This window comes from Pseudorca crassidens, chromosome 2 (genome assembly GCF_039906515.1).
Source record: "Pseudorca crassidens isolate mPseCra1 chromosome 2, mPseCra1.hap1, whole genome shotgun sequence".
In the NCBI taxonomy this organism is placed as follows: Eukaryota; Metazoa; Chordata; class Mammalia; order Artiodactyla; family Delphinidae; genus Pseudorca; species Pseudorca crassidens.
The window spans coordinates 23,569,595-23,713,773 of record NC_090297.1 but is presented as its reverse complement, the minus strand read 5'-3'; the positions used below and the strand labels follow the sequence as shown (position 1 = coordinate 23,713,773).

Here is a 144,179-nt window from a genome sequence, read left to right as displayed (position 1 = left end):
AAATCTCAATAGATTTTAAAAAGACAGATATCATAGAAAGTATCTTCACTGACCATAACTGGATGAATTTAGAAAACAATAATAAAAGTAAAACTGGAACACTCACAAATTTGTGGAAATTAAACACTACACTCTTAAACAGACCATGGATCAAAGACGAAATGACAGGGGGAATTAGAAAATACTTCAAGATGAAAGAAAATGAAAATACAAGGTACCAAAGTTTATGAGGTGCAGTGAAAGTATTGCTAAGGAAGAAATTTATAACTATAAATACTTGAATTAAAAAATAAGAAAGATCTCAGATCAAAAAACCTAACTTTACAACTTGAGAAACTAGAAAAAGAAGAACAAACTAAACCCAAGCTAGCAGAATGAGGAAAACACTAAAGATTAGAGCAGAGATCAATGAAATAGAGAATAGAAAAACAATAGAGAACATCAATAAGAACAAAACTTTGTTCTCTGAAAAGATCAACTGACAAACTTTTAGCTAGATAGACTATGAAAAGAAGAGAGAGTACTCAAATTACTAGAATCAAAAAATGAAAACGGTGACATTACTACTGATTCTTCAGAAATAAAAAGGATTGTAAGAGAGTACTATGAACCATGGTATGCCAACCAATTGGATAATCTATATGAAATGAACAGATATCTAGAAGCACAAAACCTACAAAGGCTAAATCACGATGAAATAGAAGATGTGAAGAGACCTATAACTAGTAAACTATTTAATATTTTACTATTAAAACAGTAATAAAAAATCTCCTGTAAAATAAGTGGCCTGGACCTTATGGCTTCACTGATTTCTACCAAACACTGAAAGAAAAACTAATACCAATCTATTTAAACTTTTCAAAAAAATTGAAGAGGATGGAGCACTTCCTAAATCATTCTGTGAGGCCAGCATCACTTTAATACCAAAACAAGACAGACACTGCAAGAAAAGAAAACTACAGACCAACATCCTTAATGAACATTGATGCAGAAGTCCTCATCAAAGTACTAGCAAACCAAATTCAGGAGCATACTAAAAGGATTATACACCATGACCAAGTGGGATTTATTCCTGGAATGCAAGAATAGTTCAGTATATGAAAATTGATCAATGTAACACACCACATTAAAAGAATGAAGGAAAAAATGATTATCTGAATTGATGTAGAAAAAACATTTGACAACATTTAACACCCTCTCATGATAAAAAAATTCCAATAAACTAGGAACCCAAGGAAACTACCTCCGCATAATAAAAACCACTTATGAAAACTCCACAGCAAACAACACTCAGTAGTGAAAGACTGAAAGCTTTTACTCTAAGATCAGGAAGAAGACAAGCATGCCCACTTCTGCCACTTCTATTAAACATGGTACTGGAAGTTCTAGCCAGAGCAATTAGTCAGGAAAAAGAAATAAAAAGTGCCTAAATTGGAAAGGAGAAAGTAAAATAATCTCTGTAGATGACACGATCTTATATGTAGAAAACCCTAAAGATTCCACACACAAAAAATGTTAGAGCTAATAAATATAGCAAAGTAGCAGGATACAAAGTAAACACATAAAAATCAGTTGCATTTCTTTACATAACGATGAACAATCTGAAAAGGAAATTACAAAAACAATTCCATTTACAATAGCATCAAAAAGAATAAAATACTTAGGATAAATTAACCAGGGAGGTTAAAAACTTGTATAATGAAAACCATAAAACATTACTGCTGATAGAGATTAAAGAAAACAAAAGTGGAACCACATCCCTTTTTCACGGAATGGAAGACTTTAATGTTGTTAAGATGTCAGTGATCACTACCCAAAGTGATCCACAGATTCAATGCAATCCCCATCAAAATCCCAATGACTTTTTTGCAGAAATAGAAAAACCCATTCTAAAATTCATATGGAATTTCAAGGAACCCCAAATAGGCACAACAATCTTGAAAAGGAAGAACAAAACTGGAGGAATCACACTTCTTTATTTCAAAACTTACTACAAACTTACAGTAATTAAAAATAGTTTGGTACTGGAATAAAGACAGATATAGATCAAAAGAATAGAACAGACAGCCCAGAAATAATCCCTTGCATATATAGTCAAATGATTTTTGACAAGGGTACCAAGACCATTCAATGGGGAAGGAGAGTTTTTTTCAACAAATATTGCAGGGAAAACTAGATATCTATCAATGCATGCTCAAGAATGAAGCTGGACCCTTACCTCACATCATATACAGAAATTAACTCAAAATGGATCAAAGACCAAAGTGTAAGACCTAAAACTATAAGACTCTTAGAAGAACACATGGGGCAAAAGCTTCATGACACTGGATTTGGCAATAATTTATTGGATATGACACCAAAGGCACAGGCAACAAAAGGAAAGGTAGACAAATTGGGCTTCATAAAAATTAAGAGAATGTGTTTATCAAATGATAATATCAACAGAATAAAAAGACAATCTACAAAATGGGAAAATATTTGCAAATTATATATCTGATAAGGAATTAATATCCAGGATATACAGAGAACTCCTAAAACTCATAAACAACAACAAAAAAGAAACCACCCAATTCAAAAATGAGCAAAGGGCTTGAATAGATATTTCTCCTAGGTATATATACAAATGGCTAATAAACACATGAAAAGATGCTCAAAATCACTGATCAATAGGAAAATGCAAATCAAAACTACAATGAGATACCACCTCACACCCATTTGGATGGCTATTATTTTTTTTAAAAAGAGAAAATAACAAGTGTTGGTGAGGATGTGGAAAAATTGGAACCCTTGTGCACTTCTTATGAGGATGTAAAATGGTGCAGCTGCTACAGCAAACAATGTGATGATTCTTCAGAAAATTAAAAATAGAATTACCATATGATCCAGCAATTGCAGGATCAAATGGTATCTACTTCTATGGGTATATACTTCTTTGTATATACCCAGCAGAATTTGAAAGCAGGGCCTCAAAGAGATATTTATGCACTCATGTTCAGAGCAGCATTATTCACAATAGCCGAAAGGTGAAAGCAACCCAAGTGTCCATCAACGGATGAAAAGATAAGCAAAATGTGGTGTATACATACAATGGAATATACCTTAAAGAGGAAGCAAATTATGACATATGCTCCAACAGGGCTGAACCTTAAGGACATTATGCTAAGTGCAGTAAATCAGCCATGAAAATACAAATATGATTATACTTATATGAGATACTTATATTAGTCAAAATCATAGAGCCAGAAAGTAGAATGGTGGTTGCCTGGGTTGGGAAGAAGGGGGTAAAGGGGAGTTAATGTTTAATGGGTATCCATTTTACGAGATGAAAAGAGTTATGGAGATGCATGGTGGTAATGGTTGCACAACATTATGAATGTATTTAATGCCACTGAACTGTACACTTAAAATGGTTAAGATGCTAAATTTTATGTGTATTTTAGTATAATACAAAAAAGGATGGGGAAAAAAAAGGATGAGATTTCTCCTGCAATTTCTGGTTTTCTTTTATCCTTGCTCCTATGGCATGACTGCCAGCGATGTGAGAATGACCCCAGACTCTTACCTTCTTGTGGGTAGCTTCCTATTTAGTAGTTTTGGCCCACTGGCTGCGGGCCATTTCTAGCCCATGGTACCCCAGTGAACTTCTCCTTCACCAGCTGGGCCACAGTTAGACCATTTCCCACAATGTCTGAATCCAGGCCTGGCAGTCCACAGGCTCCGATCCCACACTCAATTATTCAACACAAACAAGAGCTGAATTAACATTTCATGACCACATTGCTTTTTACCCGAATAGCTATATGATTGTGAACATATTTACCTGAGTCCAGTAGTCCCACTGCTGAGATCTTCATCAGAAGTCTTGCAACCTCCATAAATCAGTTTTGATAACAAGCCCTCTTGTGATTGTTGCAAAGTCCAAAGTGTGGCAGGCCTCCTGCAGATGCAGTGCCCCAGTGACTGTGGTTAAACAAGGCCCTTTAGGGAGCATGGCTGGGCGTCTGCTGGCCACATGGTCCTGGCCTCTCGTTCCAGGAAACAATCTCTGAGCTCTGACATTTACTCAGCAGGATCCATGGGAGGATTCTTGGTAAACAGTGGCCAAAAAGGATTTAGGAAGGGGGGCTGCAGTGTGAATTGTAGCTGGAAGTTACTGAAAACCACATCTCTGCAGACTGGGAGGGAAGGGATGTATGTGTAACCTCTTCAGGGTGTCGTGAGGGCAGGCAGGTGCCTAGATGGCTTATTGAGTCCGGTGGGGGTGGTGAAGGGGAGCCCTGGCTTCCAGACCTCACCTGTCCCATCACTGATTGTCTGAGGAGGCTCTGGGCAGCAGGAGGGTGTGTCCACATAGAGGTGGACTGGATATGGAGCAGTGAGGATCTGAACAAGGTTCTCCAACCAAGGCCAACAGGAAGGTCCAGCCAGAGGGGATGGTGGGAAACAAGGTTCAGAATTTAGAGACTAGGGGCAGGTGAGAGATGGCCAGAAAGGTCAGTCCAGGCATTTCAGCAACAAAACAGACATACAGAGCTCCACCCACCATGGCAGCCGGGACCTGGTGGTGAGGGGAGATCCTGACTCAGGGTGAAGAGGGCATCTATAAGATCTGAGAAAAGGGGCAATGCCTGAGCTCAGAGCTCAGCTCAGAAGACACGCCAGACCCTGGGCTGTTCTCAGTGACCTGTCAGACCCCTGGGGCGTTCACTGTTGCAGGAGCTGTTGTGAAGAAAGAGTGCAGAGGGCTCGGGAGTAACTGGAAGTGCTCAGTGAGGTCACGTCTCAGAGACAGTTCAAGAGGTGCTGTGAGGGTGCTGCCTAGGACCGACTCTACAGGGAATCACAGGGGAGAGAAAGAGAAAGGGATGGTGGAGTCTGGGCAGGACAGAGCTGACCTTTGGGGAGCATAATGGTATAGGTGAAGTCAGGATATTGGATTCTGGGCCTGACTCTGCTCTGAATCACTGTGTGAACCAGAACAAGTCACTTGCCTTCTCTGGGCTTGTGTATGCAAATCTGTAGAATGAGAGGCATTAGCTGGGGGATTTCTAAGACTTCTCTCAGCTCAGAGGGTCAAACCTTGACTATTTTTCATTCTATATGATACCCTCTTCCTACACTCACATCCCAATCCTCTGCCTCAAGTCTGACCAATGGCTCCGCAGATCAATTCTGCCTTCTGCCAGAGGAAGGCAAGTCAGTACCATCAAAGAACCTTAAATGAATTACACTGAGTCAGCAGCCCTCACCATCATGGCGTGAAGTGGGTCTGGCAGTGACGGGGCTGCTCGGTTCATTAGAGTCTGGGGGTAGTGTGCCCTCACCCTTGGAGATGCCATTACAGGGTGGTTTCTGCAGCTTCCTCCTTAGGAGGGAAGAAAACGGGGAAAAGGGGCAGCGGGAGATGAACCTGACTCACACCCCTGGGGGAGAGGCTGACACAGCAAAGTTTTGTGCTGGTCTCAGCTTGGAGACTTAGATGCTGGAGAGGAGGCAGCCATTAGTCTCTTTCATTTCCTGTGACAGGAACCTCAGTGCTTAAACCTGGCTTGAGCTCAGCAGGGTTTTATCAGGTTATACAAACACAGAACTCAGAGACAGAGTATCTTTCAGGAGCACCTTGACTCAGGGGCTCAAATGATACCCCCAGGACCTGTTTCTTCCTTTTTCATCTTTTAGAGTCTCTGTCCCACGCAAGACAATCGTCAGGCTCCTCTTCATGGTAGCAGGATGTTTTCCATCCTGACTGAAGTCCAGTAGAGAGAAATTGTCTTCCTCACAGCTGATTCAAAGTCTTGGATCCTTGGCTCTAAGAGACACAGCTCAACCTCTGTACCATCAGAAAGCACAGAAGGTTAGAATGTGCTGACTGGCTTAGGCCAATCAAGGTTGTCCATCCCATGAGTGAGATTAACCTCACCCAAGCCACAGGGGCTGAAAGTGAGGAGGGATACAGCTTTGTCATTAAAAGAACTAGGTCATAAAACCCCACATATTTCCTCCGATGAGTTTGGGGTCGAGGGAAATAAAAGAAAACATAAACAGAAACAAAATAAAGAGGGAAAAAACCAAATAGTTATGCATTATGGCTGATCTTATCTCATTTTCCCAGTGGCCCAATGATACTGGAGCTACTATCATCCAAGGTATAGAATCCTAGGCTTTTAGAGTTGGAAGAATCTTTGAAATCCTTGATCCAAACCCCTTACTTTCACAGGCAATGCAACAGAGATCCAGAGGGCTTAAGTGACTGTCTCAAGGTCACACAACCCAGGGGAAGATGTCAGAGTAGGAAGAAGCAGGGACCCATCTCCCCACCTGGACAAAAATTGTACTGGAAGAATCTGCCTAATCTAACCATTTTGGAAGTTTGGAGACTTTTAGAAGGCTTGCAAATTCTCCCAGGAGAAGTCTTGGCAGATAAGTTGTTGTTAATTATGGTTAATTTTAGCTCTTAGCTTGGTAGCATCTACCCTTCCCCCACTCCCTGGCTCAACATCAGGCAGCAGTGCAAGTGTTCTTGAAGTAGCTTGGACACAGCTTTAGGGAGCCAGTATGGGTAATAGGACCCTGTCCTCCAAATATCGGGGTCTGTGCCCTGAGCACTAATTGCTGCTTCTGACTGTGGAGGTGCAGACATGGAGATGAGCAGCCATTGTTGCAAGCCCTTCCTCTTCAGCTATAGTGACTTCCAGGGGACTTAAAGGGCTGGTGCATTTTCCTCCTTAATTTTTCTCTTTTCCCCTTTAAAGAGCCAGACAGTTAAGGATGAGGACACTCAAAAGCAATGCATAAACAGAGGAATTTAGAAAGCCACTGCACATATGCAGGGGAAGGCTCAGACAAAGCCTGAAAAGACCTTAAGTTTATACCTCAGGCTGACCCCTGACACAGAGACAGCCTAAAAAAATCAACCAACCAACCACCAAACAAACACATCAGTAAATGATGGAAAAGGAGGGGGGGAAGAATCTGATTTTTAGAGTTACCATACTATAAGATCCAAATGTCTGGTTTTCAACACCAACAAAAATCACAAAGCATTCTAAAAAACAGAAAAATATGGCCCATTCAAAGGAAAAAAAAAATAGAAACTGTTCTTGAGAAAGACCAGATGGCAGATTTACTAGACAAAGACCTTTAAACAACTGTCTTAAAGATGGTCAAAGAACTAAAGGCAGTTGTGGAGAATGTCAAGAAAACAATGTATGAAAAATGGAAATATCAATAAAGAAGTAGGAAACATAAAAGGAAATTCTGAAGCTGAAAAATATAGTTGAAATGAAAAATTCACTGGAGGTATTTGAAAGCAAATTTGAGCAGGTATAAGAAAGAATCAGTGAATCTGAAAATAGGACAATGGGAATTATGGAGTCTAAGAAACAGAAGGAGAAAAGATTTTTTAAAAAGTGAATAGAGCCTAAGGGATCCATGAGACACCATCAAGTGAACGAACACACACACTATGGGAGTATGATTGTAACTTTGGTTTGTAACTCTGCTTTTTTGCACAATTCAGGAGACTAATGTATTAAAAATTATTAGTTTATGTTTTTGGACACAATATATAAAGATATAATTTTGTGACATCAGTAACTGAAAGGTGGTGGGTATAGTGCTGTAAAGAGCAGGGTTTTGTATGTTATTGAAGTTAAGCTGGTATAAATTCAAATTAGAGTATTATAACCTTAGGATGTCAACTGTAGTCCCCATGGTAACCACAAAAATATAGCTATAGAATATACACAAAAGGAAATGAGAAGAATTAAAATGTTCTGCTACAAACAAGAATCAACTCTACATAAAAGAATATATCATGAGATATATATGAGAGACAATAAGGGTAAGGCATACAGAATAGAAACAGCAAATGATAGAATTAAGTCCCTTCTTATCAGTTATTACTTTAAATGTAAATGGATTAAACATCCCACTCAAAAGACAGAGGCTGGCAGAATGGATAAAAACACATGAGCCAGGGGGTGCCTTCAAGATGGCAGAGGAGTAAGACGTGGAGATTACCTTCCTCCCCACAAATACATCAAAACTACATCTACATGTGGAACAACTCCTACAGAACACCTACTGAATGCTGGCAGAAGACCTCAGACTTCCCCAAAAGCAAGAAACTCCCCACATACCTGGGTAGGGAAAAAGAAAAAAGGGAAAACAGAGACAAAAGAATAGGGACAGGACCTGCACCTCTGGGAGGGAGCTGTGAAGGAGGAAAAGTTTCCACACACTAGGAAACCCTTTCACTGGTGGAGACAGGGGGTGGGTGGGAGGGAAGCTTCGGAGCCACAGAGGAGAGCACAGCAACAGTGGTGCAGAGAGCGAAGCAGAGAGATTACCGCACAGACGATCAGTGCTGACCAGCACTCACCACCCTGAGAGGTTTGTCTGCCGGGGGCTGGGAGCTGAGGCTCAGGCTTCGGAGTTCAGATCCCAGGGAGAGGACTGGGGTTGGCTGAGTGAACACAGCCTGAAGGGGGCTAGTGCACCACAGCTAGCTGGGAGGGAGTCCAGGAAAATGTCTGGAACTGCCTAAGAGGCAAGAGACCATTGTTTCAGGGTGCACAAGGAAAGGGGATTCAGAGCACTGCCTAAATGAGCTCCAGAGACCGGCGTGAGTCGTGGCTATCAGTGCAGATGCCAGAGACGGGTATGAAATACTAAGGCTGCTGCTATAGACACCAAGAAGCCTGTGTGCAAGCACAGGTCACTATCCACACCACCACTCCAGGGAGCCTGTGCAGCCTGCCACTGCCAGGGTCCCGTGATCCAGGGACAACTTCCCCGGGAGAACACACAGTGCACCTCAGGCTGGTGCAATGTCACACTGGTCTCTGCTGCCGCAGGCTCATCCCACATTCTGTACCCCTCCCTCCCCCGCCTGAGTGAGCCAGAGCCCCCTAATCAGCCGCTCCTTTAGCCCTGTCCTGTCTGGGTAGGGAACAGACTCCCTCAGGCAGCCTACATGCACAGGTGGGGCCAAATCCAAAGCTGAACCCCAGGAGCTGTGTGAACAAAGAAGAAAAAGGGAAATTTCTTCCAGCAGCCTCAGGAGCAGTGGATTAAATCTCTACACTCAAGTTGATGTATGCTGCATCAGTGGAATACCTGAATAGACAACAAATCATCCCCAAGTTGAGGTAGTGGACGGTGGCAGCAACTGTAGACTTGGGGTTTGCTTCCTGCATGTAATTTGTTTCTGGTTTTATGTTTATCTTAGTTTAGTATTTAGAGCTTATTATCATTGGTAGATTTGTTTATTGATTTGGTTGCTCTCTTCCTTTTTAAATTTTTTTTAATATATATATAATTTTTTTCCTTTTCCTCTTTTTCTGAGTATGCATGTGTATGCTTTTTTGTGTGATTTTGTCTATATAACTTTGCTTTAGCCATTTGTCTTAGGGTTCTGACTGTCCTTTTTGCTTCTTTTTTTTTTTTTTGGATAGTTTATAGTGCTTGTGGATTGGTAGATTTTTTTTTTTTTTTTTGGTTTGGTTGCCCTCTTCTTTCTTTCTCTCTTTCTTTTTAAATTTTTTTATTTTTAATATTTTTTTATATTTTAATATCTTTATTTTATTTTATTTATTTATTTTTCTTTCTTTCTTTCTTTCTTTTTTTTCCTCCTTTTCTTCTGAGCCATGTGGCTGACAGGGTCTTGGTTCTCTGGCCAGGTGTCAGGCCTGAGCCTCTGAGGTGGGAGAGCCAAGTTCAGGACACTGGTCCACCAGAGACCTCCCAGCTTCACATAATATCAAACAGCGAAAGCTCTCCCAGAGATCTCTATCTCAACGCTAAGACCCAGTTCTGCTCAACGACTAGCAAGCCTCAGTGCTGGACGCCCTATGCCAAACAACTAGCAAGACAGGAACACAAACCCACCCATTAGCAGAGAGGCTGCCTAAAATCATAATAAGTTCACAGACACCCAAAAACACACCACCGGACATGGTCTTGTGTGCCAGAAAGACAAGATCCAGCCTCATCCACCAGAGCACATGCACCAATCCCCTCCACCAGGAAGCCTACACAACCCACTGAACCAACCTTACCCAATGGGAACAGACACCAAAAACAATGGGAACTACAAACCTGCAGCCTGTGAAACAGAGACCCCAAACACAGTAAGATAAGAAAAATTAGAAGACAGAAAAATACACAGCAGATGAAGGAGCAAGGTAAAACCCCACCAGACCAAACAAATGAAGAGGAAATAGGCAGTCTATCTGAAAAAGAATTCAGAGTAATGATAGTAAAGATGATCCAAAATTTTGGAAATAGAATGGAGAAAATACAAGAAATATTTAACAAGGACCTAGAAAAACTAAAGAGCAAACAAACAGTGATGAACAACAGAATAAATGAAATTAAAAATTCTCTAGAATCAATAGGACAACATTAAACACACCAACATTCAAATTATAGGGGTCTCAGAAGAAGAAGAGAAAAAGAAAGGGAACGAGAAAAGATTTGAAGAGATTATAGTTGAAAACTTCCTTAATATGGGTAAGGAAATAGTCAATCAAGTCCAGGAAGCACAGAGAGTTCCGTACAGGATAAATCCAAGGAGAAACACACCAAGACATATATTAATCAAACTATCAAAAATTAAATACAAAGAAAAAATATTAAAAGCAACAAGGGAAAAGCAACAAATAAAATACAAGGGAATCGCCATAAGGTTAACAGCTGATCATCCAGCAGAAACTCTGCAAGCCAGAAGGAGCTGGCAGGACATATTTAAAGTGATGAAAGGGAAAACCTACAACCAAGATTACTCTATCCACCAAGGATCTCATTCAGATTTGATGGAGAAATGAAAACCTTTACAGAATAGCAAAATCTAAGAGAATTCAGCACCACCAAACTAGCTCTACAACAAATGCTAAAGGAACTTCTCTAGGCAGGAAACACAAGAGAAGAAAAAGACTTACAATAACAAACCCAAAACAATTAAGAAAATGGTAATAGGAACATACATATTGATAACTACCTTAAATGTAAATGGATTAAATGCTCCCACTAAAAGACATAGACTGGCTGAATGGATACAGAAACAAGACCCATATATATGTTGCCTACAAGAGACCCACTTCAGACCTAGAGACACATACAGACTGAAAGTGAGGGGATGGAAAAAGATATTCCATGCAAATAGAAATCAAAAGAAAGCTGGAGTAGCATTCTCATATCAGACAAAATAGACTTTAAGATAAAGACTATTACAAGAGACAAAGAAGGACACTACATAATGATCAAGGGATCAATCCAAGAAGATATAACAATTGTAAATATTTATGCAGCCAACATAGGAGCACCACAATACATAAGGCAAATGCTAACAGCCATAAAACGGAAAATTGACAGTAACACAATAATACTAGGGGACTTTAACACCTCACTTTCACCAATGGACAGACCATCCAAAATGATAATAAATAAGGAAACACAAGCTTTAAATGATACATTAAACAGGATAAACTTAATTGATATTTATAGGACATTCCATCCAAAAACAACAGATTACACTTTCTTCTCAAGTGCTCATGGATCATTCTCCAGGATAGACCATATCTTGGGTCACAAATCAAGCCTTGGTAAATTTAAGAAAATTGAAATCATATCAAGAATATTTTCCGACCACAACGCTATGAGACTAGATATCAATTACAGGAAAAAATCTTTAAAAAATACAAACACATGGAGGCTAAACAATACACTACTAAATAGCCAAGAGATCACTGAAGAAATCAAAGAGGAAATCGAAAAATACCCAGAAACAAATGATAATGAAAACATGACAACCCAAAACCTATGGGATGCAGCAAAAGCAGTTCTAAGAGGGAAGTTTATAGCAGGACAATCCTACCTCAAGAAACAAGAAACATCTCAAATAAACAACCTAATCTTACACCTAAAGCAATTAGAGAGGAACAAAAAACCCCCAAATTTAGCAGAAGGAAAGAAATCATAAAGATCAGATCAGAAATAAATGAAAAAGAAATAAAGGAAACAATAGCAAAGATCAATAAAACCAAAAGTTGGTTCTTTGAGAAGGTAAAAAAATTGATAAACCATTAGCCAGACTCATCAAGAAAAAAAGGGAGAAAACTCAAATTAATAGAATTAGAAATAAAAAAGGAGAAGTACCAACTGACACTGCAGAAATACAAAGGATCATGAGAGATTACTACAAGCAACTATATGCCAATAAAATGGACAACCTGGAAGAAATGGACAAATTCTTAGAAAAGCACAACCTTCTGAGACTGAACCAGGAAGAAATAGAAAATATAAACAGGCCAATCACAAGCACTGAAATTGAGACTGTGATTAAAATTTTTCCAACAAACAAAAGCCTAGGACCAGATGGCTTCACAGGTGAATTCTATCAAACATTTAGAGAAGAGATAACACCTATCCTTCTCAAACTCTTCCAAAATATAGCAGAGGGAGGAATACTCCCAAACTCATTCTATGAGGCCACCATCACCCTGATACCAAAATCAGACAAAGATGTCACAAAGAAAGAAAATTACGGGCCAGTATCACTGATGAACATAGATGGAAAAATCCTCAACAAAATACTAGCAAACAGAATCCAACACCACATTCAAAGGGTCATACACCGTGATCAAGTGGGGTTTATCCCAGGAATGCAAGGATTCCTCAACATACGCAAATCAATGAATGTGATAAACCATATTAACAAATTGAAGGTGAAAAACCATATGATCATCTCAATAGATGCAGAAAAAGCTTTAGACAAAGTTCAACACCCATTTATGATAAAAACCCTCCAGAAAGTAGGCATAGAGGGAACTTACCTCAACATAATAAAGCGCTATATGACAAACCCACAGCCAACATCGTTCTCAATGGTGAAAAACTGAAACCATTTCCGCTAAGATCAAGAACAAGACAAGGTTGCCCACGCTCAAAATTATTATTCAACATAGTTGTGAAAGTTTTAGTCACAGCAATCAGAGAAGAAAAAGAAATAAAAGGAATCCAAAGTGGAAAAGAAGTAGTAAAGCTGTCACTGTTTGCAGATGATATGATACTATACAAAGAGAATCCTAAAGATGCTACCAGAAAACTACTAGAGCTAATCAATGAATTTGGTAAAGTAGCAGGATACAAAATTAATGCATAGAAATCTCTTGCTTTCCTATACACTAATGATGAAAAACCAGAAAGAGAAATTAAGGAAACACTCCCATGTACCATTGCAACAAAATGAATAAAACACCTAGGAGTAAACCTACTTAAGGAGACAAAAGACCTGTATACAGAAAACTATAAGGCACTGATGAAAGAAATTAAAGATGATACAAACAGATGGAGAGATGTACCATGTTCTTGGATTGGAAGAATCAACATTGTGAAAATGACTATACTATCCAAAGCAATCTGCAGATTCAGTGCAATATTTATTAAACTACCAACAGCATTTTTCACAGAACTAGAACAAAAAATTTCACAATGTGTGTGAAAACACAAAAGACCCTGAATAGCCAAAGCAATCTTGAGAAAGAAAAACAGAGCTGGAGAATCAGGCTCCCTGACTTCAGACTATATTACAAAGCTACCATAATCAAGACAGTATGGTACTGGCACAAAAACAGAAATATAGATCAATGGAACAGGATAGAAAGCCCAGAGATAAACCCACTCACATATGGTCACATTATCTTTGATGAAGGAGGCAAGAATGTACAATGGAGAACAGACAGCCTCTTCAATAAGTGGTCCTGGGAAAACTGGACAGCTACATGTAAAAGAATGAAATTAGAACACTCCCTAACACCACACACAAAAATAAGCTTAAAATGGATTAAAGACCTAAATGTAAGGCCAGACATTATAGAACTCTTAGAGGAAAACATAGGGAGAACACTCCATGATATAAACCAGAGCAAATCCTTTTTGACCCACCTCCTAGAGAAATGGAAATAAAAACAAAAATAAACAAATGGGACCTAATGAAACTTCAAAGCTTTTGCACAGCAAAGTAAACCATAAACAAGATGAAAAGACAACCCTCAGAATGGGAGAAAATATTTGCAAATGAAGCAACCGACAAAGGACTAATCTCCAAAATATACAAGCAGCTCATGCAGCTCAATATAAAAAAAACCCCAAACAATCCAATCCAAAAATGGGCAGAAGACCTAAATAGACATTTCTCCAAAGAAGATAGACAGACTGTCAACAAACACATGAAAGGATGCTCAGCACCACTAATCATTCGAGAAATGCAAATCAAAACTACAATGAGGGGCTTCCCTGGTGGCGCAGTGGTCGCGAGTCTGCCTGCCAATGCAGGGGACGCGGGTTCGTGCCCCGATCCGGGAGGATCCCACATGCCACAGAGCGGCTGGGCCTGTGAGCCATGGCTGCTGAGCCTGCGCATCTGGAGCCTGTGCTCCGCAACGGGAGAGGCCACAACAGTGAGAGGCCCGCGTACCGCAAAAACAACAACAACAACAACAAACAAAAACTACAATGAGGTATCACCTCACACCAGTCAGAATGGCCATCATCAAAAAATCTACAAACAATAAATGCTGGAGAGGATGTGGAGAAAATGGACTTGCACTGGTGGTGGGAATGTAAACTGATACAGCCACTATGGAGAATAGTATGGAGGTTCCTCAAAAAACTAAAAATAGATCTACCATATGACCCAGCAATCCCACTACTGGTTATATACCTTGAGAAAACCATAATTCAAAAAAGTCATGTACCACAATGTTCATTGCAGCTCTATTTACAATAGCCAGGACATGGAAGCAACCTAAGTGTCCATGAAATGGATACTTCAGGTGAATGGATCCAGGTGAATGGATAAAGAAGATGTAGCACATATATACAATAGAATATTACTCAGCCATAAAAGGAAACGAAATTGAGTTATTTGTAACAAGGTGGATAGACCTAAGACTGTCATACAGAGTGAAGTAAGTCAGAAAGAGAAAAAAAAAATTTACCATATGGTAACACATATATATGGAATCTAAAAAAAAAAAAAGGTTCTAAAGAACCTAGGGGCAGGACAGGAATAAAGACGCAGACGTAGAGAATAGACTTGAGGACACAGGGAGGGGGAAGGGTAAGCTGGGACGAAGTGAGAGAGTGGCATGGACATAGATACACTACCAAGTGTAAAATAGGTAGCTAGTGGGAAGCAACCACATGGCACAGGGAGATCAGCTCAGTACTTTGTGTCCACCTAGAGGGATGGGATAAGGAGGGTGGGAGGGAGACCCAAGAGGGAGGAGATATGGGGATTTATGTATATGTATAGCTGATTCACTTTGTTATACAGCAGAAACTAACACACCATTGTAAAGTAATTATCCTCCAATAAAGATGTTAAAAAAATAAAAAAACAATAAAAACACATGAGTCAATATATGTTGTCTACAAGAGACTCACCTCAGATTCAAAGACACAAATAGGTTGAAAGTGAAAAGATGGAAAAAGATTGGGTTGGCCAGAAAATTCTTTTGAGGTCTTCTGTAACATCTTATGGAAAAGCCCGAATGAACTTTTTGGCCAGCCCAATGTATTCCATACAAATAGTAAACCAAAAGACAGCAGAGTGGCAATACTAATATCAGACTTTAAGTCAAAATAGACTTTAAATCAAAGTTACAAGTCACATTAGTGGAAGACCCAGGTCTTCCTAGAGAGAATTTGTCCCAGCAGGCGTCCGTTTGCTCAGAGCTGCTTCTGCATTACAGTGAACTCTCTGCAAGTTGAAGCTCACTCTCGCTCAAACCAGGCAGAGCAACCTGTGCGCTCCAGCACCTGGGCCAATCCTTCCCTGAGCAAGTTGAAAAGGGGGTCCCTTCTCACCTCCCTGTCCCCTTCCACACTTTCCCCTGAGTGGGCAGATGCTGTTTCAGTAAATGTACCCAACTAAGCTTGGCTGGAGACTTCTCTCTGGGATCCCACGGCTCTTTACGCTTCACATTCCTGATTGCAGAGCTGACCTCAATCTCTGCCACCCAACCCCACCTGCTTGTTTGTCTCTAAAAGCGTAAAATTAACGCCAAGAGTATGAGAGACAACGAGGCCATTTGTGGTCATCTAGCCAAAACCCTGCATTTTATAGGGGACAAACTAGGGCCTAGGAGAGGAGGGGCATCCCAAGGCAGGCAGAGCGATCTGGGTAGAAGGGCTCCTGGCTCCCAGTCTGATGCTTTCCTACCACCCCACTGGCCTTGCTGGTTGCATGAGCCCTGAGCTGCCATCCTCAGGGCCCCTGGCTGGGACAATCAACCGCCCTGAAGTCAATACTTACACACTGACAACCTCTCCCTCTTGAACAGTGTCACCTTTGCAATCTGTAACCACTCTTTTATTTAAACATGGAACTGAAGGCCAGAGAGTAGTTGGGGATTGTCCAAGGTTAGTTGATCACCAGTCAGAGATTAGGAGCAGATCCTAGGCTCCCTGTGTCTCAGGACAGAAGCCTTCAAAGAATTTGAGTAATGTTACCCTCCTTTGATCCCTGCAAGGCTGGCGTCCCCAGGACTCTTGCCCTCGTTATAGATGAGGGAACGAGGTTTGGAGAGGTCCAGCCCTCTGGGCTCCCTCATCCTGCTGGTCAGTAGTTAAGAGGAGGTGGACCAGGTCACGTGGAGCCCAGTCTGGTATCTTGTCACCCCACATGCTGCCACTCCTACAGTTGGGAATGAACTTCCTGAGAGTAATGGGAACCTGGCCAATGGGGTTATTTTTCTCACCCAACAAGGCATCTGGGGGGATAGTGAGGTGAAGGCCCATTAGCTCCAAGATGCCATCGGCCCAGCCTCCTCCTCTATCTCCCCTCGGGGTCCTTGGCCCATGCCATCTGCCCACCCAGGCCTCAGTGGGAGGGGGTGGGAGCTCCTGCCCTTCCCAGATTTCTAAGGGTGCCCCAAGCAATCTCTGTTCCTGTCTGGTGGGAACTCTGTCACATGACTGCCTGCAGGGGGCGGGGACTGGATGTTTTCCCATCTCATTTGTGGGAAGTGTGTCACACGGCAACCTGCACAAGGGCTGAAAATATAAAGCTTTGAAGTAGGGGAATTTATTGTCCCCGACCAAACAGGGGTTGTGTTAGTAAGAAGGAAGACAAAGGTGACTATCAGTGGGCAGCCTTCAGTCTCCGCCCCAGTGTTTACAATCTCATTTTCATACTTGTTACCTGTTTGGATCCGCATACGCACGTTTGTTGTAAGAGAGACTGAGCCACTTCCCCGGGACCCCACTCCCGGGGTTGGAGTGGTTTGCTGACCCCGACTAGAGCCCGGCTCCCTGTCCTGGACACCGCACAGCTCCCCAGGTCTGCACTCCCTCCCCACTTTGCCTGCTTTCTCTCTTGCTGTCCCAATTCTCTTCCTCTCCAGCTCCCCAGACCAGCTGGGGTCAGCACATTTTCTGCAGTATGGAGAGGAGAGGGCAGTGGTTTATCACTTCTGGTTCTGACATGCATATCATATTTTCAGGCTGAATTACTTCAAGCAAGTCTGTTATGGAAAGTCCAAACTCAAACCAAAACCCCTGGTGTTACACTCCCTCTCTCACATCCTGCTGGTGGGATATTCATTGGGGTAACCTTACATGAGTACGTCTGAGCAGCGTCCATCAAAATTCAAATGTGCATTCCCTTTGTCTCAGCAACTTAACTTCTAGAAGTCAATCGTTCTGAAACAGTCAAGACTGTGTATTTGTGTATGCAAGGATGTCCATGTCATTTGTAAAAGCATAATAGCAAAAATTTGAGATAATCGAATATTCATTAATGGATTGGTTACATAAATGATAGCATATTTCCACCATTGAATATTTAGCAGCCATTAAAAAATGAGTGTGGTCCCTATGCACTGGCTCGTGAGGCTATCCATCATATATTTTTGAATTGAAAACACTCTGATGAAAAATATGAACAGCATGTTGCCACTTTGCATAAAAATTTCATGTGCACAAGTAAATATCTTGAAGGATGAATATTTATACTAGGAGACATGTGGAAATCCTTTATGGGTCTGATGACATGAGCTATCTAAGGCCACTGGGCACAAGATTGCTTTCTCTCTTGCCTGTTCAAGGACATCACTCAGCATCCCTCTCCTCTCTCCCCTGCATCATGAATTTTGCTTCTCTGCAGGATCCTTCCCATCAATGTCCAACACTGAGTGATTTCTCCAATCTCAAAACAACATGAAAAGCAAAACTAACCCTCTTCTGCTACCTTTGCTTCCCTTTATAGTGAAACACCTCAAGAGTCACCATACTTGCTATTGTCAATTTCTCTCCTCTTTTTTTTCTCTTTCTACTCATCCCAGATCTCAATCCCTCACCCTCCACCACAACTGCTCTTGTCAAGGTCACCAATGACCTCAGTACTGGGTTAATGGTCAGATTGCAAAGACATGTGATCTAGGGGCATTTAGCAGAGTTACTCACTCCTCTCTGAACCCTCTCCTGGTTCCCACCTACCGCCCTGTCTGTTCCTCCTCAGTCTCCTTTGGTTCCCGCACCCGTAAACCTTGCACCACCCCTGGGCTCTGTTCTTCATTCTCTTTGCTTTATCCTCATTCTTTCCCTTGAGAACCTTCTCAGACTCACCTTACCTTTACATGCAGCTCAGATGCTCACGGCTCATAAATTTACTCTCAGCCTAATTTCTCCCCGAACATCCACCACTATTTAGCATCTCCACCTGGGTGACAAACAGGCATCTCAAAATCCACATGTCCCAAACCAAAATCCCATTCTTCAGTTTGCTCTCACTTTCTAACCTGCTGTTGTTAGAGTCTCCCTCATTTCACTTAAGGCAGCTCCATCCTCCCAGTTTTCAGGCCAGAGACACTGGACCCCTCTTACCTTCTCACGCCCCAAGTCACATCTATCAGCAAACCTGCTGTCTCCCCTTAGAAGCATTTCCGGCCCTTGACCACTTCTCATCGGCTCCACAGCTCCCTCCTTGGTTCCCCACCCCAGCCACTGTCCACGTTCTCCTGGATTGTTGTGGCAGCCTCCTAACCGCTCTCCCTGCTTCCTCCCGTTTCCTCTAAAAGTGTGTTCCATAGAGAGCAGCAGAGTGATCTTATTTGATCCTATTAGATTTATCAGATCATGTTTCTCCTCTGTTCAGAAACATTCAGTGATCTCATTGGTCACAGAAAAACCCAGAGCCTTTACAGTGAACCACGTAGCCCTACATTTACTGAGCCCTCCAGCACAACTACCTCGCTGACCTCACTCCCACTACTCTCCCTCTGCCCCCTCCACACCAGCCACACTGGCCTTGCTTTGCCTTGAACATGCGAGGTCTATTCATGTTCAAGCGTCCCTGTGTTTGCTGCTCTTCTGCCTGGGGTCCTCCTTCTAACATGCTCAGGGCTCGCTCCTCTGTCTGCAATGACCAAGCCACGGACAACACGAATGGTTCTTGTACAAAGTTCTGCAGCTCCTGAGACCCTCCGCAGAGGAAAGTCTACATACCTGCCTAGGGCGAAGAGAAGATGGATGGTGGCCAGGTCCTTTCCAGACTTTACACTTTCTAGAAATAAAGTTTTCCCACTTTTAATGTTTTTATTAAAACATGAAAAGTTTGTAATGGTGTCTTGAATGAAGTGAGAGAGTTGTGACTAAATCACCAAGGGCCACAAGTTCTGCCCTGATGATATCAGGAGAAGGATTAGAACCCAGCACCCTCAGAAGGGTCTTTATCTTGCAGACAGAGCCTCCACTGAAGGGGAGCTCATTCTCCCCACAGGTAACCACAAGATACCTGACTGCCTTCAGTCAATGTGGGGTCCCAAACCAGTCAGACATTGACAGCACCCGCCTTTCTGGATGAAGACAGCAGCAGTGGGGATTTGCATTTCCCACAGAGCAGGGAGACAGAGAAACCCTTCGGGCAGACTCTGTTTCTGTGTGTCCTGAATATCCCACTCATTGTAATTAAAAAAACTGATCAAAGTCATAACTTGAGGCTGAGCAGGGAGGCATCCTCATCTAAGCAGTTCCTAAGATACCTCCACATTTTAGTGAGTGTCTTAGACGAAAGGAAGTGGAGAGATGATCAGGAAAGGCTTAACCTTTTACATTTTCTCTTCTGTGCTGTTTGAGTTGTTTTTTCCTGCAAGGATATATTACCTTCATAACGTGTGTGTGTTATTTATATATGTGTATATGTATTCATGTGTGAGTGTGTGTTTGTCCCAGCTTCAGGAGTGAGGGCTATTTACAAGAGAAAGGGATTCTGTGGCTTACGAAAGGATTTGCTGAAGGCATCTTTGAAGTGCTCTGCTCTCCAGGGACCTACAGAAAAGGATTTTGATTTATAAACACTTTCCTTTCCTGCTTTGATGCAACCCTTAAATACATGTCCAATTTCTGTTTCAAGTTTTCTCCAATTTAACCAGCTATTCTCCAGTTTGCAACTATGTGCTGGGCACTATGCTTGGCACAGTGGGGGAAGAAAGATGAAGAAGACCTTTGTTCAAAGGGAAACTGACACTATCAACTCTCCCAGAGGAGGCTTTGAAAGAACTCAGAAACTATTGGTAGGGGTGATTTAGCAAGACCCTCTGCATTGTCCATGAATCCAGCAAGGAGCTCAGACATGAACAGGTGTCTCTGGTCTCCCAGGGTGATGGGGCAGCCAGAAGACTCTACTGTAGTCAGCGGGGGTGGGGGTTATGATGAAGGAGGAACAGCCACTCTGCTTCCCCATTATCACCATCACTGTGCAGAACCCACAAAAGGAGCCCTGCAATATGATAGGTGATGGTTTTTGAAACTATAATAAAAAGAAGTTAGAGGCAGCTTGTGAAAACACATCCCAGTTAGACCTAGAGTAGGCAGGGAAGGGGCAACTGTGCATTTTTGAGTTCTCCAACCCCCAGCCAGCCCTGTAGTTGACCTCACTTTCAGGTTCCCTTCACAGACCCATGATGTATAACCTACCTGTGCCCCTGAGGCTGAGCAAAAGGCAATCTAAAACCCTTGGGCAGGATTGCAGTTATATTGAATTTTTATTTTATTGTTCCTAGCTGAAATGAGGATCTCTATTGATAAAACCTTTTAAGAGAAGGATATATTTCTTTTGAAATCAGAAACCAAGGCATGACAAACACATAAGAAAAATGAAGGTAACAGCATCCACCTCTTTGGGTTGTTGTGAGGATTAAATGAGACAATACCATGCCCTTGGCACAGTGCTGGCACCTGACAATAGTCAGGCAGTGGAGCTGCTGTGGCCTGATTACTTTTGAGGCTGTGTGGTTGTGGCTGTTACTGTTGGACATTAAGGATCTTGGTAAGATTTTTGTTGTATGACCTCCATACCTTGGCTGAATCATCTGTAAAATCAGAACAACAATCTTTTCCCAGCCTGAAAGCAGGAGGACCTGTTAACGCCATTTCCACTTTCTGTAATCTCTGTTGTTGCAGCTCTGCTGAGCTGGAAAACTTTGATGTTAATGATACAGGAGGGTAGGAAGATGATTTGGAGGTCCCCAACCCTTTTTCCATGATTCGGTACCTCATTCGTTCATGCATTTGGGAGACACTTATGCAGCCTTCTCCTCCTTCCCATTCTACTGATGAGGAGACAGGATTGCAACCCTTGTTAAATTTGCAGCTTTAATCCCTCTCTGTGCAGGCAGTGGGCTCTCTGTTTTCCTTGACTGTGATATCAAGAGCTCAAGGATTTGCCTGGGAAACAAGGATTCTATGGTGTTGGGCAGTTGGAAACAATTGGCTCACTTGAATGGGTCAATTATTTTGCTCGATCATTTCCAAAAAATCAATATTCGATTGTGCCACTCAGTGAGGTGCTCACCTTCCGCTCTCGAGAACTGGAAGAGAAGATCAATAATCTTGACAAAATCTAAATAAAAGTGTCTCAAGCAAACCGGAGGGGAGGGGATGTGCAGGTGGCTCCTGAGGAGGCCATAAATCTGAGGCTGATGAATTGCCTGGGCCGGTGCCTCTGCCACTGGCATCCTGGCTCAGGACAGGAGTGCTGTAATTACTTCTCCAGCGGTGGTTATCTGAAGTGAGCTGCTGTTTTTCTCATTTATTACTGCTGAATTTCAGGAAAGTGTCTGCTAAATCCTCCCTCCACTTCCTTATCTGAATATTAGATTTATTTGGTGAGGGCCAGAGTGTGCCCTGCAGTAGGAAGGACTCAGTCCCTGAGCCTGCCTGCCCAGAGGATTCCCTTGTGAGTGTGATGCATGGGTGGCAGGCGGCCAGGTCTTCCACCACCATCTCCATCGGTGGTACAATGTTTCCCTTCCTTCCCCTTCCCCTGCTCTGTGGACGGATGTGCCCAACTCAAGGCGGTGGGAATAAGGCTAAGAAAGATAGAGGACTTTGGGAAGGATTTTCCTGCCTAGACAGGGGATGGGGAAGGAAAGGGGCAGCTGGCCAGTAGGGCTAGTTTCTTATATCCAGTTTTAACCTCCTCTTCACTGCATGTTCTATTGAAGTCAGAGCCCCAACAGGAACGGACTTCAATCAGCAAAGCCGCAGATCCTAGAGTGTCCACAGGTTCCCTGACACTCTAGGGTCTGAGCTGCATATCAAAATTAGATGGCTTTTCGGGACTTCCCTGGTGGTGCAGTGGTTAAGGCTCCGAGCTCCCAATGCAAGGGGCCTGGGTTCAATCCCTGGTCAGGGAACTAGATCCTACATGTGTGCCATAAGTAAGAGTTCACATGCTGCAACTAAGGAGGCTGCCGGCCACAACTAAGACCCGGCACAACTAAGTAAGTAAATAAATAAATATAATAAACATTAAAAACAATTAGATAGCTTTTCTTCCAGGCATAAGCTTCCCTGAGCCATTTCAGCTTCCCTGAAAAACAGAGAAGTGCCTGATTCTGGGTACTATTGAGAATCACATAAGACCCAACATAACAGTGGCTTATGCAAGACAGAATTATACTACTCCCTTACATAACAGTTCTAGCATTGGCTATTGAGGCCTCATGAGGTGGCTCCACAGTCTTGGGGACCCAGACTGCTTCCATCTTCTGCTCGTCATTCTTAATTTGTTGGCCCTATTAATTTTGTGAAATATAGCACAATTCCATGTCCACATTCCCTCTAGTATGTGGAAGGGAGGACAAGAAGACAGGGAAAGTATGGCCTCTCCCTTTAAGGATGCAATCTGGAGGAAAAGAAATGCCACATTTGGGACAAAGCTGCTCCACTTTAAACATGTTTGGAAGAAACGGATGTGTTGAGTTCTTTATCTGTAATAAGTTTTGATATAAAAGATAATGGTGATTCATGAGAGATATTTACTTCTGGGTAAATGTCCTACAAGGTCATCATGCACATACATTTTCAACTATCAGTGTATATGGGTAAGGTTAATAATCTTGAGTTTAGGTTATAATCTAATTTTTTCCTGAAAAGTAAAAGCAAATTCTGAGGAAACTCTCAACCATATGGTGTAAATGGGAATAAAGTAAGTTTTATAAACAAAAAAAAATTTTTTAAAACAGGATGCAACCTGGAAATTGCACATGTGAGTACTCACATGCCATTGGTAGAAATTAGTCACATGGCTGTACCTTGCTGCAGGGGAAGCTGAGAAATGTATTTTTTAAAATTTTATGTAGCTGAAGTTTGAGGTTCTATAACTAAAGGAAGGAGTAGAGAATATAGGAGGTGGAGTGAGTAGGGAAGGCTGGCTGGCCATGTCAGAGATGTGTGTAAGAGGAATGTTTTTGGAAACTGAGGTGGGGATGGCAGTAGGGAAGAGAAAGAGATGGGTCCATTCTATCTTTTCTAACTTTCCTGCCTTCCTAGAATCTTGTTTTTCCTCTTCTGACCTTTCTCAGCCTTGACTCTGATACATGCTTCTTTTCTTATACTAATTTGGATCTTCTAAAGTATCTGCTAGGTCATGTAATAGCTCCGTGATTCACTAAACTAAGTGAGACCACATAAAAGTGTAGGGAATTAAGTTATTGAAACCCACTCTGTGCGAGACATGATGCCAGGTGTTGGGGATACAGCAGAGAGTAAAAACAGATGAAATTCCTTCCCTCTTGGAATGTAGATTAGAGCAAGAGAAAATCACACAAATATATATCAAATTGCAGCTATGATTTCTACCTGTGGCCAAGATGGAGTAACAGGGCTTGGATTTATCCTTCTGCCTGAAACAATTAAACATCTGGATAAAATATATGAAATAATAATTTTTAAGATATTAGACATCAAGCAAAGAAGACACAATAATCCCTGAAAGATGAGAAATGAACAAGTAACTCCCATAAATATTTCAGCATGAAAAAGTCTTTATTTCTCTTTTGTTTTTGAAAGATATTCTTCAGGGTTTAGAATTTTAGGCCAAGAAGGTTTTTTTTTCTCAACATCTTAAGATGTTTCTCCACTGTTTTCTCACTTGAATTGTTTCTGAGGAGATATCTGCTTTCATCCTTATTTTTATTCTTCTGTACATAAAGTGACTTTATTTTTCCTTTGGCTGCTTTTAAAGTTTTCTCTTTATCACTAGCTTTGAGAACTTGATTATGATGTGACTTGGTGTAGGTATTTTTAAATGTTTTTATGTGCGTGTGTGCTTGGGAGTTGTAGAGCTTCTTAGACTTGTGGGTTTATACTTTTCATCACATTTAGAGAATTTTTGGCCATTGCTTTGTTTTCTGTCCTGAAAAAATAATTATTTTCTGTCCTGAAAAAATTAATCACCAGTGGACTCATACAACAAGAAAGGTTAAATGAAACCTTTAAGTCAGAAGAGAAAGAATACTGGATGGAAATATGGATCTCACAAAGGAATAAAGAACACTGGAAATAGTAATTATGCAGGGTAATGTAAAATAATTTATGTTATTATTTAAATCTCTCAAAAAACCACTGACCATTTGAAGGTTAGTAACAACATTATGGAGTTGAGTTTATAACATATGTAGAGGTAAAATGTATGACCACAATAGCATAAAGGCACACAGGGGAGAGAAGGAAGTATACTAGTACAGAGTTTTATATTATATGTGAAGTGTTACACTATCACTTGAAGGTACATGGTGATAAGTTAAGGATATATAGTATAAATCCCAAAGCAACCACTAAAATACCAATACAAGATATAGATAATAAGCCAACAAAAATGATAAAATGGAATCAGAAAAAATACTCAGTTATTCAAAAGAAGGCAGAAAAAGAAGATAAAAGTGAACAAAGAACAGACATGACAAGTAGAAAACAAAGAGCAAGGTTATGTGTAGTACAACTAACCATATTAATAATGACGTTAAGTGTAAATGGTTTAAACACCCACATTAAATGTGGAGATTGTCCCATTGGATAAAAAGATAAGACTGAACAATATGCTGCTCAAAAAAAGATCCACTTTAAATATTAAGACACAGATAGGTTAAAAGTAAAAGAATGGAAAATGATGTCATGTTAAGAATAATCAATAAAACCTGGAGTGGTTATGTTAATATCAGAGTAAATATCAGAGCAGAAAATACTACCAGGAATAAAAAGAATCATTTCATAATGATAAAGAGGTCAATTCATCAAAAGAAAGTAAGAGTCACGAACATTCATGTGACTGAAAGCAGAGTTTCAAAATAATGAAGCAAAAATGGATAGAACTGCAAAGAGAAATAGATAAATCCATAACTACAGTGGAAGATTTCAATATCACTCTCACAATAATTGATGGAATAAGTAGACAGAAAGTAAATAAGAATATAAAAGATTTTTACAACACTATCAAACAATTTGATTTAATTGACCTTTATAAAACTCTCTACTCAACAATGACAGGATACATATTATTTTCAACTACACATAGAACATTTACCAAGATAGATTACACAAAGTCTCAATAATTTAAAAGGATTCTAATTATACAAAGTATATTTTCTGTTCATAATAAAAAATTAGAACTCAACAACAGAAAGATACCTGGAAAATCTCCCAAATATTTGGAAACTAAGTAATACACCTCCAAACAACTCACATTAAATAATGAACCAAAAGGGAAATAGAAAATATTTTGCATTGAATGAAAATGACATCAAAATTTATGACGTGCCACTAAAGCAGTATTTAGGGAGGAATTTATAGCACTAAACACCTATATTATAAAATGAGAAATGTCCAAAATCAATAACCTTATCTTCCACCTCTAGAAGCTGGAAGAGTAAATTAAGCCCAAAATAAACTGAAGAAGGGAAATGATAGAAATCAGATCAGAAATTAATGAAATAGAAAAAAATAAGACAATAGAGAAATGAAAATAAAATCTGATAATTTGAGAAGATCAATAAGATAATAAGTATATACTTGGAGTCATTCTGAAAAAAGGGGGAAGATATAAATCACCAACATCAGGAATGAAAGAGGGTCATCACTATCAATTTTATAGATATTTAAAGAATAATATATAAGGGAGTAGTATGAGCAACTTTATGTAAGTAAACTTGAAAACTTAAAAAGACAAATTTATTTAAAGGAACAAACTACCAAAGATAACACAAGAAGAAATTGATGGCTAAGATATTTTTATGTCCATTAAAGAAACTGAATGACTGAACTTGAGTTATAAACCTCCCATCAAGAAGATTCAAGACCTGGATGGCTTATCTATAGAATCCCACCAAATATTTAAGGATGAAATAGTACCAACTCTACACAAAGTTTTCCATACACTGAAGAGAAGGTACTATACTTCCTAACTCATTCTATGAGCCTAGGATTACTCTGATATTAAAACTATGCAAAGACATTATTAGAAAACTACAGACCAATATTCCTCATGAACATAGGTGTAAGGATGTTAAACAAAATTTTAGCAAATAGAATCCAAATATATAGAAGATGAAAAATACCATATGGTCAAGTGTAGATTTTTTCTTTTTTTTAAGAATGCAAGGGTGGTTTAACATTCAAAAATCAATCAATGTTATTCATATTGATATTGAAGAACAACATGATCATTGCAATAGATACAGTAAGACATTTCGCAAAATCTAAGAGTCATTTCTGATAAAATGTCTCAGCAAACCTGGAATAGAACTGGACACTCTATTTTGATAAAGAGCATTTAAAAATATCTACCACTAGCACCATACTTAATGGTGAAAGACTAAAGGCTTTTCCCTTTGAGATCAGGGACAAGGTAAGGACCCATTGTCACTACTCCTATTCAACAGTGTAGTGGAGTTTCTAGCCAATGCAACTAAGCAAGAAAAAGAAATTAAAGGCATCCATATTGTAAAGAAAGAAGTAAACCTGTCATTATCCACAGAGGACAAAATCATCTACATAGAACATTCTATGGAATCTACAAAAAATCTAACTGAAAAGTGAATTTAGCCAGGTTACAGGATATAAAATTAATATACAAAAAATTACATTTCTATATATTGGCAATAAAAAATTGTAAATTAAAATAAAAATCAATACCATTTACAACAGTATAAAATATAAAATCATTAGGGATAAATCTGACAAAAATGTACAAGACCTGTACACTGAAATTTATAAAACATTTCTGAGAGAAATTTAATACAACCTAGGTAGATGGAGAGATATACTGTGTTCATGAGTTGGAAGACCTGTTATTATTAAGATGTTGCTTTTCTCAAGCACAGCTCTGACCATGGCATGTCCCTGCTTAGCAACATTCAAGAGCTCCTCATTTCCTACTGAAGGAAACCGTGAAGCCTAGCATGTGATGTTGTCCATGATCCACCTGTGGAAGTTGTGCAGGAGGGTGGGGTGGTGCAGGAACTCTGGAGCCAGGCTGCGGCCATCCCAATCTGGCTCTGCCACCTACTGGGTTAGTTACTTAACCTCTTTGAACCTCAGTTTCCTCTTCTATAAAATGAGAATTTTAATAGTGTCCACCTGGAGATGAATAAGTTTGTGCACGTAAAATACTGAGAACAGTGCCTGGTATGTGATAAGTTCTCAGTAATACGCACATTCTTGTGATTGCTTAGGTTAACTTTTTTGGGAGAGAGAATTTGTCTAAATAGCACATTTTCCTTCTGGGCTTAGGCTCTTCCCCCACCAGTGACTGCCCCACCCTTGACTGACCACTCAGATGTTTTGTTTTTGCTATTGCCTCTCTCTGACTAGATGTCATATCCCCTAAACTCTTGGTTCACCCAAATGCTGCACATCCTTCAGTGCATCAGCACCCATGGGCCTTGGAGACAGAGCACAGAGGATGGAAATGGACGCCGGGGCCACATAGATGTGGTTTCATTGCCACCCCCTCTCACTTGCCGTGTGACCTTAGACTTGTTATTTAACTGCTCTAAGCTTTGGTACATTCATCCTGCAGGTGCATATGGTAACGCCAACCCCACAGGCTTCATAAATGAATTGCGTGTAATAGTTCACGAGAAGGGCTTGGTGCACAGTGGGTGCCTAATAATTGCTGGTTGACACAATCAGTGCTGGGCTGACATAAGCCAGCTCTGCCTCCAGAAGGGCAGGAGAGATTCCTGAGGAAATTTCATCCACCAGCCTCACTCTGGGAAAGAGAAATGGAAACTTTTCTAATTCCAAAGAGTAAATGTTAGAGGCTTGGGAAAGATTCTGATGTTCTGAAAATAAACACCCGGCATGGAAAAAAATATGGGCAGGAAAGGAGGGGGTGGAGGTGGTAGGCCAGGGTGAGGCAGAGATGAGGTGCCAAGACTGGGGGGTAGACAGAGAGAGAGAGCCAGGGGTGGGGGGAGAGAAAGAGAGGGAGACGCAGGCTCCGTGGAGACTGCAGGATCCCTCTTCTTCTTGGGATGAGAGATTCAGACACCCTCTGAGCATTCTCCAGGAGTAGAGGACCTGCCCTACCCGAGGTAATGGGCCTGCTGAGCAGAGCATGGACAGGGAGACGATTTCAAAGTTCCAGAGAATCTTGATGCAGTGATCTACTCTGAGTCCTCCCTGCATCCCAGCAGGTCCCAGGGGCCCACCCGGGGCAGCTCCTAGAAGTCCTTCCTCAGCACCCCTGCTTCCCACAGTTCCTCCAACATGCCCCTCGTGACTGGCTCCTAGGTCCCTCACCACCCTGTTCCCTTCTCCGGATCCCCGGTGACAGTGGGAATGCCCAGTTCCCTGTGCAGACTGGGAGAGGAAGCCCTTCTCGCTCCTGGCCTGACCCTCCTCCCCTGCAGCTGAGGCCAACTCTTGCCCCTCCCTGGGATCTGGGTCCTGGGTGGGGCAGGGTCCCAGCCCCAACTTCTGCCCCCAGAGGCCTCAGGAGACACCTGGGCGTTGGGAGCCAGCGGAGGATCACCCAGCTGTACTTCAGCCAGAGGCTCGGATCACAGCCTGGGCAGACAGTGGGCTCAGAGGGATGGGGCCACACAGAACTGGGACGGCTGACTGCCCGTATCATCCATCCATGTATCAGTGACATCCTGATGGCGCCCACAGGATGCTCACCAGCTGGAACCAGTGACAGTGACCTTGGAGGGGCCAGGGATGCAGAGGGAAAACCCATTTATGGACCCCTGGGTATGTGCCAGGCACCACACCCAGGCTTTGTCTATCCTGTTCCATTTCATTCAGTTTTGTTTAGGGGGATTTTACTCCTTATTTAATAGTTGGGAACGTAAGACTCAGAGAAATAAAGCAACCTGCCCAAGGCCACACAGCAAGTGTGGCTGAGGTAGGACTCCCCACCAAGGGGGGTCTCACTTGGCTGTGCTTGCCTCTGCCCCGTACTGCCAGCGTGTGGCTGCTCGTCGGGCACCAGGACTAGTGTTTAATTAAGGGGTATTTTTTTCCACTCTGCCGGGTGCTGTTCTGCTTCCCCAGGACATAGCACAGGACTGAACAAGCCCTGGCCCCTGCCCTTGAGGGCTGGGGCGATGGTTGGAAGGGAGGAACAGCAAGGAAGGCGAGCAAAGACTTCCCCAGGGATGAAAGAAAGCATTCCCTGTGTGGCTCAGGGCACCTTCTGTGAGAGGTCACCAAAATCCAACTCGAAAGCCACTGAAGAACAGGTGCCCAGGATCAGCTACTGCAGCCCTGTTTATAATTGTGAAAAACAGAAACAACTTAAATACTCACAGACAAGGACTTAACCTGGCGGTTCAGTGGTTAAGACTCCATGCTTCCACTGCAGGGGGCATGGATTCTCGATCCCTGATCAGGGAACTAAGATCCCACATGCTGTGCAGTGTGGCCAAAAAAAAAAAAGCAAAAAAAACCCCCAAAATACTCACAGACAAGAGATGGTAAAGAAATCACAGCACTTTCGTACAGTGCAGGGTGGGCAGCCGCTGAAAAGGATGGGGAAAAGTTTTGTGTGTTGACCTAGAAGAGGACCCTGATGCAGGTCAGGTGGAAAAAGCAAGTTATAAAACAGGGAGAATTGGATAAACCAAGGGCAGCCTCAGCTCTCATCTGGACTGTGGGGACAGCCGCCCGGCCGCTCCCTATTTCCCCGACCCCTGCACTGTTCTCCTCTCAACAACTTAAGAAATCTCCTTAAAACCAAAGTCAGGAAGTGTCCTTCCTTTTCAGAAAGCCCTCCAAGGGCTCCTCATGGCACTCAGAGTAGCAGTCACAGTCCTTACAAGGTCCCCTAGGCTCTACCCACCCACCTCCCCTCACTCATGCCCCACCACCTCCTGCTGCACCAGCCTCGGGGTCCTGGACGGTTCTGAAGTAGCTGGGCACTTTCCTACCTTGGGCCTTTGCACCTGCTGCTTCCTCCACCTGGAATGTTCTCTCACCCGTCCACATGGCTCACTCCTCATGCCGTCCAGGTTTCTGCTCAGACACTGCCTTGCCTGAGGTGGTGATGGGGGGCTTTCCTGAGCACTCTGTGCCCCTTACTCTGCTTAACTGTCCTTCGTGACGCTTTTCACCTGATGTAACTAAGAGTTAATTACCACATTCATTCATCATCTGTCACCCCAACATCCTGCAGCCCAGCAGCAGAGGGACTTGGTTAATTAACCCTGTTGCGTCCCCAGCTATTTTGGGGCAAGACTCAACCTAGGGGCGGATAATTGGGATTTGGGGGAACCAGTGCCCATGTGATTTGTTCGAGGTGCACATCTAACCACATTCGGACCAGTTAGAATTCCCCTTGGCTCCTGGCTACTCCTTAGATAAGGGCCACAGTCCTAGAGAAAGCCCGAAGCTCCTGCCCTGCCTCCTACTCCCAGCCACATCCAGCCTCTCACTTGCTGTCTGTGCTCCAGTTCCTCTGGATGTTTTCCGGCTTTCTGTCCTTGCCCTGCTTTGGCTTCCCCAGGACCTTTGCACATGCTCCCTTGCTGCCTGAGGTGCTCTTAATTTCACATTTATTTATGAAACTTTGTTTAAAGCTGGTATCCCCCACTTAGCTGCAAGCAACATGAGGGCAGGGGCTGTATGCTTCCTCACTGCCTGTCTTCTATCTAGCACGATGCCTGTCACATCGTAGGGGCTCAACCAATGAACAAATGAGAGAGTGAACAAATGAATGAGTGAATGAGTGAATGCCATTGCCTTCAGTGGGGTAGGGAGAAGGCTGAGAGATGTGTCCCTCCAACATCCATGTGGCAAAGCCCAGGACCCAGGGGAAGGAGGGGATAGTGGGGTGGGATTAGGGGGACACAGCAGAGAACGGAGACAAGGACAGCATTTGCTTCCTTCCTGCAGCCCAGTTAGGCAAACCTGACCCTTTCATTCAGGAAAAAGTACCACTGAGTTTATCACGTCCTCCCACCATATCTTTTTAAATAGATGACTGGATTGCATTGCACAGATGCTCCGTAATTTCTTTAACCATCTCCTGTCTGTGGATTTTTAACTTGTTTCTCATTTTCCCAATTATAAACAAGGCTACATGGCCAATCCTGGACCCCTGTGCTCAGGTGACTTTTGAACTGGATTTTGGTAACTTGTCACAGAAAATGTTTTCATACCTGCTCGCCCTGCCATGCTTAAGAAGTGGTTGGAGAGAAGCAGAAAGAGCCCTGGGTGGCAGGAAGGAGATACCACCTCCTTTCTATCACTGCCACCTCCTTCCAGAAGCCTTTCCTGATCACTCCAACCTACACAGAGTTCACTCCTTCCTCCTCTACATTGTGTCTGCACCTTCCACACACTTCCCTTCTTGCTCACTTCATGTAAGTATCAGAATATAATTTATGTTAGAACCCCTCCACCATAACCAGGAGCTTCAGGGCAGGGGCCGTGTCTAATTCATTTCTGTGTCTCTAGCCTCTGAGGGTGGCTTGGATCTCATTAAGTGTAATGGAGAGTTCAACATGGGCAATCCACTGCCTTTCTCCAGACCTCAGTTTTCCCCTCTGTGAAACGGATGTGGGCCTGGAGGATAGTTCCCTAAGGTCCCTCCCATTCTAGGGTTGATTCTCCCCCAAGCCTCAGTCTCTCCTTCTGTGAGATGGGGTGGTAACACTCCCCACCTTGCTGAGGCTGTGAGGACGCAGTGAGGAGGTGTGGATAAGGGACCGGGGACAGCACCTGCACCTGGGAGGGGCTGCTCCCCTGACAGGCAGAGTGTGCAGGGCGTCCGTCCGCCCACCTCCACCCCAGGACATTGGCCGCCATTTCCTGGAATGCTGCTGAAACATCACTGGTCTAAGCTTTTCAGCCATTTTACCATTTTGTCCCCACAACCCACAGGGGGGCTGAGGTAAAGATCCTGGGTGATCCATATGAAATGCAAACCTCCTGTCCCCCAGCTGCTTAAAGCACCGCAGAGTCCCCCCTGTCCCTAAAGCAAAGACTCCAACCTTGAGCTCGGTTTTCAAGGTCCTGCAAAGTTAGCTCCTGTCCTGGCCCCTCCAGCCCCACCCACACCCACCTGGGTGTGGAAACTGAGGCTCAGAGAGACGACAAGGCTCCCTAGGGCCACCCGCCTGGAGATGGCAGAGCCGGATTCAAACCCAGGCCCGTCGGGGTCAGTTCCTGGGCTCCACTGGCCCCCCAGGCTGCCCAGAAATGCTGTCTCCAGATGTATGTGCACACGCCCTCCCCAACCCCCGGTGGGCCTTGTCACAGCTGGCAAAGGCTGTTTCTAGCCGTGTACATGGGTTTGACGATCAGAGGGCAGGTAAAATACTGCTCAGCCTGGGGTGTTTATTGACCAGAAGGGGTGGATGGCCTCATCCATGCAAACGCTCCTGTTGGTTGTGTGCTGGGGCAGCCTCAGCTCACCCTGATTTGTTTTCCTCCCAAAGGATATGAACCCCTTGATTTAGAAAGAATCTGGGAGAGGCTCTGATCTCTTGTGGTGATGTCTGGGAGAGCTCGAGCACCTTTGAAGGGGATCAGTGATTCATAATCACTGTGATTTCGGTCCCAGGCCCACAGTCCACAGGACACTCCCCAGGCTCCTCATTAAAGAGCTAATTGTGATATTTGATGGCACAGCTGATGTGTCAACCGTGCCCTTTGCTGGGTCTTTAGAGGCATTTTGATGCAGGCTTGTGGGTGCCACTGTGCACCGTGTGGGAGAACGGAGACCTCTGAGCAGTCTGGTGGGTATAGTCAGCCGCGCACAGCCCAGCTCACCGGGAGATGGCCTCGGTGAATCCACTAGAGCCGTGGGTGCTGGGCTCATGGGAGCTCTTTGCCTGCCTCAATTTCTCCTACAGCTCTTCTCACAGCAACATCTCTGGGAACTGCTGAAGCAATGGACAAGCATCGATGAGCCAGGTGCTGGAGCCATCCCCCTTCTCCTTTATTCATCGCTAGTCCCTGAGCTGGGGGTACATGGAAACACAAATAGGGAGTCCGCCCTCAGGGGCTCACAGGCTGATGGGGGAGGCAGAGGACAAGCATGATGCAGACAGATCTGTGTCATGTTGGGGGTGAGAGTGGGTCTGTAGTTTAGAAGCACTGAAGTGAGGTGGTTACAGGTCAGAGGCTTGTGGGCTTGAGACTTGACTCTGGCACAACTTGCAATGGGACTCTGGGTTGGCTATGTGCCTCCCTGAGCCTTGGTTTTCTCCTCTCTACTATGGGGATTATGTTGGGAATTTCTGTTGCTGAGTGACTGACCAAGATCAAATATTTATATTTGCATGCATGTATATGTATATGTTTACATGTATGTTTATACCACAGTACATATGTATATATGCGTATGTATATGTATATATGTGTATCTATATGTATCTCTGTGCATGTGTATATATGTATGTATATGTATATATAACTACATGTGTATAGTATCTTTTTGCATGTATGTTTCTGTGTATGCATATGTATATATATGCATATATAGAGCAGTACATATGTATATGTGTGTATATATATGTGTAAGTATACTCATCTGTGTGTATGTATCTGTGTGTATGTATCTGTTTCTGAGTATGTATGTGTATATGTGTACATATACATATTTATATATGCATATATATGGCAATACATATGTATATGTGTGTATATATATGTGTAAGTATATTTATCTGTGTGTATGTATCTGTTTCTGAGTATGTATGTGTATATGTGTACATATTTACATATGCATATATATGGCAGTACATATGTATATGTGTATGTATATGTATAAGTGTTTCTGAGTATGTATGTGTATATGTGTACCTATACATATTTATATATGCATATATATGGCAGTACATATGTATAACACTGGAACTGACATTGGCTCACCCTGTGCTGTTTCCTCTGTGGATTCTGACGTATGGGGTTGAGTGACTATAGCTGAGGATGCTGCCCATGGTGCTGCTAACTGGCATTTTCTGCGCAGTGTCAGGGACAGAGGTGGCAGCCATCGTCCGCCCCACCACCCCCAATCAGGCTGCCTGACACTCTAGGTGCTGGCAGCCTGCGGCTGCTTTCCTGTTCCCCACACAGCTTTCTGAGGTATGAAAATAGATGCCCCTGCCTCCCTATCTCTCCCCAGGTCAAGGGAGAGCAAGGACAGAACAACTGCCTAGAAAATGCCTTTCAGAAAATACCAGTGTGGATGAATCAGCCCGAAGCACCCACATAAAGCTACTTCTGGGGTCTCATAGGACCTAAGCTCCCCACTCATGCCTTCATTTAGCTGGTATTTATTGAGTGCCTATTATGCCCCAGACCCTCAGGATATTCTTGCTTCTCACCTCACCTCATCTCTGCATCTGGTCCTAATATTTGTTACCTGCAAAGGTGTTTCCACAAAACACCTGCAACCACAACCACAAACATAATTGATTTGAGACCCTGCATTGCCATGAAATGCTGTGTGGCTCTGGCTCCCCAGGGGCTCCAGCACAGGGCAGGATGCGATGGGATGAAGAAGAGGCAGCTGTGGTGCTCAGAAGGAGCTTGACAAACTTGCAGTGCCCAGTAGAAGCAGTTATCCCTGCAGATGTGTGTGTGTGTGTGTGTGTGTGTGTGTGTGTGTGTGTGTGTGTGTGTGTGTAGTGATGGGTAAGAAAACTGGAAGTAAATGGTGACTTCTACTGGCTAGATCTGGAAAGCTGACTTGTCCTGTCAGGAAGCATCTGAGATGTTCTCCAGGGAGGCTGCAGATGCCTTGTGGGGGAATTGGATTCTGTTAGGAATAAGCGCACGGGAAATAAAATGGATGGATAGATGAATGGGTGCATAGCTGGTAAGAGGGATGCATAAGAGAAAAATTTTGAATATGGCTGAGATGGACAATAGAAAGGGAATGGATTGGTGATGGGCTGAGTGCACAGAGACCTAGATGAATCCAATCTTAGATGGGAGGAGGGGACAATGAGGTTGCCACCTCTGTCCCTGACACTGTCCAGAGTGACAGTCCTCTCCAAATTATAAGAATAAGGGGCTTGTAGCAAATTCTAATCAAGGGCAGCATCACAACAATAACCTTTGCTTTTTTCCATTGTCTCTGTTCCTGCAGCCATTCCATGGAAATTATTTTGACATCTGCTCTGTCCCAGCTTGTTTTGCAAGCTGGGGCTTTAAAGAGGATCTCACTCTGTGGTGGGAAGGCAGACAAACAAAGAATGCGAGCCTCATGCTACGTGCTGAGGGCTCTGAGAGCAGCATGCTCCGAGTTCCCTGGGAAGTACGGGGGATGCGGCACAGTATGTGCATATGCCACATTTCTGCACACTCTCTGCACTCTTACTTTGCTGAAGGTGTGGCATTGTTTACTGCTTACATGATGGCTCCCCTTTGATCATAACTGACTGGCCCAGGGGTAGACCCCTTGTCATCTTCACAGCTATATTTCATCTTAGTCACACCCAAAGGTCATGTGTAGTTAGGTTGAATTTTCACCTGCATGCAAAATAGAAAGTCATCATAGAAAATCTGTTCGGAGAAGTAGAGAAAGGGCATATATGAATGCTTGGAGAGGAGAAGGAGGGAGATGCTGTCTTGATCCCTTTGGCTTCCCATGCATGGTGCCCATGAGGTCCAATGGTGCAGCAGCAAACATTATTAAATACTCCTTCATTGGAGCAGTCTCTGAACACCAAAGAGTCTTGACGAGGGTGGTAACAGTGGGAAAGGAAAGACTAATTCCACCAGAGAAGGTGGGATGGTTAGAGAAGGCTTCACGGGAGCTCTGACACTTGAGGGTGGGTTTTGAAGGATAACTGAGAGTTCTCCAGGTATAGGAGGAAGAGCACGACATACAATCCAGAAAATGCATGATGGTGAGCACGTTCTGTCAAAAGTTAGGTTTGAATATAGTTTGCATTGAGAGCTTAGGCAATGCGGAAGGGGAGTAAAAAAAGCAACATTTATTGAGCATATGCCAAGTGGCAAGGACTACCCACAGTGATTTTCCTATATCTACTCATTTTGTCCTCACACTGCCCCACAAGTCAGGTAGTATTTTCCCCATTTTACAGACAAGGAAAGTGAGGGTTAGAGAGACTAGTGAAGGATGCACAGCAAATAGGATGGAGGAAGAATTTGAACCTACATCTGCAGACTCACAGCCTGTGTCCTCCCCTTGAACCTCAGCATGATCTCCTATGATGTGGGGAAGAGGGGCTGGGCCAGCAGTGTGAGGCTCAGCGTGCCCTTTCATCAAATACCCTGTGGATCTAGGACACATCTGTCCCCTGCAGGAGAAGCCTTGGTGGGTGTTCCAGTGCCTGGCTCCCTCCTTCTTCAGGATACAGCAGATGCTGGGATGCAGGGCCAAAGATGCACGTATCTGCTGGGACAGACACTGTTTGATTGATGGATGTCATTAGGTAGTGTTGTTCTGCTGAGAAACAAAGTGATTTGCGCAGGCTCAGTCAAAACAGCTGAAGGCAGTAGCTGAATAGAAGGGAGAGAGGGAGTGTTATTTTTACTGGCGGCAAGCCAGTGGTTGTGGATCTTTAGCAGTGAGACTTCAGTGCAATGAAAGAGGCCTGGCAGACTAGAGAGGGGCTCGGCCCTCCCCATGGTGGCCAGAGGGAATCCCTGGGGAGACTAGAAAGGGGAAAGGGAGGATGAAGGGGCAAAAGAAGAAAGGGGGCAGTGAGAAGAGGAGAGTTAACTGAAAAGAAGGAGGTGGCAGAGGAAAAGGAGAAGTGACTGGGAGAGAAGGGGTGAGCAGGAAAGGGAGGAGAAAAGAGGGACAAGAGGAGGTGGAAACAGACGTAAGGGGCTGGAGGAGGGGGGAGGGGAAGATGGAAGAGGGGGAGGGTGTCCTGGATAGAAGGGGAGGAGGGTGGAGGGGATGGGAGGAGAGAGGGCGGAGGAGACAGTAGAGGGGCAAGGGGAGCAGAGAAGATAAAAAAGAGGAAGAGGGAGGAAAAATAACCAAGAATAATAGTGAGAGGAGCAAGAGAAAGCGGGAAGGAGAGGAGGGAAAAGAGAGAAAGACTGTTGGAGTGAGTGGGGAGGAAGGGGCAGCCACTGAAGCCAGTTTCCAAGGGCTCAGCTTGGCTGAACTCTCCAAATACGTGATGCTCTCCAAAGTTCTGAGATGAAGTGCACCCACCCTTCACGCCTGGCTCACCAGCAGGCAGGCAACCAGCAGACAAGTGGGTCCCATGGCCCAGTTTGTGCTTGTTACAAGCTCCTAGTGGCATCTAGAACAACAGGTTCCCCACTCCCAGCTCTGGTCACACTCAGGAAACAGCTCAGTCCAGCTCAAAGCCTGGCAGGGTCAAGTCCATGTCAGCCCCTCCTTCTACCTGAGCCAGGACAGTCTGAGGGGCAGGGCTAGAATCCACACCTAAAGATGCCAGGTGTGGGAAGGGCATCTGAGTTTTAGAATACTTGAATTCTAGGACCAAGATGTTCTCTCTCAACTGGAACCATAACTAAGTCTTCACTAAGCCCTTTGATCTTTCTGTTACAAGCTAGTTGGTTCTCGGTGGTAGGTTATGTGGGAACACCAGTTAATTCCATGGGCACAGGCCCACTGTTGCACTTTCCGACCTGTGGAATGAGTTCCTTGACCAGGAGCAATGTTGTGCAGAACCACCATGGTGGATAAGACATTTTGTGAGTCCAAGGATGGCAGTGCTTGTAGCCGTGTTATGGACAGGAAAGGCAAGTTCATATCTAGAATGTGTGTCTGTTCCAGTGACGGTGAATCCTGCCCCCTCTATTATGAAGTGCTGCAATGTAATTAACATGCCACCAAGCATTTGGCTGTCTCCCCTGGGTAATGGGATCAGATTGGGGGCTCAGTGTTGGTCTCTGCTATTGGCAGACTAGGCCCTTAGTAGTAAAGCTGGCCAGATCACCCTTGGTAAAAGGAAACTATTTGTATTAAACCTATGCATAGCCTTCTTCCCTGCCACTGTGGCCACTCTGTTTATTAGCCCATTGAACAAGTGCTAGGGTGACTGGGGAGAGGGGCTGAGTGACATCCACCAAGCATGTCATTTTGTTCAGATGACTATTTAGAGCCTTCTCTGAAGTGAGTGTCCTTTAAATGACACAGGACATAGTATCTTCATGGTCTGTGATGATTCTGAGAAATTCATGAACCTTGTTCTCAGACTTCCTTGTCACAAATCTTCCATCCTTTTCCTTTTAATTCACTGATCATCTAGCCAAACCCATGAATTAGTGTAGATTCATATTCCAGGCCTGGAAGACAGAGACAACCTCAGAATTCTGACATGTCACCCTCAGAGTTCTACCAAACTGGAAGATTTTTCTTCACTTTCTTTCAAGATCCCTCCTGAGTGGGGCTATAATCCACAGCTATCCACTGTTTGATGGCAACAGGCAGATTCATCCATAAACCAGGCTCGAGTTTGTTCTTCAACAAGATGTTTGCTTTTCTTCAATAAACGGGTCATAAGAAACTCCCCATGAAGCCACAGGCAGGGAGGCAATGTCCAAGGAGTTTGAGCTACCTGCTCATGCAACTTACCTGGACCCGCCCAGTCTATTATATACCATCTCCCCCCCATATTAAATTGCTGCTGCACACACTTGATGTTCTGGCTAGGTGGCCCAGGCAACATCCAGTCCATGATGAGAAGCTCAGGTCACTTGGTCACCTGATGTACCATGTTTAGACATTACAGATCTTCCTTGATTTACAATGCGGTTATGGCCCAAGAAATCCATCATAAGTTGAAAATATTATAAGTTGCAAATGCAGGTAATACACCCAACCTACTGAACATCATAGCTTAGCCTAACCTACCTTAAACATGCTCAGAACACTGACGTTAGCCTGCATTTACATTAACTGGGCAAAATCATCTAACACAAAGTCTATTTTAGAATGAAGTGTTGAATATCTCATGCAATTTATTAAATACTTTACTGAAAGTGAAAACCAGAGTGGTTCTATGGGTACAGAATAGTTGTGTCGACAGTTTACCCTCGTGATTGTGCGGCTGACTGGGAGCTGCGGCTCGCTGCCACTGCCCAGCATCACGAGAGAGTATCTTACAGCATACTGCTAGCCTGGAAAAGATCAAAATTCAAAATTTGATGTATGGTTTCTACTGAATGCATATCACTTTTGCACCATTGTAAAGTCAAAAAATCGGAAGTCAGACCATCATTAAGTCAGGGGCCATTTGTAGTATTTACCAAGGCCCACTAACAAGAAAGAAGCTATTTCTCAACAAAGGAATAGCTATCTTCAGAAGAAGTCAAGGATTTTTGCACCAAAAGACTAGAGAGTCTGTGCTGTGATTCTTCTATTGGTAATTGTCAAAGGCTCCATTCTCTACAGCAGCCTTATTTGCCTCTGACACTTCACCTGGATCTTAAAGCCCAAGTGGAGGAGCTTGGAAATGACTGTAAGGACCCTCCTGGGGCAGGACTGTGTATCAAGGTTGGATACTCAATGTTAAGGCAGGTAGGAAGCAACTGGGGAGAGCAAACCCTCAGGTGCCCGTGACGCAGCCGTGGCTCAAGCATCTGGGGCTGGATGCCTGTGTCTAATTTGTGCTAGAGAGACCCAGCTCGGCCTCAGACAGTCCTGGCCCTAGAGATTGTCACACTGAGTGAAGATAGAGATTGTCATACTGAGTGAAAATTGTCATACTGAGTGAAGTAAGTCAGACAGAGAAAGACAATATCATATGATATCGCTTATATGTGGAATCTAATAAAAGGCTACACATGAACTTATCTATGAAACAGAAAGAGTTACAGATGTAGAAAATAAACTTATGGTTACTGGGGGTTAAGGGGGGGAGGGAGAAATTGGAAGATTGGGATTGACACATACATACTACTATATATAAAATACGTAACTAATAAGGACCTCCTGTATAGCACGGGGAACTCTACTCAATTCCCTATAATGGCCTATATGGGAGAAGAATCTAAAAAAGAGTGGATATATGTATAACTGATTCACTTTGCTGTACACCTGAAACTAATACAACATTGTAAATCAACTGTACCCCAATAAAAATTTTAAAAAGTTATGGCTCTACCTGGAGACTAACAATCTCCCCATCACCCGTGGAGCCCTTCTTTGAGCCAGAACAGTGTTGGAAGTTCAACACATGTCACTGCATTTAACCCTAAAGCAACTCTGCAGGCAGATGTTATTGTCTCTGCATACAGATGGGGAGATGGAGACACAGAACAATATGCTGACTTACCCAGGCCACTCTGCAGTGATGCGCAGAGCCAGGATGAGGCCTTGGCTGTCTGACCTGGGAGTCAGAGGTGCTTTGACAATAGGCCTCCGTTGAGCCACCTAACCACTCGGAACCTCAGTTTCCTCATCTGTGAAATGGGGGTTCATTCTGCAGCAGGTATTTGTAGAGTAGGCACAGAGCTGGGCTTAGGGATAGTAATTCCTGCTCCATATGGTTTGATTAAATAAAATGAATTTATAATTTGCCCATCCCTGCGTCAGACACACAGTAGAATCTCAACAAATTGTATTTCTTTCTCCTTTACAAAATCCATATCATTTTCCCATCATGGGCACATGCAGGATGGGTCAGTCACTGCCTGACAGGCTGAAACCTTCTTCCCCTCTTCACACTTCTGCACTTTATGTGCTGATAACGTGGTTCTAACACATTTATAAACATCAGGGTATCTTCTGCAGTCATTATCTTTTAGAGGAATATAAATTGTCTTCACGATCTGACAAACTTGCAGTTGTTCTAAGGCTCAGATGTGGTGCTGTAGGAAGGAGGTGAGGAGGAGTCTGAAGAGGCTTGGATTCATTTCCCTGAGCTGGGTAAGAAATTATACAAACCACGTGGCTTAAAACAACAGACACTTATTCTGTCACAGTTCCGGAGGCTAAAGTTCTGAAATCAAGGCATTGGCAAGGTTGGTTCCTTCTGGAGGCTCTGAGGGAGAGTCCGTTCCGTGCTTCTCTCCCAGCTTCTGGGGCTGCCGGCCGTCCTGGTCATTCTTTGGCTTGTGGCTGCATCACTCTCATCTCTGCTTCTGTCTTCACATGGACTTCATCTCTGTGTGTTTCCTTTTCTGTCTCTTATAAGGATACTTGTCATTGGATTTCAGGCCCACCTTAATAGAGGCTGATCTCATCTTGAGATCCTTATCTTAATCACATCTACAGAGACTCTTATTCTGAGGTTCCAAGTAGACACGTCTTTTGGGGGCCACTATTCAGTCCACTACCAGGCTACTCGCTGAATGCCAGTTCTGCCTGGCCTTGGGAAAGTCACTTTCCCTCCCTGGGTCTCAATTCCTCTTAGGTCATTTCTAAAGTTGTTTATATTTAGAATGTTCCAATAGGGTGAAAGTCTCAGGAAGTGGTCAGACCAAACTTTCTTCATTCAACTGTGATGTTCCTTCTCTGTGCTGGGCTCAGTGCTATATCCCAAGGAGTCCGATGACCTCCAGCCTCGTACCCCCAGCCGCTAAGAAAAGAGGCTAGAGAGAAAGCGGACTTGACGAGAGGCGATGACAGCAGACTAGAGCAGGTGTTCCATAGGGTCAGGGTCTGCTTCATTCAGACCATCACCAGGCCTGGTCCTGAGCAGTGTCTGGATAATTCTTTACTGATATATTTTGCAGCTGATAAGAGCTATGAGAGGGTGCCCCAGATATTTGTTCCCAGATGTTTGTTTCCAGAGCACAGAGGGGCAATTGGCCATGTCTTGGAGGGTCCAAATGGCTTCCCAGTGGAGGTGGTCTTCAAGCCGAGGCCTGGAGATTGAGTGACAGTGAACGAGGGGGTTGGTGGAGGCTAGGGTGCTGCTCCAGGTACACAGGGCAGAGGTGAGAGATGGCTTCATCCCCTCTAGAACAGACAAGTGGTTCCTAAAGGCAGTGTAGAAGGTGACACAACTTGCCTAGGTCCTGTGTCTCATAAAAGGTAGAGCCCAGATGACTCCTGGAAGTCAGACTCCAGAGCTGTTCTCAGGATAACTCCTCACTCTGCCATTTTGACACCTTTACACACAGTTAGATCACAGTTATTAGAGTATATGTCATAACCCCCATTTTACAGATGAAAATGAAGAGCATTGGTTTCCTATTGCTGCTGTAACAAATTATCACAAATCTGGTGGTTGAAAACAGTACAGATTTTTTCTCTTACACTTCTGGAAGATAGAAGTCCAGACTCAGTGTCTCTGAGCTAAAGTCAAGGTGTCAGCAGGGCTGATTCTTTCTGGAGGCTCTAGGGGAGCATCCATTCCCTTGCCTTTTCTGCTTCTAGAGGCTGCCCACACTCCTTCACTCATTGACCTTTCCTTAATCTTCAAAGCAAGCATCATAGCCTCTTCAAATCACTGACCTTGTCCTCTGCTTATATCATCATAGGTCCTTCTCTACCCCTGCTTACATCGTGTTCCCTTACTCTGACCTTCCTGCTTTCCTCTTACAAGGCCCATCATGCTTACACTGGATCCACTTGGATAATCCAAGATAATCTCTCCATCTCAAGATCCTTAACTTAATTATTCCTGCAAAGTCCCTTTTCCCATGTGAGGTAACATGTTCACAGGTTCTGGAGATTAGGACAGGGACATCTTTGGGGGGCTTTCACTGAGTCTACCACACGAGGCTTAGACATGGTTGAGATGTGAGTTCCAAGATTTAGACTTATGATTAGTATACAGAGCACTCAGTGCTAACCATTGTACCGCAGTTCCTCCTTCCCCTTCTACAGGGAAGTCCCGAGCTGCCCAGTGAACCACAGCCCAATTTCAAGAGGGTAGATCTGTGAATTGAGGTCTCACTGGGCAGTTGCCCTATGGGGCAGGTATGACAGATATTGCAACCACTGCTGTATTTGAAGCAAATGATCCCTGCAGAGCCAGGAGGTTTGTGGCTCAGAGAACTGGATGATGAGGTGATGAGGTAACTCTCTCTGTGACATCCCCCTGTGGGCCACCCCTCCTCCCGTTCCCTGCTCCACAGGGACCAACTAAGCAGCAGAAGCACCAAATAGATTTTCTGTGGATCTGGCCTCCATTGGGAGCAGCTTTAAGAATAGTGAAGGATGAGAAAAAAATTCCAAGACTTTACTCGGCAGGGGCCGGAGGGGTGGATGCCCACGCTGCACAGTTTACAAAGTGCTCACATGGGCTTGTGTCTCCTTAGATTTTCAAAACCTCCCTGGAAAGTGAGTGAGATGGGGATGTTGCTGTCCCCTGGAAGCTGTGGCTGTAGCATGTATGTGCATCGTTCCCCAGGCATACCCCAGCCTCTGCAGGAGTGGTTGAGAGCCTCCCGTGTACATGGCAGTGGGTGTTGTGGAACTGGTGAAGGAGGAAAGATTTGGGAGACAGGGGCATGGGCCCTGGGGAGACCTCTCTGAGTTGCCTCAGGAACATAGACCAAGGGGAGAGAGAGGAGGAGAAACATCCAACAGGTACCACATGGTAAGTGTAGCTCACCTGGCCAGGTGCCATAGACACATGGCAGGGCCTGGGCCTCCTTATTCTCTGTGCACCTGGAGTGACAAGGCCTGGCACCAGGCAGGGGTCTGTAATGGCCAAGGAATGAATAGATGAATGGATAAATGAATGAATGGATGGATGGATGAGTGGATGGGTAGAAGATGAATGAATGGATGAATGGATGGATGAATGGATGGATGGATGAATGAATAAGGAGAGTAAGAAAGGGAGTGCAATATGGTGGTTAGGAGAGCCAGGCCTAGAGAGCCTCTGGAACAAGGTCTGGGTTTAAATCTTGGCTCTGTCAGTTTTTAGCTGTGATCTTGACTTTTAGCTTGATCTTATCCTCTGAGCTGTAGTTTCCTCATCTGTAAAATGGGAATGATAATAAAATCATTTATCTCATAGGGCTATTGCGAGAATCCCAGGAGCCAATGGGTGAAGGTACTTAGATCCAGGCCCGGCCCATCATGAGCTCTCAGTAAATCCTAGTTATTATTAGGACAAGGACAGTTTCTAGATTCCTGGAGTGCTTAAATATAGCAATTGATAAATTGCAGCAGAAAGGATGTCCCTGCTGGTGTCTGGCTTAAAGTCTTCATGCTGCAGCTTGATCCTCACGCCTCTCACTCGCCAGCCACGCTTCTCATCTCAGACCTTCCAGGAGGGCAGATTCAGAACTGATGGCACGTGCAGCCCAGATCACACTGAGAGGCCCAATCAATCAGTGCATCTGCAGCCCTGAAGTGACTCCCGCCTCAAATCAATGATGTTTACAAAGTTGGGAGGGAGGATTGTGATTTCTTTTTCCTTCATCCGTCTCCTTTCTGGAACAAGCAACCATCTCTCTTGCAAGCAAATGCCTGCTTCTCAGGCCCTGGGAGGCTGGTGGGATCTGTCTGGGTGGGTCCTGATGTCTTGTTTCAGTTCCGCACCTGGACTGAGCCCTGGGTGAGGTGCTTCACACATGGGACTTCACCCCTCCCCCAGCAGCCCTGTGAAGTACAGTTTCAGGAGGGTTGAGTTATTTACCCAACAATGCAGAGCCCTGAAGGGACAGAGCCTCAATTTGAGCCTGGGACTCTGACTGCACCCAGCAGCTAACACATGTTGAGTTCTGTTACTGCTCTAAATGCCCGTATATTCACTACGGCGAACGGTCATCTCCATTTACAGATGATGAAACTGAAGCTCAGAGAGGTAAAGTAACTGACCCCCAGTCACCCAGAGGTAAATGGATTGGCTGGCATTCAAAGTCAGGAAGTCTGTTTTCCAAACCCCCCACTCTAAATGCCTAAGCTTCCGCTGCCTGGCAAGTCTGTGCTTCTACACGCCACCCCGTGTTGTCCATCCCACCTATTTCCATCTGATGCTAGAATTGCCTCTCAGGAGCCTGTGCCTGACCCCGTCCCTACCTGGAGTTCACTGCTCTCGGGTACCGCTTTCTTTCCATAGGCTTGTCACTCAGCACAGCTCAGTGACTCACTGAGGTCATCCAGCTTAGAAAATTCCAGGGCAGAACTTGAACCCAGGTCTATCTGGCTCTAAAGCAGATTGATCCTCCTCTTCCTGAGCTACGGTGTTCCTCAAAACTACCAGGAAAGCTGCCAAAAAAGGCAGAGAGGTTAGGTGAGCTGCTGGAGAGGGGGAAGACAAGTGCCACAGGCCACTGTGAGCCTAAGAACTGGGGAGGGTTTGAGAAGGGGCCACATCCTGATGGGTGGATGGGATCCAGGAGGCCAGAGGGAAGGGACGGCCGGCAGGTGCCCAGGCAGAGGTGAGAAGGTGAGATGGAGGAACCATGGACAAACAGCACAGCCAGGTAGTTGAGGGGGAAGAGGAGAGCAGAGAGGAGGGGCTGACCAGAGAAGGATGGACCCAGACGCATGGGGACTTCGGCATCAGGCTGACCTTGGGCTTGAAGCTCAGTTCTACAACTTCTCACGGGTGCTGCATTTGCTTAACCTCTCTGGGCTGCAGTCTCCTGTCTCTGAAGTCATAATCACACTTCCTCAGGCTGTTATAAACCACTATTATGAAATTTTTTATACCATTTTAGACATATTTTTATGCTTTTACCATAAATAACATATAGTGTTATTCAGTGTTTTGATATGACATCATATTGTAAGCATAATTTTACATCTATCTTAACCCCAAATTAATTGTTAAAGGTATATCCATAATAAATGAATGAATGAATGGGATAATTACAGAACAAGCCCTATGGTGGGAAAGCTTTCTCCAAGGATGGTGAGCACCCCAATCACTGGAGAGGGGTTCAAGGGCAGGCCAGGTCATCTTTTCATGGCTTCTCCATCCTCTGGGGCCTTCTCACCTCTGCCTGGGTACCTGTTGGTCCCTCCCTCTCTTTGGCCTCTTGCAGTCCGTCCATCCATCAGATGTGACATTTCTTGAAACCGTCTCCAGTTCTCAGGCTCACAGATGCTGGTTGGGGAAGGGGATACTTCACAAAGGGTAACTAAGAATAATGATAACAATGCAGCCAGGCAATTATGATACAAGTTAAGGATGGACATACAATCACGACACCCTGACTACTCCCCCACACTCTGCCAAAAATTAATCTTGTCTTTAAAGAGCTCCATTTCCCCACAGGATGAGCCACCATATTAGAGAAGGCCCTTCCCCACAAAGATAGAACAAGCAGACCAATAAAACTCCCCTAGTTTTGGCATTGCTTTGGAAATCGATGAGCTATGACTGCAAATCCAGCCTCTGTTGGCAGCTGCCTAATTTTAGCTGGATCTTTGCAGGCTTCTCACTGGGCTCATCCACCCCCGCGACTGGCAGAACAGTTCCCAGAGCATCATTGATCTTTTGACTAAAGTGTCCTAATGAAATACAAATCTGTTTTCACTTAAAAAGCCATCTGTCATGGCAGCACAGAAGAAATGCTACCAGGAGAACAATAACCATAATTTCATTTTAAGACTCAACCTTCCTTCTCCTTTTCCTGCCAGAAAAAAATCAATGTCTTTTGCTGTTTCATTTTGTCGCAGAGCAATAGGGGAAAGCCATCAATAGGGTGTTAAAGATATTTTCAATTATATGCAAACTCCCTGTTTTAAGGGCCCTTGGCCTCTTGGAGTGAGTTAGCACCTATTTGCATGAGGGAGTTAACCAAAACTTATTCTGTGTTTCTGTCCTGTGGCACTGTCTGGGTAAGTGGCTAAGGGGGTGACAGGTGTGCAGGATTCTCAGAGGGCCTCGGGTCCCAGAATATGCAAGCACCAGCCCTACAGAGCATCAGGCATTCCTGGGTGGAATGGGCAGAATAGGCAAAACTGATCATTGTCTTGCAGCCCAGAGCCCAGGTGGTGGGAATTTCCAGGAAAGGGAGGAGGGAAGGTCTGCTGCTTGCAAGGGGAGAGTGGGAAGCACATGTTTTCCTGGCAGGACTGGGTCATCAAGCCTGACCCTCTGAGTGTCCAGTCACCTCATCCTTTTAAGTGGGATCTTTGAGACACAAGGAGGAAAAACTGACTTGTCCCAATGTCAGCCAGCAAGTTGAGAGCAGAAAGAGGAAAGCGGACGTTCCCTCTAGTTAGCTCCTTAGGGAGAGATGGCACTTTAGGCATTGAATATTGGGGATATATATGTCTTTCCAGCCTGCGTTTTACATGCCCCAAAGTCTGGACTTATGTTGGAAGATACTTTAGGTATATTCAAAAAAATCAATTTTATTGAGATGATACAGACGTAATAAAACTCAGCAATTTTAACTCTACGGTTTGATGAATTTTGACATATGTATATAGTTTTTTAACTATCTCCCCAGTCACAGTGTTCACATTTCTATTAACCCCCAAATTCCTTCCTGTCCTTTTGTAGTCAATCCCTTCCAATAACCCATAGCCTTTGTCAACTAATCTGCTCTGTCACTATGGTTTTTTCTTTTCTAAAATTTCATGAGAATGAAATTGTACAGTATTTAGTCTTTTTAAAATTCGGCAGAACGACATTAAGATTCATCTATAACGTTTATCAGTTGTTTATATCTTTTTTTTGGAGTAGTAGTCCATTGTATGGATATTCCACATTTTGTTTATCTATTCATGAACTGATGAACTTTTTTTTCCAGTTTTTGGTTAGTATGAATAAAGGGACTATAAACATTCTCACACAAGTCTTTGTGTAGATGTTTGTATTCTTTTCTCTTGGTAAATTAGTGGAATGAGTCAATCATATAGTAGGTGAATATTTAACTTTTAAAAAATTGTCAAACTAACTTCTAAAGTTATACCATTTTGCATTCCCATCAGCAATGTATGAGAATTTCAGAGGTTCAACATTCTTGTCAACAATTAGTATTGTCAGGCTTCTTAACTTTAACCATTTTATTGGGTGTATGGTGCTACCTCATTGTGGTTTTAAGTTGCATTTCCCTAATAACAATGATGTTGATTATCTCTTTCAAATGCTTATATGCCATTATATATTTTCTTTGCTGAATTATCTATTCAAATCTTCTACCTATTTTATTGTTGACTTGTTAGTGCTCTTTATATATTCTTGTTTTGTTTTGTTTTGTTTTGTTTTTGTGGTACACGGGCCTCTCACTGTTGTGGACTCTCCCATTGCGGAGCACAGGCTCCAGACACGCAGGTTCAGCGGCCATGGCTCACCGGCCCAGCTGCTCTGCGGCATGTGGGATCCTCCCAGACCGGGGCATGAACCCGTGTCCCCTGCACCGGCAGGTGGACCCTCAACCACTGCGCCGCCAGGGAAGCCCTCTTTATATATTCTTCATGCATATGAATTTTACAGTCATATTGTCCATTTCAACAAAATGTCAGTTGAGATTTTTATTGGGATCACATTGTATCTGTATGTCAATTTTGGGATAATTTACATCTTCATAATAGTGTTTTCAGTTCCATGAACATGGGATATTCTTCATTTATTTGGGCTTTCTTTAATTTCTGTCAACAATATGTTTTTTAAAATTTCACGTATTTTGCTAGATTTATCTCTTCATGTTACATTCTATAATGGTATATGTTATATAGTATGTTTTAAATGCATTTATAAATGGTATCTTGACAATCTTAGCCTTTTAATTAGAATTTTTAGATCATTCCATTTAAGGTAATAATAGATATGGTTGGATTTAAATCTACCATATTACTATTTGTTTCTTTTTGTTCCATCTGTCCATTTTACCCTTATTCTACTTATACTGCCTTCTATTGAATTAATTAAATTTTAATAAATTCATTTTAATCTCTATCATTGGTTTATTAGCTATATTACTTACATTTATTTATATTTTTACTGGTTGCTCAAGCATTTATAATGTACAACTTTAATTTATCAGTCTATCTGCAAATAATACTATACTAGTATAAGAACTTTATAACAGTAAACTTACATTTCTCCCCTCATGCCTTGTGCTATTGCTTTCTTACCTTTTACTTCTACATATATTACAAAGCCCACAATACACTGTTATTGTTTGCACTTTAAACAATCATCCTAAAGAGTAAAATATGAGAAAAAATCATGTTTACCATTCTAGCTCTTGTCCTTCAGTTGTGTAGATCCTAATTACTATGTGCTATCATTTTCCTGTACCCCTAGGACTTTCTTCAACATTCTTTGAAGGGCAGGTCTGCAGGTGTTGAATTCTCTCATCTACTCTGAAACAGTCTTCATTGCCTCCATTTTCAAATATTTCCACTGGGTATACAATTCTATGTTCATATTTTAAAATTTAATCTTTTTTCCATTAAAGATTCTGGGAGATTTTTGATTGCTGATTCAAATCTTCTTCCTAGTTTTGGATCTATTCAGATTTTCCATTTTCTCATATTTTTTAAGATGCCAAAGCAATCTATAGATTCAATGAAATCCTTAAAAATCCCAATCCCATTTTTTTTGCAGAAATAGAAAAACCTATCCTAAAATTCATATGGAATCTCAAGGAAACCTGAATAGCCAAAACAATTTTGAAAAAGAAGAACAAAACTGGAGGACTCCCACTTCCTGATTTCAAAACTTACTACAAAAAGTTACAGTAATTAAAACAGATTGGTACTGGCATAAAGACAGACATGTAGATCGAAATAACAGAATAGAGAGCCCAGAAATAAATCTTTGCATATATGGTCAAATACTTTTTGACAAGGGTGCCAAGATCATTCAATGGAGAAAGGAGAGTCTTTTCAAAAAATGATGCTGGAGAAACTGAACATCCACACACAAAAGAATGAAGTTGTATCTAATGTCATATACAAAAATTAACCCCAAATGGATCAAAACCTAAATGTAAACCCTAAAATTATATAACTCTTAGAAGAAAACATGGGGCAAAATTGTCATGACATTGGATTTGGCAGTAATTTCTTGGATATGACATCAAAGGAACAGGTAACAAAAGAAATAAATAGACAAGTAGGACTTCATGAAAATTTTAAAATTTGTGCACCAAAAGAGAATGTCAACAGAGTAAAAAGGCAACCCACAAAATGGAAGAAAATTATTTGCAAATTATATATAAGCTGTATTGAAATTTTAATTAGGGTATAATGTCCTTCTTTGTCTCTTATGACTCTTAAAATTTTAAATCCATTTTTTCTGATGTTAATACAGCCACTCCTACTCTCATAGTTATCATTCCCTCACTTTTAACTTATTTGTGTCTTTTGATCTAAACTGACTCTCTTGTAAATAGTTGGTTTATATATTTTTATCCATTCTGCTGATGTCTGTCTTTTGATTGGAGAGTTTAATTCATTTAAATTACTTCTGTAATTTTGCTATTTGTTTTCTATATGTCTTACAACTTTTTTTGTTCCTCATTTCCTATATTAGTGTTCTCTTTTGTGTTTAGTTTATTTTCTGGTAATGAAATGTTTAAATTCTTTTCCATTTTCTTTGTGTATATTCTATAGCTATTTTTTATGCTTACAATGGGGTTACAGTTAACATCCTAAAATTATAACACTCCAATTTGAATTTTTAAAAATAAATTTATTTATTTATTTTTGGCTGCATTGGGTCTTTGTTGTCATATGTGGGCTTTCTGTAGTTGTGGAGAGTGGGGCTACTCTTTGTTGCAGTGGATGTGCTTCTCATTGTGATGGCTTGTCTTGTTGCTGAGCATAGGCTTTGGCGTGCGGGCTTCAGTAGTTGTGGCACGAGGGCTCAGTTGTTGTGGCTCACAGGCTCTAGAGCACAGGCTCAGTAGTTGTGGCACATGGGCTTAGTTGCTCCGCATCATGTGGGATCCTACAGTCCAGGGATCAAACCCATGTCCCCTGCATTGGCAGGCGGGTTCCTGACCACTGAACCATCAGGGAAGTCCTCTAATTTGAATTTATATCAGTTTAACTTCAATAACTTACAAAACTCTGCTCCTTTATAGCTCTGTCCCCACCTCTTTTGATTCTGAAGTCAAAAATTACTTTTTTATACATTGTGTGCCTCAAAACATAAATTCATAATTCTTTTAAATACATTAGAGGCTTTAATTATGTAGAAAACAGAATGTGGAGTTACAAACCAAAGTTACAATAATACAAACTTTTAGCTTAATAATTTTTAAAATGTGTTATTTCCTTAAATCATGTGGAAAACAAAAGGTGGAGTAACCATTGTTACAACATTATTAACTATTTTTTGTTTCTTTTTTTTTTTTTGTTTGTTTTTTTGCACGGACGGTTTCTGTTTATTTTTTTCCTTTGAATAGAGTATACTTTCCTGTTTCTTTTTATGCCTCATAATTTTTGTTGAAAACTGGACATTTAAATCTAATGGTGTGATAACTCTGAAATTAGATTCTCCCACACCCCCAGGGATTATGTTTTTGTTAGTTTTGTTTTGTTTGGCTGTTTATTGTTTTAGTGATTAATTGCTGTAAGCTGTCTCTGTGCTAAGGATCAGCCTGAGGTATAAACTTAAGGTCTTCTCAGGTCTTTTTTAGATCTCTCCCTGGGCATGCATGGTCACTTTCTAATTTTCCCCATATATGTAATTGTTTTTGAATGTTCTAGTCTTTAATATCTGGCTCCCAAAAGGGGAAAATGAGAATAATGAAAATGGGAGGAAAAAGTGCCCGCCCTTTAGGTCCCCTGGCAATCACTTCAGCTGGAGGAGGAGGGGCCTGCAACAATCAGTGGAGGTTCCACAAGAATGGCGGCCCACCTCTTTGCACCTCTGTGATCAGAAGCATCAATCAGTGATCAGAGCACTGATCCCTGACATTTAGAGCACAGGGTCCTTTTTGCCTACCTTGACTCCTGCAAGTTGTGTTCAAATTGTTTGAAGAACATGTGCATAACTTCCTCCCACCTGGTTGGGAATGGGGGATGGGTGCTGCCACTGTGCTAAGAGCTTAATTCAACCAAAATTTACTATCCAAGACTTCCCCTGGAAATTGAAAACCTTAAACAGACCCCAGAATTCTAAAACAGCTACCAGAGAGATTCTGCCAGTGCATTTTCTGTCTAGGTGGGGAGACAGATTCCTGGTGCTTCTTTCTCTGCCATCTTCCTGTGATTCATTGATTATTGTTTCTCAAAATATTTTTTCCTGTCGCCATCCTTCCCCCATATCCTCTTCTTCTGGAACTTCAGTTATAGGTATGTTGGGCCATTTGATGTTGTTCCATAAGTTACTGATATTTTATTCATTCTTTCATTCTTCAGGGTTTTTTTCTCTTTGACTCATTTTGGATAATTTCCTTTGTTATGTCTTCAGTTTTGCTGATCTTTTCTGTTTCAGGATCTAATATGCTGTTTATCCCATCACTTGTAAAAACATTTTTTTTTCATTTCAGAAATTATTGGTTTTCAGTTATAGATGTTTTATTTAGGTTTTTTAAACAGCCTGATTTTATTATCTTTTGCTTTCTTAAACACAGAGAGTATATTTACAGTAGCTGTTTTAACATCCTTATTTACTATTTCCAATATATCTGTCATTTTAGGATTCCTTTCTACTTTTGTTTGCTTGTTTGTCTGTTTTTGGTGGTTATAAGTCATATTTGCCTGATTCTTTGAATGTCTTGTAACTTTTTGTTAGATGCTGGACATTGTGATTATATATTTTTGGCTACTAGAATTTTTCATATTTCTATCAATAGCACTGAATTTTCTTCAGGGAAACAGTTAAATTATTTTAAATCAGTTGGATACATTTGAGACTTGCTTTTAAGTTTGTTACAGCAGATAGAGAACAGAGTTTATTTTAGGGCTAATTAACAGCACTTCTAATCCAATAGCCTTCTGAGGATTCTACATCATGTTTTATTTGTACTGAGGTCTTTCCACTCTAGCAGACAAGAACAAAAGTGCTCCCCAGCCTGTGGAATCTTCAAGAATTTCTCTGTATTCCCTATGCTGCTGGTTCTTTCCCTGGCTCTGGGCACTTTCCTGTCACACATGCACAGATCATTACTCACACAAATTCTTGAGGGGATCCTTCTGTATGTCTTTGGAGGTCCCTCTCTGTGTAGCTCCCTCTTCCCCAGTGGTCTGTTTACCCAGTTTTGGCCACACTGACCTTCTCAAAACTCTGGTATCTTTCTCCTCAAATCATCAAAACTGCCGGGCTCTGTTGGAATTCTCATTTCATTCTTTGCAGTCTGGAAGCCACCTTCAGGAAGTAAGCCAGGACAGTCATAAGGCTCAATTAACTTGTTTCCCTTCTCCCTGTGATCACACTCCTGTGCAACCAGTTATCTAATGTCTATCGTTTGACATGTTTTGTTCACTTCTTAGTTGCTTAATGTGGGAGGGTAAGTTCCATTCCCGTTAGTTAATCATGGCCAGAAGCAAAAATCTCACATAATTTCCCTGTGGTTTTTATGTATATTTTTATGTCATTATCATTGAGTCAATTTTTTTCAAAATTGAATCCGACATAGAACCCCCAAATCTACAACTGATGTCCATAGAGCTTCTCAGAGTGAGTGAAAAGGGGGTCTGAGGCTGCCTACATCTGCTCTCCCTTCACCCCTACCCTGACCCCCCAAGGTATCTCAAGGGAAGCATGCCAGTGAACACATTTGGCTTACGAGGTAAACTTTATTCCCTTTAGCCTGGTATTCAAGAGCCTTTGCTGCATGTCTGCTGTGACCCCCTCACCTCATCTCCTGGCCCTCTGCTTTACTCTGCTCACCCCTATAAGGTTGCTTCTTACTTGATACTCCAGCTCCATGGAGCTTTTTACCATCCCCTTATGCACCTTTGTGCCTTTGCTTATGCTGTTCCTCCTATTCTAGACTGCCTCCACACACCCTGGCCACACCCTCAGCCTTCCCACCTGGCCAGTAGACAGCATTACATCTCACATGGGACCAGGCAGTGAAGTTAGCACATACCATTGAGATGCAGAGTGCTGGGCAAAACTGCCTTCATTCTTTAAGTCATTTTTTCCTTTTAAAAAATCTTATTGAACACGTATAGCTGAAGTCACAGAAGTGTCCTTTGTCTACACTGATTGCTAAGCTCTTCATCATCTTATTCAATTTTTAAACTATAAAACTATTCGCAGCTTTCACACAAACCTGACACACAGTAGTTTGTCAATAAATATCTGTAGAATAAATGAGGGAAGAGACACAGGAGTTCAGGAGGGAGGAATCATCTGAGCAGAGGAAGCAGGCAAGAATAAGCATGGCTCAATTGGGGAACAGGGAAAAGAACAGAGAAGATTTAAGATGGGAGGAGATATGATAGGCACAGGAGAAAGGGCCTTGATTAATCTCTGCATTCAAATTCTGACTACTATTTTCTGTGTGACTCTGGGTAAATGACTTAGCTTCTTCGGGCCTCTGTTTTCCATAAAATAGGGATCAAAATGTCTACCTCACAGTGTTCTTGTGGAGTTGAAACAAATATGCATTAGGTCCTACAATATGAAATTATTGATATTTGACTACTTTTGACCTATAAATGCTACAGAAGCCTAAGCCCAGGTGACAGAAATCCCAGGAGGCCCTGTCCCGCCCCAGCCCTGACTGCTCCCTCCAGGGATAAGGTCCAAATTTGAATGTGTAAGGGTTGTGGCTCTTTTGCATCAGAAGATATCATGTCTGCTGTCCCTGCTTTAACTGTGCCCTACTGGCCTGTTCATAGCCTGGCGTCCTCTCAGGTGGCACCAAAGAGCCTGCGACCTGGGAAGCACAGAGGATTTCTCAGATGTTGCCACAAGGCAGCTGCAGCTAGCATTGCAGATCAAGGCTTCAGGGCTCTCATTTTCTTTATTTTTCCAGACAATCAAAACCTTTTACCTGACAATCTGCCTGATACTAGATGAATGTGGGAACTGGATTTCTGGAAGGCAGGTCTTGGCAATGTCCCCAGTGGATGTGTAAACCTTCCTCATATCCAGAGCTCCCAGGGCACCTTTGAGGAGGTGGGGATGGGGGCAGGAGGGCAGGAGCCTGAAGGGAGAAGGCAGATGAGGTGTGGATGCCAAGCAGTCTGTTTACTCCCATTTGCTGCAGGTTACTTTTAAATGGGATAAAATCATCCTCTAATCCCCTTTATCTCTGTTCAGCACTTCTAGAAAAGAGCTACTTGACACTTTAGGTGAGTGTAAATATGTAGGAATGAAAGGCACATGATACTCAGTGGAAACTGAAGGATGGAGATATCTGAGAACATGTACATTATGTGCCTCCTTCATGTCTTGAAAATGAAACCACGTGAGGTGAAGGGAGAGCAGATGACTTGATTGTGTGGGAAGTATCTCAGGATACACTCACATGTCCCTATTCTCGGGGTGGGTATGGGGGGGCTTGGCCCTTGTGTCCTCCTCACACATGTCTCCCCAGATAGGCAGAGAGACATGAACCTCCCTCACCTCACCTCACTTCACTCACCTCACCTCCCACACCTCACCTCCCTCCCTCCCTCACATCACCTCCCTCACCTCACCTCCATCACCTCCCTCACCTCTCCTCCCTCACGTCCCACACCTCACCTCACCTCCCTCACCTCCCTCACCTCACCTCCCTCACCTCACCTCCGGCACCTCCCTCACATCACCTCACCTCCCTCACCTCACCTCACCGCCCTCACCTCACCTCCCTCATCTCCCTCACCTCAGGTCCCTCACCTCACCTCAACTCCCTCACGTCACCTCACCTCCCCCACCTCACCTCCATCACCACCCTCACCTCACATCCCTCACCTCACCTCACCTCCCTCCCTCACCTCACCTCTCTCCCTCCCTCACATCCCTCACCTCACCTCCTTCACCTCCCTCTCCTCACAGCCCTCACATCACCTCCCACACCTCACCTCACCTCCCTCACCTCACTTCACCTCCCTCAACTCACCTCCCTCACCTCTGTCACCTCACCACCCTCAACTCGCTCAAAACACCAACCTCACCTCAGCTCCCTCACCTCAATTCACCTCCCTCACCTCACCTTCCTCACCTCCATCACCTCAGCTCCCTCACCTCAGCTCCCTCACCTCCCTCGCCTCATCTGCCTCAAGTCTCTCACCTCACCTAACCACCATCACCTCACCTCCATCACCTCCCTCACCTCACCTCAACTCCCTCACCACATCTGCCTCAACTCATCTCCCTTCCTTCCTCACCTGACCTCCTTCACTTCACCTCCATCACCTCACTTCCCTCACCTCCCTCAGCTAACCTCCCCCCCTCTCACCTCATCTCACTCACCTCAACTCCCTCCCTCCCTCACCTCCTTCACCTCCCTCACCTCCCCTCAACTCACCTCCTCACTTCACCTCCCTCCCTCCCTCCATCACCTCACCTGCCTCACCTCCCTCAAATAACCTCCCCCTCCCTCACCTCAACTCCCTCACCTCAACTCCCTCCCTCCCTCACCTCCTTCACCTCCCTCACCTGCCTCAAATCACCTAACTCACCTCACTTCCCTCACCTCCCTCACCTTCCTCCCCTCACTCACCTCACCTCCCTCACCTCCCTCACCTCCCTCCCCTCCTCTCCCAAACCTACCTCATTTCACTTCACCTCCCTCACCACACCTCCTTCACCTCCCTCACATCACATCCCTCACCTCACCTCACCTCCCTCACCTGAACTAATCTCCATCACCTCACCTCCCTCACATCCCTCACCACACCTCACTCACCTCGCTCACCTCACCTCCCTCACCTCACCACCCTCAACTCCCTCACCCACCTCCTCGTCTCCCTCAACTACCTCACCTCACCTCTCTCACCTCACATCCCTCACCTCCCATACCTCACCTCACCTCACTTCCCTCACCTCACCTCCCTCACACCCCTCACCTCACCTCCCTCCCTCGCCCACCTCCCTCACATCACCTCCCTCACCTCACCTCACTCACCTCATCTCCCCTCCCTCACCTCACCTCCCTCACCTCCCACACCTCACCTACCTCACCTCCCTCACCTCCCTCACCTCCCTCACCTCACCTCACCTCCCTCACATCATCACACCTCCCTCACCTCACCTCACCTCGCTCACCTCCCTCACCTCACCTCCCTCCCTCACCTCCCTCACATCGGTCACCTCACCTCACTTCCCTCACCTCACCTCCCTCCCTCACCACCCTAAACTCCCTCACCTCACCTCCCACCCTCGCCCACCTCCCTCACCTCAACTCCCTCACCTCATCTCCCTCACCTCCCTCACCTCACCTCCCAAACTTCCCTCACTTCACCTCACCTCCCTCAACTCACCTCCCTCACCTCCCCTCCCCTCCCTCACATCCCTCAACTCACCTCCCTCCCTCGCCCACCTCCCTCACCTCACCTCCCTCACCTCCCACGCCTCATCTCCCTCACCTCACCTCACTCACCTCACCACCCTCAGCTCCCACCCTAACCTCTCTCACCTCACTCACTTAACCTCAACCCCATAACCTATCCTCCCTCCCTCACCTCCCTCACCTCACCACCCTCACCTCCCTCACCTCACCTCCCTCCCTCCCTCACGTCACCTCCCTCACCTCCTTCACCTCACCTCACCTAAACTCTCTCACCTCAACTCCCTAGCATCACCTCCCTCACCTCACTTCCCACCCTCCCTCACCTCACCTCCATCACCTCCCTCTCCTCATCTCCCTCATGTCCTTCACCTCACCTCACCTCCCTCACTGCCCTCACATCACATTCCTCACCTCACCTCATCTCCCTCCCTCAACTCACCTCTCTCCCTCCTTCACATCCCTCACCTCACCTCCTTCACCACCCTCTTCTGACATCCCTCACATCACCTCCCACACCTAACCTCACCTCCTTCACCTCACCTCACCTCCCTCACATCACCTCCCTCACCTGCCTCAACTCACCACCCTCACCTCTCTCACCTCACCTTCCTCACCTGACCTCAACTCCCTCACATCACCTCACCTCCCTCACCTCAACTTCCAAATCTCTCCTCACCTCCCTTACCTCAACTAACCTCCCTCACCTTACCTCCCTCACCTACCTCACCTCACCTCCTTCACCTCTCTCACCTCACCTCCCTCACGTCACTTCTCCCTCAACTCACCTCACCTCCCTCACCTTACCTCCATCACTTCGCTCACCTCACCTCCCTCACATCCCTCACCTCACCACCCACACCTTAGCTCCCTCACTTCCCTCACCTCACCTCCCTCACCTCCCTTCACTCACCTCTCTCACCTCCCTCACCTCACTTCCTTCATGTCACCTCCCTCATCTCCCTTACCTCACCTCCCTCACCTCATATCCCTCACCTCATGTCGCTAACCTCCCTCACCTCACCTCCCTCATCTCCCACACCTCAGCTCACCTCCCTCACCTCACCTCCAACACCTCACCTCCCTCACCTCACCTCCCTCACACCATCTCCCTCACCTCCCTCACCTCACCTCCCTCACCTCACCTCCCTCACCTCACATCACCTCCCTCACCTCACCTCACCTCTCTCTTCTCACCTCCCTCACTCTCTCACCTCCCCTGCCTCCCTCCTTCACCTCCCTCACCTCCCCTCCCTCCCTCCCTTACCTAAACTCCCTCCCTCCCTTACCTCACCACCACCCCATCCTCCCTCACCTCCCTCATCTCCCTCACCTCACCTCCCTCACCTCCCTCACCTCACCTCCCTCCCTCCCTCAGCTCACCTCCCTCACCTCCCTAACCTCACCCCCCTCCCACCCTCCTTCACCTCCCTCACCTCCCACATCTCTCCTCACCGCCCTAACCTCACCTCACCTCCCTCACCTTACCTCCCTCACATCACACACCTGACCTCACCTCCCACACCTCACCTCACCTCACCTCCATCACCTCACATCCTTCACCTCCCTCACCTCACCCCCCTCAACCCACCTCCCTCACCTCTCTCACCTCACCACCCTCTTGTCACCTCCTTCACCTCCCTCAACTCACCTCACCACCCTCACCTCACCTCACCTCCCTCACTTCACCTCACCTCCCTCACCTCACCTTCCTCTTCTCACCTCCCTCCCTCCCTCATCTCACTTACCTCTCTCCCTCACCTCCCTCACCTCCCCTCCCTCCCTCCCTCACCTAAACTCCCTCACCTCACCTCCCTCACCTAACCTCACCTCCATCACCTCACCTCAACTCCCTCACCTCACCTCCCTCACCTCACCTCCCTCACCTCCGTCTCATCACCTCCCTCACCTCACCTCCCTCACGTCACCTCTCCCTCATCTCACCTCAACTCCCTCACCTCAACTCCCTCACCTCACCTCCCTCACCTCCCTCATCTCACCCCACCACCTTCACCTCACCTCCCTCCCCTCACCTCCCTCAGCTCCCTCACATCACCTCCCTCACATCCCTCACCTCACCTGACCTGTGTCACCGCACCTCCCTCACCTCCCTCACCTCACCACCCTCACCTAGCTCCCTCATCTCCCAAACCTCACCTCACCTCCCTCACCTCCCTCACCTCACCTCAGGTCCCTAAGCTCCCTAACATCACCTCCCTCACCTAACCTCCCTCATCTCCCTCACCTCACCTCCCTCAGCTCCTTCACCTCACCTCCCTCACCTAATCCCACCTCCTTCACCTCACCTCCCTCACCTCACCTCCCTCAGCTCCCTCACATCACCTCCCTCACCTCCCTCAACTCACCTCCCTTACCTCACCTCTCCTCAATCACCTCACCTCATGTCGCTCACCTCATGGCCCCGACCTCTGTCACCCCACCTCCTTCACCCCACCTCACCTCCCTCACCTCATCTCCGTCACATTCCATACCTCTCCTCACCTCCCTGACCTCACCTCACCTCCCTCAACTTTCCTCCGTCACCACTGTCACCTCACCTCCCTCACCTCACATCCCTCACCTCCCTCACATCTCCTTCCACACCTCACCTCCATTACCTCACCTCCATCACCTCCCACACCTCACCTCACCTCCCTCACCTCACCTCCCTCATCCCCCTCACCTCACTTGCCTCACCTCACCTCACCTCACCTCCCTCTCCTCACCACCCTCACCTCACCTCCCTCAACTCCCTCATATCACCTGCCTCACCTCACCTCACCTCCCTCTCCCTCAGCTCAGCTCCCTCACCTCCCTCACCTCACCTCACCTCCCTCACCTTACCTCCCTCACCTCACCTCCATCATCTCACATCCCTCACCTCCCTGACCGCACCTCACCTCCCTCACCTCACCTCACCTCCGTCTCCACAACTCCGTCACTTCCCTCACCTTACCACCCTCTCCTCACCTCACTCACCTCCCTCACATCACCTCACCTCCCTCACGTCCCACACATTTCCTCACCTCCCTAACATCACCTCACCTCCCTCACCTCACCTTCCTCACCACCCTCACCTCAGCTCCCTCACCTCAATTCACCTCCTTCATCTCATCTCCCTCACCTCACCTCCTTCACCTCACCTCACCTCCCTCACCTCACCTCCAGCACTTCCCTAACTGCAGCTCCCTCACCTCAACTCCCTCACCTTCCACACCTCACCTCACATCCCTCACGTCACCTCCCTGACCTCACATCCCTCACCTCCCTCATCTCACCACCCAAACCTCACCCCACCTCCCTCACCTCACCTAACCTCCGTCACATACCCTCCCTCACATTCCTCACTTCACCATCCTCACCTCCCCTCCCTCACCTCACCTCCCTCACCTCCCTTACCTCACATCCCTCACCTCCCTCACATCCCTCACCTCATCTCCCTCACCTCACCTCCCTCACATCCCTCACCTCACCACCCTCACCTCCCTCACCTCCCACACCTCACCTCACCTCCCTCACCTCACCTAACCTCTGTCCCATCCTGTCCCTCACCTCCCTCACCTCACCATCCGTACCTCACCTCCGTCACCTCACCTCACCTCCCTCACCTCACCTCACCTCACTCACCTCAGCTCACCTCCCTCAGCTCACCTCCCTCACCTCCCTAACCTCACCTCCCTCACCTCCCACACCTCTCCTGATCTCCCTAACCTCACCTCACCTCCCACAAATTACCTCACCTCCCTCACCTCACCTCCTTCACATCATTCACCTCACCTCCAACACCTCAACTCAAATCCCTCACCTCCCTCACCTCACCACCCTCATCTCACTTCCCTCACCTCCCTTACCTCACTTCCCTCATCGCCCTCCGCTCACCTCCATCACCTCCCTCACCTCACCACCCTCACCTCTGTCACCTCACCTCCCACACCTCCTTCAACTCATTTCCCTCACCTCCTTCATCTCACCACCCTCACCTCCCTCACCTCACCTCCCACACCTCACCTCAACTCCCTCACATCACCTCACATCCCTCATCTCACATAACCTCCCTCACCTCAGCTTACCTTCCTCACCTCACTTCCCTCACCTCACCTCCCTCACCTCACCTCCTTCACCTCACTCACCTCACCTACCTCACCTCCCTTACGTCACCTCCCTTACCTCACCTCCCTCACCTCATCTCCCTCACTTCACCTCACTCACATCCCTCACCTCACATTCCTCACCTCCCTCCCTTCACCTCACCCCATCACGTCACCTCCCTCAGCTCTCTCACCTCACCATCCTCACCTCACACCCTCACCTCACCTCCTTGACCTCCCTCACATCATCTCCTTCTCCTCACCTCTGTCACTTCCCTCACCTCACCTCCTTCACCTCCCCTCCCCTCCCTCACCTCACCTCACATACCTCACCTCACTAATTTCACCTCCCTCACCTCACCTCCCTCAACTCTCTCACCTCACATCCTTCACCTCTCTCACATTACCTCCCACACCTCCCTCACCTCACCTAACCTCCCTCACATCACCTCACGTCCCTCACCTCATCTCACCTCCCTCACCTCTCACATCTATCCTCACTGCCGTAACCTCACCTCCTCACCTCCCTCTGCTCCCTCACCTTCCTCACCTCCTCATCTCCCACATATCTTCACCTCCCTCAATTCCTCACACCCCTCACCTCCCTCACCTCCTCACCTCCCTCTGCTCCCTCACCTTCCTCACCACCTCACCTTCCTCATCTCCTCACTTCCCTTACCTCCCTTACCTCCTCACCTCCTTCACCTCCTCACCTCCCTCACCTCCTCACCTCCCTCACGTCCTCACCTCCTTCTCCTCCATCACATCCCTCACCTCCATCCCTACCTCACCTCCCTCACCTCCTCACCACCCTCACCTCCCACAACTCCTCACCTCCTTCACCTCCCTCATTTCCTCACCTCCATCACTTCCCCACCTCCCTCACAACCTCAACACCCTTACCTCATTTACCTCCATCACCTCCTCAACTCCCACACCTCCCTCCCCTCCCATAACTCCACACCTCCCTCACATCCTCACCTCCTCACCACCCTCACCTCCTCACCACTCTCACCTCCTGTCCTCCCTCACCTCCCTCACTTCTTCACCTCCCTCACCTCCCTCACCTCCTCCCCTCCCTCACCTCCTTCACCACCCTCATCCCCTCAGGTCCTCACCTCCTAACCTCCCTCTCCTCCCTCTCCTCCTCACCTACCTCAAATCGCTGACCTCCGCTCCTTCCTCACCTCCTCATTTCCCTCACCTCCCTCTTCTCCCTCTCCTCCACACCACCCTCAACACCATCATCACCGTCACCACCTCTCCTCCCTCACCTCCCACACCTGCCACACTTCCCTCACCTCCTCACCTGCCTCACCTCTGTAAGCTCCCTCACCTGCCTCACATTCCTCACCTCCTCATCTCCAGTTATTCTTCACCTCCTCAACACACTCACATCCCTCACCCTCCTCACCTCCTCACCTCCCTCACCTCAACACCCTCACCTCCATCAACTCCCTCACCTCACTCATGTCCTAAACTCCCTCACCACCACACCACCCTCACCTCACTCATATACTCACCTCCTTATCTCCTCACATCTCTCACCTCCTCACTTCTTCACCTCCTCACTTCCCTCATCTCCTCACCTTCCTCAATTCCTCATCACCCTCTCTTCCTCACCTACTCACCTCCCTCACACCCCTCACCTCCCGAACCTCACTCACCTCCTCACCTCCCTCACCTCTTCACCTCCATCACCTCCCTGAGTCCTCATCTCCTCACTTCCATCACCTCCTCACCTCCCTCACCTCCTCACCTCCTTCTCCTCCATCACATCCTTCACCTCCTCACCTCCTTACCACCCTCACCTCCTCTCCACTCTCAAATCCGCACCTCCCTCAACTCCATCACATCCCTCACCTCCTCACCTCCCACACATCCCTCACCTTCTCACCTCCCTCACCTCCTCATCTCCGTCACTTCTTCACCTCCTCACCTCACTAACCTCCCTCAAATCCCCCACCACCTCACCTCCTACACACCCTTCACCTCCACATCTCCAACACCTCCATCACCTCCCTCACCTCCATCTCCTCACCTCCCTCACCTCTGCACCTCCATCAATCACTCACCTCCTCATCGCCTCACCTCCCTCACCTCCTCACATCCCTCACTTCCCTCACCTCCCTCACTTCCTCACCTCCCTCATTTACTAACCTCCATCACCTCCTTACCTCCCTTATCTCCTCACCTCCCTCACCTCCTCATCTCACTCATCTCCCTCCCCTCCCATAATGCCTCACCTCCCTCACCTCTTCAACTTCACACCACCCGCACCTCCTCACAACTCTCACCTCCTGTCCTCCCTCACCTCCCTCACCTCTTCACCTCTCTCACCTCCCTCACCTCCCACACATCCCTCACCTCCCACACATCCCTTGCCTCCTCACCACCTCACCTCGCTCATGTCCTCACCTCCCTCACCTCCTCCACTCCCTCAACTCCTCCCCTCCCTCGCCTCCTTCACCTCCCTCATCTCACCTCCTCACCTTGTATCCTCCCTCATATCCTGACCTTCCTCACCTGCTCACCTCCCCCACCTCCTCACTTCCCTCAGTTCCTCACCTCCTTACATCCTCACCTACCTCACCTCTTCACCACCGCATCTCCCTCACCGCCCTCCCCTCCCCCCTCCCTCCCCACCTCACCTCCCTCACCTCCCTCACCTTCTCACCGTGTACACCTCCCTAACCTCCCTAACCTCCCTCTCCTCCCTCTCCTCCTCACCTCCCTCATTTCCATCCTCTCCTTCTCCTCAGCTCGCTCACCTCCTCACCTCCTCACCACGCTCACCTCCTCAACACTCACACCACCTAAGCTCCCACACCACCCTCACCTCCTTCACCTACCTCACCTCCGTCACATCCCTCACATCCTCATCTCTGTCACTTCTCTTCCTCACCTCAATCACGTCCCTCACCTCCCTCACCTCCACACCTCCCTCACCTCCCTCAGCTCCTTCACCTCCCTCCCTTCCCTCCCCACCTCACCTCCATCACATCCCTCTACTCCATCACAACCCTCACAACCTCACCAGCTCACCACCTTCACCTCCTCACCACTCTCACATCCACACCTCCCTCAACCCCCTCACGTCCAATATATCCCACATCTCCATCTCCTCCCTCACCTCCCTAAACTCCCTCACCTCTAGACCTCCCTCACCTCTTCACCTCCCTCACATCCCTCACCTCCTCATCTCCGTCACTTTTTCACCTCCTTACCTCACTCATGTCCCTCACCTCCCTCACCTCCTAACCTCCCTCACCTCCTCACCACCCTCACCTCCTCACCTCCTCACCTCTCTCACCTCACTCAACTTCCTCACCTCTCTCACCTCACTCAACTTCCTCACCTCCTCACCTCCCTCTCCTCGTCACCTCACTCACCTCTTCACCTCCCTCAAATCCTTCCCGTCACATAAATCCTCACCTCACTCACCTCCTGACCTCCTCACCACACTCACTTCCGCACCACTCTCACCTCCTGACCTCTCTCACCTCCCTCACCTCCTGACCTACCACACATCCCTCACCTGCTCACCTCTTAAACTCCCTCACCTCCTCCCCTCCCTCACCTCCTCACCACTCTCATATCTGAACCTCCCTCTCCACCCTCACCTCCCTCACCTCCTCACCACCCACACATCCCTCACCTCCTCACCTACCTCACCTCCCTCAGCTCCCACACATCCTCACCTCCTCACATCCCTCACCTCCTCACATCCCACACCTACCTCACCACACTCACCTCACTCACATCCCTCACATTCCTCACCTACTTACCTCCCTCACTTCCCTCACCTCCATCACATCCCTCACATCCTCATCTCCGTCACTTCTTCTCCTCCTCACCTCAATCATGTCCCTCACATCCCTCACCTCCCCACCTCCGTCACCTCCTCACCTCCTTCACCGCCTCCTCTCCCTCACCAACTTCACCTCCATCATCTCTTCACCTCCTCAACTCCTCACCTCATTACATCCCTCATATCCTCACCTCCCTCATCTCTTCACCTCCCTCATCTCCTCACCTCCCTCAGTTCCTCACCTCCTTACCTCCTCACCTACCTCACCTCCTCACCACCTCACCTCCCTCACCTCCCTCTCCACCTCACCTCCTTTACATCCCTCACCTCCCTCCCCACCTCACCTGCTTTACATCCCTCACCTCCTCACATCCCTCTCCTCCGTCACATTTCTCACCTCCTCACCAGCTCACCATGTTCACCTCCACACCACTCTCACATCCACACTTCCCTCAACCCCCTCACCTCCAATACCTCCCGCACCTCCCTCACATCCCTCACCTGCCACACCTCTCTAACGTCACACACCTCCCTCAGTTCCTCACCTCCATTCCTCCTCTCCTACCTTACCTCCTCACCTCCTCACAACACTCACCTCCCTCACCTCCCTCCCCACCTCACCTCCCTCAATTCTGTCTCCTCCCTCTCCTCCTCACTTCCCTCACCTCCCTCAACTCCTTACCTCCCTCACCTCCTCACCTCACTCTCTTCCCTCACCTCCCACACCTCCCACACCTCCCTCAAATCCTCACCTCCCTCACCACCTCATCTCCTCACATCCCTCACCTCTGGACCTCCCACACCTTCCTCACCTCCCTCACCTCCTCACTTCCATCACCTCCTCACCTCCCTCACCTTCTCACCTCCCTCAGTTACTCACCTCCTTACCACCTCACCTACATCACCTCCTCACCACTCTCACCTCCCCCCTCCCTCCCCAACTCACCTCTCTCACCTCCCTCACTTCACCTCACGTCCCTCACATCACCTCACCTCCCTCACCTCACCTCACCTCCCTCAACTCTCACACCTCTCCTGAGCGCCCTAACCTCACCTCACCTACGTCATCTCACCTCCCCCACCTTGTCAACTCCCTTACCTCCATCCGCTACCTCTCCTCACATTGCTCACCTCCTCATCACCTCACCATCCTCACATCCTCAACACTCTGACCTCCTGACCTACCTCACCTCCCTCACCTCCTTCACCTTCCACAATTCCCTAAGGTCACACACCTCCCTCAGTTCCTCACCACCTTACCTCCTCTCTTACCTCACCTACACACCTCCTCACCTCCCTCACATCCCTCCCCTCCATCCCTACCTCACCTCTCTCAACTCCCTCTCCACCCTCTCCTCCTCATCTCCCTCACCACCATCACCTACTTACCTCCCTCACCTCCCTCACCTCCTCACCTACCAACCTCTCTCAACTCCCACACCTCACTCACCTCCTCATCTCCCTCACCACCCTCCACTCCCATAACTCCTCACCTCACTCACATCCTCACCTCCTCACCACACTCACCTCCTCACCACTCTCACCTCCTGTCCTCCATCACCTCCCTCATCACTTCACCTCCCTCACCTCCCTCACCTCCTCACCTCCCACACGTCCCTCACCTCCTCACCTCCTCACATCCCTCACCTCTCCACACCTCCCTCTCCTCACCGCAGCTCCCTCACATACCTCACCTCACCTCCCTTACCTCCTTTACCTCACCTCCCTCAGCTCACTTCCCTCACCTCCCTCACCTCACCTCCCACACCACACCTCAACTCCCTCACCTCTCCTTACCTCCCTCACATCACCTCCCTCACTGCCTCACCTCACCACCCTCACCTCTCTCACCTCACCTCTGCTCCCTCACCTCACACCCTCACATTACCTCCCTGACCTCCCTCACATCACCTCCTTCACCTCACCTCCATCACTTCCCACACCTCACCTCCCTCATCACCTCACCTCCTCACCTTCACACTTCTGTCACCACCTCACCTGCTTCACTTCCCTCACCTCCTCACCTCCCTCACCTCCATCCCCTAAATCTCCTCACCTCACACGCCTTCTCACCTCCTCACCACCCTATCCACATCAACACTCTCACTGCCTGACCACCCTCACCTCCTCACCATCATCACCTGCCTCACCTCCCACACCTCCCTAAGGTCACACACCTCCCTCATTTCATCACCTCCTTACCTCCTCTCCTACCTCACCTCACCTCCCTCACCTCCCTCACATCCCTACCGTCCCTCCCCACCTCACCTCCCTCACCTCCGTCTCCTCCCTCTCCTACACCCCATGCTCACCTAAATCACCACACTCACCTCCTCACCTCCCACACCTCCCGCACCTCCCTCAACACCTTACTTACCTCACCTCACTCATCTCCTCCTCAACTCCTCACATCACTCACCCCCCTCACCTTCTCACCTCTCTCACCTCCTGTCCTCCATCACCTTCCTCATCTGTTCACCTCCCTCACCTCTCCACACCTCCCTCACCTCACCTCACATCCCTCACCTCACCTACCTCACCTCCCTCACCTCATCTCCCTGAACTCTCTCACCTCCTATCCCTCAGCTCTCTCACATAACCTCCCTCACGACCCTCACTTCACCTCAACTCCCTCAACTCTCACACCTCTCCTCAGCGCCCTAACCTCACATCACCTATGTCACTTCACCTCCCTCACCTTCCTCACCTCCCTCATCACCTCACCTCCTCACCTCCCTCACCTCCATCACCTCCCCACCACCTTCACCTCCTCAACACTCTCACCTCCTGACCTCCCTCACCTACCTCACGTCCCTCACCTGCCACACCTCTCTAACGTCACACACCTCCCTCTGTTCCTCACCTCCTTTCCTCCTCTCCTACCTTACCTCCTCACCTCCTCACAACCCTCACCTCCCCCACCTCCCTCCCCACCTCACCTCCCTCAATTCTGTCTCCTTCCTCTCCTCCTCACCTCCCTCACCTCCCTCACCTCCTCACCTCCCTCATCTCCTCACCTCCCTCACCTCCCTCACCTCACTCTCTTCCCTCACCTCCCACCATTCCCACACCTCCCACACCTCCCTCAAATCCTCACCTCCCTCACCACCTCATCTCCTCACATCCCTCACGTCCGGACCTCCCTCACCTTCCTCACCTCCATCACCTCCTCACCTCCCTCAACTGCTCACCTCCCTCAGTTACTCACCTCCTTACCTCCTCACCTACATCACCTCCTCACCAATCTCACCTCCTTCCCTCCCTCCCCAACTCACCTCCCTCACCTCCCTCACTTCACCTCATGTCTCTCACATCACCTCACCTCCCTCACCTCACCTCCCTCACCTCACCTCACCTCCCTCAACTCTCACACCTCTCCTCAGCACCCTAACCTCACCTCACCTATGTCATCTCACCTCGCTCACCTTCCTCACCTCCCTCACCTTGTCAACTCCCTTACCTCCATCCACTACCTCTCCTCACATTGCTCACTTCCTCATCACCTCATCATCCTCACATCCTCAACATTCTGACCACCTGACCTACCTCACCTCCCCCACCTCCTTCACCTCCCACACTTCCCTAAGGTCACACACCTCCCTCACATCCCTCCCCTCCGTCCCCACCTCACCTCTCTCACCTCCCTCTCCTCCCTCTCCTCCTCATCTCCCTCACCACCATCACCTACTTACCTCCCTCACCTCCTCAAATCCCTCACCTCCATCACCTCACCTCCCTCACCTCCTCACCTACCAACCTCCCTCAACTCCCACACCTCACTCACCTCCTCATCTCCCTCACCACCTTCCACTCCCATAACTCCTCACCTCCCTCAAATCCTCACCTCCCTCACCACCTCATCTCCTCACTTCCCTCACCTCCGGACCTCCCTCACCTCCCTCACCACCCTCACCTCCTCACCTCCCTCACTTCCTCACCTGCCTCCCTTCCCATAAGTCCTCACCTTCCTCACCTCCTCACCTCCCTCACCTCCCTCACCTCCGTCACTTCCCTCACTTCCTCACCACCCTCACCTCCATCCCCTCCCTCTCTTCACCTTGCTCACCTCCTCACCACCCTCACCTCCTCAACACTCTCACCTCCTGACCTCCCTCACCTCCCACACATTCCTGACCTCACACACCTCCTTCAGTTGCTCACCTCCTTACCTCCTCTACTACCTCACCTCCTCACCTCCTCACCTCCCTGACCTCCCTCACCTCCTTACCTCCCTCACCTCCTCACCTCCCTCACCTTCCTCTCCTCCCTTTCCTCCACACGCCGCTCACCTCCATAATCACCCTCACCTCCTCACCTCCCTCTCCATCCTCACCTCCCACACATCCCACACCTCCCTCAACTCCTCACCTCCCACACCACCTCATAACCTCACCTCCCTCACCTCTGCAACTCCCTCACCTTACTCATCTCCTCACCTCCTCACATCCACTACTTCCCTCACCTCCTCACCTCCCTCACCTCCCTCACATCCTTACGTCCTCACCTCCTTCATTTCCTCACCTCCATCACCTCTTCACCTCCCTCACTTCCCTCACCTATCTCACCTCCTCATCTCCCTCACATCCCTCCCCTCCCATAACTCCTCTCCTACCTCACCTCCTCACCTCCCTCACCTCCCTACCCTCCCTCCCCACCTCACTTCCCTCACCTCCCTCTCCTCCCTCTCCTACACACCACACTCACCTAAATCACCACACTCACCTCCTCACCTCCCTCTCCTCCCTCACCTCCCACACCTCCCGCACCTTCCTCAACTCCTTACTTACCTCACCTCACTCATCTCCTCCTCACCTCCTCACATCGCTCACCCCCCTCACCTTCTCACCTCTCTCACCTCCTGTCCTCCATCACCTCCCTCATCTCTTCACCTTCCTCACCTCTCCACACCTCCCTCACCTCACCTCACATCCCTTACCTCACCTACCTCACGTTCCTCACTTCAGCTCCCTCACCTCCCTCACCTCACTCACCTCAACTCCCTCAACTGTCTCACCTCCTATCCCTCACCTCTCTCACATAACCTCCCTCACGAGCCTCACTTCACTTCAACTCCCTCACCTCTCACACCTCTCCTCAGCGCCCTAACCTCACCTCACCTACATCACTTCACCGCCCTCACCTCCCTCACCTCCCTCATCACCTCACCTCCTCACCTCCCTCACCACTCTCACCTCTCTCACCTCCTCACCTCCCTCACCTCCATCCGCTACCTCTCTTCACCTCACTCACCTCCACGTCTCCTCACCACCCTCACCTCCTCAACACTCTCACCTCCTGCCCTCCCTCACCTCCGTCACCTCCCACACTTCCCTAACGTCACACACCTCCGTCAGTTCCTCACCTCTTTAACTCCTCTCCTACCTCACTTCCTCACCTCCTCACCTCCTTCACCTCCTTCACCTCCCTCCCCTCCATCCCTGCCTCACCTCCCTCACCTCCCTCTCCTCCCTATCCATCCCTCACCTCACCTCACATCCTTCACCTCACCTCCGTCACCTCCCACACCTATTCTCACCTCCCTAACCTCACCTTATCTCCCTCAACTCACCTCCCAAACCTCCCTCACCTCACCTCCCTCACCTCATGTCCCTCACCACAGGCATCAGTTACCTTACACCAGATGGCCCACATCATAACATGTTAGGTTCTCAGCAGTTGTGACCTTAGACCCTTGGACTCTCATCATCAATGGGATGAGGCTGCCAGCAGGTTAAACCTAACAAAAGAGAGCCCACGTCACAAAAGGGTGAGTAACCCAGCAGAAGCAATCTCTCACCAGAGGGCCCACATCACCAAGGGGATGGGAACCAGGCAGGAGTGAACTCACACTAGAGGGTCCACATCATAAAAATGTGAGGAAATCAGAAGTTGGGAACTTATACAAGAGGGCCCACATCACCAAGCTAATGGAAATGATGCAGGATTGACCTTACACCAGATGGCACACATCACCAAAGGAATGAGGCTCCCAGCAGGATTCACTTCACACCAAAGGTCCCACATCAACAAGGGGATGGGAATCAGGCAGGAGTGACCTTACACACAATGGACCACATCATAATAAGGTGAGGAACCCAGCAGTTGGGACCTCACAACACAGGTCCCACATCACCAAGGGGATGGGAACCTGGCAGGACTGTACTCACAACGTTGGGCCCACATTATAAAAAGTGAGGAACCCAGCAGTTGTAACCCTAAACCAGAGGGCCCTCATCACAAAGGGGATGAGGCTCCCAGCACGTTCCACCTAACACCAGAGGGCCCACAACACAGAAAGATGAGGAACCAAGCAGGATCAATCTCTAACCAGAGGGCCCACTTCACCAAGGGGATGGGAACGAGGCAGGAGTGACCTCACACCAGAGGGCCCACATCATAAAAATGTGAGGAAACCAACAGTTGGGACCTTACACAAGAGGGCCCACATCACCAAGGGGATGAGGCACCCATCAGGATCCACCTCACAGCAGAGGGCCCACATCACCAAGGGGATGGGTACCAGGCAGGAGTGAGGTCACACCAGAGGGCCCACATCATAAAAAGATGAGGAACCCAGCACATGTGACCTCAAACCACAGGGCCCCCATCACCAAGGGGATGAGGCATGCAGAAGGATCCACGCACAGCAGAGCGCCTACATCACCAAGGGAATGAGTACCAGGCAGGAGTGACCTCACACCAGAGGGCCAAAATCACAAAAATGTGAGGAACCCAGTAGGATCAAACTCTCACCAGGGGGCCCACATCACCATGGGGATGGGAACGAGGCAGGAGTAACCTCACAATACAGGGCACATACAATAAAAAGTTGAGGAATCTAGCAGTTGTAACCTCACACCAGAGAGCCCCATCACCAAGGGGTTGAGGCACCAAGCAGGAACCACCTCACACCAGAGGGCCCACATGGCCAAGGTCATCGGAACCCAGCAGGAATGAACTCACACCAGATGGTCCACATCATGAAAAGGTGAGGAACCCAGCAGCTGTGACCTCACAACCGAGGGCCCACATCACAAAGGGGATGCGTCACCCAGCCAGAACCACCTGACACCAGATGGCCCATATCACCAACGGTTATGGACCCTGGCAGGAGTGTTCTCACACCAGTGGGCCCACATCATAAAAAGTGAGGAACCCAGGAGTTGTGATCATACACCAGAGGTCCCTTATCACCAAGGGGATGAGGCTCCCGTGAGGTTCCACCTAACAGCAGAGGGCCCAAATCACAAAAAGTTGAGGAATCCAGCAGGATCACTCTCTCACCAGAGGGCCCACATCACCAAGGGGATGGGTACCAGGCAGGTGTGACCTCACAACAGATGGCCAACATCAAAAAAAGCTGAGGAACACAGCACATGTGACCTCAGACCAGAGGGCCCACATCACCACGGGGATGAGGCACCCTGAAGTTTACACGCAAACCAGAGAGCCCAAATATGCAAGGGGATGGGAAGCAGGTAGGAATGACCTCACACCAGCGGGTGCACATCATAAAGAGCTAAGGAACCCAGCAGTTGTGACCCCAAAATGAGGGCCCACATCACCAAGAGGATGAGGCAGCCAGCAGGAGCCACCTCAAACCAGAGGGTCCACATCAAAAAAAGTTGAGGAAACCAGCATGATCCATGTAAAATCAGAGGGCCCACATCACCAAAGGGATGAGGCACCCATCAGGATCCACCTCACAACAGAGGGCCCACATCACCAAGGGGATGTGAACCAGGCAGGAGTGACCTCAACACCAGAGGGCCCACATCATGTAATATTGAGGAACACAGCAGTTGTGGCATCACACCAGAGGGCCCATAAAACCAAGGGGATGAGGCACCCAGCAGGATACACCTCCCACCAAGGGCCCACACCACCAAACTGATGGGAACCATGCAGGAGTGACCTCACACAAGAGGACACACATCACCAAAGGAAAGAGGCACCCAGCAGGACCCAATTCACACCAGATGGCCCACATCAACAAGGGGATGGGAACCAGGGAGGAGTGACTTCGCACCTGATGGCCCACATCATAATAAGGTGAGGAACACAGGAGTTGGGTCCTCACAACACATGTCCCACATCACCAAGTGGATGGGAACCAGGCAGGAGTAACCTCACAACAGAGGGCCCATATAATAAAAAGGAGAGGAATACAGAAGTTGGGACCTCACAACAGAGAGCCCCATCATCAAGGGGTTGAGGCACCCAGCAGGAACTATGTCACACCAGAGGGCCCACATCACTAAGAGTATGAGAACCAGGCAGGAGTGAACTCACAGCAGAGGGCCCACATCACCAAGGTGATGAGTCACCCAGCAAGTCCCACCTCACACCAGAGGTCCCACATCACCAAGAGGACGGGAACCTGGCAGGAGTGTCCTTACACCAGTAGGCCCGCATCATAAAATGTGAGGAACCCAGAAGTTGTGACTTTACACCAGAGGGCCCGCATCACCAAGGGAATGTGTACCAGGCAGGAGTGACCTCACACCAGAGAGCCCACTTCATAAAACTGTGAGGAACCCAGCAGATGTGACCTCAAACCAGAGTGCCCACATCACCTATGGGATGAGGGCACCAGAAGGATCCACGCACACCAGCGGGCCGAAATCACCAAGGGGTTGGGAAGCAGGCAAGAATGACCTCACACCAGCGGGCTCACATCATAAAAGGTAAGGAACCCAGCAATTGTGACCTCAAGAATGAGGGTCCACATCACCACGAGGATGAGGCAACCAGCAGGATCCATCTCAAACCAGAGGGCCCACATCAAAAAAAGGTGAGGAACCCCGCAGTTGTGCCCTTACACCACAGGTCCCTCATCACCAAGGGGATGGGAACTAGGCATCAGTTACCTCACACCACAGCACCCACATCATAAAATATTGAGGAACACAGCAGTTGTGACATCACACAAGAGGGCCCACATCACCAAGGGGATGAGGCACCCAGCAGGATACACCTCCCAGCAGAGGACTCACACCACCAAACTGATGGGAACCATGCAGGATTCACTTCCCACCAGAGGACGCATGTCACCAAAGGAATGAGGCTCCCAGCAGGATCCACTTCACACCAGAGGGCACACAACACCAAGGGAATGGGAACAAGGCAGGAGTGACCTCACACCGGAGGGCCCACATCATAAAAATGTGAGGAAACCAGCAGTTGGGACCTTACGCAAGAGGGCCCACATCACCAAGTGGATGAGGCACCAAGAAGGATCCCAGCACACCAGCGGGCCCACATCACCAAGTTGTTGGGAAGCAGGCAGGAATGACCTCACACCAGCAGACCCACATCATTAAAAGGTAAGGAACCCATTAGTTTTGACCTAAAAAATGAGGTCCGACATAACCAAGAGGATGAGGCAACCAGCAGGATCCACCTCAAACTAGAGGTCTCACATCAAAAAAATTTGAGGAACCCAGCAGTTGTGACCTCACACCACAGGACCCACATCATAAAATATTGAGGAACACAGCAGTTTTGACATGACACCAGAGGGCCCACATCACCAAGAGGATGAGGCACCCAACAGTATACACCACCTACCAGAGGGCCCACATCAGCAAACTGATGGGAACCGTGCAGGAGTGACCTCAAACCAGATGGCACCCATCACCAAAGGATTGAGGCTCCTAGAAGGATCCACTTCACGCCACCGCACATCCCTCACCTCCCACACAGCACTTCACCTACCTCAACTCACCTCACCTACGTCAACTCACCTCCATCATCTCCCTCACCTCACCTTCCTCACCTCACTCACCTCACCGCCCTCAACTAACCTCCCTACCTCACTTCCCTCACCTCCCTCACTTCACCTCCCTCCCTCCCTCACCTCCCTCACCTCCCTCTCCTCACCTCCCTTATCTCTCTCTCCTCACCTCCCTCACCTCCCTCACCTCACCCCCTCCCTCCCTCACCTCACCTCCCTCCCTCTCTCACGTCACCTCCCTCCCTTACCTCACTTCTCTCCCTCCCTCCCTCACATCCCTCACCTCACCTCGCTCCCTCCCTCACGTCCCTCACCTCACCTCGCTCCCTCCCTCACCTCCCTCTCCTCACCTCCCTCACCTCACCTCCTTGGCTCCCTCACCTCACCTCCCTCACCTCATCTCATCTCATCTCCTCACCTCACCTCCCACACTCACATTACTTATCCTAACCTCACCTCAATTCACTTCATCTCATCTCGCCTTACCAGGCAGCCTTGACTGCCTTTTAAGCCTTTGCTGCCTTCTGGTTCCCATGTCATCCTAGGCCTGCCTGCAAAACAGCTACCTTCAGCCTAAATAATGCACTATTCTCCTTCCCCTGTACTCCCTGTGGGGTCTCAATCTTCAATAAGCAGGAAGAGGCAGTTACAGGCCATGATGCTGAGCCATGGCTGCAGGAGCTGAGCAAGGTGCTTGGTACCTGCCATGGGCTGCTCAGCCAGAGCAGGGCTGAGGCTGCCTGATCAGCTTCCTGTCTGATGCGGTGTCCCCATCACCCTGAGGCACAGAGCTATGGATCTTGTGACTGGGGTCCTGGAGCAGTGTCTTCATCCCTACCCAGAGAGTGGGGGAATGATGGGGGCTTTGAGCCCGCTGATTCAGCAAGCTGTGCCTACGATCTCATTGTCATGTTTGAGGACTGTCCTCAGGACACATGCCATTCATTTTATTTTTAATTGTTTTTATATTTTTTAATTTATTTTATTTTTAGCTGTGTTGGGTTTTCGTGCTGCATGCCGGCTCCCTCTAGTTGTGGTGAGTGGGGGCACTCTTCGTTTCGGTGCATGAGCTTCTCACTCAGTGGGCCCTCCCGTTGCAGAGCATGGGCATCAGGCATGTGGACTTCAGCAGTTGTGGCATGCAGGCTCAGTAGTTGTGGCTTGTGGGCTCCAGAGCACAGGCTCAACAGTTGCAGTGCATGGGCTTAGTTGCTCCGCAGCATCCTCCCAGACTAGGGCTCAAACCCATGTCCCCTGCATTGGCAGACAGATTTCTAACCACTGTGCCACCAGGGAAGCCCCTCCATTCAGTTTAAACACATGGTATCCTGAGGCCCATGATCATTCCTGCAGGAGCATTTCCTGAAAGTGAACTTATGAAACCAACATTCTAGATGCACATGCCGTACTGTTCACCATGAATCTGAGTGACCGTAGACCAACGATTCCATCTCTCTGATCATAGGAATAAATACCAAGCATAATGGGAGCCAGAGTTTCAACATCTGAGAAAAGATTGACCAACATGAAGAAGGGGCAAACTAGAATCCGCCCTGTTTACAAAACCCAGTTTTCTTTTTTTTTTCACACTTAGCATATGCAACTTTAATCAACCAAAAGAAAAAGTTCCAGATGTACAAGGGCAAAAAAGAAATCCAAACTGTTGACATAGGCTTAACTAATATCAGCTACTTTTACATACAGCTGTATAAGTTCAAAAAAGCTATCCTATATGTATGTACAAAAGTTGTTTATACACAGGTCTGTACATAAGGGTCTATACATTTATTTCCTCAGAATTCTTAAGGTGCCACCTCTTGGTGAAGACATCAACACTTCATTCACATATCTTACAAAAAAAAAAAAAAAAGACTGTTTCCGGGACTGACAACACTGCATCCTGTATTCAGACCATGTAGGCTCCACTGGATTGGTTAAGTTCCTTCCATCATAATGTAGACCACACCTGGTGCCTGGGTGCCATTAAACAGCTTCGCACAGAGTGCTACAAAGTAAAAGCCCATAAACCAACATGAGATGAGGAAACAGAGTCCTAACCAGGGTGCCATGAGAAGCTGCTTAGGCAAGCCTGCTGCCCTGTTCACTGTCAGTACTCCAATTCATCTACATTGTTGACTTTGGCGGGCATGGAGGGCAGGGGCTGCTCTTGCACATCTGAGCCACACCATTTGGCAAGGCCCATGGGGGGAGCTGCTCCTATGGCTGGGGCAGCGCTCTAGCTGGGAGTGCACATGGGGCACGCCTAACCATCTGGGCACATTCTGAGGAGTCGTCCGAATGCTGACAGCAGCTGCCTGGGAACCAGAGCCTGGAGGATGAAGAACTGAGCACTGTCGCTGCTGTTGCATCAATGCCAGATGCAGAGGTGTCCCAGAATGAGGGTTTAGGAGAGAGTGACTCGTGGCAGGTAAAGGGTAAAAAGGTTGACCCAAGATTGGGCCAGATATTCCCTGTAAATGATTCAGGTCCACCCCAGGAGGAAGCACACCAGGTTGGAGAAAACTTGGAAGATGCTGTGGATGTACTCCCTGGGCCAGCATCATTTGGACCAACCCTGGGTGAAGCTGGAGAGCAGGTTGAACAATGTGGACATGGGGTACAAGGGGGACTTTGTGGTCAGGGTGGAGAAAAGGTGTTTTTGGAACTGGGGACGCCAAAGTGGGTGTTTTTCTCCCAGTTGCTTTAGGTCGATAATTTTGTTCTTTGGTGTAACGTTTGGTCTGGGATAGCGGGGTGCAAGATGAAAACCACTGTAGGGTTGACAGTTTGGGATTTATAGTGGGAGAAGAGTCTCAATCAGTGGTGGGCACAGACCTGGATGACAGGAGGTTCTCTTCACTGGGCTTCTGAGTGTCCTCTTTACTGTCACCAAGAGCTGATTTCCAGATGCTGGCTCCTCCTTGCTTTTCTCTTTGCTCTCATATATCTTATGAATCACTGAGGTAGGAGTGAAGGAAGGAGAAAGCATGCTTGTGATGGAGGCGGCTGGGGCAGGAGAAGAGGAATTCCCTGGGTGCACAGGTGCTGGAGACTTGGTCACTCATGGTTGCCTGCTTCTGAATCCATCTCTGGTTCTGTCCACCTGCAGTTTACCAAAACCAGGCTGGTAGAAGTTTGTTGCCTGCACTGCAAGGTCATGTGGCAGGCCAGCCCCTCCAAAGCTGCATGTTGCAATTCTAGCTGGCTCATCTGGGCTGTGACAGGGCTCATGGGCTTGCGCATGCCTTAGAATGGATCTCCGAGAAGCTGCTGTGGTCCTGGTGTGAAACAAATTGGTGATGGTATTCTGGGACCAAGGTAGTCTGCTGAGCCTGCTCTTGACTGAAACACCTGTGACAAGGGAGGAGAGGGTACTCTTTGGCCCAGTAAAGATGTCTTAGGCTCCAAGCTCCCCATAAGGCCACTCAGAAGATTGGAAGAAGCAGGTCTCTGAACAGGTGGACCCAGAAGTTCCTGCAAGATGTTCTTAGGGACAGGTTGGCCTGGAATCTCAGCAGGGGCTTTCAAGGGTTCGGCTGACTTTGGGCTGAGAAGGCAGAGTCCCACTTGCCTTCATGGTGCTCACTAGCATGTTGAACGCAGTCATATCTCCATCTTTTCTGAGCTGTGAATTGCTCCTCACAATGCTCAGGGTCTCCTCTAAATGCTCTGCCATAAAGGGAATTGAATTCTTCACCTGCTGGTCCACCTCCAAGCCCTTGAGCCCTGCTTCTACCTCTTCCACTGAAAGCACAACCCCTGAATGTGAACTCTCTATAAACTTTTCTTTATTTGCAGAAAGGCAGGAAAGGAGGGGTTTTAAATCCACTTTGGTTTTCTGTAGCATTTCTAGAATATCTACTTTATTTTCAGCATGGTCTTCTAATGGTATAGGAGCAAAATAATTCCCCGTGTTCTGTCCGGGAGAGAGGATGGCCTGTTCCAGACCTGCACATCTCTCCAGCTCTTCATGCATTGTTGACCCAAGACTGCTGGATCGGCTTCCTGATCGGCTCGGGTTAGGGAACCAACTGGCAGGGACTGACCCTTCTCCCAAAACATCTTTTATCATCGAAGCCAAGCATGGCACCTTATCAAGGTTAAAGAAGGACTCATTAAAGTCAAATTCTCCTGGGGACTGCTTGGGCAAGATGACATCCCTTGGCGCTTCCTGATCAGCAGCAGGCTCCTGTTAGAGGACGACTTCCACCTCATCCTCTTTGGCCACTCCTCCATTGCCCTCGACTATGCCTTCCTTCACAGAGGCTGTCCGTTGCCTTGTTCTTTTTCTCCCCTTATGAACTTCTTCCAGCATCTTATCATCAAAGCCAGTCAGCTCAGTGGTTTCAGACTGACTTGTGGGTCCAGCTGAGAACCATTCTGGTTCTTCTTCTGTGTAGGAATCATCTCTTCTATGCTCAAAGACACGCTTACTATCCACAAACTCCCTCCTGAAATGCTTGTCTTTGTAGTCCCTCTCTCAGTCTCTGTCTCTCAAGTCTTGCAGGTCCTTATGGCTAAGACGGCAATCCTTCTCAAAGGTCCGAGGGGAGATTATCTTCCCACTGCCAATCCTTCATCCGCCAAGCAGACGGAGCACATCACTGTCTTTATCCAATGGGCTTCCTGAGTGCCAGGAGCTAACAGCAGCGGTCACGTGGCAGCGTCCTCTAAAGCTTCGTCTCTGTGGGCTGAGAACAACATCTAAGTCATTTTCTTTCACATGCTCTCGAGGATCTACGATCCTGCACACCAGGGAAGGCCGATCTGTATCCAACTCTTTCTTCAGACTTTCCACTGGTGAGCTCCGTCCTGAAGCTGGGTAAAGGGAGGCATGCCACTTCTCAGGGTCCTAGACACCATCACTGTCGTATTTCTCAGAGAGGCACGGAGGCTTCTGTTTGGAATGAGGGAGTTCTTAAATATTCAAGAGCTCCTCCCTAGGCAAGCACACTAAAGAGCATTCCTGTGGGGAGTTCGCCTCTCAAGGAAACATCAATACAGAGGACACTGATTTCTGTGAGGCATCCCAGAGCTGAAATCCTTATATTTTGTATAGTGATGGGGGGATTTGGAGGCCAGTTGCTTCTTCAGCTCAAGGAAAGTATCTCCATTTTCTGTTTCACCCACACTTCTGTCCGTGGCTCCTTGGTCTACAGTTTCAGTGTCTCGGCCGCTGTTCCTCTCTGCCCCTCGTGCTGGTCCGAGGGCTGCTCTGCGTGGCCTTCACTCTCGTCCCCCAGACCCCCCAAACCCAGTTTCCTCCTCTGAGAAATAGAGATGACCATAGCACTCAACTCCTAGGGTGGCTGTGTCCACACACACACACAAATCTCCATCATTTATCATTACCCTCTTATTGTTATTACTATGTCCACCTGCAGTGTGAGAGCACCTCCTGAGCAGCAGAGCCAAGAGGCCCACTTCTGACCTTCCTCTCATACTGCTAGGACCCCACACCAGTCTTTGTCTCCTGGTCTTATATCATCACTGAAGTCAATTCTGGGCAATGAATTTATAAATATTAATAGGACAGACATGCCATTCCTAATCTTGCCGACACTTTCAAATGGTTCAGCAGAACATTGTTTGCAGATGCATGAAGGATAAACTTCATGCCTGATTTGTGCTAAATTATGAGTTCCTGGGTTCTACTGTTCTTCTCATATCTATTTGTTCATTTATTAATAATATAAATATTATAAACTGCCATGGGCACTATGCTAGGGGTTGGAGATAACTAACATTCATTCATTCGTTCATTCATTCTTTCACCCAATGAACAATTATTAAGTGCTTACCACAGGCATGGAATAAATTACACCAGTGAGTAGGGAGTGTCCACACTGGGAAGCAGTGGGGTGAGGGGGGGGGTGGGCTCACACCAGGGGGGAGTGTGAAGTCGGGCAGCTAAGGCCGCATTGGAAGATTGATTTCAAATGGGAGGTTAATGAGCACCAGGTTTCTCACTTTCTGAGAAAGAAGTTAGGGATACAGGAAGGGAAAAAGCCAGATTCACCCCTGTTGACAAAGTTCTGCAGTGCAGAACCAGGGGGTTGGCAGTGAAAATGCTTCAGGTATTTGATTTTGTCACAGAGGCACCTGGGCTAAAAGTAAGAGATGAGCCATGGGAAGTGCTGCCGTGACCTCGGCCCAATGGCCACCCCGCCTGCTCTCTCCCAGGCTGCTCTTGGGCCCTGGGCAGCCCTCATGGGGCAGCGTCTGAGTTTCTCACCACAGGCTCTGCAAGGCCACAGGACTCTGATCCTGCCTGGAGGGCGGTTTGGCCTCATCTGGCCTCCTCATGTACCCCCAGGAACCCCTTGGGCCTCCACCTTGGTGTCCCTCCTCCAGCAGGTGCCTTGGGAATGGTCTGGGAGGAAGTTCAGCATGAAGGGCCTGTATTAGGAAGTGGGATGGCAAGTTCTTTCAGGGATGGGGGTGTCTGGGTGGTGCATGGCAGTGTCCCCTCAGCCCCTATGCCCGCTCTCCAGGAACTCCCTCTCCTGGAGAAGCGCTGCAATCCCGCTCTTCCCAGATACACACCCAGGACTAGAGGGGGCAGGACAGAGGACCAACACTAAGGCCCCAGGCTGACCACTCCCCTGGGCCATTTCATTCTCGTGCTCCCTGTGGTCAGCTGAGGCCACCCTCCGGACTGCATCAGACTCCAACTCCCCCACCAGCCCTGCTTCCTTCCCTCCCTCCCACAGCTGTGGATCTCGGGGTGCTTCCTAATAGGCACTCTTCACACTGAACTTCCTGGGTACCCTCTACCTAGCTTATTTTGCTATAGTATAACAGCTTATTTTGCTATAGTATAACATCAAAACCAAAAAATGAAAACAAAACCAAAAAACATTGGCACGATTCTATTAACTAGATACAGACCTTATTCTGATTTCACCAGTTTTTATATGTATTCATTTGTGTGTACGTGTGCTGTTTGTGAAGTTCTCTGCCATTTTATGGGAAGTACAGATCCATACATTGCCAATGTGGCCATTACCGAACTCTTACGTCATCATAAAGGAAATTTCTCATGCTATCTGTTTAGCCTTACTTTTTATTTTTTTATTATTTTTTTTCACGGTATGCGGGTCTCTCACTGTTGTGGCCTCTCCCGTTGTGGAGCACAAGCTCCGGACGCACAGGCTCAGTGGCCACGGCTCATGGGCCGAGCCGCTCCGCGGCATGTGGGATCTTGCTGGACCAGGGCACGAACCCGTGTCCCCTACATCAGCAGGTGGACTCTCAACCACTGCACCACCAGGGAAGCCCCTATCCTTATTTTTTAAAGAAATAAAATATTTCAAGTGCAGTTGAACTCTGAATGCAATCCTATTCCCTACCCTCCATCCACAGAGGGGACCACAATTTCTAAGATATCATATATGTATATCTCCAAAATAGCTAATATTTGGCAAGTGCTTACTGTGCACCAAGCTCCATTCTAAGTTGTTTCCATGCAGTAATACGTTCCCTACTCACCACAACCCTGGCATTGTTATCCCCAACAAGGATGCCAAGGAACAAAGAGGTTAAGACAACTTACACAAGGACCCACAGCTAGAAGTGTTGATGCTGGGGCTGAACCAGCCTCCACAGTCATTATTCCACAGTGACACACACATGTCTTCTTGCCACAGACATCTTCTACTCACCAAGATGTCTAGGAGATTCACTCAGGTTGATATCTGCAAACAGAACTCATTAATGTTAACTGCTCTGTAGTATTCCCTTTTGTGATTACACTACAATTTATATAGCCATATTCCTAGTGATGGATATTTAGAATGTTATGTTGTCTCTACTGCACACAATGGTGCAGGAACCCCCTTGCCTGTCTCCTTGTGCACATGTGCCTGAGTTTCTCTGTGGTTTATTCGTAGATGTGGAATTGCTGAGTCTTAGAGTAGGAATGTCTTTGACTTTGGAGGACATTGCCAAGTCTCAGTGTATGCAACAATGTACACTGTCACCTGCCATGCATGAGAGTGTGAGGTGACATATCCCTATTATTTTAATTTGCATTGCTCTGACTTCTAGTGAGGAAGTCACTAGATAATCAATATCTTTTGATTATCGGTCATGCATTTCTATTTTCTCTGTATACATTTTTCTGTTGGATAGTTTGTCATGTTCTTATTATTTGTAAGAAATTTTTGTGTATTCTGGATGATAATTCTTAATTGGTGATATGCATGGCAAATATCTTCTTCCAGGCTGTGATTTTTTTTTCTTTTTCAACTTTGACTAATTCTTCTATCATAGACAAGTTTTTAATTTTATTGTTTATTGTATTCAATTCTATCAATCTCTTCCATTACAGTTTGGACGTTTGCATGTTTTGTTTAAGAAATTCTTTCCCTTTTAAGGTCATTAAAGAGAATTATTTTTTCTTATTGTTTAAGTTTTATTTTTCATAGTTCTCATAGTAAAGTTTTACTTTGCACAGTTACCTTTCCTATAAGACATAAGGAGTTCCTCCTACATATAGTCACTTTCCTAGCATGACTTATTGTGCCATCTATCTTTCCTCTCTTATTTGCAATGCTCTTTCTATTGTATATGGAGTCCCTGCACACATCCCATCTGTTTCTCGTCCCTCCACTGGCCTCTTTACCTTGAACTAAACCAACACCACACTGTCTGAAAAACGAGAGATTTATCATAAACCTTGGTGTTGGGGAGGGTGAGTTGTCCTTGTTATTCAAAATTATTTCCCATATGAGCTTTTGAATCAGCCACTCAGTGTTACCTGAAGCTCTTTTGGAATTTTAATAATTGTAATTACACTGCATTCATAGATTTGCTTGGAGGGTAATTGACATCTTTAGACTATTGGTCCTCCCATCTATAAGCATGTTATATCTCTCGCTTTATTCAGGTTTTCCTTTATGTCCTTCAATAAAGTTCCATAATCTTCTCCTTAAAGGTCTTGCACATAGTTTCCTAGATTTATTTCTTGGTACCTTCCATCGTTTACTGGAATTTTGGGGTGAGGTGTGACTCCTGCTAGAACTTAGTCACTTACGAACCTCAGGATCCTAGTTAAGTCCCTTAAATGGTGCAATTCTCAGTTTCCTCATAAATCAATATACCTCCATCAAAGAGTAGGCATGAAAAGTGAATGAAACCAAGGATGTCACGTCCTTAGAACATCGTAAATATCTGATAAATGTTAGCTCAGACTGGAGTCAGCATACATTTGGAGTTGTGATTCTGAATATGTGTTCTTGCATTTCCGTGACTGTGCTTAGAATATGGTCCCCAGGCAGAAACAGTCAGAAACAGCTGTCATGTGACAGCTTCTGACCTATAAGTAATTGGTAGACAGCGCCTTCCTCCCTCCAAAGTAAAGAGCACTAAAGAAAGCACTTTCAAAGCACATGGTAAAATTAATACTTCTATTGAATCCCAAAGCAGGGCTAATTAAGTTACATTAAAAAAATTTTTCCAGTTAACTTACCAGAAAACCAACTAAAAAAGAAAATTATTATAAAGATTTTTTTTCTGTTCAAAATTTAGTGCGATTTATTACCATAACTGTTCTTCATGTCTTTTTCAGAGCAAAAATGCTTAAACTGAATTCATTTCTTTTAAAGTTTTGTGTTTTATAAAATGGTGTGTGTCATCATAAACATTTCAAATATTAGGGAAAAATACAAAGAAGTAGACATTTCCCCAAATTGTACTACTGAAGTAGAACCATTGCTAACATTTTGGTCACTATCCTGTTTATATTTCTTGATACCAATAAATGGGCTTCTGGGTCTGTGCCCACTTTTTGTTTTTCCTCTACAAGGTATTGTGAATGTCTTTCCACTTTAATAGTTGCAGAATTACATCATTTTATATCATTGCATTATATTCCATTTTATAGATTTGCACTAATTTAACAAATCAATTCCTTCCTTATGGCTATTTGATCTTATGAAATAAACTACACCCCAATGAACCACTGCAGCACACCTCTTTTTTGTGAGTTTACGTGATTGCTTCCATCAATAGACTCCTTGGAAGTGAGATGATCAGGAAAAAAGACTAGCTCATTTTACATTTTGACGCATATTGCCAAACTGCCTTTCCAAAAGGGTTAAATCAATTAGCACTGCTTTCATTGGGGCATGAGGGTGTCCATTTTCCAATGAGCTAAGTGGGTTTGTCAATTTTCTTAATCTTTACCTATCTGGTGAATGGAAAACAAACCTCTCTTTGCACATGCATTTCTTTGATCAGTTGAAAAACATCTTTTCCTCTGCTTATGGGCCATTTCAATCTTCTTTTGTGGATTGCCTCTCTGGGTAGTGAGCACGTTCATATGGTTGCCTATAAGTTCTTTGTGTCTTAACATTGTGTATAACATTGGGAACAGCCGCTTGGCTTTGGGCTTGGCCATGTGCCTTGCTTTGGTCAGTGGGATGTTAGCAGATGTGATGCAGGCAAAGGTTTTCAACGTGTGTGGCTGAGCTTGCCCTCTGTGCTTCTTCTGACCTCATGAAAAGAGGATGCCCTGTCTGGCCTGCTGGTAGCAGACGAATGAGAGACTCATGGAGTGAACTTGAGCCAAACCCATGGTCTGGAGCCAAGCCTAGCCCAGCCCAACCAAGGTCGGCAGAGCCATAGCTGCCGAGCCACAGACATGAGTGAAAATGGTTTTTGTTTGAAGCTACCAAGTTTGGGCTGGTTTATCATGCAGCAGTATTATGGGATAGATGACTGACATACCCTGCCATTCTCTTGCTGTGTGACCTTCTACATGTCATGTTCTTCTCTTGGTCTCAGTTTCTTTAAATTTTGCATGAAAGAGTTGACCACTGAGTGATTTCTAAGGTCTCTTCCAATACTAAGAATCTGGATTCCAAAACAGGGTTTTGTGGTGAGAGGGGAGGAAGGTGTTCCAGAATGAAAGGTCAACACACAGGTGCAAAGAAGGTTATGCAAGTAAAGCAATGGGAAGGGTTTATCCCGCTGGAGCAGGTAGTCTGAGACACACAGGTGGGGGTGGGTTGGTGGTGTAGGGTTGATGCAGGAATGAATGCTGGGGCTTGGGCTGCCTGGAAAGATGTTCTTATTCCTCCTCCACTACTTCTGAAGCTCTTGCAAATTGGCTTCTTAGCCCACCATGCAGCCTAAACTGCCTTTTCAGTTCCGATTCTCACCACCAAACCCTCACTTTGGCCCTTAGCCTCCTAGAACTTGATTCCTCCTTCCAACCCTCTTCTCTGGCTTCTGTGCCCCCGACTCATCTAGCCCACACCTCTCCATCTGTCCACTCGGTATCTGTCTCTTTCCCTGAGTCTACTCTGAAGGCGATCCTCGAGGTTTTCTCCTCAGCTCCCTCTTTTAATGAGTGGAATTCTGGGATACTGACCCCAAGTGAGGAACCTGGGTACCAGGCAAAGGAGGCATAAGGAATCAGAAGCATCTTAATACTTCCAAAAAGCAAGTGAAAGTTTGGGATGAACACTAAGGGAACCAGCCCTGGACTCAAAGAACTATTATGTGCTACAGTTCCACGTCCACTCACAGCTCCAGCGCAATCATTCTTACACCGTATATTCTGTGCTTGTGGCTAAACAAGCAAGGTAGCGAACCCCATCAGGCCATCTTAAAAGCAGAGGCAGGCAGCCTGCATTTCTCCTCTGCTCAGCACAGAATGGTCTTCAAATGTTCTTTCTTCAGTAGACCTGTTACCCTGTTTCCTCTGGCACGTGTCCCCTCTAACGGCTGGTCTCTCCCACTATCCTGTGATCCTGAATTCTTAGCTCACCCTGGGCCCCAGCTGCGGTTTGATGGATACTCCACTGTTTATCTTGCAAAGAGACTTGACCCTGGATTGTAATTTTGCTTGATGAGTTTGCTTACTGTTCTTCCAAGCCCCACCTGCCTTGGTATGGAAATTATTTACACACCTGTGCTCTTCACACGGGTATCAGTCATGTCCTCCTCCCCAGCCCCAGGAGGACAAGACCCCTTGTAATAAGCCCTAATAACAAGACCCCTAGGATTTACCATCCCTGGTGCTTTCCTTACAGACATGATGGATGACTTGCAGCTGATGTGAGACTGAAGGCAGCACACTCAAGGAGAAGGAGGATGAACTGGGAAGCAGACACACCTGGCTCTTGAATTCTGGCTCCATCATATGCTGCTCATACACAACTCATTCCCAACCTGTTGATGATACACACATACACATACAATAATGCACAGTGTCTGACATGTGACTCAATAAATGATAGCCCACACTCCAGAGGAAATTTTCTATTTTTTTTAGCATTTATCCTGTTTCTCTTATTTTCATCAAATCATCTGCTTTCTTTACCTGTAGCTGGCACAAAGGCAACTGGGATTCTGAACTCCTAGCCCAGGTCCTGCCACAAAGCAAGTGCCCTGGAAATGTAGCCTGATGTTGTATAACATATTGGGGTTCTTTGGAAACTATGTGTGCATGTGTGTGTATTCTATTCTTCAGCAACATTATGAATATACCAGATCTCCTTGTTCTGTCTCTCATGTCCTTTGTCCTCATTGCATTCGTTATTACAACTTTGTTTTCTTCCACTTTGACTTGAGTGATTTCCTGAAGCCGATTTCTATTTCCCTGATAGAATCTCCAGTTATGATATATCGTCTTTGTGGTTGGTTTTTATGCGACATTCATCTCTGCAATGTTTTCATTTGTTTCATTTCTCTCCTAAGAGGTAGACCAGCTCATTTTTCTTCTCTCATTTTATAACTTCCACAGATAATTCTTCTTTGAATCTCACTCTCTTCTTTGAGTTTTTGTTTTGTTTTGTACTGAGTCATCCTGATCCTGGATCTTGGGTAATTCCTCTTAGGAGGCAAGTTCTTCCATCTTTTGCTCAAGTGTGCATTTCCTTTTGTTAGCAGGAGGCACTTCCTGTGTGTGGGTCTTGTGTTTCTCCTTGCTGGTCATGCCTCATCTCAGTGGGATGGCCATTTGGTGTGGGGCTGGGTGGGGCAGTGAGCTGGGTAGTCCTTACATTCTGTTTGGGTTCACCATCTCAAACACCTTCAGAGCAAATTCATCATTTCCTTTGCCCTGGGGGACCGATCTTCCTCAGTTTTCAGGGTCAGCAGGTGGGTGTGTTCTTGGCAAATCTCATTAAGTCTCTATGAGCTATGGCCCAGATGTCCCTCCCACACCCTCCTTCATGCCTCTTTCCCTTGGGCTGTCAGAGCTAAGGGGGCCAAGGGTGAAGAATGTCAATGGTTTGCCAGCTTGCTGTCTTCTCAGATCATCACCCCTGCAATGCTGAGTTAGAGAACTCAGTCCCTTGTGGCCTGTCCATCAACTCACCTGTCCTCTCTCCAATCACCAGGTCACTGCCTTTCAAGGACTGCACACCTTAGATTTCATCTTTCCTGCCCAGTGAACAACAACTCCATCCTGAAATTGATTGGACCTGAAGCCTCGCAGTCCTCCGTCTCCTCATACCTCACACCCAGCTCACCAGCAAACCCTGTTATCTCCTCTCCCATCAACAATGGGTCCAGAGTCTGATCCCCATCACCACCTGCCCTGCGCCACCATCATTTCTCACCTGCATCATTGCAGTAGCTTCCCACCTGGTCCCCTTGCTTCCCCCTCCCTCCTGTGCTCTTCTCTACCCAGTGGGCAGAGTGGACCTGTGAAACTGTTAGGTCTGGACCCTGCTGTGTCTCCCCATTTCACTCAATGTGAAATCCAAAGGTGTCCAGTGGACTGTGAGGTCTTCCTGCTCTGCACCCCCCACTTACCCCTGAAGTCATCCTCCCTTGCTGTCCACCTGTTCTTTCTGCCATTGCCTTAGTTGTTCCTTTTGCCTGGAACATCTTCTCCAGAATCTGCCTAGCCAACTTCCTCATCTCTTTTAAGTATTTCATCCAATGTCACTGTATCAATTTGCTAGGGCTGTATAATAGTACCACAAACTGAGTGATGTAAACAACAGAACTTTGTTGTCTCACACTTCTGGAGGTGATTAGTCCTAGATCAAAGTGTTGGCAGGGTTGGTTCCTTCTGAGGGCTGTGAAGGAGGATTTGTTCCATGCCTAACTCTTCTGGTGCTTTTCTGGCAATATTCGTTGTTCTTTGGCTTATAGATGCATCACCCCAATCTCTGCCTTCATTTTCATGTGTCATTCTCCCTGTGTGTGTCTATCTCACAATTTTCCCTTTGTAGAAGGACACCAGTCATACTGGATTAAGGCCCATTCTAATGAACTTATTTTAACTTAATTACCTCTGTAAGGACTGTATCTTTTAAAAAGGCCACATTCTGAGTTACTGAGGATTGGGACTTCAACATGAATATGAATTTGGGAGGGGACACAATTTAACTTATAAGAGTCACCTTCTCAATGAGGCATAGTCTTTCCCCGCAGTTTAAAACTGCAGAATTGCACCACCCCCTGCATCCTCAACCACCCAGCCCTTGGTTCTACTCGTATTGTGGAAGATGGAGTTTTTCCCTCCAATATTTCATTCCTTTTTGTTACTGTTTTCAGTGAATTTCCACCCTAATTGAGACTAAAACAAACATTACTCATGTCGCTCAGGGCCATCTCCCCCACTGAAATCCCCTCCCATCTCTGGTCCTGCGTTGGCTTCATCCCCATGCCCGGTCCAACTTGCATGGTCTTTGCAGGTGGGTGGGCTTTAGGTACTAGGTGACCCTGGTTGAGGGACCCAAGTGGGGAATAACAGTGGCTTCAAAGCTATCAGAGGCCACCCATGGCCAATGATGTCCCCTAACTTCAGCCTCAATGCAGTGACACCTGCCCTCCACTCAGGCAACTTATTGAGCTCTTTCTCTTCCTTAACGTAACAGATTGACCTAATGCCTTTATTTCCTGGCTCGGGAGTGAGAGGTGGAGGTTCTCCACTGTCAACAAATCCATTTCCAAATCCTCTGGCTTCTATCAGTCTGCAGCTGGCAGGGCAGTGACGGCCTGCTAGGTATTACCATCGAGAGCCTTGTTTCCTGTGCCCCAGCAGCCTCTTCCCTCCCTCACAGACAGAGTGTGGTCTCTCCTCCCACCTCCTCTGTGGCCTGGCTCCTCCCCACCCCTCCACAAGTCCCCAGTGAGCTCATTAGGAGACCAAACTGCACTCATCTGCTCAGCACCTCATCACGTCACAAGTCAGAATGATGTCCCTGTTGGCTCCTCCATCTGTAGTCAATTTGGTAGGGGCTGAGGCTCCAGGTCTCCATGAGGGGTGGTAGTCTTGAGTGAGGAGGTCTGCTTAGGATCAGCCCCCAGAGACATGGACGAAAGAGAGAAATCAGGTAACAGATCTGATCTGGACCACTCTGAGACCTCCCTTCTCCTTCTCCAGGTTAGCACATCCCAGAAAATCCCAGAATCTTATGCCCCACCACTGCTTGCCTGGAGCCTGAACTAAGCCCCCTAACTGACTCCCTGCTTCCTGCATCCACCCCGCAGCCTCCAGAGTCTGCTGTCCTCTGCCCAGCAGCCCCTCTGCTTAGATAATCTCCCTCTCCCATAAGAGCCTCCAGACAAAGGCAAATTTACCAGAGGCTAGAGAAGCTTAAGCTTCAGGGACCCTGACTCTCCAGGCCCCTCTTAAGGCCCCAGTTGGGCCCCATGTAATGTGATTAATGAACATTGTCAATTCCAAGATTAATTAGGATTAGAAACTGCAAGGAAAACTTGCTATGCCCTGAAATCTTACTGCTCAGATATAAGAGGAACTTGACAGGAGGCATCCCAAATTTGACAACAGTCCTGAACATTTACATGGCATGATCTGTAATGAACTGTGAAGGTGAAAAAAATTCAACCCTACCCCTGTAGAAAACCGTGAAAATCAGGCTCTGTGGGAGGAAAGTCTGATTAAACTTTCTATTCTCTCCACGGAAGATGATATTACAAAATCATTGTCTTAAGAACATGTGAATATAGAGAATGCAGCCCAAACAATTCAGGGGAGAATGAAAGCCGGGAAGGAGTGTCAAGATGCTAAGTAATAAATAGAGTGAGATTTTCCTCAATTCTGTTATGTTTTCTGGTAATTGCTTGCTTTTTGATACCTACAATTTATTATAATTTCTTTGCTCATTCTAAATAACTATTAACTAGTTATTTAGCTAATTTTGATTCCAAATTCTATGTCTTTTTCTTAAAGAGAATTCTCAAAATGGTAAAATTTTCAGATCCATGGCACCTACATCTACTACCTTCAAGGCCTTCCTATTGCACTTGGAATAAAACTTAACCTCCTCTGCTGTATGGTCTGCAAGACCTCCCCTCTCCACCCTGCCCACTCTGACCCTTGCATCCCTTTCCCCCACACTCACCACCCTACAGACTTGAGAATGGAGCAGACCTGCATTCAAAATCTGCAACTTTGAACTGCCAAGCAATTTGCAATTGTGTGAGGAATACATGCTTATTATTGTATGTCACTCAGATTTTTGTGGTTGTTTGTTACACAGCAATAGCAGACTGATGCAGTGTGATTGAAATGTTTCACATGTACTCCGATCAATCAAGATGATGTCTTTGTTATTTAGGAAGGCATAACTGGATCACAAACCTAAGAAAGCTGAAATCTAAAACATTTTCAAATTGACCACCGATTCTTAAGGATCTCAAAGGCAAAAGAAGTCCTGACCTTCCAGTGATCTGGATCCAGTGATCCAGTGATCTCAGCTCATTTTCAGACCCATCAGTGTCTAAGATTTAGAGCCACAAAAGGTCAGAATCTCTTTGTCTTGAGACATCATCCAGTCTTAGGGACAACAATATGTCAACCTTTATTTTAAGAGTATTTTCTTCCTCATGTAAATATTATACAGGTTCATTACAGGTAATGCAGACAGGCAGAAAGAAAAAGAGAAAAACCACCCATAATAACCACCACCAAAAAAACACTCTGTCAAATATTGGTTATATAAACATATGTGTTTATATATGTTTATATTTTTCTCATAAATAAAGGAGAGAGGGGGAAGCTGGGGCAGAGTGAGAGTAGCATCGACATATATACACTACCAAATGTAAAATAGTTAGCTAGTGGGAGCATAGCACAGGGAGATCAGCTCGGTGCTTTGTGATGACCTAGAGGGGTGGGACAGGGAGGATGGGAGGGTTGCTCAAGAGGGAGGGGATATGGGGATATATGTATGCATATGGCTGATTCACTTTGTTATACAACAGAAACTAACACAGTATTGTGAAGCAATTATATGCCAATAAAGATCTATTTAAAAATAAAAAAAGGAGAGGGCTTCCCTGGTGGTGCAGTGGTTGAGAGTCCGCCTGCCGATGCAGGGGACACGGGTTCGTGCCCCGGTCTGGGAAGATCCCACATGCCGCAGAGCGGCTGGGCCCGTGAGCCATGGCCACTGAGCCTGCGCGTCCGGAGCCTGTGCTCCGCAATGGGAGCGGCCACAACAGTGAGAGGCCCGCATACTGCAAAAAAAAATAAATAAAAATAAAAAAAGAGAGTATTCTGTGCATTCTGTTCTGTAATCTTCTGTTTATGTTTACTATGTCATAAAAGTCTTCCTATGCCATTTTACGTCTTCTGCACAATTGTTTTGAATTATGGAATTGTTGCTGAGATGACCTGCATGATCGTCTTCCCTCTCCCAGGCTTCCTGTTGTACCTGAACACCCCTAGGAAGGAGGTATCCTTTGAACCAGCATTATCCAAAGTATTGTAGCTTGACTATATCAGATCTTCCCAGCAGAGAAGCAGGACCCAGAGAGTAAAGGGACAAACAAGTATGAGTGCATCAAAGATCTCACTCAGATGACCGCATGTGACCAGTCTTCTCACTGCAGACTTATTGACAGATAAGGAAACTGATCTCAAGGGGGCCCTGAGGCCAACTCTGCATCTGGACCAAGTTCACAGCCAAGAACCCTGGAGCTGTGGCTCTCTGCCCCCAACCCGTAATTCTTGCAGGCAGCAAAGGCAACATGTTGACCACCTGTAACCTCCCTTCCCTACTCAGGTGGACCTTGTCTCAGGTCCCCGTGGCCAGTCCTGTGACTCTACCACACTCCATGTGACGTGTAGAGGGAAGAGCCTGGGCTCTAAGGAGGGCTCCACTGTTGACCTGCCGGGTCTCCTGGGTCATGGTTTCACTTTGCCAGGTGTGGTAGAGAGTGTCTAGCTGTTCCACAAATATGTTTCTTCTTCTTCCTGGGCACATGGCAAGGCTACATCTCCCAGCCTCCTCTGCAGGTAAGTGGGACCACGTGACTGCCTTCCAGATGATAGAATATGAGCAGCAGTGACATATGTGACTTCCACTCCAGGCCTTTGAGATCATCCCATGAACTCCCTAGCTTTTTTTTGCCAGTCTGATACAGGCAGAGGACCAACTGCCCCCTGTTTCTGCCATAGGGTTCTCTCCAACACAGCAGCTTGCTTCATCAAAGTGTGCAAACCAAGAAGGCAATAGAGGGCACAGGCTGGCAAGACAGCCTCCACCAAGAAGGTATCCCAGACCCAGTCTCCTGCCATCTTGTGGCACCCACCCTTCAAGGATACTGTTTGGGGTTTACATAAAACTTCTGTTGCATTGGAGCCATTATACATTCTGGGGTTGGTTTCTTAGAGCAACGTGTGTTATTGTGGGTGATACTCAGAATTCACTGAGCATCTATTTTGTGCAGGACCCTGTGTTCCACATGTCACACATCTGCCCTTTCAATAGGACCATGACCTTGGGATTATTATCTCCATTTTTTCCAGAGCAGTGAATAAGCTGGGAATCGAACTCAGCTCTTCTGGACACTCATCTCTCAATGCACAGCTTAAGGGTCCAGAGGACCAAAGACTCCAGGATCCTATGGGTCTCTGAATGCCTCCAGGTGAGCAGAGACATGAAGAGCGTGCGGGCTGGAGTCTGACAGGCCAGGGTCCAGGCCTCCCCAGTGGAGGCGTCAGGTAAGGCCTCGGCTTACCTGCATCTCAGTTTCCTCATCTGTCCAATGGGTCTGCAGGGAGAGGATTCACCACATGGGGTCATTTGGGGGTGAGATGGGATCCTGACCATAGGCACTTGGCACTGAGTAGGGCCCTCAGGATGGGGCACAATTGCATCCTTCCCTGAAGCAGCCCCCTCCCTGCGCCTACCCTCTCCTGGTGCCTCCAGCCTCTCTCCACCCCAGCCCTCTTGCCTTTCCTGACTCATCTGTAAGTAAGGGCTTTTCCTCACCTCTGCTGGAGTGCTCAGAAGTTCTGCTTTGCTGAGGGAACTGGAACAGGAGCCTTTACCGCTCGGAACAGTTCTCGGGAAGCCGAGGTACCTCTCAATTATTTATTAGGCAGACTTTCTCCATCAAAGGACCTGAAATTCTGGGAAACTTTTCCCTCTGTTGCCTGCTGGGCCAGGCACAGGGTCTTACCAATTTAGCGAGCCCGGGAGAAAAATGAGAGTCTGCTGCTCCCCAAGGGGAGCCTGACTGGGTTGATCTAAAATAGAAGGGGGAATAAAATAAAATAAAATAGAAGGGGAGGGAGGTTGACCTGGTTCGGGGCCGGTTATTGGGGGCAGGCCTTGCGGGCTGCTCCCGAGGGTGCTGGGTGAGGGGCAGTGGGCGGTCCAGGTGCTGCTGGTGCTTCTGGGCTGTAGAGCTGAGTGGAGAGGCTGTTTGGAGGAGGGTGGGAGTCCCTGCCCTCGGCTGTGTCCATCTGTGTGAGGTCCCCATGCAAGAGAGCCTTGGTTACTGAGCCTCGGGTCTCCCCCACCAGCCCTGGTCTCTGTGACTTTCCCCCAAAACCCCCGCTCCAGGACCCAGTACTCGGGGGCCCAGTCAGCACACAGCTCTGCATTTGTGCAGAGAATTCAGGGTACGAACACCTCCTGCCTCTGGATGGTTGGGGTGAGGATGGGAAACCCAAACCAAATGCAGCCAAGTGCAGCAAGTCTGAACTTTCATTCAAATACAGCCCAAGATAGTCTTGTTGCTTGTAGCGGTTTAGAGCTGGAAGAGGCCTTAGAAGTCGCAGGACCTAACACTTTCGAAGACGCTGACTTGACTTCTGCTTAAACAATGGGTTTCCTTGCCTTCAGAGAGAGTCCATTCCTCATAGCTCTGCTCGAGACCGACGCCTCCCAAGGAAACCCTCCACCATTACGCTGGAGGCTGGTTGTTCTAACGTGTGCCTGCCCGGGTCCAGGTCTTTCTGTCTCTGTCTTTCATTTGGAAATCCCTCACTCTCCCCACCTCGTGAAATGCTCAGTATGGACCAGCGAATAGCTTGCTGTCACCTGGCTGAAGTGTCCTCTGGTCCTACCAGGTGGAGCTAACTGCTTCGTCACCAGAGCTTCCATAGAGGCTGTCACACCCCAGAGCCTTGGCCCAGGATGCCCCCACCTGGTGGGTCATCTGCTCTGAAATGTGCATCAGAGGCCATTCCTCTTCATCCCTCAGGTATCCGCTTAAAGGTCCCCTTCTCAGAGAGGCTTTCCTTGTCCCCACAGTACAAGGTTGTCACTCTCCATCCCCAGCCCCAGAGCCAGATGCTATAACGTCACCCTGTTTACCTTCTTCCAGCCTCTTCCCACCTGGGATACTCGTGGATGATGGTCTACCTGTTCCTTCCTGCCTCCCCACTCCAGACGTCAGATCCTGGGGGCAGGGACCGCGTCTGTTCGCTGCTGCACCCTCACCCCCATCTGGGCCGGCACATAGTAGGACCTCAACAAGCCAGTTGGCACGAGCGGACCTGACGCTGGGCCTTTATCCAGCATCCCAGGTTGTCTCCTTGAGGACCGACCCGCATCCTGAAGTGTCCCAGGTCCTGAGCAGCGCGATCCCGTCCCCTCCCCTCCGGTTCTCCTGAGCAGCACGAGGAAGAGGGGCTCAGAGCCCAGGGGGTGACTTCACCAGCCTCGCCCTGTCATGTTTCATGGCTCCTCTCTGGGATCCTAATAACGGCCACACTTTGAGGTTGGAGAGGGAGTGTTAAGGCCAGTCAAGTGGATAAATCACATCTTTTCAAATGGGGCAAACACGGATTTACACAATAGCCTGTGACAAACGCACGATCTGGCAGGAAACATTCCTTTTTCCAAAGGGTGCCTCGGCCCTGGGAGAAATAATGAGGGCTTTTTAAGGATTCTAATTGCTCCCGGTGCTGACAGGCTGCAGGGCCAGAGCTGCCGCAGCTGCCCAGCACTCACACAGGCGCCCAGCACTCACGCAGGCACCCAGCGTGTCTATTCCCGGGTGTCCGGGTGAGCGCCCTGCTCCCAGGGGTGCCTGGGGGCCCAGGGTCTGTCCCTGTGGTTTCTGCTCCCTCCTGCCGACAGGCACGTGACCTCAGCGGGAAGAGGGCCTCCCTGTGAGCCCAGGACCCGGACACAGCGGGTCCTTACTCAGCGGGGCTGTCTTCTCCTGCCTGCAGCTGTAGGGGCCCAGCAGGGGAGGTTTCAGGGTCTCCTGAATGCCCTCGACAGGCTCCTGAGGCTGGGTGTGCAGTGGTTCAGGGCTCGGGCTGCAAGGCTCTTGCTCGGTAAGGAAATAAAGGGCCCCATACTGTCCAAGCTGAAAAGGGCTTTGGTGACCATCCACCCAATGCCTTGACTGTCCAGATGTGGGACGAAGGCAGACATGAGGTTGTCAAAGGGAGAATGGGGCAGGGGCTGCATTCTAGGAGCATCCTTAGTACTCTACACAGTGGGACGGGGCTCACCCATGTGGAACCCCTGCTGAGGGCCAGGCACATCACCTGGGTTACCTCACTCAGGGCTCACACCAGCCCTGTGATGCTGGTCTTAACCCATTTCCCAGATGAAGAGAGTAAGGTTCACGGAGGTTAAGCAACTTGCCCAGTGCCCCACAGCTGAACCCTCCTAAACGCAAAACTGGCCAATTGGGAAAAGACCCCTGAACTTCCTGGCTTTCACACCAGGATGTGCTTCCCAACTCCACCCACCTCTTGACCCCAGGGCTAGAGGGAGGGACACACAGGTCATGACCATGGACCTCAGCTGGATCTACTCATGAGGAAGTATGCATCACTGCACTGCCTCAGGACCTTCCCCACACTACTGGGGTGTATGGGTGCCGAAACAATTAGATGAAGAGAAAAGATGAGGATTATGGCTGCTGGTTTAGTGCCTTAATTTGGTGCCTTGTAGAGATGCAGGATAATGAGAATTGCAGGAATTTCTCGGTTTCCTGATATTCCTGCTCAAGGCAGCTCTTGCCCAAGACTCAGAGCAGCTCCTGGCTCCCACTCTTGCCCCCAGCCCACTCTTCCCATTGGAATTCAAGAAAAACCCAAACTCTATTGGTCAGTTTCTCAGCGGGGAACAGACACAAGAGGGGGTAATTGAAATGTTTAATGGAGGGACAAGTACCAAGGTGTGGGCGGGATACAGGAAACCAACAGGGGATGTTGATGCACTTGGGGTGAGTGACAGTGGGGAGCTGTGCCATCCCAGTCCAGAAGGGACCAAAGGAGGGGGCGCTTACCAGACCCCAGAGACAGCTGCAGCCACAGGGGAGGGGCCGTCCGATGGAGCTGGGGTCACAGGAGAGAGATGCCGCCACTGCCAAGCGTGGTCAGTGGAAGGACCTGGGGAACCAACACCTGACCTCTCTCCTCCTGCCCCTGGCCTCCAGGACCCAACAGAAAACGGGTCCCCAGGAGGGAGCAGGGCCCTGTCGGTGCTGCCCCTGCAGGTCAGTCTCCCGGGCACAGAGCAGAGGAGGTGGGTGAGGGTGGGTCTAGGGGCACACGGAGGACAGCAGCACATTTCATCCTCCCCTCATCCTGTGGACAGGGACACTTAGCTCCATTTTGCAGTTGAGGAGAGTGTGACTCTCGGAAACTAGGGTTCTCTGTGGTGCAGTAGGGCTGAGCCGGCCTGGTCTGCTGCAGAGCCTTTGTGCTTCTTCATTCCACCGAGTCCTTCCGGCAGAACCACTGATGTTTCTGACTACCGGCAATGGTGAGTGGTCCAATAACGTCACTGATCAAGACACCACCACCGCCCATAACGGTGTGAACAGCTGCTTCCGTATTTTCAATTGAAAAAGAACTTGCAAGAGCTGGAGGTTCTGAGTGCATGGATGAGCCAGGGCCTGACCTGGCTCTTTCTGCTTCCCTGGCTGCTGGATGCAGGGAGTGCACCAGGAGGACAGACCCCAGGTTCCTCAGGTCTGGCAGGCACATGGTGGCCACTACAACCCCCAGGAGAGACAGGGCTTCTGAGAAACGCAGTGGCGGGCCCACCTCGCAGAACCCCATGGTGCTGGATGCTCCGCCCCTCATTCCAGGGAGCTGCCCAATGCCTCCCGCCCTTCTTGGAAAGTTTCTTCTGCAGCTTCCCCCGTGCCCCATGGAGACGAAGGGGCCCTGCTTAATGCTAATGTTATTTGAGACAATTGCACACTAGTTATTATCCATGGCTCTCCCTGAGGGTCCCTGGAGGTTCTCTGATGGGGGACGGAGCTGAGGCTGGAGAGCTCTGAGCTGACCAAGGCCTGGACACAGGGGTTTCTGTCCATCCCACCGCTGGGTGCACTTGAGGAGCCATTGCTCCTCCCTGATGAGCCCTGAGAAGCCCTCACCAGGTCCCCACTTGGAGCCAGGCCCATGTTAGGCTCACGGGAAGAGAGAGAAGCAAGCAGCGTGGTCCCCGCCTGGGGGCACTGAGCAGAGATGTCATGACACTGCTGGGGGTGGGAGTTTAATTTGACTCTAGACTTAGTGGCTCCCCCCACTGCAAAAGCTGCCTTCACAGCCCAGCATCCCTCACACCTCAGCTGCCCTCTGGCCTGAGTGTCTTTATGCCCTGGGGGTGGCGTTCACCCTGCCGGTCACCTCAGCAGCCCAGACCTGGGCAAGAGGGGCAGGCAGGCTCCTAGAGATGGACTCAGGGTCATTTAGACAGAGGATTCTGGGGTCCCAGAGTGAGGTGAAAGGGGCACACAGTCCCCCTTCCCTGGGCCCTGCAGAGTCCTCACCCTGTGGATGGAGCTTGGTAAAGGAAGGGGGGGGATCCTCTAAAGCACAGGGACCTCTCCTGACCTAGTTTAAGGGCAGTCCTGCCTGAAATGTTTGTCCCCCACTTTCCCAATCCCTGCCCTAAAGAAGCTCATCCCGGTGGGTGCCCCCTTGCCAGAGCTGCCCAGCCTCCATCCTCAGCACCCACGAGTGTGTCCACCTCCACTGCCTAGCCTGGACCTGCCCGTCCCAACCCAACGCCCACTATGCTCCGCTCAGCCAGAGCACAGCGGATAGAGATCAATCAAATCCTCTAAAAATGAGCTTTCCCAGTGTATCAGCCCTTCATCTCTCTCTGTGCTACTCCCTGAGCATTTTATAGCAGAGAAAAGAATAACAATAAAAAAAAGACAGAAAGAAAAACACTTACGTTTCCTGAGATAAATAGTGAGTGTCTGAGAGGCTGATGTGTTAAAAGCACTTCTTTGTCTGCTATCTACAGCACGAAGCTGCCTGATGGGTCAGGCTTCCCTCATCTTCTGTGAAGTGCAGAGAGGGGGCTCCATTCCCCACCTGCTCTCCCTCCTGGTATACAGGCTGCAGGATAAGGCCAATCTTTCTACCCCCAGGATGCAGGGACTCCACCCAGATCAATCCTGTAACACCTTCTAGGTTCTCCTTCATCCAGCATTGACTGATTTTGCAAAGCTGTTCTTTCTGGTTGTGGAAAGGGTGGGGAGGGCAGCTGAAACAACAGTAAATAAGGGACAATCTCACCAGGCCAGAAGCACCCTGAGGCAGCCCCTTGGCCACCACCTGGCCAGGCTTCTTGGAGACACATCTTCCTCGCCTTGAACACCTTTCTAACATCACAGGGCATGGTCAGCCGGCTCACTCCAGCTCACCAGGCAAAGGGCCTCTGTGAGCCCAGGGGGCCCAAGGTGGTGGGAGGTCCTGGGATCTGGGGTGCTTGACCTAACCCTGATCCCCCACTGCATGATCTGGGTGGCATGCCTCCTGCCCTGAAATGCACAGGAGCAGAGCTTGGGTCCGTCCTGCGGGTCCTCATGGAAGGGATGTGACAGGGGTGCTTAAGGGACAGGCTCTTTGTTCAAGTTCTGGCTCAGCCACGTCCTGGGCAAGGCACTTCCCACCCCTGGGCCTCAGTTTCCTTGTCACAGACAAAGATAACAATGTGAAGATGAGATGAGGCAGTGCCTAGAAAATGTATAACATGGTCCCTGAGGTGTAACAGGCACTTGACACGGGTCAGCCCCCATCTATTAGGATTTGTAAGAGTATCGATACAGCTGGGAGACACAAAGGGCTCTCCAGGTCTTGATTATGAGATTCCATGGAGCGTGGATCACCCACCCCTAACTCCATGCTCTACAACTCATCGTCAGGACAGCCACAGTGGCAGGCTCAGGGCCGGGCACCTCACTGGGCAGCTCTTGCGGGCAGAGGAAGTGTGCAGGATGAATGCAGGTGAGCTAGGGCCCAGCTCACAGGAGGCCATGCTGACTGGGTGCATTTCAGTGACAGCCTGTGCAATTGTTGCTGCAGAGTCAGCACGAGCTAAGCAGGGTGTGAGGTGGGGACATGTCTCCTGCCAGGGCGGCCTGGGGTGATTTCTGATGGTCTCTCATTCTCCATGGTGCTTAGAGGGAGAGATGGGAATGGGATGGAACTGGGTGTCTGTTCTTACTGGCTTGGATTCCATGAGTGACAAATCCTCAAAGCTTACCCTGCAATTTGCAGGTGGGGACATTGGGGGTCAGAGGAGTCAGGGTGACTCCCGGATCAGAGCAAGCCAGCCACAGTACTGTGGGTCCCAACTCCCAGGCCAAGCCTCCTGCATTACCCTCCCTCTGCAGGGAGTGACCCTAAGCTGCCTTTCCTCCAGGGCCCACCCGGGAAAGGGATCTCCCAGGGGACCCTTGTGACTGCACCCTTGAAGCTTCATTGTTTTCCTGGCCTTCCAGCCCCTTCTACCAAATACCTCCCCTTCGACCCACCCCAGGGCCTACCTGTGCAAAGTCCTTCTTCGGAGATAGCTTTGTAGGCATTCTGATGTCTCTTTCACTTTAAAAATGGTAGTGGAGAAAGGAAAAACCTACCAGCATCTGCTTCCTAGGCCACTCCCACCTGACACAGTCACAGTATATTTAACTGCACTTGCCCGAGACACCCCCCATGTAAATGACAGGACTGTCACTGTCAGAGGTGATTTGCTTTTAGATTATCTGCATGTCTCCTCCCCATTGTGAGCCGGTGGAACTTAGAGTGAATTGTAGGCAATGGAGAGAAAGGTCTGATTTATATTTGAGTAAATCTTTCAAGTTTTAGATTTTCCTGTTCCTTGTGGGTTTTTAGATGAAGTTTATGTCTTAGCTAGATCCTCTGCTTCAGCAGCTCACCCAAGGTTGCAATCAAGTTTTAGGCTGAGGCTGAGATGTTATCTGAAGGCTCAAGTGGGGAAGGAGCTGCTCCCAAGCTCATGTGTCTGTTGACAGGACTGTTCACTGAAAGCTGATGGACTGAGGGCCTCAGGTCCAGGCTGCTGGTGGCTGTTGGCTGGAGGCTACTGTCAGTTCCTTGCCATGAAGGTATCTCCCATACCAGCTTGCTTCACCAAAGCATGCAAGCCAAGAAGGCAACAGAAAAAGTTGACTAGCAAGAAGGAAGCCACAGTCTTCTGTAGTTAGGTCACAGAAGTAACATCTCATCACCCTGGCTGTATTCAGTTGTTAGAAATGACTCACGGGTCCTGTCCACCCTGTCATCCCAGGAAGCAGGGATCATAAGGCCATCCTAGAAGTGTCCCCACTGCAGGGTAATTCATTAAAGCTCTTTTTTCATTTTATAGATTTAATTAATTAATTACTTAATTAATTTATTTTTTGGCTGCGTTGGGTCTTCTGTTGCTGTGCACAGGCTTTCTTTAGTTGCCGAGAACAGGGGCTACTCTTCATTGTGGTGCGAGGGCTTCTCATTGCAGTGACTTCTCTTGTTGTGGAGCACAGGGTCTAGGCACACGGGCTTCAGTAGTTGTGGCTCGTGAGCTCTAGAGTGCAGGCTCAGTAGTTGTGGCACACGGGCTTAGTTGCTCTGCGGAATGTGGGATCTTCCCAGACCAGGACTTGAAACCCGTGTCCCCTGCACTGGCAGGCGGATTCTTAACCTCTGTGCCACCAGGGAAGCCCCTCATTAAAGCTCGTAACACAGCAGTCACTTGGCTTCCTGTTGTATCCCATTCAACCTCTCCCCATCCGTACCCTTCATCACTGTACATTCATTTACTCAATCATTCATTCAGCAGGTGTTCGCTGCTAGGCCCTGGGCTGGGCATTGGGAATGGGATGACTCAGCCCCAAGGAGCTCCCAATCTGGTGGAGGGAGGTAGGAATTCATAGGAACGCCATCCCCCAGGCCACTCTGCCCACCGTGCGCTCCACACAACATCCTCAGCAGGATAAGGATGTACATGACATCCTTGTCCCTTCAATGTCCCTCATTCCTTGACTGGGCAGCACCTCCTCTTCAGAGACAAGACATTCAGAGGCCTCCCTCCTTTCTCTCTCTCTCTCCACCCCCTGTCAAAACTTTCTTTAGGAACTCCAGAAGAAAACTTGTTTATCCCAGGGCTTTGGTGCTGGAATCACAGGCAGATGGCACCGGAATTAGCAGCTCAGCAGACACAGATCGTTCCAAACACAATCAACTCAAAACAGCCAGAACTTCTCCCCACGCGACCAAGTGTGGGGAGCGGTGCTGTGAGCCCTTTCCTGGGTGGTTGCCCCTTCTTCTGTGCCCTCCTGATCCAGGCATCGAATCAGCCAGAGGCCTAGAAAGGGGACATGGAGCCCAGGGGTCTCAGAAAGAAGATAAAAGTGACAAGAGTCATCAATTGCCACCACAGAGGGGCAGAGATGGCCGTTGACCACTATGTCCTTCCACAGTGCAGGGCTGGTCCTGGGAGTGGCTTCCCAGCCTGAGACGACATTTCCCAGCCCCCATGCATCCAAGTGGGGCAGGATGCACATTCATTCTAGCCAATGATATGTGGGTGGAAATGATGTGAACCCCTCTGTGCTGAGCTGGTTAATTACCTGGTGAACTTGCCTCACTCACTCCCCTTCCCTGGTGATCCCAGAGGCCACGTGTAGAGATGACATCATCACAGATGGAAGGAGCCTGGATCTCTGCATCACTGCTCAGAGGAGGTGCCTCCCTGGAGGAGATCCTCAGACCAGCAACATTCATGTGGACTTCATGTGGGAGAGAAATCAGTTCTTCCTGGGTGAAGCCACTGGGATCTGAGGGCTATTTGTTACAGCACCTCACCTGTACTGACTGATACAACCCAGTCCTACGCCTCATCCAACCCTTCATCCAGCAGATACTTATGAGCCTCCTCTGGGTGCCAGGCTCTGTGCTGAGCACCAGACACAGCCATGAACAAGACCCACAGGCCCCTTCCCTCAGGGAACTCAAGTGTAGTTTGGGAAATAGCCAAACAAAAGGAGTAAATGATAACAACAACAACAACAGATTGGGCGATAAGACATCAAATAAAAGATTTGGGGAGGTGGTGGGGATGGGGTGACCTTAACAGGGTTGTTGGATAGTACCTGAGGGAGAACAGAGAGGCTGGGTTGGAAGAGCTTCTTGCAGAGAGAACAGGTTGCTGGCCACGTGACACCAGCTTTATGCAAATTACTTCACTCCATCCTCACAACAACTTCAGGGGGCTGGGGATTTCTATTGACCATTGTACAGGGGAGAGACTATGGCCCCAGAGGTGGATTGAAGGAGCTAAGTCACATAGCCAGGACACATGTCTTTTTTGATTTTTGTTCTTCCTTACGAGGAGATGTGTCTGTGAGAGTCATAGGCACCTGGGGAAAGGCAGACCTCCTGCCGGGCTCTGACACCTGTCTCTCCCCCCGCGCAGGGCCAGGTCATCTCACACCTACATGTGCCCACACACCACCTTGGACACTTGTTCAAGTGCAGAGTCAGGCTCATTACAGGTCTGGGTGGGGCCCAAAGTTTCACCAACTCCCCACTGATGCCACCACTGCTGGTGACCACTGTGAACAGTAAGAATCTAGAACAGGGAGCAGCCTGGATTTGGACCCCGCTGGTCTGACCCCACAGCCAGCACTCATCTCCCAGACCAAGCACTTGAGCTACTCAGGTCTAGAGAGGACTTCCTGGAAGAGGTGGGGTCTGATCTCAGAGCTGAGGCCAAGGTCAGGGAGGGTGTTGTAGAAGCAGCAAAAAAGGGAGGGTGAGACTCTGGTCGTCCATGCCCTTTCAGGGTGGCAGGCTGAAGTTTGGAGTGACCTGTCTGAGGTCACACAGCTGGGTAGACCAGATACCCAAACCAGCCTTGGGTCAGGTCCTCTGCTCTCTTCCAAGAGGCCAAGGGGATGAGATTCTCTCTGACCCATGGAATCTGGGTGTATGTGGTTCAGCATGAAACAAGTCTCTGGAGAAATGTTTTACTCCAGAAAGCTCTTCTGAGGGCAAAGTCTGAAGAGTGCTCAGACCTACCAGGTGCAGAGTAATTTGTTCCTGATTAAGTGAAATGTCATAGGTCAGAGAGGGGCCATTTTTAACATTCGAGGCTCTCTGCCTCCCTGCCCTCTCACAGCCTGTGAGTTTCCAAGTTTCTCCTCTGCCTCCTGTCCTCACCTGTACCTTTGCACTTCTCTCCCTCCCTCTCGCCCTTCTTTACTTTACTTCTCCTCCTTCCCTTCTTTCTTCCACACAGTCATTCTGACCATGCTCTGTGCCCCGCAGTGTTCTAAGTTCCAAGGAAACAACAGGAGGTGAGAGGGACACAACCCTGCCTCACCTTGGAGCCTCCAGCAGGTCAGAGGAGACAACAGAGGAAATCATTAAGGGGATCCCTGTCTGCCCTCTGGAAACTTGCCCATTCACAGGACCCTGGGGCTGGAGACTGGCACATATGTCAGAAATGGCAATCGGGAGACACTCCCAGGGTGCAGCATAAGCACAAAGTGGGAGGGGCTGACTAACCCTGGGTATCAGGGAGGGCTTCCTGGAGGAGGAGACACTTGAGCTCCTAACACTTGAGTGTTAGGATAAATGCGTGTGACTAAGAGAAGGCAGTGCCAAGGCAGAGCATGGCATGAGGACCTTTTCCCAAGGTTGTGGTTATTAATGAGTGAATGAATGAATGTGATCAAGACCCTCCTTCTGGCAGTAGAGTTGGGTGTGGTATCTACAGGCCCTGTCAGAGCTGGGTGAGCTCTGACAGCTGCACAGGAAAGAGAGGGACATGGGCTTGGTGACTGTCAGTCCTGTAAAGGCCTGGCTCCACTCTCTGTCCTTTCACCAAACCCCTTTAATTGACTTGGAGTGATTGTGTTTCTCTTGTTTTTATCCAAATGGCCCTGGCAGGTCTTTTCTTTCTCTTCTGATAAGAGATTCAGCGGATTATCACAACTTCCCATGCATTTCTGATAGAAGCTGGCCTTCTCTGAAACCTTAGGGACACATCTGCCTCTTCCTGGTAAGATGCTTGAGGACAGTGACTTAGTTGTTCTTATTCATCCTGGCACCCCTCTCCAACCTCAGGACTAGGCACGTAGTAGGTGCTCAATAAATGTGTGTCAAATGACTGAGGGAACATCCTGCAGATGTGGCTGCTGGTGTTTCCCATCTCCTCCTCCTCTGGAGGCTATCCTCCTCCCTGCCAGCTAGGTGAGTACTCCGCCTTCAAGTCATACTGTCCTGATGCCTCCCTCCCTCCTCACTCACCTTCCTGTGGCCTGAGGACTAATTTGGAAACAGATCTAATCACATCAAGCCTGCTTCCTGCCCTTTGCCCTATACTTACAACCCTCCACTGGTCCCCTGCTGGTGGGATGAAGACCCAAATCCTGAGAGTGGCGTTTGAGGCCCTCCACAATCTTGCTCCTGTCCCCTCTCCAGGATCCCACCCACTTCCTGCCCTCCAATCACACAGGTCTTGGAGTTCTTCCTGGTTGCCAAGAGCCCTCCAGCTACTGGGCCTTTGCACATGCTGTTGCCTGGTCTGAACACTCTTTCTCAGCCCCAAGCTCACCTGATAATTGGTTTATTCTTCAGATCACAGACGGAAGCTCATCTACTCTGGGAAAATCTTGAACTTCTCTATTCATAGCATTGTGAGCCTCTCCTTTACAGCACCTGTAATTTTACACATTTTTTGTGCAATTCTAGATTAGTCTTTGTCTCCCTTTCTAGATTGTGAGCTCTGCGGGACAGGGTCCCTGATGCTTTTGCTTAGCTTTGATTCTCCTAACACAGTGGCTGTCACACAGTAGGTACTCAACAAGTGTGTTAAATAAATAAATGAATATTGTCACTGCAGGTCTCAGAGACCCCCATGGGTGGGGAATATGTCTCAATCACTGGGCTGGTACGAGGGTCAGGCAGGAGAGTTGTCTAGGGTATATATATATATATATATATACACACACATATACATATATATACATATATATATTTAATAAGAAGAGATTTTTAAATATATATATAAATTTATTTATTTACTTATTTATTTTTGGCTACCTTGGGTCTTCGTTGCTGCACGCGGGCTTTCTCTAGTTGCAGCGAGTGGGGGCTACTCTTCGTTGTGGTGTGCAGGCTTCTCATTGCGGTGGCTTCTCTTGTTGTGGAGCATGGGCTCTAGGCATGTGGGCTTCAGTAGTTGTGGCTCATGGGCTCTAGAGCACAGGCTCAGTAGTTGTGGTGCATGGGCTTAGTTGCTCCGCGGCACGTGGGATCTTCCCGGACCAGGGCTCAAACCCGTGTCCCCTGCATTGGCAGGCGGACTCTTAACCACTGCACCACCAAGGAAGTCCCTCGGGTATTTATATATTTAAGGAGGTGTTCTGTTATCCTCAAATGCCTCATGCCAACCAGAGAGTGTAGACAAGAGGAAAAAATGGATTTGAGATTTAAAAGAATCATTGACTCAGCTCCCGGGCCTATGTCTGGAAATCTCACCTGTGCAGAGAATGGATGAATCTCCCACCAACACAGGCATCTGGCTCCCAAAATAGTCCCAAGAATACCCTGTGGCAGCTGAACTGTTGTATGTTTTTATGCCTGTGTAACGTTGTTTTACTTCTGCAGGCTCATTATAGGGAAATGGGCTTCAGAGGCAGAACGGGGAGGGGAATGGACTAATTTTCCCAATTGTGGACAAAATGGGAGGGATTCTTACCTTTGCAGGATGTGCTCAATGAGGAATTTGCAAGGGAAATCATAAAGTCTGCCGGCAGTGCAGCTCTTGGACTGATGAGACATTTTGCAGGGAGTGTGTCTGGTGGAGCTGCTTGGCTGATGGCATATAACGTCATCAGAGTGCTTGTGAGGCCACTGTCCTCTCAGAGCAGACAGACAAGGACACTGCCATCCTCGCTCCCATTCAGGAGAACCTGGGACAGAAACCGAGTGAACGCAGTGTTCCCGGGAGCTCCGACTCTGCCCTGCCCACAACCCCCTACCTGGGGGCCACCTCCCAGAAGTTGCCTGGGATGCAGCTCCACCTGCGCTGGAGAGAGGTTTTCAGGTACCTTCTCAGGGAAGACCTTGAACCTTCTCATGGAGAACTGCAGACCCAGAGGCCTAGAGATCTAGAAGCAGCAAACTGCGGGCTGCTCTTCCCTCCCTGAATGTTCTTCTCCAGTTTATCCTTCAGGGCCCAGCTAGGGATACCCCTCCTCCAGGAAGCCCTCCTGGATACCTCTAGCCTATGATGGCGTCTTCCTTTCTTAACTCCTCTCCCATGCTCTGCAGGGCCGGGTGGGGTGGAGGAAGGACATGCATGGGCCTCAGTGGCAGAAGGCTGGGGTTTGGACATGTTCTGCCATTCAAGATCTGTGACCTTGGAAAAATTACTTGACGTCTCTGGGACTCCTTCTCCTTTATGTGAAATGATGTATTTTTCATTCATTCATTCATGTGTCCAGCACGCATGCATTCTATGGTGATGGAAATTAAGGTATAGTTTCTGTTAAAGCTCAGCGTCTAGTGGGAATGTGAGGGATGACATTCTGGCACTCAGCTCCCTTCCCTGACCTGCCCTCGGTGTTCTCTGCAGGGTGCCAAGCTTCTGGGCATCCTGGGGTGACACATGGTTAGGCAGCCATGAAGCAACGAAGGGTTCCTATGTCCCTGCTCCTCTGGGAGATGCCAGACAGTACCTTGTCGCCCTCCCCCTGAGACCCCAGGATGCAGTGTCTGAAGAACTAGCCTGGGAGGCAGAAAGCCCTGGCTCCAGACGTCACCCTTCCTAACTTTCTGTGACTCCCTGGGCAGGTCACATTACCTCACATCACCTCCGTAAGGGCCCAATGTGCAGACACTGCTGCAGTGGGGAAAGCAGCTGACTGTTCATCAAAACTCCTTTTCAGTCCTTGGAGGGATGGTCCCAGTTAGGAAATCTACAGCTGGGGGTGGGGAGAGCGGGGTGAGGCTGAGGGAAGCAGAGAAGGAGAGATGGCCAGGTTTATTCATTTTTTCTTTCATTTACAAATATTTACTTAGCATCTATTATGCACCAGGCACTGTGTTTCCTAGTGGTGACTACAGAAGAGGATTAAGTCTCATTGGGTTGTGGGTGATAAAAATATATCACAAACTGGTTGAGACAGAAAAAGAAATGCATTGGCTCCTGAAGCTAGAACATCCGGGGGGCTGCTGGCTTCAGGTTTGCCTTGATCCTGGGGCTCCAGCTGTCACACCCAGTCTGTGCAGGCAGCATTCTGGCACTGGGTGTACAGCAGGGAGACAAACAGGGGGGCTCATGTTCTCTCTGCCTTGACCATCCCTCTTTCACTCCATCCTTCAGAGATTTGTTCAACTGTGTTCATTTTTGTTCATTTTTAGACAGGCTTCTTATGACAGCCAACAGCAACTTTGGCCCTACATCTGACAAGCTCAGAAAGCTTAAAGGAAAGGAAAGCCTTATTTATGCTAGTTTCAATCAAAGTCCAAGGGCAAACTCTGATTGGATTAACTTGGGTCATGTGCTCATCTCTGAGCCAATCACTAAGTCCAGGGGAATTGAAGGCATGGATTGGCCAGTGTTGAGTCACGCATTCACCCTTAGAGCCATGGTGGGCTCGGTGCTGGCCAAAGCACCTAGACCGTGTGGATGGTGGGTGAGGAGCATGATTTCCAAAGGAAAATGAGAAGAACATTGGTGGGGGGTTAGGGGGAGTGGGAGGTGGGTTCTCAGCAGGTGCAAACAATCTCAATTTACAGGATGAAACTAAATCCTGCGTCTTGCTTGGCTGCTGGGCTAGGATGACAAACTCACCTGGGCTAATGTGGGTCACCTTGGCGACCTCCACAATCAGGAGACAGTGCACCTGCAATCTAGCACCCTTCCGGATCCTGACCCTCTGGGTCAGGTGACCTCACCTGCCTTTGCTCCATCCCAGCAGACCTGGCCTTCTTCTGAGAGGGCATGGGTGAGCAGAGCTGCAGTGATGCTGGCTCTCCACAGAGCACACACTGACTCAAACTGCCTCCCTGGCTGTGTGACTCTGAGTGAGTTCCTCAACCTCTCTGAGCCTGTGTCCTCATCTCTAAAATGGGAATGATTAACGAACCTTGTAGCAGGGGAGGGTTGTTGTGAGGGTTGGCGACAACATCTATGAATCGCCTGGTCTCCAGCACATACGAGGCATTAACGTGAAGAAGTGGAGACAGGAGGTGCTCGGGGAGTGACAGCCATTGCTGTGCCCTCTAGTCTGGCACTCCATAGGTGGGACGGTGTGTGTTGCTGGCGGTCAGCCTCTCCCATCTGACCATGACCTCCTCAAGCACAGAACATGACCAAGCTTTGTCTCTGCGCCCAGAGCCCTGCACACGGCCCGGTGCTCTGTGGTGACATCTGCGGAGTCACTGGAAACTGATGTCTCAAGGGATGGAGGGAAGGGGAGGGCATTTTGTGCTCATTTTCCAAAAGCCACCGGGCCTTGAACCTCTCTAAAATGTCTGTTTCCAGCCACACACGTCTCTGCAGGACATAAATTTCTTAGCAGCAGAGGGGTATTTAAAGTCTCCATTAAAACAGCTGGACCTTGATGGAAACAGAGCTATTGTCACTGTTGGGGCCTGCGAAGTGCCTGAGAACGGCAGGAATGCACAGGCAGGATTAATTCTAGACCTTTCAGAGACTCCTGCCTTATAACTGGGTTCAGGGCATAAAGATGCCAACTGGCCCCAGTAGCCTGAAGGGAGGGCCTTGTGCTCACAGCAGTGGGGGCCTTGCTGAATGATACTTCTGCCTTGGGGAATGTGGGCACCCTGTCCACTTTTTCTTTTAATCTCATCTTAGAAGTTTGCCAAGAGCTGGGCTGTGAACTGCAGAAATGTGAGGAGATGCTGTTTCAGCAAGAGCAAAAATAGACATCACTGGCAATCATGGATTAATCCACCCAGCCTCATGGAGGCCCACTGTGCGCTGGGCCCTGGGCTTGCTGCTTACAGAGCACTGAGAAGGAGGAGGGCACATAGTAGGCTCACGATATTTCTTAGCTGTTACTCTGATGATGATTATGATGATGGTGGTGGTGGTGGTGGTGACAGTCCCCCTTCCCTGCTCTCTATTCCCACGTCCTCTCTCCTGTCATTAGGCGTCAGCACCCTCCTGGCTGGCCCATCTCCCCCAAGGTTCTGTCATGCAGGAGAGGCTTCTCTCCTTCTCGCTGGCTTAGTTAATCCTAAAACCCGCATCTCCAAGGAGGGCACCTGTGTTTGGCTCCAGGTTTCAGCCTGCTCTGCTCACACTGGGAGCCAGCGCCCCCCGCAGCCAGGCCAGCGCTGACCAGTACGAGGCTGTGTGTTTCTGATTCTGGTCCTGGTGTTCTCAGTTCATAAGCAGGCCAACGTCTGTTCTCCCTTCTCACCTCCTGTGGAGAGACTGTCTTGCCAGAACGTGTGCCATTTTCCCACGAAGATCTGAGCAAGGTCTCCCTGCACAGAGTCATCGATTGCTGGGCCAGCAAAGTAGGGAGGAGCTAGGAGATGATTCAGTCCAACCCTTCCAGGTACAGTTGGGGAAACTGAGGCTGAGTGGTGATGTGACCTGCCCAGGGTCACTGATAGAACAGGGACCAGGACCCGCTCTCCTGACCCGTGGTTGATGCTCTTTCAGCTCTGCCTTTGCCACATGGATCCTAGGCCTGGGGCTGGAAGGGCCAGAATCCCAAGCCCGGCACAGATGAGGGAGGGGCAGATCTGGGCAGGACCTGTGTGGAGGGGGTGATATTAAGCCCATGGAGTAAAAGCCTCACGCTGGCCACTTGGGTTCTGGAGGGAACAGTGGCCGAGGGTCCCTGCAGTCCTGACTGGGCCAGTGCACAGACCTGAACCCGATGGCAGGGCAGCCTGGGATGAAATTGTCACAGGCTCTCAGCGAAATGAGAAAAATCAGGTCAAGGTAGTCTGTCGGTATAAGGTTGTTGCCATTTATTCTTTTTGGAAAGGCCTATTTTTTATGATGAAATACTGCCATTCTTTCGGTTGAACTTTTCTTTCTTTTATGAAAGGACTGTGAGAGTAGATCTTAGCTGCTGCTTTGAAACTTTCTTTGCAACTGTGGGATTTTCCATCACTGTAGGACTCTCCTAGCATTTTGTGCACTAATGTGTTTTGTGTATAACATTCCTCAGACTAATGATAAGTCTTCATTCTTGAAATCAGTTACTACCACCCAGAACTTGTGTTCCCCTGAACCCAATTTGGGAAAGCTGGCATTTCAAAATCAGCGTGAATTGTCAATGAACTCTTCCAGAACTGGCTGGGCTTTCCTGGAAGTCTGTGCTCAGTGTTGGGAGATGCGAACAGGTGTCTGCTCTATCCTGCTACCCTGTGGGGTCATAAATCATCCAGTGAGCGGCACAGAGAGATGGAGCCCCGCCCCCCTGATCCAGCTATGACGTTGAAATCTCAGAGGGATATTCCAACACCAGCAGGAAAAATAATGTCCTAAGAAAGCCTTGGGCTTGTGACTTTGCCCTTTATAATTTAGACGTTATCAGTCTCTTAAGAATGTTTCTTGTGTGTTACTACATGGCAGGTCACAGGAACAGGATCTAGTTGCTGGGATTTTTGAAAAATGTGACTCTCATTGGTGTGTCTGGCGTCCCCGTCTGTGTGGAGACAGTGAGGGGCCTCTGAGGTCTGGGTTTTGTGGCAGGTTTACTGATTATGTCATTGCCAGAGATGTTGGGCCTGACTGGGCAGTGGCCTGTGTGGCATTGGCCCTGTGTGGCAGTGGCCCCTTTTGACTACATCCTGGGCCTCATCCCTCTTGGTCACCACCCTCGAGCCACCCAGCTCTCCACACAGTTCCTCATACGGGCCAGGCCCCGTCTCCTCTCCAGGCCTCTGCACATACCGGTTCTTCTGCCTCATTTTTTTTTTCTCTCTCTCTTCACAATTTATCCAGATAACTCTTATCTTTGTATCTCCACTGAGAAGCCTCTTCTGCCTTTGTCTCCTGCCCCCATATGGGACATGAGCCCTTCCATTAAATAATCAAATCTGTACTTGTTTGATGTCTGTCTTCTTAGATCCTAGACTATAAGTTTCCTGAAGACAGAAATTGTTTCTGCCTTGTTCAACAATGTATCCCCTGTGTGAACCCAGATCCTGGCACATGTAGATGTTCAATGAAATATATGTTGAATAAACAAAGAACAGAACAGGTGAGTGTATGAGTTACCTTTATCCACTCTGTGATTAATTTCCAGAAGTGTACACTCTTGTATAGATTCAACCTCCAAAGGATGTGTCCCCAGCCATGGGACCCTCTGCCTGCCTTCCTGTGTCCCCTCTGCCCCTCATGCCTCCATGGACGACATTTCAGCCCAACCTGGCCTTGCCTCGGCAATCACAGCCTCAGAAGGTGCTTTACAAGTTCCCTTGTGCGTGCAGAAGCACGGCTCTCTCCTGCACTTCTGAGGCTTCCTTGGCTGGGGCACAGACATTCATCTTTCGCTTCTCTCCCCCCTCCCAGGGCCCATTGACAGAGAAAGGGGTCCAGCCCTGGATGCACTTAGAGCAGGTCATTTGTGGGGACAGGTAGGAGGTAGCATGTGTGAGGTAGCTCACATTAATTGAGCATTTAGTGTGTGGCAGGCACTATTCTAAACCCATTAAAGGTTTTAAATCACTTAATCCTCTCAAAAACTCTATGGCCTATAGACTACGATTTCCCCCCTTTATAAGTGGGGAAACTGAGGCACAGCTGGTTAAGGAGCTTGTCCAAGGCCCCCAGGTAGTAGTTGGTTCGGTCGGGATTTGGAACTGGGCTTCAGGGCTTCTTTACGCTGCTTGGAATGGAGTCTCCAGTGTCTGGGGCAGATGATTCTTCTCTTGGGGAAAAGAAAGCTGCTTCTGGGCCTTTAGGAATGTGCAGAGGCAGGACTCGGTACCCAGAACTTAACACAGTTCTTAGCAACACTGTGAAATCGGCGTGAGACCCTAACAGCCTGAGAGGGAAGGGTCTGGAGAATATGGCATTTGGGGTGTAGAGAGGGATCCTAAAGAGTTCGGGGCTTAGCACCAGAGCAACAGGCTGGGGGCCAAAGAAGGGAGCAGCCGGCCAGGGAGATTTCCAGAACCTGGGGGCAGGGGCGTTTGTCCCCTTCCCGTGCTGTGATTCCCTGCACTGCGTCCTAACCTTCTGCGGTGTCTGCACGGGTAACAGCCTCCTCTTAGTGGTCCTGTGGGGAATGGAGGAGGCCGGCAGATTTCCTAGGCTTGGGTGACATGAGGCAGAGAAAAGGTGGTGGCTGCAGGAGACCAGGCAGGCAGAAGAGGGTGTGGAGGGCCAAGGAGTAGATCTGGACCCCAGAACAAGGGGTACCAGGGGCCCACTTTCCAACACCAGGAATCCTTGTGGCCTGGAGGACAGGGCTGGACATCCCGTACTCAGGGGTTCTGGCTGGGGGTGAGTTATTAGCATATTCAAGGAAAGGGTGCCGTCAGGAAATGCAGGCCCTGGATGGGACATGGGTCATGGGAGTTATGCCCTGTGTGTGCACAGCCTTTTCCTTCGTCCCTACCTTCACCCCATCATCCCACCCTCAGCAGCCTCGTCTGGAGGAGAAGAAATTGACTCTCCTCAGTCGCGGCTCTCTTTCCATCCACCTCCACTGAGATATTTGCCTAGTGAATGAAAACACTTGTTTTCATCAGAAACTTGGGAGCTGAAGGTGACGCTTCCATTTATCTCTCTTCTAGTGCCTCCCAGAACTCCAAGGGGGCTGAGCTTAGCAGCGGGATGAGCCTGGCCCATTAGGGGGCGATCTTGGATCAGGAAAATGATGCTGGGCAAAGGATCTAATCTCCCTCACACCTGCCACACCTGCCTCCAACTGTGACCATGATTTGTAGGATGACATTCCCAGAGTCAGGGTAATCTGGGGCAGGAAGATGGATTTGATGAGGCTTTCCATGTTAATTTTTGGCAATAACTTTATTTTTATGAAGGGAATGAATCAGACGCTGATATGTTCTATCAGCACTGGCTTCCTTGGTCAAGCTCTTAGTCATGATTGTTGGGGCAAAAGGGGATCAATGTGTTTAAGAGTGTCACCCGTGACAAGCCACAGACCATGAGAAAATATTTGCCAAATACATATCTGATAAAGGTCTGTATCCAGAACATATGAAGAACTCCCCAAAGTCAATACTAACAAAACAAAGTACCCAATTAAAAAAGATCTTCTTTGGGCTTCCCTGGTGGCACAGTGGTTGAGAATCTGCCTGCTAATGCAGGGGACACGGGTTCGAGCCCCGGTTTGGGAGCATCCCACATGCCGCGGAGCAACTAGGCCCGTGAGCCACAACTACTGAGCCTGCGCGTCTGGAGCCTGTGCTCCGCAACAAGAGAGGCTGCGATAGTGAGAGGCCCGCGCACCACGATGAAGAGTGGTCCCCGCTCTCCGCAACTAGAGAAAGCCCTTGCACAGAAACGAAGACCCAACACAGCCAAAAATAAAAATTAATTAATTTGAAAAAAAAAAGATCTTCTTTGAGCAGACACTACAGCAAGAAGAGATAGGGATAGCTGATGAGCACATGAAAAGATACTTGACATTGTTAGTTATTAGAGAAATGCAGAATGAAACCACAGTGAGATACCAGTTCACCCCCACTAGGATGGAAAAATAACTGATAATATCAAGTGCTGGAGAGGATGAGGAGCAACTGGAACTTGCCCGCACTGCTGGCGGGGATGCCGAAGAGTATAGACACTTTGGAAAACAGTATGACAGTTTCTTAAAAAGTTGAACATATACCACCATATGATTTGATCATTTCACTCCAAAGTATTTACCCAAGGGAGAAGAAAGCATTCATCTGTACAAATGCTTAGGCACAGACATTCATAGAAGCTTTATTTGTAATAGCCATGAACTAGAAGGAAAAAAATAATGTTCATCAGTAGGTGAATAGATAAACAAATTGTGGTCTATCCATACAATGAGATACTCTTCAGCAATAAAAAGGAATTAAATATTAATATATACAACATTGATGAATCTCAATATAACTATACTGACTAAAAGAAGCCAGACAAGTAAGAGCACATCCTGTATGATTCCACTAGATAAAAGTCTAGAAAAGGAAAACTAATCAATAGTAACAGAAAGCAGTTTGATTGTTGCCTAGGGCAGGAGACTAGGTGTGGGGATGACAAATGGGAGGGAGAGATTACAAAAGATCAGAGTCATGTGAGGGTGATGGGTATTGCTATGGACAGAAGTCTGTGTTCCCTCACAAATTCCTATGTTGTAACCAATGTAATGGTATTAGGAGGTGGGGGGTCTTTGCTTGATTAGGTCATAAGGGTGGAGCCCTCATGAATGGGGTTAGTGCCTTTATAAAAAAGGTCCCAGGTAGCCAAGATGATGAAGTAGGAAGACTCTGAGCTCACCTCCTCCCATAGGCACACCAAAATTATAACTATTTACAGAGAAACCACCAATGAAAAAGGCCATAAGACTAGCAGAAAAGACCTTCTACAACTAAAGATATAAAGAAGGAAACACAGGCTTCCCTGGTGGAGCAGTGGTTGAGAGTCTGCCTGCCGATGCAGGGGACGCAGGTTCGTGCCCTGGTCCGGGAAGATCCCACATGCCGCGGAGCAGCTGGGCCTGTGAGCCATGGTCCCTGAGCCTGCGCATCTGGAGCCTGTGCTCCGCAACGGGAGAGGCCTCAACAGTGAGAGGCCCGCGTACCGCAAAAAAAAAAAAAAAAAAAAAGAAGGAACCACAATGAGCTAGGTAGGAGGGGCAGAGACAAGGTAATCAAGATTCACATCAAGACTCACAAGTGGGGGGATAAGTACAATTGCAGAGGTTCTCCCCAAGGAGCAAGTTGTCCAAGTCCCACATTGGACTGCCTTGCCTGAGGGTCCTGCACTGGGCAGAAGAGCCCCTAGAGCATTTGGCTTTGGGGCCAGCAAGTCTTACTTTATGGAGAGTCAGAGGGCTGTGGTAAACAGAGACTCCACACAAAATCTCACACACTCCAGAACACAGGGTAGAAGAGTAATTTTAAAGGAGCCAGGGTCAGACTTACCTGCTAATCTTGGAGAGTCTCCCACAGAGGCAGGAGACAATTGGAGCTCACCCTGGGGACACAGACGCTGATGGCAGCTATTTTGGGGAGCTCATTCTTACCACACTGGTGTTGTCAAGTGCCGTTTTGGAATCTTCCATCTAGTTTATTAATGCTGGGACCTGGTCCTGCCTACCAGCCTGTTGGCACCAGTACTGGAATGCCTCAGGTCAAGCAAGTAGCTGGATGGAGACATAGCCCCATTCTCCAGCAGGCTTGATGACTTAAGACCCCCTGAGCCCAGAGCCACTGTGGGACCTTGCCCTGTCCAAGAGAGGGTCCAGAACCAAGCCCTATACACCAGGGCACAGGCATTAGCCCCAGAACACCCAGGGCCCTGCAGCCAGACACCCTGGGACTCAGCTCCACCCACCAGTTGACCTGCACTAGCTGTGGGACTAGCTTCACTCACCAGTGTGTAGGCACCAGCCCAAGGACACCCTGGGACCCAGCCCTGCCCACCAGTGGGCCAACATACCAACCCCAGGACAACCAGGGCCCTGCAGCCAGAGACCCTAGGACCTGGATCCACCCACCAGTGAGCCGGCACTAGCTCCAGAACTCAGCTTCACCCACCAGAGAATAGACACCAGCCCCGGGATACACCTGAGCCCCAGCCACCCCCACCAGCAGGTGGCCAACAGCCCCAGGACCACCACAGCCCCATAGCCTACCATGTCAAGAACCAGTCTACACACCAGCAGCCTGGCTCCAGCTCCAGGACCACCTGAGCTCCTCAGCCAGAAACCCCAGGATGCAGCCCCACACACTAGGGGGCTAATACCACCTTAGGGACACCCTGGACCCCCTACTTCCCCAGCCAGCCAGGTCAGAAAATGACCCAGCCAACCAGTTGGCCAATAATAGCTCCAGGACCACTGGGAAGCCTGTAGCCAGAAACCGGGGACCTGCTTCCACCAATCAGTGAGCCAGCACTAGCCCTGGGAATCCCCTGGACCCAGGCCCCACTCACAAACAAGCTGACATTAGCCCTGGACCCTCTGGGCCCCAGCCTCACTCAGCAACAGGCCAACACCAGCTCTGTGACACCTTTGACCCCTCAGCCAGACACACCAGGATCCTGCCCCTTTCACTAGAAGGCCAACACCAGATTTGGGACACCCCAGATCCCACAGCCAGCCACGTCAGGAACTGGCCCTGATTGCCAGCAGACTGACTCCAGATATGGGAACCCTGGTCCAACTACCCACTCAAGAACCTGGTTCTGCCCACCAGTGGGCCAGCACTAGCCCCAGGACCTGCTGTGACTCCACAGCCAGCCACCTGGTGACTTAGACCAAACAACCAGCAGGTGGCAGCCTCAACACAAGTCAGAGCCTGGCAACCAACTAGACCAGGAGCCAGCCACATCTACCATACCACCCATAGTAGTCAGCCTTCCACAACAAAAGAACCCAAACAGTCCATATAGAGGCACACCTGGAACATATAGCTCTGGTGACCAAAGGGGAGTGCACTGTTGGGATGCATAGGACATCGCCTACAAAAGGCTACTTCTCCAAGGTTGGGAAACATAACCAACATACTGAATACATACAAATAAAAACAGCAAATTAGGCAAAATGAGACAACACAGAAATATATTCCAAATGAAGGAACAAGATAAAACCCCAGAAGAAGAACTAAGGGAAGTGGAGATAGGCAACCCAAAGAAAAGTTCAAGGTAGTGATTGTAAAGATGTTCAGAGAACTCAGGAGAAGATTGAATGAACAGAGTGAGAAGTTAGAAGTTTTTAACAAAAAATTAGGAAATACAAAGAAGAACCAAATAAAGATGAAGAGTACAATAACTGAAATGAATAATACCTTAAAAGGATTTAACAGTAGGTTAGATGATACAGTGGGATGAATCAGTGAACTGGAAGACAGCGTAGTGGAAATCACTGAAGCAAAACAGAAAAAAAAAGGGGGGTGGGAAGGAAACGAGGACAGTATAAGAGACTTCTGGGACAGCATCAAACATATTAACATTTACATATAGGGGTCCCAGAAGGAGAAGAGTGAGAGAAAGGGGCCATAACATATTTGAAAATATAATAGCTGATAATTTGCCTAACCTGAGAAAGGAAAAAGACATCCAGGCCCAGGAAGCACAGAGAGTCCCAAACAGGATCAACCCAAAGAGGACCATACCAAGACACATTGTAATTAAAATGGCAAAAATTAAAGCTAAAAAGAGAACATTAAAAGCAAAAAGGGGAAAACAACAGGTTATATACAAAAGAACTCCCATAGGCTACCAGCTGATTTTTCAGTGGAAATTCTGCAGGCCAGAAAGGAGTGGCATGATATATTTAAAGTAATGAAAGGAAAAACACCTACAACCAAGAATACTCTACCCAGTAAGGCTTTCACTGAGATTTGTTGGAGAAATCAAAAGTTTTACAGATAAGCAAAAGCTAAAAGAGTTCGGCACCACCAAACCAACTTTACAAGAAATGTTAAAGGAACTTCTCTAAGTGAAAAAGAAAAGACCACAAAAGGAAACACGAAAATTGCAAAAGGAAAAATCTCCTTCGTAAAGGCAAATATGCAGTAAAGGGAGTAAATCATCTACATACATATCTAGTAGGAAGATTAAAAGACAAAAGTAGTAAAATCATCTATATCCAAAATAAGTAGTTAAGGGATACACAAAACAAAGAGATGTAAAATATAATGTCAAAAACAGTAAACATGTCGGGGTGGTGAATAAAATTAAGTTGTTAAAATGCATTTGGCAAACAAAAATCTGTAATAGATACACACACAAAAAGAGAGAATGGATCAGGAATTCCCCGGTGGTCCAGTGCTTAGGACTCTGCACTTTCATTGCTGAGGGCCTGGGTTCAATCTCTGTTCAGGGAATTAAGATCCCTGCACAGGGCACAGCCAAAAGAAAGAAAAAAAAAGGAATCCAAACATAACACTAAAGACAGTCACTAAATCACAAGGGAAGAGAACAAAAGAAGAAGGGAAAAAAAGAGGAAGGAGATATGGGGATATATGTATATGTATAGCTGATTCAGTTTGTTATAAAGCAGAAACTATAATGCCATTGTAAAGCAATTATAGTCCAATAAAGATGTTTAAAAAAAACAACCCAAAACAATTAACAAAATGGCAATAAGTACATACCTACCAATAATTAATTTAAATGTAAATGGACTAAAAATTCAAATCAACAAATAATTCTAAATGTGTATGGAAACACAAAATACCCTGAATAGCCAAAACAATCTTAAGAAAGAAGAACAAAGCTGGAAGTATCACACACCCTGATATTGAACTATACTACAAAGCTACAGTCACTAAAACAGCATGGTATTCGCCCCAAAACAGACACATAGATCAATGGAACAGAATAAAGAGCCCAGAAAAGAACACACACTTACATGGTTGATTAATTTTTTGACGAGAATATACAATGGGAAGGGGCATCCCTGGTGGTGCAGTGGTTCGGAGTCCGCCTGCCGATGCAGGGGACACGGATTCGTGCCCCGGTCTGGGAGGATCCCATATGCCACGGAGAGGCTGAGCACGTGAGCCATGGCCGCTGGGCCTGCGCATCCAGAGCCTGTGCTCCGCAACGGGAGAAACCATAACAGTGAGAGGCCCGTGTACCGCAAAAAAAAAAAAAAAAAAAAAAAAATATATATATATATATATATATATATATATATATATACACACACACACACAATGGGGAAAAGACAGCCTCTTCAATAAATTGTATTGGGAAAACTGGACAGCTACATGAAAAGGAATCAAACTGGACTATTCTCTCATACCATGTACAAAAATAAATTTAAAAAAATGGATTAAAGGCCTAAATGTAAGACCTAAAGCCATAAATCTTCTAGAAGAAAACTTAGGCAGTGAGCTCTTTGACATTGGTCTTAGTAATATTTTTTTGCAAATTTCTTCTTGGTCAAGGGAAACAAAAGCAAAACTAATCAAATGGGACTACATCAAACTAAAAAGCTTCCACACAGGGAAGAAAACTATCAGCAAAATGAAAAGTCCACTTACTGAATGAGAGAAGAATTTGCAAACAATGTATCCAACAAGGGGTTAATGTCCAAAATATTCAAAGAACTCACACAACTCAACATCAAAAAAAGGAACAACCCAATTAAAAAATGGGAGGAGAAATAGATATTTTTTTTCCAAAGAAGACATACAGGTATTCAACAGGCACATGAAAATATGCTCAACATCGCTAATCATTGTTATTCATGAATTTTGAGGTAAATCAAAACCACAATGAAATGAAGTATCACTTCACACCTGTTAGAATGTCTGTTATCAAAAAGACAACAGATAAAAAGTGTTGGCAAGGATGTGGAAAAAAGGGCACCCTCATGCACCGTTGATGGGAATGTAAATTGATGCAGCCACTATGGAAAACAGTTTGGAGTTTCCTTAAAAAATTAAAAATGGAGCTACCATGTGGTCCAGCAATCCCACTCCTGGGTATTTATCTGAAGAAAATAAAAACACTAATTTGAAAAGATATATACACCACTATGCTCATTGCAACATTAATTGCAGTAGCCAGGATATGTAAGCTACCCAAGTGCCCATTAGCCAATGAGTTGATAAAGAAGATGTGACATATATATAGACAGTGGAATATCACTCAGCCATAAAAAAGAATGAAATCTTGCCATTTGCGACAATACGGATGGACCTAGAGGGTATTATGCTAAGTCAAATAAGTCAGACTGAGAAAGATAAATACTGTATTATTTCACTTATATGTGAAATCTAAAATACAAACCAAATGAACAAATATAGCAACAGAAACTGTTATAGATACAGAGAACAAACAGGTGATTGCCAGAGGAGAAGAGGGTGGGGGGAGGAAATAAATGGGGGAGGGAGATTAAGAGGTACAAACTTCCAGTTGCAAAATAAATGTTATAGGCATGAAATATACAGTGTAGGGAATATATTTAATAATTATGTAATATCTTTGTGTGGTAACATGTAACTAGACTCATCATGGTGATCAGTTTGAAATGTATAGAAATACAAGCCACTATGTTGTGTAACAGGAACAAACATATTATTGTAGGTCAGTTATACTTCAAAAAGAAACAAACTCATAGAAAAAGAGACCAGATTTATGGTTACCAGAGGCGGAGGGTGAGAACTGGAAGATGGCAGACAAAAGGCACAAACTTCCAGTTATAAGATAAATAAATACTGGAGATGTAATGTACAACATAATAAATATAATTAAGACTGCTGTATGTTATATGTGTAAGTTGTAAAGAGAGTAAAACCCAAGAGTTCTCATCACAAGGAAACATTTTTTCTATTTCTTTAATGTATCTATACGAGATGATGGATGCTCATTAAACTTATTGTGATAATCACATCGTGATGTATGTAAATCAAATCATTACGCTGTACATCTTAAACTTATACAGTGCTGTAAGTCAATTATATCTCAATAAAACTGGAAGGAAAAAAAGAGGCCCCAGGGAGCTCCTTCTCCCTTCTGCCACATGAGGACACAGCAATGAGAAGACGGTGTCTATGAACCGGGAAGTGGGGCCTCACAAGACACCAATCCCACAGCATCTTCATCTTGGACTGTCCAGTCTCCAGAAGGTGAGAAATAAATGTTTGTTGTTAAAGCCACTTGTCTGTGGTATTTTTGTTATAGCAGCGCAAAAGGATTAAGACAGGCATGTTTAGTATCTTGATTATGGTGGTGATTTCATGGGTATATACATATGTCAAATTCATCAAAATTGATGCATGAAATATGCACAGTTTGTTGTACGTCAACCGTACTGCGGTGAAGCTGTTTAAAAAAATTTAAGATGTCGCTACTTTGCAGTGTCTTGAGAGCTCTGAAAGACGCCTGCACAATGCTCCGTGGTAGAGTGTGTTGCTGGCCCCCGTTCCTCATTCCTTCTCTGCCTCAGCACCCTTTGCCATGTAACTTTGTAGCGCCCTTCCACTGTGGATGGGCGCCTGTCCCATCCCTTGACAGAAAGCATATGGCTCCCCCATATGGCTTGCTTTTGGCAGGGGGATGTCAGCAGATGTGAAAGCTACTGTGATACAGATCCAGGCTGTGTGCTGAGGCTGCCTCTTGCGTCTCTACCATTGCTATGAGAGCATGCCTGGACTGACCTTCTAGAGGATGCGAGACATGTGGAGCAGAGCCAGGTTGCTCTGGTCACCCCAGTCAAGGTCAGCCTACATTGATCAGCCAACAACCATGAACACCTCTCCCCTAGGCTTTTTTGTGAGTCAGCCAAGATCATCAGGCTACCTAGCCAACCCACAGCTGATCCCAAAGAAGTGAGCAGAAATGTGTTTGACGTTAGTCAATGAGGTTCTATGATTTGTGTTAGGTAATCTAACCGTGGTAATAGATAACTGATTCAAGTCCTAAAAGAAGGAACAGTTTGGGGTTATCTGGGAAGGCTTCCTGGAGGAGGTAAAGCAAGTTGGGTTTAATGGTGAACATGAACTGGCCAGGGGAATGACAAGGGGAGGGCAAAAGAGCAGAGACGAGCAAAAGCCTGTAGGCCTGGCAGACCTCAGTGCAGGAAATTGGTACAATAACTCAGTGTGGCCAGAGCCAAGTGTGGTACGAGAAGGGAGAAGGGATGGAGAGAGGGGTGAGTCCTCATCGTGAAGGGCTTGAATGCCAGGCAAAGGCATTTTTAGGGAATAGAGAGCCATGGCAGGTCTTCAGGAGGTTATGAGTTTATAACAATCACGTGGCTAGGGCAGAGGGCAGATTGGAGCCAGCAAGATGGCAAGCTGGGGCCACAGTGCAGATGAGCAGGTGAGCAAGGTTGGCCTGAACTCTGGCTGGGACGGAGATCCCATGAGCGCCATTTGTGGTACAATGACCCCAGAGGGTTCTGTGTGGCTGGTGCTTCCTTTACAGAGTTCTTCCTCATTCCAGGCTCACCTAAGCCGCACCACAGAACCCTTGGCCTGAGTCAAACTCACCTCTCACTGTGGGCAATTAAGTTAAATTTTCCATCAATTTTGTATGGTTTGCTGATAGATTAGAACTGGGCAATAGTGTTTAAGGCTCAAAGTGCAAGGGCTGCAAAGAAGAGCTTCACATGATGCTTGCAAGGTTACTGTATTCATGAGATCCCATGTTTGCCTCCTGTGTTATTGTGAGTTAATTACATGGTGCCTAAATGCATCCCTTGATAATCAACCCACGTTTAATTAACATTACGGATTGATTAAATGGGAATGATGTGCTTATGTGACATAAAGAAGAGTGTTTGTAGGAAGGTGTAATTGGCATTGATGAGGGGAGTGGGCACATTTACAGCTTCAGCTTCTGAATGGCTTCTCCTGAACTCCCTCTAGATGAGCTTTACAGCCTGGAGAGGGGTTAAAATTTACCTAACTGCTATCTTCTAGCTATGTCTGCAGCTCCGGGCAACTTGCAAAAGCTGTCTGGGTTACGGTTTTCTCTTCTTTAAAATGGGGAAGTAATATCTCCAACGCAAGCTAGTTCTTTGCTTTCAAAATGTACGGCCCCAACCTGAAGGGAAGTGCCCTGCTGGCGTCTCCCCACCACAGCCTGTAGCCTCTGCAGACAAAGGGCCCTGCTTAGTCCCTTCTTCAAAAACAGGAACGCTTGTCCCTCTTCTGGGCTCGTTGTGGCCCAGCACCAGTCTGCCTTGCAGTGAGTGCAAGAACAGTTCCTGGCATCAAAATCCTTTCCCGGAAGACGTAGGTCCTCTACACACAGAAAATCTGCAAAGATTCATCATCTTCTAATATTTATGCAGAAGACCAAACTATGAGACAAGGTGAGCATATGGTGCTAAAAATGCAGAATAGATTTACTGTGTCTAAGCCACAAGAACTACATTCCCGTGGTGCCTTACAGGGCTGAGTGGGGAACCCAGGAAGAGGGAAAACCCACTCCTAGCTGATGGGAGATTCTGATGGGTTTTTCTCCAGTGGCAGAGTCATTCATGAGAATCTCAGCATCTTAGAACCTGGAAATTATCAAAAGTTAGAATCTTATGTTACTGAGTTTTAGACTCTTTAATAGAATCTTAAACTATAAAACCTAATGTCAGATGTCAGAATCATAGGATTTTAGGGACCTACATTATCATCTTGCCCAGACACCCAGTCAACATACAAGTCATTCATATATGTGAGAGAAAAGACTTCCAGACGGAGGGAGCAGGAAGTGCAAAGGTCCTAAGGCAGAAATGTGCTTGGTGTGTTTGAGGAATGGGAAGACCTTGCAAGACTCTGAGACTTTGGGCACCTCAGGGTTAAGGGGGAGGATGCTCCCTCAGGGGTAGGCAACTCAAGTGTAGGTGCTGGCCACACAGTGGATGCTGAATAAAAGTCTGAACGTGTTCAGTTCAGGACCCCACACAGCCAGAGGGAGCCGAACATTGGGCGCATAGGAGAGAGGGATGGGGTGTGAGGGGATTGATGAGAAGCCAGGTTGGGATGGGGGGGAGCATGGGGTGCCAAGTAAAGGTCCTGGGTGTTCTTCTTGGAGAAGAGAAGGGACTGTCAGGGGAAAAGGGTGGGCTGCAGTGGAGGCCCCCAGGTGTGGCCTCAGACCACAAGGAAGTGGCTGTGTCCAGGTAGGTGGGAGTATGTTAGACAGGCCAGACCTTGAGTCCAGGCTCTATCCAGGACCCCTGTGTAAGCTTGGGCCGCGGGGTCACCAGAAGAGTAAAGAATGGCCTGATAATGGGGCCTCTGCAGTGCTCAGGACTCACTTCAGCAACTTGTAAACACACTCGGGGACACTGGCCAGTGTCCTGTGGCTGCTTTTAAACGCTCCCCTGGGTGGGGCAGGAGGCTTGCTGAGGGTGAAGGGGAAACAGGGTAGGGAGAGAGGCCAGGAGAGTCAAGTGGAAGGTCACCTGGGGTGTGTGCAGGTTTCTGAGGGATTCAGAGAATACAGACAAATGTCCACTGCTGGCTGAGCACCTACTGTGTGCCAGGGAGTTTACACATCCACTCATTCATTCACAACATTTCATTGAGCACCTACTATGGGCCTGGCCCCAGGCTGAGACCTGGGAAGACAAGTGAATCAACAGATGTGGTCCTACCTTCATGGGGCTCATGTCTAGGTGAAGGAGATGGGGTAAAAACCCCTCAAATAAACAATTAAGTGAAAGAGTGAAGCAGTGAGGTACGTGCCATGTAGAAAACCAACAAGGGCCGAGACGGAACTTTGCCTCCTCACTCATTCTAACAAAGCATCCTGTATTTACAAGAAGATTCTCTCCTGAACCCATTTTACAGCCAGGAAAACTGGCTGAGAGACCCAGAGAGGTGGGTAACTTGCACGGGCAACATGCCTGGGAAGCAGCAGTGCTAGGATCCAAGCCTGCATCAAGAATACACAACAAGTTGTGGCTTGTCTTCCCCACATCCCCCTGTCCCTGGACGAGGGGGTCTCCGTGAGTGAGGGGGTGCACTGTCACCACAGGAACCACAGAACAGGTACTTCCCTGGGCTGAAGGAGCTGTTGGATCGGGAAGACCTGGGTCCCAATTCTGCTTCCTTCACTTGCTTGCTTTCTGATTCTGAGTGTGTTCATTGATTTCCCTGCATCTCAGTTTTCTCCTCTGTAAAATGGGAATGATAACATGTATCTTAAATGGCTGTTGTGAGGATCAAATGAAAAAAAAAGACAAAGTACCCAGCATAGACCTGTAGACACAGTGTTAAAATGTTTCCAGGCACATTGTGTTCAAAAAGTTTGTTCCACTTATTTGGATAAAGGCATATTTTCCCTCTCTCAGTGATTTCAGGCTTTTTCTTAACCCGCACCTACAGGTGCTGGGAAGAACACGTTGCCCAGAAGCCAGAGGAGGCCAAGGCTCTAACCCTCTGCTGTGCAGCCTCAGCCAGGTTACTGAGCTTCTCTGACCCTCAGTTTCCTCATCCATAAAACTGGAACATGACGCCCCCCGGGGAGGCTGTTATGAAGGTTGGATGCGGTGATACAAGTTGAGGGCCTGGTGTGGAACTGGCATAGAATGGGAGCTAGATACACCAGGCTGCTTTGTTTGGCGAAAGGACTTATGCTGTCTTTGAGCTCAGACTTTTCTGTCTTCTAAACCCACGGTGGGACAGGAAGAGCAGTGAGGTCAGAACTGGAGGAGCCGGAGATTGGAGTCCCTCCTCTGCCCCAGACTCGCTGTGCACCTTGGGTGGGTCACTGCACCTCCCTGACCCTCTGTCTCTTTGTCAATAAAACAGAGAAAATTACGTTACTCCTAAACTAGAACCATCGGCAGGACCCAGTGAACCACACGAGAGACCCCAGAAAGGAAGGCGAAATGAAGAATTCTCTGTCAAGCTGTGTGAGCAGCCAGATTGACATGTGGAGAAATAGCAGAAACCCTTTAAGGATGCGCTGAAGGCTGGAACACCTTATTCCTGAACATGTTTATGTAAATTAATTGGATCACCTGTCCTCAGCACATTTTAATTGCAAAATGAATTAAGTTTCAAATGCTCAGCTTGTGGCCCCAGGAAGGGAAGGTAGAACCCAGGTTGGCAGGAAGCCACAGAGACGCTGCCCTTTGTGGTGGCCACGGTGGCCCAACGGAAGTCCCCGTAGCGCCCACCTGCTGGCCAAGACCCCATGGGATGCTGGAGGAGCCTGGGAGGTGGATGAGACTCTCGGAGCAGACGAGCTTATGGAGTCGGAGGGTGGTGGCCTCCTAGCTTGTGAGCCGAGCAGCAGGGCTTAGACAAAGGCGTGGATGGTCCCTGGTGGTGGCCAGAGTGGCCCAGCATGAATACTCCACCCCAGCACCTTTCACTGGCTGCTTTTCCCCTCCTTCATGGCATGTCTACCACGTTCACTGCTGTGTATTTGGGGCTGAGAAGTGTGTCTGGCACACAGGAGGTGCTCAACATGAACGAGTGAATGAATGAGTGAATGCATTTCAACACAGTGAAAGGAGGGGTTTTTCACAGCGTCAGAGTCGTCGCCGGTGGGATGGGCAGCTTCAGGAGGGAGGGTATCTCAGGGCTCTTAGAGGGAGGAGATGCAGGCGTTGGCTGGGACGTAGATTTGCTCGGAAAACCTTTGCCTGGCCCCGCATGTACACCCCTCCTGTCTGCTCTTCCCAGAGAGTTTGGATTCTTCTCTCAGGTCGAGGCAGTGATTTGGGGTCCGTCAAACATGAGCTCGGCTCTGTTTTCTTAACTAATTCGGGAACAGCTTACTTCTTTGTGACTCAGTTTTCTCATTTGTTAAGTGGGACTAATACAGTTGCCCTCCAGTATCTGAGGGGGATCAGCTCCAGGACCCCCTCAGCCCTAGCAGACACCAAAATCCAAGAATGCTCAAGTCCTTATATAAAATGGCGTATTATTTGCATATGACTTATGCACATCCTCCCATACACTTTAAATCATCTCTCGATTACGTATAATACCTAATACAATGTAAATGCTATGTAAATCACTATAAACACAATGTAAATCCTATGTACATAGCTGCTGGTGCACAGCAAATTCAAGTTTTGCTTTTTGTAACTTTCCAGAATTTTTTAAAAAATATTTTTGACCAGTGCACGGTTGGTTGAATCCATGGATGTGGAACCTGCGGATATGGACGGTTGACTAATTCCTGAGGCACCAGGGGCTGTGGAGAATGGGAAGGAAATATATTCTGTAAAGGAAAAATGCACACACAGCGTCAATGGATATTTCCCCTGTTTCCAGAGTCTGTGAACCCACGTGGTCCGGGCTGACAGCCACAAGATGGGGGTTTGGCCACACCAGATCCTGTTGGGAAAGAAGCCTGGACATCTAGTCTCTCGCTGGCAAAACATCAGCACAGCCTGAATGAAAGCTTCCAGGTCTGAGCACCCCCAGGAGGGAGGTGTGGACCACAGAGCGCTGGCAGTGAGGAGTGGGGGTAGAGGGAGGAATGCCTGATTCCTTCTTCCTCCTTCTGGGCAGCCTCATTTCTCTGCTCTGCTCGGCCGCTGCCTCACATTTGGGAGAACATCTTGATCCATCAACACAAGCAGCCGATGAGGTATTTGCATATTCAGTGGGGGAAGGATAATCCAGGTGGCCTCGTGCAATTCCTCTTCTGGTGTGTGAATGTGCACGTGTCCTGGGTGGAGAGCCCACCCGTCTGCCTGCTGCTGAGTTCCCGCGAGGCCTGGGTTTGGCACAGGAGATGCAGGGAGTATTGAGGTGATGTGGTGAGGGTGGGAGTGTTTAGCAGAAATTAGTGCTCAGGGAAATAATTCAATAAATCATCATGAATCAGGGAAGGAATTGCAGCTTCTGCATCCCAGGAGCTCTTGAGTGATGGTTCCCGGATCCTGCTGCTCTGGTGTTCATCTTTCTCCGAAGGTGGTGGATGCGAAAGTGCGGGTTACCAGGCAACCACCAACATCTGTCCCTACCTGGCTCCAACTGCTATGGCCTGGAGGGGAGACACCTGGATAAACTCAAGGACTCTGCAGGGACACACTCAGCCGAGTGGAGTCGCTGGGTCTGCCCGCTGGAGAGCCTGGGCAGATGAAATCACAGGGGAGCTCTGTGCATCATCCACGCAGCCCCAGAGCAGCCCAGAAGTACTGAGGCCTCTGACCATGCTGCTCCAAGCCTGAGCCTCAGCCCCCAGACCCATCCAGACACTCACAACAGAGGGAGGAGCTTGGGAGGTAAAAGCTGTGGACCTGGTCCAAGCCCCATCACCACTTCTCTTGAGCAGGTCCTGAGTCACTGTGTAAATGGGGTAGAAAATGACACCAACTTCTGAAAGGAGGAGTGATCTGTAACTACCCTAGCCTCCCTCCATAAAGCTCCTGGGACTCCTTTCATGGCCTCCTCACACGCTGCTTCCAGCCTGGCAGATACAGCCAGTAGTAGAGAGTATAGAGGGGAGTTTTGGAGGCTGCCAGACCTGGGCTCAAACCCTGGTGAGCTGTGTGACCTTTGGCAAGTTACTTAACCTCTCTGTGCCTCATTTTCCTCATCTGTAAAATGAGGACTATAAGGGTTCTCACCACTCAGGGTGGTTACAAGCTAATGGAAGGAAAGCCAGGGACATAGCAAGTGCTCAGTAAATAGCAGCCTTCATCCTCACCATCACCACCACCACCATCACAATCAGCATTGTCACCACCACCATCAGCATCATGATCATCATCATTGTCAACACTGTCTTCTTCTTCATCATCATCATCATCATTGCCTTCTCTCTGCACACACTGAAATATTATGCAATTGGGACATGCTCCGTAGTCAATTCTCTTTCTTACCATTCTATCATCAGCATTTTCCCACATCACTGAAAATTCCTCAAAAGCATGATGTTAATAGCTTCGCAATTTACCTCATTTAGATGCACCATAATTTACCTCACCATCCTCGCCTGCCAGACACTTGGAGGATTTCAGGCTTTTCTCTTATGCACATCAGGCTTTGATGAACATTCAGAGACCCATGTGCTGAGTCCGTGACCGCATCCTCAGGACAGGTTCCTGCTGCAGAATCATGGCATCCAGAGCAGCCGTGTTTCTCAGACTCGGGGTCTTGGTCATCCAACCATCTTCCTGAAAGTTGTCCCGATGGATGCCCCCCAGCAGCCCACAAGGGTGCCCACTGCACCACTCACAGCCCTGGCCTTCTTCCCAGCTACACGATCATCGAATCACATCCCCGGGTGTCTGGAAGCCTGACAACAAGGACAGAGGTAGCCTGGGGAGGGCAGCCCGGGCAGGGAGTCAGAGGAGCTGGTTCTGCCCCACCTGCCCTCACCTGCTGGGTGCATGACCTGGCCCCTCTCCTCCTCTGGGTCTCCACTTATGCACCTGTTGCAATAGCTCCCCAGCTGTTCTCCCTCCCTCTAGCCCTTCTAGTGTCCAGAACAGGGCCTGACACCCAGTAGGTGTCCAGTGACTATCTGTTGAAGCCTGAACTACCAAAGTGCACTTTATAAAGGACAATTTGAACATGTCATACTCCCAATCCCAGCCTTTGCCAGCATTCGCTTCGATGTAGTTATTTGCTTCTTGCTGCATTTCACTGCAGTGCAGTAGAGGAGTCAGTAAGCCTGGAATTTAAATCTTGGCTGTGCCACTCAGAAGCTGTGTGACCCCAAGCAAGTGACTAAACCTCTCTGTGCCTCAGCCTCCCCTTCTGTAACATTGGAATAATGATGCTTCTTGGTTCATAAAGTTGTGAGAATTTAACACATTCATGTGTATAAAGTGCTTAGAATAGCACTGAGCACATGTAAATGCTGCAGAAGTGTTTGTTTGGGTTATTATTATTAATACACAGTCTAAGGGAGAGTCTCACTTTGGGTGAGATGTGGCTGACCCAGGTGCTGAAGCCCCTGTGTCCCGACCCGTCCCTGAGGCTCCATCCCTGGGCTCAGCTTCCCTCTGGCTGTCTTCCCTCACAGGCATCCTTCTTCTCCGGACTGACCTCACAATTCTAAATATCAGACTAGCTCGAATCCATTCCAAATCCAGTAGTTGATGTCCTCGGAGTCCATGCTGAAAGCCTTCTGTCCCCAAGCCCCCAACCCCAGCAGGGCTGACCTCCACCTGATTGTAGGCCATGGGCAGTGTCACCCTGCTCCAGGCTCATGGGTCCTCCCTTCACTTCGCTGTCCTTGGAGCAATTTCCTCCATGCATCCCTGAGCTGATGTGAGCCTTCAGCAAGGCTGGTCCAGGAGGACCCAGTGCCCCTTCACTGCTGACACTCGCCTCTGCAACTACTCTGTAAATGGGACAGGTCATCCTTGAACACGAGCAGAGGGGCTGCAGCCTGAGTGAGGCAGTGCTGGTCAGCAAATCTGGTGGCTGGCGGGTACACTCAGAGGTGAGGGGAAAGCAGGCAATGGCAGCTCTCAGAGCCTCAGCCTCTTCATCTCGAAAATGGGATCAATAACAGTGTGTTCCTCCAGAGGCTTTGGAGGATTCTAGAGACGATGCCCAACGTGAGCCTGGCCCAGGGTCCAACATGCAGTGGTTGGTTATGGTTCTTAGCAGCATGATCAGATGCCCCCAGGGCTGTTGGATTCCTGGCCGACTCCTGTTCTCTGGAGTTTTCACACAGTTATGGCCTGTCCACACCCAGGACCAGAGGCAGCATCAGGACCAGCATTAGAGAGAAAATGGATTTGACTGGAGCACACGCCCCCTCTGCTGTGTCTACCCTGCCTCCACTCAACTTGCCGCTACCAGGGCTTCCAGAACATGCTCCTGGGCTCTGACCACAGTCCAGTTACATAGTCCCGGTCCAGGGAGGCTTGGTGTCTGGGACCAGAGGATGGGTGAGTAGAGGCCTATCTGCCTGAGGAAGGACTTCATGGGACAGGATGTCTTCCCCTCAAAGTCCTTGTGGGTTCACAAGGTGACATTCCTTCCACTCCGTGGGCCTCCCTAGCAGAGCGCAGTGTCAGGATTTGCATGCCTTCCCCAGCTCTGGCCGCCCTGTGAGGGGTGATTATGATACCCAGTTACAGATGCCCAGTTACAGACCAGGACACTGTCCCCAAAGGGGTCTGGGAGATGCCAGCAGCCTTTTGACATGGTGTCAAATACAATGCAGTCCCCACGGACCCCCAGGGGACCCTCAACATCCAAAGGAGTGGGGGGTCTTGTGGGGGCCTCAGGCTGCAGGGGAGGTTGGGAAAGGGGAGAAGGAGAAGGTCAGCGGGCAGTGGTCAGCGGGAGGAAGCACAGGGGCCTGAAGGGCACAGCCGCCTTGTGGGCGGGATCAGCCTGGCTCTTGGGAGGGGCCAGTACCACTTGTGTGGGTGAGGGGCAGCCTGGGGCAGAGAACTAACTGTTTTAGAAACAGGAAATGGGATGAGAGCATCCTTTCAGGCTCACTGATGGGGCTGCTCTGAGCTGGGAACCCAGGACCTCCCTCTGCAGAGAAGCACCCCCAGCTCTCCCCACCTCAGGGCCCTCTGCACCCTTGTCCCCTCTGCCCAGGGTCTCCCCTCCACTTCTTGCTCTGCAGCTGTGAGCACCAAGCACAGCCCTCAGCACAGCTGTGCTTCCTCACCTGTGCACTTACCTGCTTCCGTCTCCCCTGTTCGATCGTGACCCCCAGGTGACAAGGCAGGGACGGGGCTGCCTCGGTCACAGATGTGTCCCAGGTGCAGGGCGGGCACACAGTGGGCCTTGGTATGTGTGGTGAATGAATGGGGACAGGAGTGACTTAACTCAACTTTGGGAGAGTGATGAAGGAGATGGGGCCTCTCAGGGTTTCCGAGGGCTTTTCTGGGTTAGAAAAACCCAGGGAGGAGGAAGCTCTGTGGCGCAGACCGTGAGAGCTCTGAGGCTCCTGGCCTGGTCAGCAGCAACAAGCCTGCTGCATTCTCCTCTTCTTCCTCCACCTTGATGGCCTGTGGCTGTGGCCTCACACATTGTCTTGCTCTGCCCCTCTGGGGAATGGGGCAGATCTTCTTACGAGGGCACTAATCCCATTCAAGAGGGCTCCACCCTCATGACTTAATTACCTCCCAACAGCCTCATCTCTAAATACCATCACATTGGGGATTAGATTTCAACATATAAATTTTGGGAGGACACAAACATTCAGTCCATAGCAATGACCATCTTCATTGCACAGATGAGAAGCTCAGAGAGGTGCAGGTACTTGCCCACTGTCTCTGGAGAGACAAAGCTCCTGTTTGTGAGTATGAGATGCCTGCCATTTCCCAGTATTATTTATTGGTTGAGATGTTCTTGAGCCCCCTCATTTGGTGTAACATATTTGATTTGAAGCTTGGAAGGACACGATGCAGGGCCTGGAGTTGGGCTGCCTTGAGAGGAAGCTGCTCTGCTTTCTCCTGTGACATCCTTATCTCAGAAGCCCCAGAAACTCCCTTCTTCTCATCCATAATCATTCACTGAGCCCCTGCTGTAGACACTGGGCTGGGGCAGCTGGCGTCAGGCAGTGGAGGAGCCATCTGCGGCCAGGGACAGCGGTGATCCATCATGGCTCCTCAAGGCCCGGCTTAGAGGGCGTGGGCTGCAGTAAAGAAGGAGGAGGGGAAAAAAGAGGCCTCCAAAAGTTGAGGTGGAAACGGAATCCAACACAGACACTCCCACTGGTCTGCCTGTGATGTGGGATCACAGCCAAGCTTATCTCCTCATCCATCTCCAGTGATCAGCTCCGTAATACTTACCTCGAACATTCACTGGAGTGTGGGTGTGCGTTCTAGACCCTCTGACCTGCAGTGTGACCCTATGCAAGTGCTGCCCCTTACGGGGGCGTCTTGATTTCTCCATCTTGACAGTAAGGAAGTTGGGGCAGCTCAGGGTTTCCTAACCTTGGTTGTGCATTAGAATGTCCCGAGGTGGTATGGAGCTTTAAAAAATACAGATACCTGGACCTCTTGCCCAGAGACTCAGACTCTGTCAGCCTGAGGCTATGTGATAGCCTGGCTATAAGCCAAGACTATGGAGTCAGATAGTACTGAACTTGAATCTTAAGTCTGCCTCTCACTTGCTGTGTGACTGTGGGCAAGTATCTGCACCTCGCTGAGCTTCTCATCTGTACAATGAGGATGGTCATCATTATGGACTGAATGATTGTGTATTTCCAAAATTTATGTGTTGAAATCTAATCTCCAATGTGATGATATTTGGAGGTGGGGCCATTGGGAAATAATTAGGTCATGAGGGTGGAGCCCTCATGAATGGGATTAGTGCCCTCATAAGAAGACCAGAAAGCTAGCTCACTCTCTCTTCTCTATGTGAGAATACAATAAGGAGGCTGTCTGCAACCCAGAAGAGGGCTCTCACCAGAACATGACCATGCTGGCAGTCTGATCTTGGACTTGCAGCCTCCGGAACTGTGAGAAATAGATGTCTGTTGTTTGTAAGCCACCCAGTCTATCGTACTTTGTTATAGCAGCCTGAATGGACTAAGAGAGTCATGGGACCTGGTACACAGGTTGTGTGAGGAGGTACTGGGACAGTGAGTCCAAAATGCTCACCTAGAACTGGGCATACAGTGGATCTCTGGTCATGTGACTCAGCTGAGCCTCAAGTCCCGTCTCCCTGCCTGGCCCTCCCACTCGCTGTTCCTGCAATGTCTCCTGCCCTGGGGCCTGCAGTGGCTCTGCCTGTTCTTCCCTCTTGATCAATCTCCCCTTTTTCTTCTCCCACTTAACAAACAGCTTCACTTAGAAAGCCATCTGGGAGTATGAATGACACAAGGCACATTTTGCAGAATAAGTTTTCAGAGAGAAGAGCTGAGAAAATAAAGGCACAGCACACATTTCCAATCTTATTGGGCCCCATGCTCTGACCTCTGGAGTAAAATTGGATTTCTGTGTTGTGCACCCCCTGCTCTGCATCCCCTCCACCCCTGCAACCACATGACCTTCCCAACGTTCTGGGCTCCCTCTTCATTTGTCTTTGAGAGGTCCTGTTCCCAATGTCTCCTACTGATTCCCTCCCTCAGGAAAAATTCCCTTCTCTTTCATGGAGGTGGGGGAGGGGCTGCAGCTGGGGCTACCCTAACCCAAGACTCCCCGCTCCTGTGTGAGCACTGACCCACCTCGGGTAGCTGCTCTCTCTCCCTACAAGAGTCCCAGGTGAAGGTTGTCTTCTTCTGTGGCGTTTCCCAGTACAGATTTAAGACCAAACAGTGTGTGCCCTGTGAAGGAGAGATGTGTCCACAGTTGGGAATGATGGGTGGATCTGGGGAGGGGTAATGAGCTCCCTGTCACTGGAGGTGTACACAGAGGATGGGTGAGCACTCAGCAGAAAAGCCTCACAGGAGGCAAACTAACATAGAGGCTGGGGCATGGGCTTTAGAAGCCAAGAGATCTGGGCTGAGTCCTGGTCACGTTGATTGCAAGGTGTCTGACCTTCAGCAATGACTTATACTCACCAAGCCTGGGTTTCTTCATCTGGAAAATCAGGCAAAACAAGTTTCCACTTCCCAGGGTTGTTATGGAGACAAAAGTACATAATATGTGCAAAGCACTGAACACGGAGTGTGGATTATCATTACCAGGAGGGGAACTGGCCAGGATTTTGACACTCAAGCAACTTATGATTCAAAATTTCTGTGATTCAAAAAACCTAAATCTCTGAGAGTCTATAATTCAGCTGCCCTAAGATGATAAGACTTCATAAGATCCTGAGGCTTCAAGACAGTGTGGTGGTGTTATTCTTCCCATCTAATGCTCATAGGAACCTGAGGCTTTGTGATTCCAGATTCACTCTCCATTCCCCAGCACTGGAGCCTGTCTCAGCCCCTGCAGGTGGTCTGAGGTCTGAGACATCTCCTTGGCCCTCTTCCCTCCCTCCCTCTTCCCTCTTCCAGTCTTGCATCTTGATTCCCACCAGCCCTACTACTTCTCTTCCATCCCCTTTGCCCAAATCCAGCACCTTTACCCCAGATTCACCAGGTCCCTCTGCTCCAGTCCCATGTCCTGCGTTTCCCACCTCCACATCTGTTCCCCCCTCACTGCCCCATCTCCCCATCCCCACCCTACCTTCCAGGCCAAGTTTGAAAGTTGAGCTTGGTGAGGCTCCCTCAACTCCCAGTGGAAATCAATGTTCTACTTCTCAGTGTTTCCAGAACAGTTGGTCTAAACCACGATCACCACAGTTATCTGTCTGACCTCTTACTACTGTGGGGAGGAGACTTCTTCCCTCACTCTATGTTAGACTCACCTCTGAGGCCCCTCCAAGGGCTCTCCACAATCTCCCAGAGCTCCTTTTACCTCTCTGACCCTCCTCTGTCTCTCCTCGTTCTTACACACTGGTACCTGCTCTGGAATGAATTGTGCCCTCCACCCAATTCATATGTCGAAGCCCTCACCCCCAATGGGATGGTATTAGGAGTTGTGCCCTTTGGAAAGTGATTAGGTTTTGATGAGGTCATGAGGTGGAGGCCCCATGATGGGATTGATGTCTTTATAAGAAGACACCAGAGAGCTAGCTTGCTTTCTCTCCTCCAAGTGAGGACACAGTGAGAAGTCACTGTCTGCAGCCCAGAAGAGGGCTCTCACCAGAACCCTGCCATGCTGGCACCCAGATCTCAGACTTCCAACCTCCAGAACTGTGAGGAAATTCACTTCTGTTGTTTAAGCCCATCCGCAGTCTGTGGCATTTTGTTCTGGCAGCCTGAGCTGAGGAAGACAGGTTTTAGTACTGAGAAGAGGTACTGCTGTAACAAATATCTAAAATTGTGGCAGCAGCTTTGGAACTAGGTAGTGGGGAGAGGTTAGAAGAGGGTTGAGGTGTGCGCTAGAAATATGGATGTTAAGGGAGATTCTGGTGAGGTCTCAGGAGGAAAGAGGAACATGTTATTGGAAGCTGGAGCGAAGGCAAAATGGCAAAGAACTTGGCTGAACTGTTGTTCTGGTGTTTTGTGGAAGACAGAAGTTGCAAGTGATGAAATCATGCATTCAGCTGAGGAGATTTCTAAGCAAAGTGTTGAAGGAGCAGCTTGGTTTCCCCTGATTGCTTCGAGTGAAATGAGAAAGGAAAGAGGTGAATTGAAGAGGGAATTGTTCGGCCAAAAGGAGCCAGAACTTGAAGATTTGGAGGATTCTCAGACTCTTCATATAGAAAAAAAAAAAAAAATAGAGAGAGAGAGAGAAAGAAACTTATTTTGCAGAGAACTTGTGGACTTGATCAGCTTTCTCTGCAGAAGCCTGGCATGGAGATGGGACCGCACTAGTGGAGACACTGCCAGCTGCAATAAAGGGGACAGAGAAGGTGAGAAGAGATGAAGGAAGGCTGTCAGATCTCTTCAGTTCTATGGGACTGGCCATAGATAGTGCAGCTGTGAACATGCACTATCTTTCAAGGACCCCAAAGGCAGTTCAGGGATCATCAGGGCTGCCACTCCTAGTACAGCCAGAGTGCACAGGCTCAGGAGGCAAGGTTGCTTCCACCTGGGCTTGAAAGGGTGGGATGGGGCCCTCACAGAGAGCTTACTGCCTGGTGCCCTGTCCAACAAAGGGATCGGGCTGCCCTGTTGAGCCGTGGGGGTGATGCTGCCACCCCAATGGACCTGGAGGGCAGAGCACTGAACCAGAGAGGATTCTTCTAGAGCCTTAAGAACTCATGAAATCTGCCTTGCTAGGTTTTGGACTCCTTGGGACCTGCCTCCCTTTCCTTCTTTCCTATTTCTGCCCAGTGGAAGGGGAATGTCTAGCCTGTGCCTGTCTCATCACTGTATTTCAGATGCACTTATCTCTTCTCACAGGTTCACAGCTGGAGAGGAATGTTGCCTCAAGATGAATCATACCTCGAGTCTCATCCATATGTGATTTAGGTGATATTTAGAGAAGACTTTGGACTTCAGGCTTTAGAGTTGATGCTGGAAGGAGTTAAGAGTTTGGAGCCTGTTGGGATGGAATGAATGTAGTTTACATTCAAGAAGGACGTGAATTTGGGGGCCAGTGGTGGAACGCTTTGGACTGAATTGTGCCCCCCCCCCATTTATATGCTGAATTCCTAACCTCCAATGTGATGGTATTTGGAGATGGGGCCTTTGGGAGGTAATTAGGGTTAGATGAGATCATGGGGGGGGGCCTTTACGATGGGATCAGTGCCCTTTTAAGGGACACCAGAGAGCTCTCTCTCTCTCCCTCTCTCTCTCTCTCTCTCTCTCTCTCTCTCTCTCTCTCTCTCTCGCTCTGCATTATGACACAGCAAGTAGGCAGAGATCTGCAAGCCAGGAAGAGAGCTCTCAACAGAACCCCACCATGCTGGCATCCCAATCTCAGACTTCCCAGCCTCCAGAACTGAGAGCAAATTGATTACTGCTGTTTAACATCCCCCAGCTGGTGGCATTTTGCTGTGGCAGCCTGAGCTAAGACAGTGCCTGGCTCCCCTCATGGCCCTCCTCTCTTCTCCCGCTCCCTGAGTGAGCTCAGCCACGCCTGTGGGCCCATCCCCTGTGTATGGACTAACAGCCCCTGATCTCTATCTGCTGCCACCACCCCCGCAACTATAATTCGTATTGAGAGTCCCTGATGTACCACATGGCCTTGTGCTGGACATATGGTGTTGAGCTGAACAGGCTGTCCCACCTCCAGGACCTTCCTGTATGGGGTCTCCTGTGGCCTCTGCCCCCTGCATGGCCCACAGCCTCCTGCCCCTTGACATGTTCAAAGTCTCATCCTTCCCTTTCCCCTCAAACCTGGTCCTCCCCATGGTTCCCATCTTGGTGTTGCCCCCGCAGCTCCTACTCACCCAAATCAGAAACAAGGGGCATCCCTGACTCTCCTGACACCTCAGGGACCATCAGGTCCTGCCAAGTTGAACTCCTTTAACTTCTGCAGTCCCCTCCCCACATCCACCATCCCTGCCCCATCTCAGGCCCTGAGCATTTCCATCCGGCCAGACATCGCTCCCCACCAGCCCCGCCTGGTCCCTCAGCCCCACCACGGCCCCTGCATTCCATCCTGTGACACTGAGATGTGAGCAGGGGCATCCTGCCTGGGGGCCCATGATTTAGGGGCCCTGTTCCCGCCTCCTCCAGCTGTGCCTCTCCCCTCAGGGACTAGGGGGACAAGGGACAAGCTCCAGTCCCCCAGCCCCAGAACTCCCTTCCTGATTGACCCGAACCTGCTTCCAGGGCTCGTGTGGCCTCCTCTGGGGTCTGCCCCCGCGAGGGTGGCCCGCAGAGCCAGCACGCACCCCCTAAACCCCGAAGTGCAGCTGTGGGTGGGGAGGTGCGGACAGAGCCTGCGGGCTGGGGTGTCGCACACTGTGCATGAGACCATGGAGCGGCCGAGCTGAGGGAGGGAAGGGAAGGCGCTGGTCCAGGCTGGGTCAGGGGTCAGGGGCCAGCTATCGCTGCTCCCTACATTCCTGGGCTCAGGAGTTTGAGGAGGTAAGAGGAAAAACTTATTTGATTTGACAGTTCGTTAGTTGCTTTATAACTTTTAGATATTTAGCCCACTGGTCTGGGGGCCTCACTGGTTCTTGTGCCCCAGGCTGCACATGTTGGGGGTGACCTGCACCCACACCCCAGCCACCAGACAGTGACTGTCCCAAACCCAGTACAGTCACATTGATCCCTGCCCAGTGCTCTTTTAGCCCCCGCAGGCCTAGAGACAGTGTCTTCCTCCAATGGCAGGCCCGGCCACGCGTGAAGAGGTTCCGTGAACTGGGACTGAGCCTTGTTGTACCATGAAGACAAACAGGGCAGGTGCTCAGTGTCTACAGGGACATGTCCAGCCCGGAGCCCACCTGCTAGGGGGAGGCAGGGTATGGCCGAGGCGCCAGAGGCTTGGCTAGGCTCAGGGACTGTGCCCGTTGGGAAGAAGCATCCTCAGGAGGTTGGTGTTGATGCCGGGGGACTGTGAGCCCTCTGCACCCTCAGGGCCTCAGCTCTCCTGTCCAGAAAAGGAGCAGGTTGAGCCCAAGGCCCCCGGCGACCTTTACAAGCCCAAAGTCTGGGTGTCCGCCCCCCGCCTCCCCCAACAGCAGCCTCAGTTTACAGCCTCAGCAGCTGTGGTCTCTGACCCCAAAGTCTCAGGCTCACCCTTTGCTGTTCTCATGTCTGCTGGCAGGATCTGGAGGCAGATGAAGCCGTTCCAGGAGCCTGGGTTACTTGCCCCGGGGTTCTGAGGTGGGGAGGGGTCCCTTCTACCTGCACAGTGAGAATGGTGATGGAACCGAGGATTGAGACCCAGCCTGGGCTCAGTGGACCCAGCTTTGGGGGCTGGAGCCTGACTGAGAGCCTCTGCCTCAGGGCCTGCCTTCCCCAGCTACCTGTTTCCATGGTGACCAGAGCCCTTTGGCTGGACCTGGGCCCCACCCCCATCCCTCACCAGCCCACCCCATCCCTGCCCCTAGGGAGGGAATGTGCCTTTATCCTAGGTGAGCAGGTGGGAGGACATCACAGCTGGGCCTGCGTGGGTGTCACAGTCTGTGACATCCATGACCAGGTGATGAGGTGACTAGAATCCAGGCATCCTCCACCCCCATTTGGGTTTTTTTGTTTTGTTTTGTTTTGTTTATTTGCGGTACGCGGGCCTCTCACTGCCGCAGCCTCCCGGACGCGCAGGTTCAGCGGCCACCGCCCACGGGCCCAGCCGCTCCGCAGCACGCGGGATCCTCCCGGGCCGGGGCACGAACCCACGTCCCCTGCATCGTCAGGCGGACTCCCAACCACTGTGCCACCAGGGAAGCCCCCCCACTTGTTTTTGATACAAATCAGGGAGGCTTTAGGACAGGAAATCTGATGCTTCTGCTGCTTCTCAGCCTGTGAAGCTGAATGCACTGTCTTCTTCAGAGATGTCAGAGCAGGGGTCCCGGGCAGGGCCCAGGTTTAAGTCTGTGCACTGGGGACCCGGAAGCTGGTGAGGTCGATGGGGCCTAGAAGGGAAACTCCCGGTGGGAGTCCTGGCACCTGGGGTGGCAGCTGGCAGAGGCCTGGTCCTCCCTGGGCTCAGCCCGCTTCCCTTCTGAGCTGACCCTGCCCTGGTTGCTGCCCACTGGTTCCTACTGATCTCTCCAAGGGGGCAGTGGGTCCCTGACAGGGTCCCAGGTGCGGCTCAGGCTTTGGAGGCAGCAGACATCCAGGTTCCAGGCCCAGCCCTTGCACACGCCTCTTCCCTTCTTTCCAGCCTCAGTTTTCTCATCTGTAGAGTGCGGATGATGAGGCCAACTTAGCAGGGTTGTCATGAGGCCTCGGTGGGTACAGGATAATGAAGGACACAAGGGCAGCATCATGAGGGACAGGACAGGCACAGTCAAGGCACAGGATCTGAGGCCAGACCCTGGGTCCCACCCTATCTCTACCTCTAAGTAGCTGAGGGACCTCTGCCACCTGGTGCTGTTACTGCCTGCTGTGTGACCTTGGGAAGGTCACTCTCCCTCTCTGTTCCCTTATCTGTGAACAGGATCAGTGGCCTCACCCATGTCCTGGGAGCTTGAAGACAACAGGCAGGTCGAGTGCTGGGCACTGATGTGATAGTGATGGAACAGGAGGGTGTGGTTTAGGGAGGTCGCAGGGTTAAATACACATTATGGAGGTGTCAGAAAATACCCCAGGGGGTGCAGCCTCCCCACTGTGCACCCCACCCCCAGTCTGAGAGCCAGGCAGACACGAGGTTCCTGTCCTGGGCCTGAGCTAGGGGTCCTGACCTGCTCTCAGTTCTTTTTCAGAAAGGCACTCTGCCCTTGGGCACCAAACCTGGGAGGCACGGTGCCTGCAGTGACCAAGGAGGAGAGTCAGCGCATCTCAGGAGCGGCTGCCACTGATGGGGCTCCCGCAATGCACTGCGGCCCGTGCCAAGAGCTGCCCAGCATCACCCTTGGCACTCTCAGCATCCCTGTGTGCATGTGAGGAGCCAGGGCTCAGAGAGGGCCAGCGCTTCTCTCCAAGGTGCATAGGAAGGGCAGAGGCAGGAACCACGTCATGTCTACCCCAAAGCTCAGCCCTTGAGGAAGAGCCTGTGTGTGCTGCTCCCATCACTGTCCTGGGCTCAGCCCCATCGTACCCCATGCCCCCTACACTTGCCGATGTTGGCTTGGGCTCAGGATGTGGCCCCTCCTCTGGACTACTCATCTCCCTGTGGGTTGGTTCCCAGGCCAGCTGTCAGACGAGTGATGGCAGGACATCTATATTAAGGGCTGTTGACATAGACACCTTTTAGCCTCAGAGAAGAGCTGCTCTGAAAGCTGAGGAAACACTTGATGGAAAATAAAAGAGACTGCAGCTTTGGGACTTGAAAAGTCCATGGCAAGGGCAGTTGGGCCTTGCACTTGGCAGGAAGATGGGGCACGGTGCGGGGAGGGAGCAGGGCCAGCCTTCCATAGACAGGGAGGGGGCTCTCCAGGCAGGTGGGATTTGGGAGCTGCCTGGGAGGTCCTTCCTGGCCCCAAATGCCTCAAAGGTGGCAGTGATCGGGCAGGGCCACCAGCGGGCTGTGGGATTCATACTCTCGGAGAAGCAGGCCTCTCCTGTCCCCACCATGTCACTATGCCTCTGCAGAGATGTCCACAGCTCTGCCCTTCATCGAGCCCTCCTCCCCTGCCTCCACTTGCCATCATTCGGTCAATGTCCTGCTCTATCACTAGGACCTGCTGTGTGAGCCTGGATGCCCAGAGTCCCACCCACTCGCCAGCACAGTCCGTCTCTAAACCCCTCTGACCCCTCCAGCCCACTCTTTTCTCAATCAGCCCCCCACATCAGCGACTGGGCATTTGCCCTTGGCAGCGCCCAGCTCCGCGCTCCCCACAGCTAAGCAGACACCGAGACCCCCTGGGGTCTCCACGTTCCAGCCCCTCTGCCCCCTCCACTGCTGCTGCCCTGGTCCAGACCTGTCAACTCACGCTCCAGGGGTGGAACAGCCCCTCTCTCCTTCTAGCCTCTAGTTTCCTTCAATGTGGACAGAAGATCAATCTAAATCAGACCTCATCACTTCCCTCCTTCAATGCCCTGGGTGATTCCTCTCTGCTCTGAGGACCATACCAATATTACACCCATAATACCAATGCTCCTTGGTACGACTTATAAGCCCATTCAGTCAATCATTTAACAGATACCTATTGAATCACTATTACGGGCTGCATACCTCTGGGGATGCAGCAATGATAAAATAGTCACAGGTTGCTGCCCTCACGGTGCTCACATTTCTAGTAGACAGAGACAGACAAGAAATGGTTGGGATGTGCACAGTATGTAACACAGGGATGGGTAGGAGCTAAGGAGAACAAAGTGGGTGGAGGGAGAAGTTATGGGGAAGGGCTCAGAGAGGCAGAGCTGAGCAGGGAGGCCTCAGTGAGAAGGTACGTTTGAATAGCAGCCGAAAAGGATATGAAGGAATGAGCCTTGTGGAGATCTGGGGATGAGCATTCAGGAACAACAAGTGCAAAGGCCCTGGGGTAAGTACAAACCTGGTGTGTTTGAGGACCAGCCTGGCGGGGCCTCTGTGATGGTTAACTTTGTATGTC

At 48.2% G+C, this 144,179-nt stretch overlaps 2 pseudogenes; both read right to left on the bottom strand.

Annotated features, from left to right (window-relative positions):
- Positions 1 to 77,714: 77,714 nt before the first annotated feature.
- Positions 77,715 to 78,596, bottom strand: LOC137210210 (eukaryotic translation initiation factor 4E transporter pseudogene; annotated as a pseudogene).
- Positions 78,597 to 79,118: 522 nt separating this feature from the next.
- LOC137208742 (eukaryotic translation initiation factor 4E transporter-like) lies at positions 79,119 to 130,455 on the bottom strand (annotated as a pseudogene).
- Between the last annotated feature and the right edge of the window lie 13,724 nt (positions 130,456 to 144,179).